General features: G+C 41.0%; 1 protein-coding gene across 2 annotated transcripts; it reads right to left on the bottom strand.

Moving 5' to 3' along the window:
• Positions 1–21,725: 21,725 nt before the first annotated feature.
• On the bottom strand, positions 21,726–100,566 carry TEX15 (testis expressed 15, meiosis and synapsis associated). Of its 2 annotated transcripts, none has more exons than XM_075204603.1 (10): positions 100,492–100,566; positions 91,390–91,497; positions 90,556–90,721; positions 85,693–85,930; positions 80,321–80,464; positions 78,255–78,405; positions 27,190–32,384; positions 26,086–26,153; positions 23,417–24,429; positions 21,726–22,782 (listed from the first exon to the last, which is right to left on the bottom strand). In XM_075204603.1, exons 2-10 carry the CDS (start codon positions 91,487–91,489, stop codon positions 22,769–22,771), a joined length of 7,089 nt encoding a protein of 2,362 aa, XP_075060704.1. In that variant the 5' UTR covers positions 91,490–91,497; positions 100,492–100,566; the 3' UTR covers positions 21,726–22,768. The 2 variants fall into 2 exon arrangements, with proteins under 2 accessions (XP_075060704.1, XP_075060705.1); XM_075204604.1 differs by having other exon boundaries at positions 91,390–91,494.
• Positions 100,567–140,953: the final 40,387 nt, after the last annotated feature.

Genomic DNA, 140,953 nt, shown 5'->3' with positions numbered 1-140,953 from the left:
ATGAATTCTCCTATGGACAATTTCCATAATCATAAGGAGGTTTGAACTGGTTTTAGAAGTAGGTTTATTGACCAATTGGCAGAGAACAAAGAATTACACATCCACATGGGATTAATTTGCTCTGAAGACTTCTCATAGACCATTGGTTTTTAACACAACAGCTCCACCTATTTCCCACATCATGAATAAATGAAAACAAATAAAACAGTTATGACTTGCCTAGTGGATCCCATACTTTCTCAGTTCGAGGCACCCTTAGAGTCTCCATAATTTTTTCAAGGCACCCCTAAGCCAAAATAATTACCAAGTAGTAAAGGTATCACAGTAAATGTTCCCCTCCCCCCAAAGTAAATGTCCCCCTCTCCCCTCCCCGCAATCACAGTAAATGTCCCGCTCTCCCCTCCTCGCAATCACAGTAAATGTCCCCCTCTCCCCTCCAGCACATTTAATGCCCCCCTCCACCCCCACAATCACAGTTAATGTCCCCCTCACCGCCCCAAACACAGTTAAGGTCCCGCTCGCCCCCCCTCCACAGTTAAGGTCCCCCAGGCCCACCCCCCCAAAAAAAATAAAAAAAATTGAATACTTAATTATCTTACCTTCTCCTCCGTGATGCTGCAGCTCCTGGTCACTGATACACTGGGAGTGTGGCGCGCAGTGATGACATCACCGCGCCACGCTCCCAGTCTATCAGAGCCTGGGAGGCAGAGCTGCAGATCGCGGAGATGACTGTAAGAAGAAAAAGGGGCAGCACGGTCAGTGACTGAGGGGCCCGGACAGTCCAGGGAGTCCGGACAGACGGAGAGGTCTGTCCGGGACCCCTAGTCTGTTCGGGCCCCTCACAGCAGTACTGGCCGTACTTGCCTGATGGCGGCCCTGCTCCCAGGTATAGAGGTTTACATCTAACAAGGGCTGGTTTGTAAACCACATCCATAAAAGGCAATATATAGACCCGATGGACACAGCTAAGACATTAGTCTGTATTTTGAAACAAAAACAGAGAAGCAATAAGCCCACAATTGGTTAATATTGTATTGTTCATGGTACATATATATATATATATATATATATATATATATATATATATATATATTGCCTATATGTATGCAAAAAGAAAACACAGTTGTCAGTTCTTGCCACTTCTACTGCCTACCTGTGTATATCTACACATAATGAAAACATGAGGTATTATTAGGTCGACAATTAAAATGCTGACCTAATAATACTGTCTACGAAATGTTTTTATGATTCCTAGTATATTCAGGTAGCAGCAACAGCAGTATAATAAAGCAAAATGTCTTTATTCAGGCAAAATACATAAACAAATATTCAGTACGTGGGATAGGCAGATTTCCAGGCTGCAGTATAAACAGGTATTACTCAAATCCAAAGATATGAACAGGTGAGATCAATGGCAGAAAAAGTCCACAGAGCAACAGGTTCCAAGTAATGACTGATACAGATAAATAGCAGGGACAAGTATTATGAGTTACCCCAGTACAGGAGGCACAAGGCTGTCCAGGGAAGCAGACAAAAGGAGTCCAGTGATCAAGCAGAGATCAGGTTAAGCAGAATCCAATAGCCGGGAAGAGGTCGGGTCACAAGCGAAATAGCATAGTCCAGTAATCAAGTCGTGGTCGGGGCAACAGGCAAACAAGCAGGGTCCAGGAATCAGGCAGAGGGTCACAACAGGAGATCAACAGCAGAAGCACAAACACTGGAACAGGAAGGAACCAGCAGCAGCCAGGGATTAAAGATGAACTGCACAGAACACAGCTTGAGGCAGGTATTTCAAGCTGTGGGACAGGTGCCATTATAATCAGGCATCAGGCAAGGGGATTAACTCCTACAGGCATGGTGAAAAGCTCAGGAACAGAACAGCAGCACCTCTGGAGGATTTGAGGTCCTGCTGTCACATACAAAGAATAGGCAGAGTCGTAACAAATGTAGACAGTTTTGTTAGGTCTACAATTCAAATATAGACAGTATTATATTGTTAAGGTTAGGGATGGTGTTAGGGTGATAGGGTTATGGTTAAGGATATCATTGTCAACCTAATAATATTGTCTACATTTGAATTGTAGACCTATTAATAGTGTCAACATTCGAATTGTATCGAACCTAACAATAATGTTTACATTCAAATTGTTGACCTAACAATACTGTCTACATTCGAATTGTCAGCCTAACAATACTGTCTACATTTGAATTGTCGACCTAACAATGCTGTCTACATTTGAATTGTCGGCCTAACAATACTGTCTACATTCGAATTGTCGGCCTAACAATACTGTCTACATTTGAATTGTCAACCAAATAGTACTATCAATGTCATTATTGTTGACTTTCCAACCCTATCTATATTATGTTGATTATGTAAATGTCGAACATATGTATAACACCCATATTTTGTATGTTCCCTTCAGCTTATGGATTGCATATTTCCGTTTTTTTTCGCACATTAACCCCCTTCCTGACCACAGTTCTAAGACTTACATCTATGGTCCTCCCAGTGCACTTTAAGGTGCACCCCTTTTCTTTGCTCTCTGGAACCACAAATAAAATATTATGAAATGCAGATGCATTGTGCAACTGTAAATTTCACATGAAAGTCTAACCCTCCTACCCATTTAGGACCATCCTGGTCTGTCAAATAAACTTTTCATTGTTACTCCGAAACCTCCTCTGCAAATAATAAGTTAGCCTTAATGTGTAGAGAGGCATAAAAATTGTGAAAGGCACACTGTGCAAAAGAATAAGTCATCAAATCAAAATGCAATCTCTAACTGTTTTAAAATCACCCTTACATTAAAATTACATTTTTACTCCCCTGCCCCCAAAAACTGCGTACTCTCCTCCATTTATCTGGTTTAAATAATGTTGCTGCCCAAAATCTTCCTTCTGCACTGCTCTGTAAAACAAGGCACATTGGTGACTTTGCTAGGAATGTCTTCGCTCTGCCCAACACCTCCACTCTGCCTGTGCAAACTGTTTCTCCTTCACAAAAGGATCCATTTTAACCTATGTGCCCAGTCACAAATCTATTTACTCACTGGCTTCAAAGCTGGTTTTGTGCTGAGAAGCCGCTATTTTAAAATTTGTAAATGACGAACAGTTGGTGAAAAATGATTTTCTTTTTAACCAACATACTTGAAAATTGTGAAATGTGGCTGGTCATAATGGTATAAAATACCCCAATGATGTAAAGGTTAAAGCTGTCCACGGATAAATAATTTTGTTTTTTAAAAAATTCTATTTGATCACTTGAGCTTGCAATAATAATATAGATTGGTTAAAGAAATGTATATATCATTTGCAATTCAGCCAGACTAAATACTCTGAAATATGTTTATATTTTTGATATGAAATGCAGTATTAATACTGCAATGATAACCAACTGACATCTTCAAGTGAACAATTAAACCATTCTGGGGAATCCATACAGAACTTTAACCTAACTAACAAAATATTTAAAAGCAACTTTTCAGCTTTGGTGGTAACCACTAGCATTTAAAATTTAAACACATACATTTTACAAGCGTTTTTTACTTGTATTCATTAAGTTATTGCAGGCTATTCTATTGACCTCATTGTGTTTAAATTGCATTAATATAATTAAATGCACATATATTTGAACACTACTGAAATCCAGCAAACCTCAAACGCATCACCTGTCTCCCCTCTCTTCCAAAGTCCTTTAAATATGCCGTTTGGAACGCACACTCTGTAACAAACTTGCCCCCATACACAACGTCTTCCTCTCAAACAACCTCAAAGTTCTGGCAATAACAGAAACATGGCTCACGCAATCAGCCACTGCCTCAAAGGCAGCCCTTTCACATGGTGACCTCCATTTTACCCATACCCCCCCCAGATCTGGAGGCAGTCAAGGAGGTGGGGTTGCACTACTTCTCTCCCCACAGTGCACATTCACAGTTCTACCTAACACTCACGTTCACTTTTTTTAAGTACATACTGTTAGGATTTTTAATCCATTCTCTATGCGTCTTGCTGTGATCTATCGCCCCCCTGGTCCACACCAACAATTTCTTGAACATTTCTCTGCATAGCTCCCTCACTTCTTCTGACATCCTCATGGGAGATTTCAACATCCTTATTGCTAATCCACGTTCCAATGCTGCTACTCTCTCTAACCTCCTCACTTGACCTCTCCCAGTGGATTGAATCCGCTACTCATCAGGATGGCCACTGTCTTGATCTTGTTTTCTCTAGACTATACTCAGTTTCTAATTTCCTTAACACTCCTTTCCCCCCTTTTGGATCATCATCTTATTAGTTACTCGCTCACTCCCAGTTCTTTAACCTCCCTGCTGTCAAACTCTTCCACGGGGTAATGTATCTAGCTCTAATTTTTTCAGAGATTTAAAATCGCAGCAAATCGTGGGTGATCCGCAATTTTACTCCCCAAGTCGCGAGATGTATTAAGCTGCGTTTTTTTACTCTGATCTTCAAAATCACTGTTCATCACTCGCGATTTGCCTCAATTTCTGATTGGATGACAGTATGAACAGCAAAACCCGCAGGATTTTGACCTCACCAACATTATAAAAAGGCAGGTACTTCCTTATTTCAGTTGAAAGAGGTTTAAGGAGTTAAAGAGAAGTGGTAAGGCAGGGAGAGTGTATTTGGTGTGAGAATAATGGTAATTAATTTTGTTTGTTTCATTTTGTCTTACCTTGTTTGATTTATTTTCTGTGTTTGTATTTTTGGTTGGAGTTTGTTTGTTAATTTCTTTATTTCCCGGGTTTTCTTAGTGTGTGTATTTGTTTGCTGTGTTGTCTTTCCCTTGTGTTTCACTTGTCAGTTTAATATTTATTTTTTTTGTTCCCCTTGTGTATCAGCATGGTGAGAGGAAGAAGAGGTGAGGAGGCTAGGGAGAGTGGGGAGGAGAGAGAGGAGTTAGGAGGTCAGGAGGTGAGGAGGAAGAGCCAGGGCCTTCAGCAGGCAAAACAAAGTTTGGGCGCAATGAGAAAATTGTGTACTTGTGCACAATTTATTGCCCATGTATGAGCGAATATTGAGCGGCCTTGCTGCAAAAACCAGTTATCCTGCAGCCTGTTAAATAATTTTTTGTATAAAAATATCACACAGAAGTCATCACAGTTTTTAATGTTTTTTTGTTATCAAGGGTCATTGTTATTTGTACAGAAAACTTGATTTGTATGTAACTTTTCACATGTGTCTCCACACAGCCTCCGCTCAACAGCAGTCAAGTTCAGCGCCAGTAGGACCATCAGCAGCGCCAGCAGCATCAGCAGTGGAAAGACATGCTGAGGAGGAGTCTGTAGCAGGTAAATTGAGAAGAGAGGCCATTAAGCTGAACATATTTAAAATCATATATTTATGGCTGACATGTACTTACCACTTAGGGGTTATGTCCTTAGGAGAAGCAGCCAATGGGATTCAGTGGGAGTGTCTGGCAAATCCTATATGGGTAATGGAAGCAGAGGGTACATCCTCTTCCTGGATCTAGATACCTGGCAGCATCAGGCTTAGTATTGCCACTGAAATTGATTGTCTCTGTTTCTTCTGTTTCTCATCTCTTAGAGATTTATAGTGCTATTTCTTTTCACTGGCTCTTATCCTGCATTTTACTTCTCACTCCTCTCTTTTCTCTGGTCCCCATTTCCATCCCTTTGTCCGCTCTTCTCCCCTGCTACAATGGTTAACCCCTGTTCTAAGCGTACCAGGACTATTCCCGCCCGTCTTTCGGATCCCCCCCTCGCATGTCTGCAAGGCTCTCTTCCTACAGGGCAACCCCTCCTCATGTCCTTTTCCCGAGGTCGGGTTCTGTTGGCTGGTCCCTCTGACGGTTCTGGGCAAAGTGCCAGAGTTCGCGGTGGCCGGGGAGCACGTGACTCTGGCGCCATGAGGAAGTGTCGCGGTCTTGCCCCGAGTCACATTAGGAGGGTGCTCCAGAGCGGGCAGCGATGCTGCCCAGGTCCGGAGCTGGTGGGGAGACAAGAGCCACACATCGTGCACGGGACAGGGGTTCTCCTTATCGTGCCCTGTAGTACCGTGTTACTAAGTCTTGTGTGGGGCGCTCTGTTCAAACAGTTGCAGGCTCTGTAGATTTGAGTGACATTTAAGTGGAGGCTGGGAGCGATAGTCAGAGAAGTGGAATAGGCACAGCGGTAGCGGCAGAGTCTTTAACTGAGGAATCCCCATATAGAGGGCTAAGGCTGGTAATTTGGGGACCCATTACCATCTCATTCTCAAAGGTTTTATGTGGGTAATAATAGAGTTGCCACCCCCCCTCTCCTTATCAACAAGCTACTAGGCCACATTCATCTGTTCTTCCCCCAGACAGGGGACAGGCTACCATAGGGATAAAATAAAACAGGGTTTCTATGTTGACATGTTTCACCTGACAGTGGAGGCAAAAAAGGATTTAGCGACAGCTTGCGCAAAAGGAGGGGTAGATGAGGAGGCGTACAGGAATTTTTCTAACTGGCTGACGAGGTATTGCATATTTTCGGCATGTTACTTGGAAACGAAACCTAACCCCATCATAGATGTTTGGAAATACTTGCATATGATAAACTAAATGTATATCTGTGACTGTCCAGGGACTTGGCGCTTGTATGATAAGCAGTTTCGGGAAAAAGTTCACGGCCAATATTCCATGCACTTGGCCTTTAAGGACGTAGAAATTTGGATGAAGTTGAATAGGGCCCAATTGTCCCCGGGATACGGACCACCCTTAGCGAGATTTCCAGCATTGGGGAGACAAAGTTCTCCCCATTTTTCAAAAAATAGATGCTTCACCTTCAATAATTCCTCCTGTGGTAGGGGAGACACATGTAGATACAGGCATGCATGCTTGAACTGCCGCGGAAGTCATCCCCTCAAAGACTGCCCAAGGAATCCCAGGAATACCATGGGCGCCAGGAGAGGTCGCGGTAGTGTAGGGGGTGCTGACTAAGGAAAATTCCCCATTAATCTTCCAATCCTCCATAAGTGGTTATCCCTCTACCCCGGTGTGGCTCAGACCTCCTTCGAGCTTTCTCCTTCCATTGATAATGGGGTGGCTGCGAATGCTGCAAAGAACCACCGTTCTGCGTATCTGTACGTGTAACAGTAGGAACACTTCATACAGAAACCTTGACTCTCTTTCTGATTAATTGCCCGTCTGTACCGGTCATATTGGGGCAACCCTGGCTGCGACTCCATAATCCTGTAATCGATTGGGCACTAGGGGAAATTATCCAGTGGAGGCCTTCATGTTCTCAGTCTTGTTTAAAGTTACCCCTTCGGATGCTACAGCCTGTTTCTGACTTACTACCTCCGCAATACCCTGAATTCGAGAATGTATTCTCTAAAAAGGCTGCCGACACCCTGCCTTCTCACCGGGACTTCGATTGTCTATCGACCTAATCTCGGACACTAAATTACCTAAAGGAAGACTGTACGCACTCTCTGGTCCTGAAACTAAAGCTATGCAGGAATATGTTGAAGAAAACCTACAGAAAGGTTTCATTAGGCCTACAAATTCGCCGGAGGGAGCAGGTTGCTTTTTTCTCTCCGTGGTGGACTACGTTCTTGTATTGATTATAGGGGTCTCAACAAGATCACTGTCAAAAATACCTACCCGCTTCCTCTTATCTCAGTACTGTTCGACCAGCTCAAAGGTGCTAACATCTTCACCAAAATTGACCTTCGTGGGGCACATAATCTATTTCGCATCAGGGATGGAGACGAGTGGAAAACGGTGTTTAATACTCAGCTGGTCATTATGAGTATTTAATTATGCCATTCGGCCTCTGTAATGCACCAACAGTTTTCCAGGATCTTATTAATGAAGTCCTTCGTGAATTCCTTGATCAATTCGTTGTGGTATACCTAGATGATATATTGATATACTCTCATTCGTTGTCTCAACATCGGCTTCATGTCCAGCAAGTACTCCTCAAGTAACAGGACAACCATTTATTTGCCAAGCTTGAAAAATGCGAGTTTGAGGTCCAGAGAGTATTCTTCCTGGGATCTGTCATATCTGCCTCCAGTTTTTCTATGGATCCGAATAAGGTGCAAGCTATTTTAGATTGGGTGCAACCCATTAACCTGAAAGCCATACAAAGAATCTTAGGCTTTGCCAATTACTACCACAGGTTTATTCAGGAGTTCTCTGATTTGGTGGCTCCTATTGTGGCCCTCCTCAGGAAGGGCGCAGTTCCTAATAATTGGTCTTTGGAGGCCATTAGTTCCTTTGAGGCGCTAAAAAAAGCATTTATATCTGCTCCTGTCTTAAGGCATCCTAATTCGGAGCTACCTTTCATTGTGGAGGTGGACGCTTCTGACATTGGTGCGGGTGCTGTACTTTCTCAGAAGGATCCTGGTAACCACCGACTGTTTCCCTGTGCCTTCTTCTCCCGTAAGTTCTTCTGCAGAGGCCAACTATGATGTTGGTAATCGAGAACTTTTAGCCATCAAATGGGCCTTTGAGGAATAGCGTCACTGGCTGGAAGGGGCCGTCCACGTCATCTCAGTTATTACCAATCATAAGAATCTGCAATATATTGAAACAGCAAAGCGACTGAATCCAAGACAAGCTCGTTGGTCACTTTACCCGCTTTCGCTTTGTTATCACTTACAGACCAGGATCTAAGAACACTAAAGCTGATGCGTTGTCTAGAAGCTTTGCTGCTCATCATGCATCAGTTACTAAACCACTGTCTATTTTACCACCTTCACTTATTCATGCCGGTTTAGCTCAGGACTTGGGGGTAACCCTCCTCAGATTCCACAAGTTGGCACCCTCGGAGACCCCTGCAAACCGCTTATTTGTACCGGTCCATCTCCGGAAAGCTGTCCTCTCTGAGGCCCACGACCACAAAACCGCTGGACATCCGGGTATCTGTAAGACCACAGAAAATCTCTCACGCTCTGTTTGGTGGTCCACCATGTCTTTGTATGTTTGAGATTTTGTTTTGTCATGTGAGATTTGCGCTAAAAACAAGACCCCTAGGAGTCGTCCGTCCGACCAGCTTATGCCTTTGTCTGTCCCTACTAGACCGTGGACTCACTTGTCGATGGACTTTATTGTGGAACTCACGTCCTCAGCAGGCCACAATACTATTTGGGTAGTGGTCAACCGCTTCAGTAAAATGGCCCATTTCATACCTCTAACCAGACTCCCTAGTGCGCAGACCTTGGCCTCACTTTTTGTTCAACACATCTTTCGGCTCCATGGTCTACCATTGGATATTGTCTCTGACCGCGGTTCATAGTTCATTGCTTAGTTCTGGAAGTCCTTCTGTAGTCTCCAGGGAACAAATATCAGTCTCTCCTCAGCATATCATCCACAATACAATGGACAAACTGAGCGGGTCAATCAGTCTTTAGAGCAATTTTTACGGTTTTACATCACTGAGTTCCACAACAACTGGTCAACTCTGTTACCCTGGGCAGAGTTCGCCTACAACAATTCCTGTCACTCCTCCACTTGTCCCTCCCTGTTCTAATGCAATTTTGGGTTTCATCCTAGATCCAACTCATTAACTGTGCTTGACTCTTCTGGGCTTCCTCGCATCTGCTCCACAGCTATGTTTCTGAAGAACATCCGGAAAAAAGTTCACACTGCCTTAAAACAGGCCTCTTTTTACTCAAAAAAAAATTCAGACCAACACCGTAGGAGCTGTTCTTTGAAAGTGGGTCAGAGGGTTTGGCCCTCTACCTGTAATATCAGGCTCAGACAACCTTCTAGAAAGCTTGGTCCCAGATTCATCGGTCCCTTTTCTATCATCGAGCTAGTAAATCTGGAGGTATTTAGATTGAAACTTCCATGTTCCTTGAAAATTCCAAATACGTTCCACTGCTCTCTACTCAAACCGGTAATCTTCTCTAGTAACTTCAGACGTGTTCACCCTCAGAGGCCTTATTCATTTAATGTGGAGGGACACAGAGAATTTGTGATACAAAAAATACTCGATTCTAAGAAAATCCAGGGACAAGTTCACTTTCTTATTCAATGGAAGGGCCGTGACTTGGAGGAACGTTCTTGGGTGCCGCGGAGATGTCTACATGCGGATAGACTTATTAAGGAAAACCAAGGGGGGGGGTACTGTCAGGAGCCGCGACAGTACCCCCCCCTTGAGGAGGGGTTAAGAAAGCTCGACATCCTCCCTGTACTGACGTCGCGATGACGACCGGGGCGTCACTTCCTGTTACTCGGGCCTCACCGTTGCCAAGGCAATGGCCGGATGCCGGGTGTGTTAAGCGCTGTGCCCCGGCAAGTGCTGCAGCCGGGCGCATGCGCCAAGTATAATCTGCGTGCTAATTAAGCACTACAATTAATTAGGAAGTCTGAGCCTGTTAATCATTACAGGGCTAAGCCCTGATTGGCCAATGTCAGTATATAAGGCAGGGAGGGCTTAGCCTCCCTGCCGGTTATAGCGTCCTGGTTTGATACTGGTGCTGACCTGCTTAATATACTGCTGGACTTCTGTTTTGACCCTTTTACCTGTTTACTGGATTTTGCCTTATTGCCTGTGACCCTGACCTTTTGACCTGAACCTTGGTTCTGCTGATTTGCTCGTGACCCCGACCCTTGGCGTGTTTTCTGACTATTCTACCCTGAAAGTGACCCCTGACCTTGGCTTTCGTCTGACCATCCATTACCATCTGTACTGTCTCCAGGCCTGCGCTGCGGTTAGTATAATGAACCTACACTACTTTGGAGTTAAGTCCTGGGGGCATCCGAGTACCTGTGAGCCCGTCTAGCTCTACCGGAAAGGCGGCTGCTATAGGCAAAGACCTCAGCTAGTCTTTTCTGCAGGTTCGTTATCTGGCCACTAGCAGCCTAACACCTGGGCTGCATGGCAGGTCCGTTCCCCTCTCCACCCATACCCAATTTGACTATTTCCCCAGTAGGAGTGGTCCCAAAAAAAGCCCCCAGGAAATACCGATTGATACAGCATTTATCACATCCCGCGGGTATTGAACCCCAAGTCAGTTTGGTGACATATCAATCTTTTGATGGCTCCTTAATCCTGGTGAGAGAATTTGGCAGGGGGGCCCTGATGGCGAACTTGGATATAGAATAAGCATTCAGACTTCTTCCCCTGCATCCCGAGTCATTTAAATTCATGGGGTTTAAAATAGTGGAGAATTACACATTGATAGATGCCTTCCAATGGACCTTTCGGTTTTGTGTGCCTGTTTTGAAGCTTTCAGCTTTTTGCATAAGGGCGGGAACAGGGCATCGTGGCATAGCGCTCTATTTGGATAATTTCCTGTTTGTTGGCGCAGCCAATTCTCCTTGCTGCGCTGATACCCTTTATGCCGCACAATCCCTGTTTTATGTAATGGGCGTCCCGATGGCCATAGATAAAACAGGAGGTCCTGCCACTTGCCTTTCATGCTTAGGCATTGAAATCGACACATTGGAGGGTTGTTGCCGTCTGCCTCGAGACACAATTGGGCAGCACAGTGGCTAAGTGGTTAGCACTTCTGCCTCACAGCACTGTGGTCATGGGTTCAATTCCCGACCATGGCCTTATCTGTGTGGAGTTTGTATGTTCTCCCCGTGTTTGTGTGGGTTTCCTCCGGGTGCTCTGATTTCCTCCCACACTCCAAAAACATACTAGTAGGTTAATTGGCTGCTATCAAAATTGACCCTAGTCTCTCTCTCGGTCTGTGTATGTTAGGGGATTTAGACTGTAAGCTCCAATGGGGTAGGGATTGATGTGAGTGAGTTCTCTGTACAGCGCTGCGAATTCAGTGGTACTATATAAATAAATGGTGATGATGATGATGAAAATTGAAAAAATGCAAGTCCTGATAACAGAAGCTCTTTCTTTCTCCTCTTGCACGTTGCGTAAGTTTCAATCTCTTTTGGGCTCTTTTAACTTTTCCTGTAGGGTTATACCTATGGGTAGGGTGTTTTGTAGGAAGTTCCAATCAGCGACGTCCAGTTTGCGCAGCGTGCATTCATGAATACGCCTGTCCGTCTCAATAAAAGAAGATTTGCTTATATGGAGGTGTTTTTTTATCAGCATTCAACGGTATCCCGGTTTAGCCTTCCCCACCAATCTCTTGCACTGGACTTGCACACTGACGTCTCTTGGTCAAAAGGGTTCGGGGCCTTCTTTCAAGGCGAATGGTGATCCTCCCCTTGGCCACAATCATGGAGGGTCAATGGCTTGGTTTGGAATTTGTTAACCTTAGAATTGTTCCCTAGAGTTGTAGCCTTGGAATTGAGGGCCTACCGTTTGCGCAGTATACTGGTGCGATAATCTAGGTGTGGTTCAGACTATTAATTGCCAGAGAGCCTCCTCACGCCCAGCAATTAATTTGCTGCGGGTCCTGGATTGGAGCCAAGTGAACCGCGAATAACGAGCTGGCTGATGCTCTCTCGGTTCAATTGGCGACGTTTTAGAATTCTGGCTCCACAAGTTTGGTTGACTGGCTTAACTTAACCCCCTTATGTTAGGCAAATGGTCGAATAAGGATAAGATATCTTGCTGAGGTGTCATTGGCCCCATCTACTAGAAATATCTATCATTTGGCATGTCAAAGTTGGTTATGCTATCAAGCTTCCATAACCAACGGCACATCAGGTCAGATCCCCTCTATGGCGGGTTTTATGTGGGATCGATACAAGGAAGGGATATCTAAGACAAATAAATGGGTTAGAAGGCATTTCGTTCATGTCCAGAATAAATAATACACAGGATCCCACCAAATCATTCATTATTTCTAAGGCACTCAAAGGCTGGGCTGGAATTCATCCGACCTTAAACGATCAACGCCGGCCTCAACGCCAGCAAACATTGGCTTGACTGATTGTGGCACTACCAGAGATCACTGCAGATGGTTATGAAGCTTTATTATTTAGCGTGGCTTTTTCATGGACATTTCATGGTGCTTTTAGAATTAGTGAGCTTGTGGCACACTCTAAAACATCTAAGGACGCAGGTTTGCTATTTAAACACATAGTCGCTCAACCTGCACCGATACGCTGTAATATAGTCGAAGACCGATCAAGCCCGTAAGGGGCATCGGCTAGCTTCAACGGCACAACAAGACCAAGTTATATGCTCAGTTATTATTTGTACTAAAATCGCTGAAGTACGGCCCTAGGGGGAGGATTTGTGGTTAATGCACCAATACAAATCACCTTTCACTAATTTTCAATTTAATGCTTTATTAAAACGCTCCCTGGTTTAGACCCAACGCATTATGGCACCCATTCTCTTAGGACTGGGGTGGCTACTGCCACAGCAGCCAGGGGGCATCCATCCCTGAAATTCAGGCACTGGGGAGATAGAATTCACAGAATTATAGGAGGTACATACGGCCTGATGCATGAGGTTTTAGTACAAACCCCACCCCTTTCTTGTTTTTCTTCTTTACAGCTTGTTTTTCTCTCCTCCATTGGTTGATAACCCAGGGCTATGCTGCTCGCTATGTTGAACAGGGCCATGAAGGGATTTTTCCCATTTTTTACCTGGATCAAGGCCTGATCAGTGGTGTGCCATCGGGGTTTCTACCTTCATTTGGGTTAACAGCCTTTCATTTATTCTTTCTCTTTTTCTTCTGCCCAGGTGCCCCATTGCAAAGCATGGGAGTCTCGCAATATTACCCCTCAAGGTGAAGAGGTTGGCTGGGTTGTTATGGAGTTCTGGCGGAAGGCTTCTTACTGTTGTTTGTGCCCTCTAGTACGGATGGGCTGTAGAAACTAAGCAGCTTAGATTCCTGCTGTATGAAGCAAGTTACTTGTCCCTTTGTCACTGCAGGGACAAATATGTTGTTGATATAGTTCTATATTTTTTGTCCTAGGTTCAGCTGTCAAGAGAGTGCAAATATGGGTCCTTGGTCATTCTTTTATATTCTGGGCAGCAAAGTAAAGATTGGCACGTAGATGGTCCAGTTTTTCCCATCCAGTGTACATATGTTAGTTAGGCCAGCGGGGCATGGTGTGTCCAGCATTCATCCCCTTGTTGAATCGGAAATTAAGCATTAACGGCAGCCCTGACATAGTAGTTGTTCATTTGGGAGGGAACGAGGTCAAGAAGGGAAAATCCCTTGATCTACTTATTATTATTCGGGAGGACCACGAGATCCCAGATCCACGCCCAAACGCCAAAGATTACAATCTGTTAGTCCAACATTATACCGTTTGTCATGGAGATCAGAGATTTCACCTGCCATCTTAATACGGGTGGTAAAGAAAATGAATGGGTATGCGAGACAGAATATTAGAGATATACAGGGTGCTGTCATAAATCATCCCTTGACAACGATTGATAAAAGACAACTTTTTAGGGCAGACGGGGTCCATTTAACAGCAGAAGGGATTAGGCTGTTTATAGAGCGGATCTATTCAGAATTTGGGGTATAGTGCATTCTGTGGGTAGCGGGCCGAGAGACAGGTAAAGGTTCACAGCTGTGCTAGGAAAGCATCATAGTCAGCTTCAGGTAGCATACAGTACTTACTGGTTTCGGTCACTGTTCCCTTCAAAGTCATCAAATTCTTTATTGCTCTAGTAAGGAGGACCATGGGATGCCTAGTAATGGCATAACTTTGCCGAGTCCAGAGGGGGTATAGTCACTTAGTGCCTTGTAACAGTACCAGCCAATAGATAAGGTATAACCTGTGTCGGTGGAAATGTGATCTTCCACCTTATTGGATCGTGCAAGGTTAGCTGGCTGCTCTCCGCCACCTACTTGGTTCCTTGATAATTATAAATAAACTGTGACCTTTCTTACAAACTAAAGTTGGTGTCCGTGTTATCATTTATTGGTTAAAGTTAAGTTTTAGATAATAACGTGAAGTGAATGGGTACATAGAAGTGTTATGAATCCCAGTGCATTCACAAAGAGCAACGGAAGTGTAAGGCAAAGTGTCTTTATTCAGGTATATATATTAACAAAGATAACTCAAATCCACGGATAACAGGTTCCAAAAGAGACTTTATAGTAAAATGGCAGAAACAAGTATAATACGTTTACCCCAGTCCAGAAGGCACAAGGCTGTCCAGGAAAGCAGAGTCCAGGGATCAAATAGATACCAAACAAATCCAAATAGCCAGGCAGAGATCAAGCAAATAGGCAAGGTCCAGAAGTCTGTCCAAAAGGTCAGGGCAACAGGCAAAACAGCGTGGTCCAAGGTACAGGCAAACGATTCGGGTCTCAGGCAAGCAGACAAGGTCCAAGGTACAGGCAGGGGTCACACACAGAAATACAATCCAGCAGGTATATACCAAACAGAACAGGAGCAGGTTAGCAACAGCCAGGAACAACGGATGAACTGCACAGAGCACAGCTTGAGGCAGGTATTTGAAGCAGTGCAACAGGTGCAGTTCTAATTAGCATCAGACAAGGAGATTAACTCCTTCAGTATGTTGCAGAGTTCAGGAGCAGGACAGCAGCACCTCTGATGGATTATAGGTACTCTGCGATCTTACAATCATTAAAAAATCTATTCCTTTATTAATATACTTTAAAATAAATCCCTCCTAATACTATAGAGAAATATTGAATAAAAGTGACTATAAGTGTGAATTAAAATAGCAAAAATTGCTATGCCCTGCTACTTTATATCAATTTATATGGATTATCAGTGTATAATGATACAAATTACTCCCTTGTTGAAAACGTTTAAATGTGTGTATCCCTTTTAAGGCCTGTGTGACAGGTTAATGGCTCTAAATGAGTTTTAACCTGTTCATAGAGCTGCAGGATGTTTGCTCTGCTGAGCCTAAACATTTGGATCACATCCTGCTCTGACAGTAACTCCCAATGCAAGTGTGCCCTAAAAGCACGTGGCCTGCACAGCCTATGAGGAGCCTCTTGCTACTGAGGTTCCTCTATCCCTCTATGTCCAGCCTCCACTTGCTCATTTACCTCAACAACACCTAACAGCCAATTTCCCATAATCTCCATTTTCTTAAACCCTCACACGACTGTTCAGTTTTACTCCTTTGTATAGTCATCATCAGCCTGCATAGAACAATGGTTGATTATTAGCCTGCTGATTAAATGCTGGTGGTTTTAGTTTTACAATCAAATAATTCGAAAATGGCCCCCATTATAAAGTATTTGAACAATTGTCTGTGGTACCACATCATACCTCTGAAAGTATAGTGTAACTCTAGTTTAAAATGCAATATTTATTTAAATTAATAAATCCACCACTATAGGTAGTAGTTTTGTAGGGCACACTGAGGTATAAGTTCATAAAATATTCCAACGCTAAAAAAATTAAAGATATGGTTGACAGTGTACAATACCAAAAAACAATGTTAGCAACTTCCATTGTGATTGCTGTTAAATTAACATTGATATACAGGGGATGCTGAGAAAATTTTGTCCCGTGAAAGGACAATAATGGTTTTGAAATCACAAATACTCCACCCAAAACACAAAATGGCGGACGGCCCTGCGCCTAACTCTGTTATTACTTTGAATGATGCCTTGTTTTGTGAAAAAAAATATAAATGTGTGGGGTCCCCCCGTCCGACCGCTATTAACCCTAGTGCTACCAGCCTAACTGCTAGTTGTGCCAAAATTGGGAAAAAATTTGCGTGGGGTCCCCTCAGTTTTCATGCAAACAGCACAGGGTACTATAGCAAAGGGAGATGCGGCAGGAGTCCCGCTGCCATAATGACATATCAACCCCAGGCTGTTCAGCAATGGGCCATTTCCCTAGGAAGTGGGGTCTGCATAAAAAAAAAAAACAAGCGTCCCCCCTCTCTACAAATAACCAGAGCAGTGCTGAAAGCACTAGTGCTCTTCCTACACCCCTGGGCAGTGGGTGTAGGGTAATAAAGGTCATAATTTAAGAAAACAAAACAAACAGAAGCCATTTTGTTTTGTGGAACTACAAGTTCCAGCCTTGCAACGGTGCCATAAACAGTCTGGGCATGCTGATGCTTGTATAACTACAAGCACCAGCAAACTCATGGCAGCCAGGTCATACTGGCACTTGGAGAACCACAATTGCAAACATGGCCTGACACCCATGGCTGGCTGCCACCTGTAGTTCCACAAAACAAAATGTTTAAAAAAAAACACCACACCCTAATACCACACATATCAGCATTCCCAGACTGTTTATGGCACCCTGGCTTGGCTGGGACTTGTAGTTCCACAAAATAAAATAGCGTCAGTTTGTTTTTCTTACTTTAATCGTCGTTATTACCCTATACCCACCGCCCAGGGGTGTAGGAAGAGCCCTAGTGCTTTCAGCAATCAGCAGGCTATTCCTAGATGGGGGGCCCGGACTTTTTTTTTTTTGCGGATCCCACTCCGCAGGCTTGGCTAACCTTGGATGGAAAGAAAGTCCCACCTTTAATCAACACTAAGGGAAAGAAAGATGAGATTGAATGTGTCAGGTATTTATGTTCTTGAAACCGAAAAAGCCTGGTGCACACAAGCAGTTATAAGAAAGTGGGTCGATTTAATGCAGTCACTTGTTTTGCGAAGTGGCTAAAAAGGTCTGCTAGTCTTGGAATCAGCCAGCACTCAGAGCACTAAAGATATGAAGAACTTCCTTGCAGAGAGAAGAATAGAGCAAATAATGATTCCCTGCAGGAATAACTGCCTCCAGACTCTTGATATTGCAATAAACAAGCCATTCAAAGACCATTTGTGCATGGAAATCAATGACTACATTGAAAATAGAATGGAGAGAAATAAGCGTGGAAACTTTGTGAAGCCCAGCTTGCAAGAGGTTGGGACTTGGGTGAAGAATTCATGGGATAAAATCACTGACAGCTGTGTTGCCAATGCACTACGAGCAGGCTACATGGAAAAGAAGTGCTCATTTAAGGAGACGTCTATTGCTGGACATGAGAGACTAAGGCCAATGGTTCTACAGGAAACGGAAGTTCAAGAAATGCAGGCTGGAATTCATGGTTTGGAGAGTTATGACGATGTGCCAGAAGAGATGACATGACTGTATTTAAATAAATGTAGATATTTGTACATGAATAAATGTAGATTGTTGTACATGAAAAAATTAGACATCCCCTAAAAATAAGACCCAATGCCTCTTTCGGAGGGAAAATTAATATAAGACCCGGGGGTAAATGTATGAACCTCCGGATTCTTCAACTCCGGCGAGTTCAGCATCTTCAGCGCTTAAATTTAAAGCGGCGCTGCCTTGTAAAGGGAGACTTCCCTTTACAAGGCAGCGCCGCTTTAAATATAAGCGCTGAAGACGCTGAACTCACCGGAGTTGAAGAATCCGGAGGTTCATTCATTTACCCCCCCGTCTTATTATCGGGGAAATACGATACCACTCCTATCGAAATGCTCTGGACACTGCTAAACAAACATACTTCCAATCTCTCATCTATGCTCAGGCTTCTAAACCCAAACACCCTTTTAACACATTTAAATCTCTTCTACACCCTCCCACCCGAAACCCTCTGACTACCATCAGTGCTCAGGATATTGCTTTCTATTTCAACTCCCTCGACTAGCAATCGGCTCAATTCCTTCCAAGCACCCTCTGACACCCACTCTTCATTTGATCCCAAAAATGAAGAAGTTTCTACTCTACGTCCTCTCCTCTCGATCGCATACCCTCACTAATTGTAAGGTCCATGTCTCCTGTGCTCATTCCACCTCTAACTAAAATCTGTAATCTCTCTCTCTCTACTGGTATCTTTCCATCACTTTTCAAGCACGCAGTGATTACTCCTATTCTTAAAAAAACAAATTTTGAACCAAACTCTCTCTCAAATTACCGCCCCATCTCTCAGCTCCCATGCCCCTCCAAACCTTTCGAGTGAATTGTCTATACTCGCCTCACACACTTTCTTACAGTAAACAACCTACTGGATTCTCTTCAGTCAGGCTTTCGCTCTCAACACTCCAGAGACTGCACTGACCAAGGTTGTCAATGATTTGATCACTGCTAAAACAAAGGCCATTACTCTCTTCTAATTCTCCTGGATCTCTCTGCTGTATGTGACCACTCTATCTTCATACAAATGCTATAATCACTATGTCTTCAAGGCACTGCCCTTTCCAGGTTCTCATCCTACCTATCTAATCATTTCAGTGTTAATTTCTCTGGATCCACCTTCGCTCCGCTTCCTTTATCAGATGGAGTATTACAAGGCTCAGTCCAAGGTCTGCTATTCTCTATCTACACCACTTCTCTTGGAAATCTAATAAGATCCTTTGGATTTCAGTATCATCTCTATACAAATGATATACAAATATATCTATCCTCTCCTGATCTCTCACAATCTTTGTTGTCTTGCATTTCTGCCATTTTGTCTTGGATGTCCCTTCGCCAATTCAAACTCAATCTTTTAAAAACAGAATTAATAATATTCTCACCCACCAACAGAAGCTTCCTCTACCTGACATTTCTATTTCTCTTGACAACATGACTATAAATCCCACCCCGCAAGCTCGTTGCCCAAGTGTAATCCTTGACTCTATCAACTATCCTTTATTCCCCACATCAACTCTATATTTACATTATGCTGCATACATCTAAAAAACATTTTCAAAATATGTACATATCTCACACAAGACACTGCAAAATCTTTAATCCATGCACACATCATCTCCCGCATCGACTATTGCAATTCCCTCCTTACTGGTCTTCCCAAAATCAGACTCCAGTCCCTACAATCTAATTTGTATGAAGCGACTCGATTGACTTTCCATGCAAATCGTCCTTCCTCTACTGAACCACTCTGTCAGTCCCTACATTGGTTGCCTGTTTTTCAACGAATCCAATATAAAATTCTTATACCAACATACAAGGCCATCAACAAAACTGCACCAACATACATCTCCTCACTTGCCTCAAAATATCTCCCAACTCGACACCTCCATTCTGCACAAGATCTGCGTATCCCTTCCACTCTCATCACATCCTCCCATTCTCTGTTACAGGACTTTTTTCGGGCTGCACCCAATTTGTGGAATTTACTTCCTCGCACAATAAGACTTTCCTCTAGTCTTCAAACCTTCAAGCGTTCTCTGAAAACCTACCTCTTCAGACAAGCTTATATTATTCCTCAACCACCCTCTTAATCTCCCTAGGTTACCCTATTACCACCCTCTACACAGCTAACACAAGAGAACAACCCTCTTACCAACATAGATGTGTGACTGAATATACAGCCTATTAAATACTTATTAATCATTGCATTCTAGCTGGACAAATATGCAATATGATGTAGCACTTACCCTTGTGCATCAAACCTTTGTCCCACAGTGTAAGCTTGCGAGCAGGGCCCTCTTACCTCTCTGTATTGCCCAGTACGGTTTTATTACCGTTTGCTTCTAATTGTGAAGCACTACGGAATCTGCTGGCGCTATATAAATGTTGAATATGATGATGATGAATGGAGTAGGCAGTATTTGGAAAATGTTCCTGAATGCGAGAGACCTCATAAGTGGGTATGGTATATGTTAGTTGGTGTGGCCCATGGCAGCGGTGTATTAGCATAGGAATCTAAAATCCATGTTGATCCAGGTGGTACTTCGAACACAAAGCAGGGAAATTTCAAAAAGAGGGCTTGAGCATAGCTACAAAAACATAGTAATTGTTTCCAAATCATGATATTATTTTACAACAAAAGGATGGTCATCAGCCTTAAGGAGATTAAAAGGCTGAGGTTTGGGATCAAGTCTGGTACAGGCTTCTATACATGAAAGGGTTAAGAAAAGGGGCATGACACGATTACTTGGATACTCCATTGCTGTGTAACAATTTGAATTGCTTAGCTGACCTGTTCCTAAATAACCTGTGAATTTCCTCTTTCAGCATGTGCAAGTTTCTCGCACTTCCATACCCAATTCATTGTGGTTTTGGCAGTATCTCCTGTTGCAGGAGGGATTTTTGTTTTTATCTCGGTCAGTTCTGTTGTTTGCTGATCGATGGGCCCTTTGGATGCCAAAGCTTGTTTTTGGTAGGTGATAAGTGCTGTCTATCATGTCAGTGGACTTTGTGTTACCTGGGATCTGGGTGCCAGTCACTGTGGTGGTGTGGTTGTAGCATGGTTCCTCATTGGATACTGCAGGTAGGGCGATGTGCCCTTGATTTTGTAGGTTTGGTGAGTTGTGTTGTAGCCAAAAAGCACTGGCAGCCAGTGGCCAGTACCTGATGGATGCACATTTATTCAGCTGAAGAGTCTGCATCCCTTTAAAGTACCATCCTCGGGGGCAGGTTTTTCAGTGCATTACATCAGCCTAGGAGTTAATGCGGGTCCTCTAAGCTTGTGGTACATGAATACCTGGTCATTTCAAGGGTGCGCTCCTGGGAGGAAAACGTCTCCCAGTTGATTTATACTGAGAAGGTGGCGACCCGCATTGTGGCATTTGTTTCAATTGTCTGCTTGTGCTTTCTCCTCCGCCATACGTTTGTTTCCTATTAATAAAAAAATGATTCTGATTTGCCAAAACTTGTGTGTGTTTATTTTATGTTAAGGGAGTTATGTTTTTGAGAGATATAGCATGGCTGACCATCAACCGTTAAGCCTTTCAAAGATTTCCTTTAACTCGAACAAGTATAAAAAAAAGATCAAAATACATTGCACACATGACAGACACATTTATAAAACAGCCCCAAATATCCTCTGTGCACAGTAAAAGCTGAAGATTAACCACCTTTGTGTCGCTTCTGTGGACACTTGTTATACTGATAGAAAAGACACGCTGACCATATCTCCATACGTCACATGAAAATGAGAAAGTGATCATAGATACAAAGTGAGGCAATAAAAGAGGAGATGTTAAAAATTTTTAATAATGCTCAAACTACTACAAACTACAATACAGATAATGCTCAAACTGCATTCAACAACAATACAGAAAAACCAACACAACTTAAGTTCACCCATTAATGTCCTAAAAATACTAAAGATGATTTTGCAATTACATTACATTTTTTCTGCTGCCATAGTGCTTGTCCGTTTTAGAGCTTTTATTTAGTTTCCCTATTGTCGCGATTCTTATACTGGTACACCACTACCATTCACATGGGCAGCAATGACAAATACTTCTGTCATTGCTCCTTTTCTTTTCAGCTCTATCAGTGCTCAGTTATTTGTTGGTGCTCATGTTAATGGCTGCTATGCATTGACATAGGGATCAGTAATCCCTCTTCCTCCAGGTTTTTCCAACTGGAACAAAAAGCAGGAACATTTACAAAAAAAGTGCTTGATCAAAGCAGAGAAACACAGCAACGACTTCCAAATCATCATATTACTAAGGCACCTTTAACTCTAACAAGTACAAAAAGATAAAAACGTATTTCTACACATAACACATTTATAAAATAGTAACAAAGACACCTATCGAAGTGCCCTGAGAAAACCTCTTGTATAAAAAAATTACAAAACATATAAAAATAAGTATATTTTGTTTTTGAAAAAAGAAATACTGGAGTCATATTGCAACTTTAAATAGTATAATGCAAACACATACAAAAATACTTAGAAAAAATACTAAATACGAATGCAAGAGGCGCTTCTATAAGAATTGGTATGTCTAAAAAGACGACCTTCACAAAGTACTGCAAGAAGTGGCAAGATGAAGAAGCTAAGAAGCAGCTGGAGAAAGACCTCGCTAGTATTTAGTAACATATTTTGAATAGACTGAAAGAACATGGATATATCTGAAACTTCTAATGTATTTGGCATAACAAAAGACAGTTAATACAGACTTTCAAAACTACTGCATGTGGCCAGCTGCACTAGTATTTCAGGTAAAAATACACACACTATCAGAAGGTTATTACTTGACATTTTCTTTTCTTATTTCTGCAAGACTACTGCCAAGAATCTGCCAAAAAAAACAAAAAAAAAAACCATTAGATATACGTGAAACATAGCACTAGAACATAAAAAGTCAAAGCAGTAACTACTTATTCTACAGTCAACACTTCTTCATAAACCATGGAGTCCAGAGAAAAGAAAGGTTAAAGCTGGACTACCACTTACGTAATAAATTTTACTATGGTGTCCCTGCTTTACTATCAAATTAGTTCACAACCTTTAAATAGCTTTAAAACATACTTCCCAATATGCAGTTAAATTGTTTTTGTAAAGTCCCTCCATCTGTACTCAGTCTTATTATTTCAAAGTGTTGATATTTGAAAGCCATTCATATTTAGAAGAACAGAGTTCTGGGAAATGCAACTTTAACAATAAAAAACAAAATACCCAAAAAAAAAAATCTATCTTGGGCAAACAGCCTGTCCAGAGGTGGATATTCTGTGTCAGCACATGACTGTTATCTTTTACAAACCCAGTAGGCAAAGCATTGATTAAAATGGCTACCATGTCAATTGCATTACCCAGAAGTCTATTCTCCCATACTGGAATTGCTTGTTTCATGTACAAACCCAAATTGATAATAATACATTTGAAATCTCATAGGATTAAATCACTGATATTTACAATTTATGTTCACTTACTCCATGGCCACCCCACATTCGCTGTGGAACTGTAATTGTATGAACTTGGCACAGGATTCTGTTTTGAAGCAGAGGGATGGTCAGTGTAATTGTATGGCAAAGTGGCTCCAAAAGGACCAGATGGTGGATACATCGGTGTCTGAATCTGATTGGTGAAGTTGGCATATGGCTGGTTTGTAGCGTAAGAATTCTGGAGCCCAGGAAATGCAGATGACTGGTTGTAAGGATTGGTCTGCTGTGTACTGTAGGACACTCCCTGATATCCCTGAGACATTACACTCGTATTACTGCCATTTTGATACCATAAGTATAATGAATACTGCCAAGGATTAGAAGATCCTGGGTACTGGGGATATGGGCTGCTCATTGGTGGCATTAGCTGGTTGTTCCAGTTAGGAGGTTTAGGTTGCAGCTGCGCAATCTGAGTAGAACAGTTTCCCGGTTTTCCTTCCTGTTCTTCCGTAACAGGATCTGCTTCATCCAGGTTCATTGGTTCCTCTAATGCGTTAGTGCCTCTGGAACATTCGGTCACACTAGCCACATTGTCAGTTTTTGATGACTGGGTTAAAAATGCCTCTTTCTCAATGGAGGATTCTACTTTCATTTTGATGCGTGCATCAGATGTTTCACTGATATTTTCATGATCTGGTTTAGTGGAAATTACAGGTTCAGTGCAAGAACAAACACCTGTGTTATCTGACTGTGCTTGAGCCTTAGAATGCATGCCTGTAGAAACTGAAACTTCTAGAGATTTCTTATATAAAGAAGAAACAGACTTATTTCTGTTATCAAAGCCTTCAAGTGAGGATGGGTTTGATCTGGAGTCTATAATGCTTTTGTCTATATCTGAAGAAGTAATTATATCTTTTACATTTTCTTGCTGTTTATATCTTTGACTTGAAAGGACAAGTGCTTTGCTATCATTCTGTGGTGAATCTTCTATACAACTCTTTTTTACAGGACTGTGGTCTTTACTTTGTTCAGTAGTACTCATTCCAATTGTTGTTTTTGCTCTAAAACAAATAATGTAAATGTTTGTTAATACATTGAATGGCATAGACTATATATTTATTTATATTTGTAAATCAAACAAATTTATATGATTTTTTAAAAAAACAGTAACAATAGTCACACAATTATTACCCACATAGGGGTATTATATGGGTGTTACTAAGTTTAGTAATGTACATAAAAGAAATAGTACAGTTGTTTTTCGCGGAGAACAGATTATATGATAGCTATGAAATACAAGATATAGCTACATATGGTGTTTCGAATGACTAGGTGCATCTCCAGACAGCACATTCTATCAGGAACAGTTCACTTCTTAGTTTTTCAATAACAAATGATGATTTCCGCTAACGATATCAGATTTTCTCATATTTATTTAATTTGCTACAACTCTTATACATGTATCTTTTGTGACCAACTATATAATTGACCAGATCAATCCAACTCCGTGGAACGGACATTCTGGTGCCATCCACTTTCTGACAATAATAACTTTAGCCAACATAAAGAGAGTGGACAATAGTTGTCAAATTAGTTTGTGTCTTTTCAGTTAAACCTAAACCAAATATACACATTTTTGGACTAATAAATGGAATTTCCAAATTATGTTTCACTATACAGTCCATGACTTCTCCCCAGAACATAGCTAGATGAGAGCAATCCCACAGCATATGCCAGTAGGTGCCCTGCTGGTTCCCACATTTAGAACAGGTTACCGCTACTTCCGCTAAATTTGGAGAGACGAACAAGAGTAAAGTAAGTCCTATGTGAGAGAAAAAATTTAATTTGCCTAAAACTAGCTAATGCGGTGACTTTATAAGCACTCTCTACTCCAGTCCCTATCATCCAGTAATCCCAGATCTGTCTACCAGCAGTATGCAGTTTAGGAAGGTCATCAATATTCAGCATAGGTACAAATAAATTAAGGAAATATGATAACGAGGTCCGAGTCCCATTAATAGGATTCGGAAGAGATCATTCAACAGCTGTGGGGCAGAACCTCTAAATTGAACGGTAAGGTCATGTCGAATTTGTAGATAATTGTAAAAGTCCTAGGAATGCCATGTGCCAATTTTAAGTTGGTCAAATGATCAAAGCGACCCTCCCTCATGTAGTTAAACCAAATAGTAAATCCCAAACTCGTGCCATCCATATTTATAGGTTCACCATGTTTAGTACTGCACCAAAGGGGATCATATCCGGAACCATCAATGAGCCTGGATGAATGGTGCCATATTTTAATTGCTTGAGACAGTAAAGGAGAACATCGCCTAGAGTGTCTATTCCATCTTAAGGAAATGTATCCGTATATAAGGGGAGCCTTCTTCAGCAATTAGGTAATCATATAGGTCAGTGTGAGATCTAGACGTCACCCATTATCTTATATGGGTCACCAGTTGGCATAATAGTGTAACTGGAAATTTGGGAGGGCAAGTCAACCTATTTTTCAAGATCTGCAAAGAGTGGTGAGAGCTGAGAGAGCGAGAGATACATACACACACATATATACATACAAACACACACTGATAAGCACAACATTAAAACCACTGACAAATTAAGTGAATAACATTGATTATCTTGTTACAATGGCACCTGTTGAGGGGTGGGATATATTAGGTAGCAAGTGAACTTATATATCATTAGATTACATTTAATACCTTATGATGCTCTCCACTCCGTTTTCTTCTCTTTCTTTTTCAGAAGACTTTCCAGACGACTTTATGACCTGGAGATAATATAACAGAAGCATATTTAGCGTTTTTTAACTATTTATTTCAGTATGGGCTTATCTGGTCATTTTGCTGCCTAAAGTGGCAAATTAAATGGTGCCTTTCTGAACTCTAACACAAGTCAACATAAACATTTGCATAAATGTAATGAGAATTATAAAATGCAAACATTTTTACTTTCGTCAGTTAGGTCTACCATGAGAAAGAAATCGATATTTTGGACTGAGTGGCTGATGTAAAGACACTGAAGCGAAGGAGAAACACTCCTTCAGTCCCATTGGATCTATTCAGCTCTGAAAGCTAAACCTCTCTCATTTCCGGTGGTAATCGTTTTCACAATTACTACCACCCCGACAACCAGCATGCCTACAAAGAAAGATCTATTAGAAAAATCACTATAGTCAATATAATCAGACTTACCTAAAATGTGAAGGTGCAGAGTTCCGATGCTTGGATGATACTGACAGCAAGTAATTGCGAAGACGAAGCTCTCCGGCACTTCACTTGGACGTCACTGAACAGTGCAATCTAAATACATGTTTATTTAAAGCAGCAATGTGTGGACCCTGCAAGCTAAGTGTTTTATTAAAGACTTAACCTGCGGGTCCATACATTGCCACTTTAAATAAACATGTATCTAGGTCGCACTGTTCAGTGACGTCCAAGTGAAGCGCCGGAGAGCTTCGTCTTTGCAATTACTTGCTGTCAGCATCATCCAGGCATTGGAACGCTGCACCTTCGCTTTTTAGGTAAGTCTGATTATATTGACTATAGTGATTTTTCTAATCGATCTTTCTTTGTAGGCATGCTGGTAGTCGTTGTTGTGGTACTCGTAATAACGTACCTAACCCCTCATTTCTCCTTCACTTCAAAATGGCACCCTAGCCGAGATCCAACTTTCATGAATGATGTAGTTTCTAGCTGAAAAAATGCACAGTTCCAGCAGGGCCCTGTGCTGCCTTTATTTACCTTATAATAGGCACACTACTGCTTGGATGATGCACTGGGCAGACACAACCTAATAACACTAACCTTTTGCTTTTTGCGGCTGGAGGAAGCTGTGTGCTCTGTAGATGTCCTTTTCCTGGAAGATTGATCATTTAGCGTTTTGCTTTCCTTTTGCATTTTGTTTACTATGTCAAGTTTCATTCTGTTTTGCAGAACCTGGCATGTGATTAAATCAAATGTGGATTGGTCTGGCTTGAAAACAAAAGCTTTCGTTAACTCAATAGTTTTCATTATTTTCATTGTATGCGCCATTTTCCCTAAATCTTTCTTTGGAGTGGACATTAAAATATCAAGAAAATCAGAAAGTCGACTGTAATTGTAGTCCAGCTCTGTTGATGAGCTTCCATAGTGTAAAGAGGCAACGTATGGGGAAAAGTGGATGTATGTGCAAACTCCAGACTTAGACTTCAAAACAAAGTTTTTTAATTCCGACAGCTCTGAAAGTTCTCTTGTCATTATTTGAAAAGCATACGAGTAATTAACAGAATTTGTGCAGTCACATATTATTTCCAATTCTGACTTTATTTCTGTTATTGTGTTGTCTATGATATCTATGACATTAGGCATCAAGTTCCTTTGCAAAAGGGACACCAGTCTTTCTTGATTATTGAGTAGATCAGAGAGTAGAGATGTGTCATACCACAGTAATCCCCTTGTTCTTTCTTTGCACCTCTGTGAAGCAATTATACAATTGAGAAAGTGCAGTGTTTCATAGGTCATTACTAATTCGATGTATGCTTCCACAGCTTCAGTCCTCAAAAGTGTAGTGAGTGGATCCCGTCTTTGTGTGACTTCTAAAACATTACTTTCTCTTATTAGGACTTCATCTACATCACACTCCTGTAAGATTTGGAAGCATTTTATCTGGGACTCCAATTGCTCTTTGCAGTCATGGATCATCTGTTCTAACAGATCAGTATTTGCACACCGAGCTTGGTCTATGATCTTGCCAACGAAGAACACATCCTGTGGGGGACAAAAACGAAGGCTCCCGTTTGAATTTATGTTCTCATTCCACAAGTTACCTTGTTTTTCGATAAATGTAGTTTCCTCACTGGGGATGCAATACACTTCATACAACTTCGATAAAGCAAAGTTATTTTTTTGAGCCATGGATTCCTTTGTCAGAGTGATCTTTTTTAGGACACCATATTTTTTACTTTCCCTGTGAAACATTATTTTTGCTGCATCAAAGAGTAAGTGCTCAATGCCAAAAAGTGACAGTTGCATACTTATAGTCTCAGAGGTCTTAATAAAATTAATTTTTGCAGAGATGATTTCTAAAAGACATAATGCATGTTCCTTCTTTCCTGAATCGCACTTCGGAAGATTAATGAAGGAACTTATGATCTCTAAAGTGCCTTTTTGCAAGGCTGCCAGATCATCTATAGTGTCTCCAAGATGTACTCCACAGCTGAAAGGAACAGAGAGCGAAAATGCTGAATGATCAGACCCATGCTTTAGAACATCTTCACATTCCTTCAGTTCTCTCTTGTATTTCAAGTAGACATAATAACAACTATTTTGTTCATGAATTGCCTGCAGAAACTCAGAAAGTTGAGCATAATGGTTCTCTAGTGTAGCTAATGCATCATGCTTCAGTTTTTTTTGAAATGCTGTATAGAAATGTGACTGTTGTTGATAGCCAGACTCACCCATAAGTAACTCAGTATAGAGAGATCTATCATACCAAAGAAGACTACGGAATGTGGGTCTTCCTTCAATATAGTGTATCCTATTCTCAATAAACTGATTGGTTTCAATCATCATCTGCAATTCAAGAAACGCCTCTACAGCTCGCGGCTTCAGCGAACACCTGAAACATGTTTTTAGATTCTGTTCAAAAAACAATCTCCTGTCCACAATCACATCTTTCAGAACACACTGCTGCTTTTTCTCAAAAGAATTAATAAAAACAGGTAGCATTTTTTTGCACAATAATTTACAGACTTGCACAGCTTTAAAGGAATCTGTCTCACTTGCTTTCTGCAAAATCTTAGATAATTTTACCAATAAACTTGGCACTGCAGCACTTTTCATTGTGACAGATGCACAGTCTTTGAATCTTTTTCCTTTAAGTTGACTGCACTCCCTACTGGAGACCGTTTTTTTCATGGAACATTTTGGCAGTGTTTTAGCATGGGACGAACCTTGTTTCCTGACTTTTGACAACATCTTCTTGGTGCAAACTGGATGTCTCCTTTTACTTACAGCGTCACGTAATTTGCCATCATTATCAACTGTTTCACAATTTTCAACATGAATGTCCTTGCTTTCAGATGGTGGTTTTGGAAAAGAAGTGATTGGGACTGCATTTTCTTTGTTTGATATTGTAATACTAGAGACATCAGGATGATCTCCAGATGTTTCTGGGGAACTAATGCTGCTTTTGAAGAGAGAGGAAACTGCCAATTTTTTTGCTGAAGGTGAATTGCTAAAACATTTAGTCAGCTGTAAATCTTGCGTAGATACTCCATTAAGCGCTTCAGTTGACTCTGTCAGACATTTTCTATCTGTTGAAAGAGACTTTTGTTGCTGTACCTCAGAGGCAATTAAATTTGGTGAAGAATTTTGAGTTGGTATCACCTTACTACTTGTACTTTCAAGTTCTGAATTTTCAGCTTGCCTTGCTTTGTCTTCTGTTCTCTCTTTATTTTGTTTTATGTTTTCAACAGCATTGCTATTGTTGATATTCTGATTTCCCTGCACACTACAGGTTTTAGGCACATTCCGTCTCTCTCCGACCTTTGCCACAAGCTGCAGAGATTTTTGTACCCTTTTATGTGCTTTTCTTAAGTGAAGTATAGCTCGATCTAGTTTTTTGGATATGCGCTTGCTCTTACATAAAGGAATCTCATCTGATAACATACCTAAGACCACTTTAATATTTTCTTCTGATTGAGAGAACTTGTTAATTCTTCTAACTGATTTTTTAATAAGAACGGAAGGTATTCTTTTGTTGTTTAGTCTTTTATTCATTGTGGGATGATTTAGTGTGTGTAAGGTTTTAACACAAGCCAATTTACCAGCAATCTTTGTCTCAAATGTAATCTGATTATGAATACATTCATTGTTATCTGATTGCGTAACTTCTGCAATGTTGATACAAGTAGAAAGCGGTTTAGAGTTACATTCTATGGATGTTTTGCAATCTTGTAACTTAGCTGGTACAATTTGCATTTCTAAGCTATGACCTGTGCTTTGACAATTTGGAGAAGCAGTTTTTGAAGCTTCAAATTTATCATTTTGGACTTCTTTGACTCCCATAGATGAATGCATTTCTCCAACTAAATTGCCAACACAACTGTCTACACACACATAATGAGAGTTTATTACAGTAATTTCCATATCGGGAAAGATCCTCATGCCACTGGGCTCTCTCTCTCGCCTTAATGAAGGACTTTGCAACTCTGCCATTGTTGCATTTGCTTTCTCCAAATCCATTCCAAAAATACTTTTCCAGTCTATACGGTTCTCTAACTCCATCACATATCGTAAATCGTCAGACATCATATCTCCATCTATAGATGTATTCTTTGTCAGTGTCAAATGCTGTGCTCTTACATTCTCAGAATGAGGAGTTTCAATTACATTGTCAAGACAGATGTTTACTTGTATAGGAAGGCCAACTATTGGGCTATCTGAACCTTCTGTTTTACATATTTCTTTAATGCTGGTACCATTGTCCACTTTATAAGATGAATGCAGAACAAAGTTGTGTTTTTCATTTGTAGTTTTTGTATCCACACCAGTTCTTGCACTTTTGATATTATCACGTTTATCATCCATTATTTGTTTAGTTGAAGTAGTAAGGTTCTTTTTTAAATCCTTAACGTTCTTAGTATCCCCTTTGTGCAGACTCAGGTTTTGTATTTTCTTTACAGGTGATTTCTTTAATATGCCTTTCTCTTCAGTTTTCTGACAATTTACCTTCTGGCGGGGCAATGGAGGATCTGCAATCGTTGAAGGTTTTATATGACTGCTTGCTGCATTTATTTCTGCTGGGAATTCCTTTCCAACTTTAAATGGTCTCCTCTGACTCTTCACATCTTTAGGTCCACTTCTACTGATGGGGTACACATCAATTTTACATACATTACCTTTACCAAGTTCAGGAGTATCTGTTTTGTAATTAACATGGGTAACAGAGCTCTGGACAGTTTTTAAATCTTTTGCTTTGCTAGTTATTACAGTACTTTTATCTACCGAATTGTTTTTAGGACAGCACAATCCCTCACTGTAATTTTCCCTTAAACTATTCTTAGCCCCTGCAGGAGATTTATATTTTTGGCTTGTTTCTTGAGACATGTACTGACTTCCTTCACCTTGTCCGCTATCAGTCCATAAAGAAATCAACTGGCTTTTGTTTTGAATATGACCATTTTCATTGCCTTTATTATTACAGGCTGATGTACTAACAGGCACAGAAACAGCTACTTGAGGACAAGCCGGTGGACTATTATGAGCAGATAAAGCCATTTTAGACTGATTTCCTTCTTTTGCAATTTCTAATTGATTTGCGAACATTCTGTAGTATTTGTCATATATGCACAACTTTCTAGAAAGTCCTGCTTTTTCAACATTAGACAACTTTTTTAAAGAATGGATCCTTGCATCTCTCTCCTTTTTATTTAATGCCAAGAATGATGAATATTTCTTTAATTTTTTCATTAACTGTTCTTTAGACATAAAATTGGCATCAGAAACGCGCATTTCCTCAAAACTTAAGTACAAGGGTGTTTTACTGATACTATTTTCACATCTCACAAAATTCTCTTCACTCTCTTTGCTACTAGACACCATATTTTCGCAGAGAAGAATGTTTTGTTTCTGATGACCAGTTTGATACTGGTCAGCTGGTATTAAAGCTTCCTGTTCATTTCTTTTTAAGAGTCGTGGGTCTTTCATAGATTTTGATGTAATCACCATACTTGAAGATATTAGATTCTGTAGAGCAACAGTGATGTTTTGGTGGGATGCACTTATTTCAGGAGCAGTGACTTGGTTCTGAAACATAGTTGATGTCACCAGAATATCAGACCGTTGATCTGTATCTGTGAAAGCAATAGTCTGTGCCTCTGCAACTGAGCCATTGTTCTGGGATGTCTCTTTCTCAGAAGGTTTCAACAATGTTGAACGAACACTTTTAAAGACAATAGTGGCATCTTTGCCTTTACCAATTCTTTGTGCCACTGTACAGCTTGCAAATGTATCATTTCCTGTAAGGTAAAAAAACACAAAACAAACATCAGAAATGAAAATTCTAAATCTTGTGCACATACAGGTGTAGTTTAATTCAGATAAATGGCACAATCCAGCACCAGTGGCATAGTGCGCTGTTTCTTAACTCTGTCCAACTACCACTGAAATATAATGATGGGTCAAGGTTATTGTGGAGCATCCCGTCTTCTCAGCTGTACCTCGGTGTGACCAGGTTGTGCTATGTATCTAAATGAAATATGTTCAATTTGTAAAACATAAAATATAATATGTAAAATCTAGTGTAGTATTAACAGTAAAATCAAGGAGAACACTTGCAATTGGAACACTAGTGTTCCAATTAAGAAGACTGATACACACATAGAATTGCAAGTGTCATAATTCCTAAGAGGTGTATGCATACTAAAATGTAAACATGTTAATTTGCAAATGTTGGAATTTTTCTAACTATAAAGCTGTTATCAATAGAAATAAATTGTTTATATTAGAATAAATGCTATTTGCATTCAAAAATTCTTATGAATTAATGGAGATGGACAAGATGAGATAAAGATAAATAAGCACACAAACAATCTTATGGTACAGAACTAACTCTCTCTGCCTTTGCATTGGCTACCAGCTGCCATTTATTCCAATAGCAGTGGATTTTATTTATTTCACTATGTCGAGAAAAGCCAAAATCAAATTAACAAATCATGACAGCAAAACATTTTTTTTTTAGAAAGTTTAGGGCATGGAAGAGTTTAAACCCCTTCCTATTGTTTACAGAAATTGATTCTACTGAACTAAAAAGGTGTGCAACTGACCGAAGCAAAGGAGGACTTGGCTTAGCAGCCAGGAACCACTAGAGAGGGATAAATAAAAGACAAAACAAATGCTGTAAACAAAGGTGGTGTGACGATTATGTACTATTTTTATTTTCCCTTAATATTCAGGTATGACAATGTATATTGTATGTAACTTTGTAATGTAATCTCAATGTGTGCTTTGCTAAATGACATGAGTCTGAACCTATGCAAGTGTCAATAATGTTTTGAAATTAGCCAGATCCAGGGATAGATGAGCATCTCTGAGAAGTTTTTTGTATGCAGAGGATGTGGACGTGACCAGCCAAGCAGAGGTGAGAACTCAGGCCCTGTGAACATTCCAGATTTCAGGACATCCTCCATAACTCACATGTCATTTTGGGAATCAATCTGACTTAATTGAAAATGTAATTCCTAAGGTGGGGGTGAAGAGCCTGTAAGAAGGGCTTAAAATCTTCTGCTTTAGACATTACAGAGTACATTTTCATGAGGGGGACTATCAGGACTGAAATTTCTCATATTTCTCAATTGTGTTCCCTCACACATGCCAAGTCTTAACTAGTAAGTAGTCACTCTGGTTTTATTTCCTATTTTATGCTCTGAAACTTATTTGTGCAACTTTATTGTATGTCTTGTTATTAACTTTTTTTATAACTAAGCCTTGGAAACATTTTCAGATTAAAATAAATCTAATCTAGCGAATTCTCTGTGATTCTTTGTGAATTTACGAAGCACGGGGAGGCTCATGCTACATGTGTATGTGATTTAAGTGTATAACATTAATAAGTGGTTTTGGTGAACGTAAGGACACCATAATAAATCCTTTGTGGTGGCAGAAAATGTGTATTCATTGCTAAGTGACGCCAGTCACGGCTAGCTGTTCAGATTGCTGTATTTGCGAAAGGCTGGGCAATCGTGATAGGTGGCATACCATTTATTGACTGTAACTAGCACTACCAGCTTACACCACTAAAACTGAAATAAGCAGCACGTTCCTGGCCAGAGAGCAACACATGGCTCGATGAGAGGCAATCACTTGACATATTGGAGGGACGGGTTAGCTTGTATGCAGTATGTTTTTCAGTGTATGATAATGTAAGACAGACATTGCTGTATATAATATGTGTCAGTTCTGCTCTATATGTTTCTATAGCACATTTGTATGTATAAAACCATTATTTTATTTTTGAATTTAGTTTTAAAACCTTGAAATCTGTTTAATTCTCTGGCATGTGTATTTTCAGAAAATATATTGATATACGGTGCAACAGTACTATTTTATAACTAAAAAAATTTCTTAATATCACTAGGTGCTATCTTGTGTGAGCTACACAAAAAGTGAAAAAGAAAGTACACACTCTTTCAATTGTAATTATGTACTGATATGTAAAAACACAATATCTACTCCTCACCAAGTCCTAAAAATTGTCAAACTTATAATATTTAAGCTCATGTGAAATATAACCAATAACAGATTTTATTTTGTCATTATTTATTCAACAAGAAAAAAGACAAGATGAAAAACTAATGTATGAAAAAGAAAGACCCTTACTGCTTTCAGTCAAAAAAAGGTGCAAATTTCAGCCAGATGCACTTCATCAATCAAATGCATTTGACTATTTGATCATCATGAAGTGGAAGCAATTGTATTTTAAAGCAGTGCCTTTGGCAGTTCCACTTTCGCATTCAGATTTGTGTTAACACCATGCCCAGATGAAAAGACATCTACAATGGTCTCAGAGAAGCAGTGGTTGATATTCATCATTGCAAAAGTGTTATAAAGTCAATTACAAACAATTTCAAATTCATAATTCTACAGTGAACTAGATTATTTACAAATTGAGAACACATGAGAGTTTCCAATCTTCTTAAGAGTGAGCAGCTCAGCCAGAGCCGTAACTTAAAATTTTAGCGCCTGGGTTGAGAAACAAAAATGCTGCCCCCCTAGCCCTTAGTTTTAACCCAATGAACCTAACATATTCATAAACTGCGACCCCCTTCAGCGTTACAGCTCTGAGCTCAGCAAATTTACCCAAAAGATGCATAGAAAATGAAATAGAAAAAAAATCCCAAATATTCTCCCAAGTGCTCTGATAATTCCTATCCTTTGACCTACATGTTCTTATATTCCCATTGGCAACCCCACAATCTCTCAATATTTCAGTTTGATTTCCTCCTCTGGTGTCTTCCAGTGGACTTCATCTCCAACCCACTGTGATTGACACTACCATGACCTCTTCTATTGATGCTTCTACTACATTTCTAGTTTTTTAAACTCTAAATTCCCCTTCTTTGACCATGATCTCTGTTGTTTCAGCCTCACTTTATCTCATGCACTCTCCTCTACACCTACATCCACACTGCAAACACTTAAATGCTCTCTAATAACTATTGTGCCCACATGTGATATGGCATCTTGTTTCTACAACAGTACACTCACAGCCTTAAACAAATGCTATCCAGCCACCACATACAGTTTTTGACAATCCAAACATCAGCCATGGATTTGAACCAGACGCGCTACCTGCAAAAGTATTCCCACAAACCTGAGCACCACTGGAGGAAATCTTGTTCCAAGACTGACTTCCAACACTATAAATTAGAAATTAAGCCTAACCCCAAATGCCTCTTTTCCATGTTTATCTTGCAATTCTGCCTACCTGCACCACTCCCTCATGAGCCATGACTTTGCCAACTACTTCAAAGCAAAATCAACACCAGCAACCAATCGACAGGATCTTATGCCAGACTCCACTCTCCCCACCCATTTTGACCTACACTTTAGTCCACCTTCTGTATATTCAACCCAGTAACCAAAGAAGTCTCTGCACTCCTCTCATCCCATTCCTTGCTTCTTCAACTCTATTCCCTCGGACACTCACTCAACATTTCTCTCTCAGTTGGCATTTTCTCATCCGCTTTAAAACATGAACTAATGCCACCAAACCTAAAGATACCATCTATTTACCATGTGTCTTTTTTCAATTACCAAACTCTCTTTACACCTCTCTGACTCCAAATTACTGAAATGGTTTGTGTACAACTGTCTTTATTAATTTCACTTCTATCATTCCCTTCTCAATTTTTGCAATTGGGCTTCCTCGCTTAAGATACCATCAAAATTACATTAAAAAAAGTGATCAACAGTCTACTTACAGCAAAGTCTAAGAGTCACTTCTCCATACTTAATCTCCTGGACTGCTATGCCATTAATTATCGTTACACTTGGATGTCCCAATGTGCCTTATTTAGAGTTAGGAGCAAAGTAAAAAAAAAAGAGCAAATTTGCACCTTGGCAAAATCATGTTCCACTGCAGTGGAGCAAATGTGAAATGTACAGGCAGATTTATAGTTGAGAAAGGACATTTCATAGCTCACTTCAAAATTGCAGTGTAAAAATAATGCTGTTCAGTAATTTCCTTGCATGCAATTAAATAAATGCATTTGCAGCTCTTGCACTGCAACATGACCTAAATATACTTTCCCCACTGTCTAGAGGAAAATATTTAAATGTAGATTCGTTTCACTTACCATTAAGGAATAGATTTGAGACTTTACAATGGAAGGATCAAAGTTATTCCTCACCTAGACCTACATCTTCTACTGAGCCTTTTTTAAACAAATGGGAACAATTCAAAGGAAAAGGCTAGTAGATCAGCCTTCATTTTCTAAATATAATAACAAAAAGACCAGTAAAGGAACTAAAGGAGGGAAAAATAGGAAATTGAAAAATCATTCTAAACCCCCTATTAGTCCAAATATTAAGCAATCTCCTCCTGAATTAAATAATAAAGAGAGATTCAGCTGAAGTTAAATGTATGGTCTATAACTTGAGTTGCACCACATTATCAAAAGATGAAGTATCCTTATTAGAAAAAGGCCTTAAATTTGCCCCTACTTATAAGCCTGATCCATTCGATATTTTTGTCGATGTACAGAAGTTCATTAAAAAATTGACTGTTAAAAAATTCTTCTGCATGAATACTCTGAAAGACTCAGAAGAGGTGAATGACATCGTTAACATTGTTCCTCCCAGAAAGTGGAAAAGAAGTTCTAATTTCTTTCCACATCACATAAAAGGGAGTTTCATTGAGACTTTTAATAAAATGGTTCTTGATGATATTGAATCCACTATGGGTAAGCGAAAACATATTAAACGGTGGAATCTAAGTTTGAAAGAGAGACAGGCTTTAAAGAGCCTAAAGACAATGCCACTCTCGTTATCAAACCAGCAGATAAGGGGGGAGGTATAGTTGTGATGGACAAAATTAAGTATGATGCAGAAGTGTTGAGACAACTCAATGAGGGTGATACTTACAAAATACTTAAAAATGATCCGACTAGTAATTTTCTTAAAAAGTTTTCTTTACTAGTTGATAAATATCATCAGATGGGAGTAGTAGATAAGGACATGTATGAATATATTAATGTCACTAACGTCACTATCCCAGTGATTTATATATTACCCAAGGTCCACAAGGATATCCATAACCCCCCTGGATGTCCAATTATCGCTGGCACAGGATCAATTACCTCCAATATGTCCGAGATTATAGATGGGTTTTTACAACCTTTGGTTCAAAAAACTCCTGCCTATCTCAGAGATACAAAAGATTATCTAGCTAAATTAGCGAATATTGAATGGAAAGATAGTTATATTTTAGTTACGGCAGATGTGCGTGCCCTTTATACTATCATTCGACATAATTTAGGGATTAAAGCCGTGACCCATTTTCTGAATAATACAGATATGTCTGAATCACTAAAAGAGTTCCTTATTGAATCAATTGTTTTTATATTAAATCATAATTATTTTAGATTATCTACAGTGTATTGGGACGGCCATGGGCACCAGATTCGCCCCTAGCTATGCAAACCTCTTTATGGCCCTGTGGGAAGAAGAATGGGTCAGGGGTTCGTGTGGTTTTGGGGCGGGTCTGGTGCTCTGGACACGCTTTATAGATATTTTTTTTATATGGGATGGATTGGAGTGTGAACTGACACAATTTTGTGAATACCTCAATTCCAATGCATCAAATGTTGAATTGACATTTACCCAGAGCAATCAATTAATTTTCTAGATATTTCAGTCTATATTAAAGGGAACGTCATTCACACTATGACCTACAAAAAACCTACTGATAGGTCTAGCTATGTCCATTTCGAAAGTCATCACCACATTAACCGGCTGTCCAATATACCAGTAGGACAGATGACACGGTTAAAAAGGAACTGTACTGAAGAAGATGTGCTGAATGACCAACTCAGTGAGTTAAAAAATAATTTTAGGACTAGAGTTTACAAAGAGGAAAAAAAGATACCACAGAAGGGATCAAATAGACATGAGTTGGCTTTTTGTCTCAGTATAATGTAGCATATAAGCAGATAGAGAATATATTTTACAAACATTGGCAAATTTTGAAAAAAATTTCTCTTATAACATAGTAACATAGTTGATGAGGTTGAAAAAAGACACCAGTCCATCAAGTTCAACCTATTTTGGATCTCCTGCGATCCTGCACTTATATTTGAAATTAATCCAGAGTAAGCAACCGCCAATCTGCTTCAATTTTGAAAATACCCCCAGACTCAATATTGCAGTCCTATTTTTACCCTATATCCACTACTATCCTTCATTTTAAATTAACGGTCGTATCCCTGGATACACCTTTCCGCTAAAAATTTGTCTAACTCTTTCTTAAACATATCTATTGAATCTGCCATCACAACCTTCCCTGGCAATGAATTCCATATCTTGACTGCCCTTACTGTAAAGAACCCCTTCCTTTGCTGGTTGTGAAATTTCCTCTCCTCTAACCTTAGGGGATGACCATGTGTCCTGTGTATGGTCCTTGGGGTAAAAAGTTCCCATGAAAGCTCTCCGTATTGACCCCTAATGTATTTGTACATAGTAATCATATCTCCCCTTAGACGCCTCTTTTCTAAAGTAAACATGCCTAAACTGGCTAACCTTTCCTCATAACTTAATGACTCCATACCCTTTATCAATTTTGTCGCCCTTCTCTGAACCCTTTCTAGTTCCAAATTATCTTTTTTATAGAGTGGTGCCCAGAACTGTACTGCATATTCAAGATGAGGTCTTACCAACGATTTATACAGTAGCAAAATTACACTGTCTTCCCTTGCATCTATGCCCCTTTTTATGCATGCCAATACTTTGTTTGCCCTTGCAGCTGCTGCTTGACATTGAGCACTATCGCTAAGATTCTCCTAAATTAATTCTATTTAATTTATAGATTGTGTTCTTGTTTTTGATCCCTGAATGCATAACCTTATAGGTTGTAACCTTCCAGATGCACCCAATTTTGTGTATAGAAGGGCACCTAATATTAAGGACCAAATTGTGAGAAGTGTTACTTTCGAAGTTGGTCAATCTCATGTTAAAAGTGTTGGTTTCTATAGATGCGGATTATATGGAATGTGTAAGAATACCCCCTCTAGCTGTATGAAATTAGAAACCTTTACGAGGAACAATTTTACTTACCGCATTCATCAGTTTATAACATGCAATATGACTAACGTCATATATGCTATTGAATGTTTCTGTCATCTTTTGTATATAGGGAGTACTACGAGGCCCCTCAAAACTCGGTTAAGGGAGCACGTAAATAACATCAAAAAAGGCCTTGAAACCCATACTTTAAGTGATCATTTCAAAAAGGTACATTATTGTAATCCCAAACATATTATCAATTTCTGGGGAATAGAACGGATTCAACCACATTGGAGATATAAAAACACGCTCCAAAGACTAGCACAGTCAGAGATGAGATGGATATTTAAATTGAAAACCTTAACCCCTAGGGGACTGAATACTGATTTCGAGTTGAAATGGTTTATATGAAAGAACACTATAAGCATTGGGTTGTAAGAACCAATATGTTATATATACACATTATATTATATACTCTGTTTTGATTTGTTATAAATTGGTATGTTGCCTAAACCTATATTGTACTGTGAATTGTTATTTGTAGGAGTAGGGTATAGTTTTTGGCTCCTCTTCTATAATATATGGTTATTATTAGTAAATTGAGATCTATGCATGAGTTTACCGATATGTGTTTTATATATATGTTTTATACTTACACTTTTTTATCTTTTAATGTTTATTTACTGGGAGCCTACACAGTTTATAGGCTACCGTGGATTCTGTCTTGGGAGTTTGTGCGCATATTTTCTGAAGTGGACAACTTAAACCTTTTATGGCTGCAGAGTTCCGTACACTGCACATGCGCACTATGAATTTTAAAGATCTGTACTCGATTGCACACCCGTCGATGCGTCCAGTGCGCATGCTCCGGGAATGGAGAATTCAAGCCTCATTTTAATACTGATTTGGACTTCCTGATCTGATGATTCTGACCGTGATTGGCTGGGAGGACCATCTGATCGGATGCTTCATGTTTAAAAGGACTTCAGCATCGCTTTATCCGCTACCTTGATAAAGAATCCGTGCGATTCGAAACGCGTTGGAGTGCGGGGAAGCGGCTTCTGGGGACCATCTGGGGATACACTTTCTGACTGTCCGTGAGTTCATGGGAATCGATCTGGTCAAATGTGTATTACATGCTGTATTAACTTCCCCTTGTGGTACGCTCCTAGAAGCACATCATTCCTTGTTGTATTTACAGTTTTATAATAAATGATATCATGCTATGATCTTTTATTTTTTTTGTACTCTACGTTGGAGGCTTCCTGTGGTGAACTACCATTTAACCACCAGATGTGATTAGATGTGCCTGTGTTCAAGAATCCATATCGTAAGCTCATTACCTACGGGGACCCCTTTACGTGGTTTATTGAGTGTTAACCCTTTCACGCACTTGGAAGAGGGATCCTATTTATAGGACTATTTTTTGGGACAATATTGCCCTATTTATGTTTTTATTTGTTACAGTATTTCACCCTGTGATGCTGGCATTTGTATTTGTGTGATCCATCTAGCACCGTAAGTTGCTTTTTATTACCATTTACGCTCTATTTTGGGAAAAAGGTGGTTTTTCCTGTGCTACTTAGGCTGCTTTTTGGTTAATACATCAGCGCCCATTCCTGTTATATTCTGTACATATAAGGCCGTCTGTCCGACAACTAAAGCATGCTTGAAATTGGATCATGTAACATGACAATGATCCTAAACACCACAGCAAATCTACAACTTGACAGGCCGAATAAGAAAAGAATCAAGACCTTGGAATGGTTAAGTCAAAGTCCTGACCTCAACCCAATTGAAATGCTGCGGCTGGGACCTTAAGAGCCAACTAAACTCAAACAGAAAATTATTATGTCCTGTTATTGCTGCTAAATTTGGTTCTACAAGTTAATGAATCATAGGGTGTATTTAAAATCAGAAAAGATTTTATTTAAAGTTTTCAATTTTTAAACACAACACTAAACTAAGCCTACGCAGGGACAACAACAAGTGTCCAAGTGTCATGAAGATCAACAATAAACAAATTAGGGAAACGAGCATAAACGATTATGTGTGCAGTAAGTGGATAACATTATAGCTGCAGAGAGCACTGCCAAACAGACTAGGGCACCACGCACAACAGGATATACATATGAAAAAATAAATAAAAATGCAATTAACACAGGAGCATGAGGCCTGAACACAGTCAGGAAGAAATAAATAGTGGCTGGGCATCTGCCCGGGGTACATAACACCAAGGGATCCACCTCCCTCAACCCTCAATACAACCAATACAGCCATATTCTCATAAATGTCACCCAAATTAGGTCTTGTATAAATAATTTTTTCATGTCCAAGAGTGTCATTGATAAGACTAGTCAAATCACCCACAGCTGGATGCTCCAAGGCCATCCATTTACCTGTGAGGTATAAAATTTCACTAACAGTGTGGTGACTGTAATGAATTTGTGTGTCCTTCTGGCCAAGTCCAAGCCAAAAATACACACAGTTTAGGACTAATGAATGACACTTCCACCCCTAGTTGTACCACACAATCTATAACCTCACCCCAAAAGCGAGGAGACACAAACAGGCAGTCCCACAGCATATGCAAAAAATTGCCCCCTGGCACCCCAACATGGGACATAGCAACACCTGACCCCCACTAAATTTAGAGAGCCAGAGGGGGGTAAGATAGGATCTATAGAGAAGGAAAACATGAATTTGGCAAAACCTAGCAGATGCAGTGACTTCATATAGGCTCTCAAGCATATTTCCCCAATCTTTATCACTGACCCCACCCAAATCAGACTCCCAGGCAGTTGCAGTTCCTGGAGGCAATCCACACTTAGTCCCTTCATAAGGATGAAGTAAATGTACGAAATCTGGTGCCTTTTGGACTTTGAAGTAGGAACAGCGGTATACTTGTATGTATCTGCAATTGGAATTTTAAGACATCACTGTTTGAACAACACCATTTGCAGTTTGCTATTGTCCACGAATACCCTCTGATCCGGAGGATTCAAGTATTTTCGCTAGAGCCACAGGCTCTTCAATCTCTGTCCAGTTTTTGACTTAACGGAAAAACAGAAAAGACTCTCCGTAAGAAATCTTCACTCCTCCCGACCAATACACGGGACTGACATCTCTGATTAAGGTCTGTACATTATCACTTATTATTACGGGGAGTGGATATCATGCCATTCCGGCTAAGGAGGATTAACAGCAATATTTATCTAATACTTACCTGCATTTGGGCACTATCCATTTAACACTTACCTGCATTTGGGCTATTGTTACCATACTACAGCGTGGATATTCTATCATCAGTGGAGATCAATATTACATACTACATTTGGTGTGGCCAATATTTCTATATTCCACACTATTGGTATTGGAGTTTACTTCATATGTATTTGCAGTCATTATTGACTTTGTGACATATGTACTTCCTTCCATTGATTATCTATGGTTGGAGAGTGGTGTTAATAGTTATCAATGCTTATTCATTGCACTTAACATCCAAACTGGCCAGTGTTTGTTCCTTGTATTGTTTTATGTACCAATAAATTGTTTTTATTCATCTCACGGTTCATATCAGCAGATTTCGAGTGGCCGGCCACCAGCGCTGTTGTTGGGTGTTGTTACTATTTGTTTTTAAGATCTCACTGATCTTTTCAGCTGCAGGCACTGACACACTCTTCATCTGCACATTTTGAGCACCATGTTTTTTTGCACCAGGTTTTTGTTTGTGTAGTCGGAAACAGAGAACCACGTGGATGTGAGTAATACATCCTACTGTGAAATACTGTTTAAACAAATTTGCTGCATATATGATGATTTGAGAGGAGTTAAATGTTGTCAGTGAAAACTGGCTATTTGTGTTGAAAAAACAGAAGTGCATGCAAAGACCAATGAGACACAGATTAAAGGCAAAGAAACCAAGTGTTTTCATGGACTGAGTTTAATTGCTCTAAAGCAGGTGTGATCATTAAGACTAGGAAGAAAACCCAAGTATATGTTGCTGAATTCTAGGGAATGTGTGTTTCTGCAAAGCACGAGTTGGGTGTGGCCTGGTTCTGTGCATAAGCAAAGAGCAAGAGAGTTTAAAGAGAAAAGTTTATTAAGAATCTTTGTCAGTGTAAATTGGATGTTTCTGTGTTGAAACAACAAGAAGCATGCAAATATGTTTGCAAAACTATTGAGCAGAAGTTAAAAGAAAAGAAAACAAAAAACTTTTGGTTCTGCAAAGGAAAAGTTTGAGACATATGCTGGGTGTTGTAGTGCCACACATCTTAAGTCAAGTGAGGTGCTCCTTCAATAAAGAAAGTACTTTGTTCGTATAAAGATAACATTGGCTCAAGCTACAATGGGCAAGAAAAAACAGAAGCCTACTGTCTCAAACCAGAAAGAGTGCATACAGGGGTGTCAAAGTGTCGATATGGAGAGAGGCAAAAATCAGAACTTGGAGCACGTTTGTGTAGCGGTAAATTATGGCCCTCATCATTGTGCTAGGTTAAAAGAGGACAATTTATCTGATAAAGGGCTAGATGCACATTTGTTTGAACTCTGGGAAAAGACTGATGCAGTGCCCTGAAAAGGAGGACATGCTTAAAGATTTTCTACAAGCTACTATGGCCCACCAATCCGCTTTAGCCCAGCAGTCCGCCATAAATCAACAACAACAGGCAGCCTTCAAGCAACAACACTTAGAATAAGAGGATACCCAGAGGCAACAGCAGTTAGATTTAGAGTACCGGAGGTAACGACAACAAGACCTTGAAGCCCTCCATAAAACGTGAGCTCTATTAAAGCAAAAGAAAAGTCTCTGGAACAAGCCATAAAAAATGCTGAAAGAAGAAAAAGAAATTGCGGAAACAAGGTTTGAAGCCGCACAAGTAGAATGCTTAAAATACCAGCAGCGTATGGAAAAAATGGTTAGAGAAATAAATGAGCTACAAGATAATCTGAAGACAGAATGGCAAAAAGCTCTGGTAACTGCAGACAGGGAAAAGAAAAGGTCAGATGCAAAGTGGGACACACTTAAGAAGGAATCTGATGAAATGAAAGTAAAAAACAGTACTCTTACTCGGGAAAAGGAGAAGGTGCAGGCGAAGAAAGTCCTGCTGCAGCGGCAGATTGAGGAGTTAAAGGGGCAGATGAGAAGTACTCATGTCCCAGCACAGCAGAAACCATGAAAGCCTGCGAGGAGACCATTGCTCAACTAAGCCAAAAATTAGCAGAGTCAGAGCAGAATCACAGGAAGGCTGAACTGGATAAGCAGTTGGCAGATGTGTCAGTAATGTGAAGAGGAAGCAAACAGATCAAGCTCTCTCCTATCAGAAAATGCCAGGCTGCGGGAAAACCACATACCGCTGACAACACACCTGCAAGCTTCTGCCGCACTGACTACAGAGTTGGAGAAAGCTAAAGCTGAGCTAGTCGTGATCAGGAAGCAATTGGGAAGTGAAAAAGTGAACGGTGAAATACCACATCTTCAAGCTAAGATACAGAAGCTTGAAGCAAATAGGTTACTGTTGCAAGAATCTAACTCCATACTCGACAAGAAAAGAGAAACGATGCTGGCGGAAAATAAGTTTCTTGAGGAAGGTGTAAAAAGTGGGAGCGCAAAAATACAGCAGCTCACTGAAGAGAATGTAAAGTTAAAAACTGATATTGAAAGGGTATTTGCAGCCCAGAATACAAATAAAGGTCAATGTCAGAGTACAAAAGAAGAAGTAGTAAAACTGAGGATTGAGAAGGAAAATCTGCAGAAAGAACTTGCTGCCAAAGTCAGATATACAAGAGAAAATTAAGATCATATCCCAGGTTGAAAATGCTGGAAAGCAATATAAAACTCAATATGAAGAAAAAAAGATTCAGCATGATAAGCTGGTTGCTGAAACCCTCATAGCTCAGACAGCACCATTAGAAGAGCGAGCTTCCCAAACAGAAGTACAAGAGTTAAGAGATTCCCATGTCCAGACTGAAATAGAGATATCTACCCTGGCAGACCAACAAGAGTCAATAAGTGAAAAAGGAAATGAAGATAAAGGTCAACGGGAGCAAACCTCGAAAATTCTAACAAAGTTGTCCACAGTTCAAAAAGAACTACAGTACGCTACTAAAGCTATTCAAGACAATGTCCGCAGAATACAAACTGTTAAGGATAACTGGGAGAAGTTTGCCTATGGCTTTGAGACACCTTCCACTCGGGTTTCAGGAAAAGTAAAGCAGAGAAGTGATTTAGGATTGTCCAAGATTTTACCGGAGCCTCAAGTTACAAGAACTCAGGAAATTAATAATATGCTTCATAAAGGTACCGCAGACTGCGATTACTACCGACTTGCCTCCGCAACAGTTAAAGGAGTTGCAAAGTCAATCATGTCAGGAAGCGGAGTTACTGTCCTCGTCTATGGCTCCATTGAAAGGGGTACAGACCAAGTATGCAGCAACAAAAGAATGGAAGAATACACCCCGCCAGCCTCTAGTTCAGAAACGGCGATCTCCAGTGGATTCTGGCAAGACTGTTGCAGGGGAAAAGGGTGCTGGGCGGTGAAATTAACTGAAATGTACAGAGACTGTAAACTCAGAACCTGAAGATTGGCCAGTTATGCCAAGAAGGTTCCGGCCTCATAAGAGATGACAGAAATGTGATTACCTGTTTTTGATGTGGTGGCTTAGGCTATATTGCTGCTTACTGTTCACGTACCTTTGAATCTATGCAATGTAATAATGCTTATGTACCTCATTGAAGGTCTGTATGTGCCCAGTTAGCCTGTATTGCAGACCAACAGGCTAAGCCTGACAAATTAATGTGTGAAGTTTTTGTAGAAGGTAAAAGCACTGCTAGATTCGGACAGCATGGTTGAAAAAGCAGAGTTGGTGAGTCCCTTAAAGCATCAAGGGAAAACTGTTGGCGTAACCTGCATACACTGCATTATGATGCTACTGAGGTACAAGTAGAAACATGGTATGGTCATGTGGTAGTCAATATGGGAATAGCTTCTGGTTTGAAATTTAATGTGATATTGGGGAGAGATTGCTTCCACTTTTGGAAGCCGTGGGAAACCCAGTCGGTTGCCAATGTGAATAGCCCAGACCCACATGGTAATGTCGCTGATACAGTGGTAGGGGGTGTGTTCCCCAAGTCAGAAGTGTTCCCTTTATCAAATGTGGTTGGTGAGTCAGGAAATGACAAGGGTAGCAATGGACTGCAGGCGAGCGTAAGTTCTATTGAGATGGGAAATGTTGTCAAGACTCCTAACTGTACACCTGATGTTAAAGTAAAGAAAAATGTTTGTGCCTCGGAGCAATAAAGAAACCACACTCTAATAAAGACCAGAGAGAGAGTGAAAATTATTAATGAGAAGCCAGTAGAAACTGGTAATAGATTGTTGGATCCTTACTTGGCAATAAACCAGGGACTCGAAAAGAGGTCTTTGATTGTTTATCATCCTGCTCTGAGTGTGGGTGCCAAGTCTTATTATAAAAATTTGCTGGCAACTACCCCAGTTTCTCCACTATCCATTGTTCCTTTGGGTTGGAAAGGATCTGTAACTAATACTCTCATACTCAGTTTACAGCATAAAGCTAAATGTTTTGGAAAGAAATAGAGGAGTATTTAGGGTTATAAGTGTTCCACTCGTAGGTTGAAACAAAGCGGGGGGGGGGATATGTGATAGTGTCACTGGAAGGAGGCTAAATGGGAGAGATATGTGTCCAGACTTCCTGCATTGCATACATAAGTCCCAGTCCGGGTCTTCTGGTCTGCCAGTCTCAAAAGAGACTAATCAAAAGATGCACCTGGGAGGTGCCTGTGAAAAAGCAGCTACAATAGGCAATCAGTGTCTCAGACCTGGGAACGAGGTGAGTTGCCTCCTGAGACACACTGCTATGGTGAGCAACAATATACTGACTGTGTTTTTGGACACAAAGTACAAACACCAAAGGGAGGGTCTTGCTAAATATATTAGCTAGTAGCCAGACGGCTAGGATTTTGTGTATATCTTGTTCTGTTTACAAGCTGGCGTGATAGCGTTCTGCACTAGTTTCTTGGTTGCTGTGCACTCTGGTTCCTGATCCACTGAAACTGCAGATGGTACACTGCTGATCTCCGATTCCTAGTTATGAACTCACTGGAAGTTTTTATAAACTTCATCATCTCAGAAACCTTCATCTACTACAGCATGTTACTTCCAGACATCCTGCCTTGTGAATGATGCCAGCCGTTTTCTGTACAGAGAAGCCATAAAGATTTACCATCTGGTACGCATATTACATTTATAAGGTGTTGGTGATTCAGAGAGCTTACTACTGTACTCATTTGTACTGTACAGATAAGCTATAAAGTTTAATTATCTGGTACGCATATTGCACTTCTATATATAAAGGAAAGGAAGGTAATAGGAAAGGGAAAAGAGGCTCCGCACTAGGTATTCACCTACCTCACAAATCAACCAATTATATTTTATTTATCTCGTGAGGGGGTGCCAAGGTCAAAACAGGCAATGATATACAGAGAAAGAGAAAGGTGTGACCTGATAAGCACTTCAGGTGAAGGCATTGTGTTGCATTAATACATGAAACTTTATTAATATTAATTAAAAACATAAATGAGTGTTCAACCAAATTGGTACAAAGGCGAAATATTAAAAAAATTTAGTGTTGAAATGGAAAGAACTTAAAATAAAACCCCCCGGTTGTAGGGCTGACTAAAGTATACAATGTCCCAAAGATTAGAATTTAACTGTGAAAATACCTTATACTTCAAAAGGTGCCTAATTAGCAGGTTATTAAATCAGCAAAAGGGGGCCATTCACACGAATCCCCAGCCTGTAATGTTAACTTTCTACGGTTCTAAATTCCGCCTATAAAAGTCTTAGGGCTAGATTTACTAAGCTGCGGGTTTGAAAAAGTGGGGATGTTGCTTATAGCAAACAATCAGATTCTAGCTTTCATTTATTTAGCACCTTCTACATAATGACAGCTAGAATCTGATTGGTTGCTATAGGCAACATCCCCACTTTTTCAAAGCCGCAGCTTAGTAAATCTAGCCCTTAGGCTCTTGGATTTAGAGAACCAGTGTAACACTGTCTAAATAACAAATAATTCAAAGAATGACCTCTAGGTGGCAGCATAGATCAGTATAGTCAGAATTTCTGGCATACTAGGACGTATATGTCCTAGTATATTAATCACTGCTACTGGATGGCAGAGTGTAATGTCTATCATATAGATGGTATGTTTTATTAACTATTACCTCTGTAAATGCTGGTAATTAGTATAATCGGTCACTGTAAATGCTGCTAATTAGTATAATCGGTCACTATACATAAAATAATGGTGTCCCAAAGTGTTATTACCCAAATAGTATATATCACATAAGCGCCTGGTTACACCATATTAATAACTAATATAAAGGGTCACAGTTAAACGGAGATTAGATTTAATAGTGCTTTATACGGTAAACATACATAGACCTGCCCCATATGTGATGTAATCATAATGCATATGCAGCGACGGACCCTCTCTCTGTATTTGAATACATAACATCTGTTGCATAAAGCATCCCTCCGCGAAGCTGCGGACTATATGGATGAATAGAGGGGTAGCGCATAGCGGTATTAGCATAAGAGAATGGTCTCGGCACTCTCATCTAAATATTCATTGCTGTTAGGACAATTCAAGTTTAGCGGTCAAACACTGCTGTCAGTATCCCTACTTCCGGGTGTGGCGTCACTTAACGTGGCGTCCACCCAAAACAACTTAATCATGGAAATTACTGGGTTACTCAAGGAGGGTCCGTTTTATACTCCCTACAGCCAGTGTGTTTCGGACTACGGTACTGTTTATAATGAGTATTTCCGATTACAGTACTTGTTTATAATAAGTGGTTTCTAAAATTAATTATACAGTGCGGGAGCGCTGTTCTGGTATAAAAATAGACCTATGACATATATGGAGATTGGTATATGTATTAATGGATTATTTAGGGGTCTAGATCTTATTTCCTTATGTTTTACAAATCTTACATAAAGGAGATTAAATACAAAGGGCATGTTGTGTGTTTATTTTATGATTTTATCCCATATTATACTATATTATAGTGTTTCCATTGAAAATGTGCTATTGTTATTGATTATATTTGTTAATTCTAATACACATTGTATACATATGTATTGAGATATATATATATATATATATATATATATATATATATATATATATATATATATATATTATTTATTTTTATTATTTACCGGTATTTTATATTATCTTTTTTATTTTTTTTGGTTTTTTTAAATTTTTTTTTTGCTTGTTAATTTTTAAATTATTTATTCTTTATTTTATTACTTTTTATTTATATATATGTATATTGATATTCATTTATATACATTTTGTGTTTTTAATTATGTTTGTATTTATATATATCACTATTGATATATTCTAGACATCCAAACAATCAATTACTTGAAAGAGTTTGCATTATATAACACCTGATGGTACACTTGCTCCATACTTTAAGTATAAAGAATATGTGTATCAGTGTGATTAATAAAAGAAGTGAACATATAGTCTGAGAATATATATAATTCTGTTCAGTGAAATAAATATTAGTTTAATCAAAATGTATAAGTATTTGTTGAGTCAAGGCACAACTAATAGAAAGTGATAACGACTGAGAGATCAAAAAATGTTCAAGGTAAGTGTAACAAAAAACTAAAAAGTATATAAACAACAAGTGAAGAGAAAAAATTAGGGACCCTTATAGCGGATTTTAAATAGGTGCATATTAAATAGTACGCATGGTGAGTAGTGTATGTGATAATAAATACGTGTCTCAATAGAGAGAAAGAAAAGCTGTGAGTAAATAATACAAATTGGTCCACATTAAAATCCAAAATCATTAAGTTAATAGTTCATATAGTCTTAGGAAACACGTACATAGTAGGAGGAACATTGAATCTATAAGGGTATACATACACACAGGCCAACATATAGTTTGTAATTAAAACATAGATGTATCTCAAGAATCCCCCGCATTATATGTTAAATATTAAGTGTCTGGGAAGCAGCAGGCATTAGAATTTATGGATAGATAATCCTTTATTGATAATAACTTATTACCGTATATACTCGAGTATAAGCCGAGTTTTTCAACACATTTTTTGTGCTGAAAAAGCCCCCCCCTCGGCTTATACTCGAGTGATGCTCCAAGGCCACAATAGATTTATTTCTTCCTCCGAGCACCGATTACCCGGCCTGCGTGGGTTGCAGCACCAGCACATCCGGCAACAGAGCCAGACACGGAACGCACAGCGCTTACACAGGGGAATACCACCACATCATAGGGATTTAAGGCAGCCACACAGTAGTCCTGAGCACATCCATAGCTGCCCTAAACATCGCTTTTTCCTGATGAAGCCCGCTAAGCGCGTTGGTTTACCCGCACACTAATACTTTCTGACCCGTCTCAGTATTCCTACCTATCTGCCTCTACACCAGAGCTGACATCGGAGCTGGTCCGTGCATTCACTACATCCAATCTCTATGCCCAGACAGCGCTGCAATACATTGTTACTGCTGTAAACTTTATTCCTGCTGGGGCACCAGCCACGGTCTGCATATGCGCGCATGTAAGGAACTCAGCCCGTGACCACTCTCTCCGTGCATATATATATATCGGAGTGGACTTTGAACTTACAGGAGATATCGGGAGCTGATCGCCTCTCCGTAATTGTAAGTGTACAGACTTTCTTCACCACTGTGAATTTACCTACTCTGCACTGTCTGCTGAAACGGACAGTAATTAACATTGCACTCATTCATTGTGGAAGAATTTATTATATCCACCATTTGGATCTATTTCAAGATTTACAATTTAGGGTCTAAAATGGGTAATGGGTGGAGGACTTTCTTACCCTTTTCTATGACCCAGATGTTTGCATCAGTCATTGATATAGTGGACTATTGTGAAATCACCTGTTATTGTATAAACTGCATTGTTAAAATTGTGATTTTATGTCCCCACTGTATTTACTGTGTTGAACTCTTTTGAAATTGGTATACTGTTCTGGCCAGAACTACCTACTTTTACTCATTTCAATAAATATTCATAATATATTTCACAGCGTCGAGGTATTTTCCACTTATTGATACAAATATCTACCTAGGGATAGGGGTTCCCAATTTTCCTCTGGCTGCTTTTCATATTACAGTTGTACTGCACTACACCTTAATTCTACTTAAACATCGTGTTGAATGATGACACGCTCCACCACGTCACCGCCAACAGCAGACAGAGATGCGCATAAGGACACTGAAACCAGATCTGGGAGCTGCAGCATCCTCGATTATGGCAGTTAAAGCGCATTAACTACCATACCAAGATAATTGCACAATATCGCTGTACACATACAGAGGACAACAAGAGTAACATCCATAATCATATTTCCTTCTGACATCCAAATGTACCAGAAGCCGCTGCATTTCCCACCCTAGGCTTATACTCGAGTCAATAAGTTTTCCCAGTTTTTTGTGGTAAAATTAGGTGCCTCGGCTAATATTCGGGTCGACTTATACTCGAGTATATACGGTACTTATTAATTACCCCCCTGTTCCCTATGGATACATTATAATCATGGTAAAGAGAAATCTTTTTAGATGTAATTACGTCACACCCTCCGATACCCATCTTTACTTGTTCAATACCAAATGCTTTCATCCCATGTGGATTTCCTTCATGTTTATTTAAAAAATGATGTGCAACTGATGTAAGTTGTTTAAGTCTATTTTTGTCTATATTGGCGTTTCTAATTGTACCTATGTGTTCCAATACTCTGTTCTTCAGCATTCTACTGGTCATGCCTACATAAATCTTTTCACACGGACATGTCAAAGCATAAACTACACTTTTGGTAGTACAATTAATAAATTGATCAATTCAATGTTGCTGACCATATTTGTAAAAAAAAAGTCTGTGGTCTTAATCATATGTGAACACGCCCTTCAGTGACCACATTTATAGGATCCTTTTACTGATATGGACGTACAGCTCACTGAAAAGTGGCTTTTTACCAACTTGTCTCCTAGATTAGGTGACCTCCGCCAACTAAAATCCGGTCTCATGCCTAAACTTTTGGAAAGATCTATATCTGACAGAAGAATGGGACAATGTTGTTGTATTATACATTGTATCTCCTTCCATTCTTGGCAAAAATCCACAACTATTCTGATTTTATTATCACGTTTGGGTTTATTGTTGCCATACATTAATTCACTTCTATTTTTCATATTGGCCTGGTTAAAGGCTCTTTTGATGAGTCTTTTACTATAGCCTCGTTGTTGGAGTCTCTTGCTTAGTTCTTCCGATCTCTTCTTAAAGTCCGAGTTATTAGAACAATTTTGTTTTAATCTCAGGAATTCTCCTTTGGGAATATTGTTGATAACTGGTGGGAAGTGGGAGCTGTTACTGTGTAATATATTGTTCGTAGCAGTTTTCTTACGGAATAGATCTGTGATAATCTTACCATCTTGCGTCTTTCTAATTGTCAGATCTAAAAAGTTCACATTTTCTTGATGCATCTCGTACGTCAAATGTAAATTGTTTGGATTATCATTAAGAATTCCAACAAATTTGTTCAAAATTGGTCTGATTGCCTTTCCACGCCATCAGGATGTCATCAATGTAGCGCATCCAAATGATGATGTTATTCGTATATCTGCTGAGTTCTTCACAGAAAACAGTTTCCCTCTCCCATCTGCCAAGGTAGAGGTTGGCAAAAGTGGGGGCACACGCTGCCATTGCCGTACCCCTTACCTGCAGATAAAATCTGATGATATGATGGATTGAGTGTTCAATTTTTGAGTTGTTCAACCTTTTGATGTACAATGTTTATTATACTACTAATAAGGAGTGTGTACGCTTCGATACTAAAAACATAAACATCTATACGTGCCAGTCTTTACTATTAATATTTCTAATTTTTGTTGTCTCCTGGTAAAGATCAAAATAAGATTTATGACAATATATGTACTAAAGTTGATCATCCTGCCTTAATATAAGTACATTAGAAGATAATATCGGGATCAATAAGCGTTAAATAAGACTCCCCTTTCTTTTTGCCAATACACTATTCTAGTACCCCAAGTGTTACCATTTACAAGGGTACATTCTATTATGACCACCTTTAATTTAAGAGCAGATCTTAATAAAAGATGTGATAGATGGAAAGACAATTTGGGGTCCATCTTTTGTGACCAGGACACTGTGAATATAAATGGTACCAATGATCCTTGGCTAGAGGATCTAACTAAACTAAAAACACTAATGTACATACAAAGTAAAACATGGTGGAACGTAACTACGACAGAAAATTATACTAAACAAATGATCACACCTAGGGGTCTCAGACCGAAATTGTTTCCAACTTATGAGCTAGCTAACAACGAATTAAAATCTGAGTGGGAAACAGCCCTCCTTAAATGCTCCAAAGAACTTATGCAAATCACTCTGAAACACAATAATCTACTCCTTGAGACATATTCACGAGATATTGAACAACTTAGTCTCAAACTGAAAGAACATGAAATGATAGAATCTTTCCAAAAAGTATACGAAAGATGCAAACAAGGTTTAGATCGTTTTGAGGAAAATCTAATATAAAGGAAAAGATCTAAGTTTAATCGCGACCAAAGAGACTATGCCAATGGTTGCATTTTCAAATGGAAGCAGTATCCCTCCAGTAAAGTAACATACCTCCACCAGCTTTGACTCATCTGAGTTAGAGTCTTCGGATAATGATAATGACGATCCTATTAATAGAGGCAGGTTTCAATCAAGAACCAGAAGGAACACTAACAAAAGGGATTTTTTAGGAGAAATCCAGAGACCCCTGGGAGATACTATCGGGGGTACAAACGCATCAGGAGGGGGCACAAGAAATCTCCGCGATCGATCCCGAACTCTTTGGAAGGAGACTCGGCAATATGGTCAGAAGTATCGGGGCAAGTAGATAACTCATTACAAATAATCAACTTATCTGACAGAATTCTGAATGATTCAAAGAAAGAGTACCACTGCACTAGGTAATCGCTACTCCAGTATCCAAATAATTATCAATTATTCATCTTATATGTAAAATTTTTCTCTGGATGGTGCACTCAACACAGAAATCCTAATATCAAAACAAGGATGAGAGGAAGATAAGAAATGTGCTATATGAGGCACTCAGCGATATTCTTATAATAAAATATCTAATGCTTTATTAGTTAAAATTTAAAATTGAAAATTTCTCCCTCCTAATGCAATAGCGAAATATTAAAAAAACAAGTGACAACTAAAGTGAAATAAAAGAGCAAAAATAATTTGCTATGCCCCGCTACTTTTTATATATTTAGTCTAAATTATGATAATTGTCATATAATTCACTCCAATATAATGACAACTTGATAAAGTATGGTTCTACTCAATTGGTGAACTGATCGTTATATAGTTAATATCAACCAATTTGACTGCTGCAGTTCATTGTGTTATAACAATCATAGGTGATAATCCTACAAGGTGACTCAATGAGGTCTGTCTCACGATCACTCTTCTATTTATACGTTCTAATGATTTCTTAAGCAAGTGATATGATATAGTTACTTAGTATACCCATTGTAGGCCACCTAAAATAGATCTTGTGACTGCTACACAGTCTGTATCTAGCCATTTTTACGATCTGGACACTCATCTACGAGATTATGTTTCCTCATTACCTTCCTATGTAAGGGATACTACGGACATCTTAAAACTTTTGGATGGCCTTACACTAGACAAACATGTTTGGCTCGTAACGATGGATTTCGTATCACTCTACACGAGTATTCTACATGAAATTGGTATTGAAGCGGTCAAATTCTTTTTACAGGCCAGTGATAATCCTGCATTTTGCTCCTTCCTGATAGAACTTCTAAAATTCATATTAAAGAAAAATTTCTTCGTTTTTGAGAATAGATTTTATCTGCAGGTAAGGGGTATGGCAATGGGGGCAGCGTGTGCCCCCACTTTTGCCAACCTCTACCTTGGCAGATGGGAGAGGGAAACTGTTTTCTGTGAAGAACTCAGCAGATATATGAACAACATCATCATTTGGATGCGCTACATTGATGACATCCTGATGGCGTGGAAAGGCGATCAGACCAATTTTGAACAAATTTGTTGGAATTCTTAATGATAATCCAAACAATTTACATTTGACGTACGAGATGCATCAAGAAAATGTGAACTTTTTAGATCTGACAATTAGAAAGACGCAAGATGGTAAGATTACCACAGATCTTTTCTGTAAGAAAACTGCTACGAACAATATATTACACAGTAACAGCTCCCACTTCCCACCAGTTATCAACAATATTCCCAAAGGAGAATTCCTGAGATTAAAACGAAATTGTTTTAATAACTCAGACTTTAAGAAGAGATCGGAAGAACTAAGCAAGAGACTCCAACAACGAGGCTATAGTAAAAGACTCATCAAAAGAGCCTTTAACCAGGCCAATATGAAAAATAGAAGTGAATTAATGTATGGCAACAATAAATCCAAAAGTGATAATAAAATCAGAATAGTTGTGGATTTTTGCCAAGAATGGAAGGAGATACCATGTATTATACAACAACATTGGCCCATTCTCCTGTCAGATATAGATCTTTCCAAAAGTTTAGGCATGAAACCGGATTTTAGTTGGCGGAGGTCACCTAATCTAGGAGACAAGTTGGTAAAAAGCCACTTTTCAGTGAGCTGTACGTTTATATCAGTAAAAGGATCCTATACATGTGGTCACTGTAGGGCGTGTTCACATATGATTAAGACCACAGACTTTTTTTACAAATATGGTCAGAAACATCGAATTGATCAATTTATTAATTGTACTACCAAAAGTGTAGTTTATGCTTTGACATGTCCGTGTGAAAAGATCTATGTAGGCATGACCAGTAGAATGCTGAAGAACAGAGTATTGGAACACATAGGTACAATTAGAAACGCCAATATAGACAAAAATAGACTTAAACAACTTACATCAGTTGCACGTCATTTTTTAAATAAACATGAAGGAAATCCACATGGGATGAAAGCATTTGGTATTGAACAAGTAAAGATGGGTATCAGAGGGGGTGACGTAATTACACCTAAAAAGATTTCTCTTTACCATGATTATAATGTATCCATAGGGAACAGGGGGGTAATTAATAAGTAACAAGTTATTATCAATAAAGGATTATCTATCCATAAATTCTAGTGCCTGCTGCTTCCCAGACACTTAATATTTAACATATAATGCGGGGGATTCTTGAGATACATCTATGTTTTAATTACAAACTATATGTTGGCCTGTGTGTATGTATACCCTTATAGATTCAATGTTCCTCCTACTATGTACGTGTTTCCTAAGACTATATGAACTATTAACTTAATGATTTTGGATTTTAATGTGGACCAATTTGTATTATTTACTCACGGCTTTTCTTTCTCTCTATTGAAACACGTATGTATTATCACATACACTACTCACCATGCGTACTATTTAATATGCACTTATTTAAGATCCGCTATAAGGGTCCCTAATTTTTTCTTTTCACTTGTTGTTTATATACTTTTTAGTTTTTTGTTACACTTACCTTGAACATTTTTTGATCTCTCAGTCGTTATCACTTTCTATTAGTTGTGCCTTGACTCAACAAATACTTATACATTTTGATTAAACTAATAATTATTTCAGATAGGTACAACTGAAGGATGGCGCACTGGTGAGGTTTAGCAGAATAAGGCTAAACAAGTGGGATCAATTGAAATAAGCATAAGGATCAAATCTAGGTCTCTGGGTTGGTGTCCAACACTCTATAAATGAATCCAGTTCTTAAATCCAAATGCTAGACAGGATGGATAACCATAACAGACTTAGTGTATAGAGAATCAACTCTAATGTCACAATATGCATATGCAATAAATGTTACAACAGAGCTGGCTGAACCAGTACAACACAGCCCACAACGTTTTCCAATAATATGACAGCTGAGGGAAGGAGATAGGTGTGCAGAATATCACAGTTCACCAAATAACAGTGTAATAGGTGGAAGCGTACCAGAAGGTAGTGCAAAATTAGCTTATCTGTATTAGGGTCTCCAAGAGGGAATCTCAGCTTCGTCCCGTGTGTCTGGAACCGGTAAACCAGCGAGTGCAGTACGCAGTACTTCTTAGTCTCTGGCAGCCGTCCCCATACAAACACTGCAATCAACTCTGTTCTGTTGGATGGCCTTTCTGTGTGTACCCCACAGAATCCATATTTCAACATATTGCAATATATGTTAAGCTGACCAACTCACGCCAAAGTCTTCCCAATCTGGTCAGTCCTAACATGATCAAATGCTATGCTATTTATCTGGGCTTAAGGCTTACATGCACACAGCTTTTAAAGGTAAGTCTTTCCCAAGAACTAGCAGCCATGGGAGACCTGGGACTCACCTGACACAAGTTGGAATTAATTAATGTAAAGAATGGGGTGCAAGAGTGATGGTACTTACATTGTATAAACAGAAACAGACATAGATCCTCTGCACTCACCATGTACAGACACACACACACACAAAAATAAAAAGTAATAAAATAACAGAATAATAAATAATTAAAAAAATAAAAAATTAAACATTTTTTTTAAAAAACCTCGCAAAAATAAAAAAGATAATATAAAATAAATAATAAAAAATACTAAATATTAGTGAACACATAATTATATAGCACTATTGATAATAATAAATATCTAACCTAGATATATGATAAATTAACAATGTATAACAATATATATATATATATACACACATACATACACACACACACAATACATATGTATACAATGTGTATTAGAATTAACAAATATAATCAATAACAATAGCACATTTTCAATGGAAACACTATAATATAGTATAATATGGGATAAAATCATAAAATAAACACACAACATGCCCTTTGTATTTAATCTCCTTTATGTAAGATTTGTAAAACATAAGGAAATAAGATCCCTAAATAATCCATCGATACATATAATACATCTCCATATACCAATCTCCATATATGTCATAGGTCTATTTTTATACCAGAACAGCGCTCCTGCACTGTATAATTAATTTTAGAAACCACTTATTATAAACAAGTACTGTAATCGGAAATACTCATTATAAACAGTACCGTAGTCCGAAACACACTGATTGGCTGTAGGGAGTATAAAACGGACCCTCCTTGAGTAACCCAGTAATTCCCATGATTAAGCTGTTTGGCGAAACGTACGTCGGGAGGACGCCACGTTAAGTGACGCCACACCCGGAAGTAGGGATACTGACAGCGGTGTTTGACCGCTAAACTTGAATTGTCCTAACAGCAATGAATATTTAGATGAGAGTGCCGAGACCATTATCTTATGCTAATACCACTATGCGCTACCCCTCTATTCATTCATATAGTCCGCAGCTTCGCGGAGGGATGCTTTATGCAGTCATATACAGAGAGAGGGTCCGTCGCTGCATATGCATTATGATTACATCACATATGGGGCAGGTCTATGTATGTTTACCGTATAAAGCACTATTAAATCTAATCTCCGTTTAACTGTGACCCTTTATATTAGTTATTAATATGGTGTAACCAGGCGCTTATGTGATATATACTATTCGGGTAATAACACTTTGGGCCTGTATTATTTTATGTATAGTGGCCGATTATACTAATTAGCAGCATTTACAGTGACCGATTATACTAATTACCAGCATTTACAGAGGTAATAGCTAATAAAACATACCATCTATATGATAGACATCACACTCTGCCATCCAATAGCAGTGATTAATATACTAGGACATATACGTCTTAGTATGCCAGAAATTCTGACTATACTGATCTATGCTGTCACCTAGAGGTCATTCTTTGAATTATTTGTTATTTAGACAGTGTTACACTGGTTCTCTAAATCCAAAAGCCTAAGACTTTTATAGGCGGAATTTAGAACCGTAGAAAGTTAACATTACAGGCTGGGGATTCGTGTGAATGGCCCCCTTTTGCTGATTTAATAACCTGCTAATTAGGCACCTTTGAAGTATAGGGTATTTCCACAGTTAAATTCTAATCTTTGGGACATTGTATACTTTAGTCAGCCCTACAACCGGGGAGTTTAATTTTAAGTTCTTTCTATTTCAACACTAAATTTTTTTAATATTTCGCCTATGTACCAATTTGGCTGAACACTCATTTATGTTTTTAATTAATATTAATAAAGTTTCATGTATTAATGCAATACGATACCTTCACCTGGAGTGTATCAGGTCACACCTTTCTCTTTCTCTGTATATCAACACATATTGCACTTGCAAGGTGTTGGTGCTTCAGAGTACTTATCACTGTATGGTTATCCATCTGTTCACTGATCTGTGTACAAACTCTACATCAAATATCTTTCCACTATACACACGTGGAGCATTTTATTTCCTAGCTTATGGAACAGTCACTGTATTTGTGGTTTTTTTAAATACAGTATTATACTATGTGGCGCCTCATCCCCTTTGCTCTGTTCTAGATTTTTCCAGTCCACCACCTGGTTTGTGGGAATCGGCAGCCGCCTGCACAAAGGCAAAAACAACATTCTATAAAGACTAAATTGGGACTAACACATATATATATATATATATATATATATATATATATATATATATATATTTATATTTTACAACCACTAACAAGCAAGGTGAATAGCATTGATTTGGCCGCCTGCCTCCTTGCAGGGACGGATGCATTCTCCCTTTGCCTAGCAACGAGACACAAGTGCCGGCTACTTACTTCTCTGGCTGGTCAGCGTCTTTAGGTATGTGCGCTTGTTGCTAAGCAACGGGACGCGCTTCTGCCCAACAAGTTAGTGGTCAATGACATCACTGACTGCCCTATTCGGCCCCCATAAATAGCTTACTGTGGCAGCATGTGGTTGCTAGAGTATTGGGTCACATATTCTACTCCAGCACCTGTATTGCTTTTCGATTGTCTCCTGCTCCTGACTGCTGTTCGTCCCTGACTATTCTCCTGGTTCCTGATTAGCCTCCGATTTGTATTCCAGTTCTGACCCGGCTGGCTGACTGTTCTTTTGGTGCCTGTACTGGCTCAGCTTGTCACCTGTTACCGACTCGGCTTGCTACACTATTCTTTCACCGTCCACCCTATCAGCAACTGACACCGAGGACCGCAATCTGCACGTCCCCAGCAGCTGAGTCCATACCTCCTTGTGGGGTTCCTGGTGAAGAGCAGGGGCATGTTAGACTCCGCACCTACTTGCTCAGTAGTGCCATCTGCTGGAAGGTGTCCGTCATCAAATCCTTAAGAATTTGTGACACACACACAAATCATTCTGACAGTGAAAACAACTTGAAATAATTTTTACATTACGATGGTATACATGACAAATTTATCATCATCATCTCTAAGCATCATTCACATTTCTGAAAATATCCATTATGTATGGCTGTAAACAAAAGTTTTGGCACCAGTGGTCAAATTGCATGTATGACTAAATCTCTAAGTGAAGAGAGAAAAAAATAAATAAAGCATCAAACATTCCTGCACATAATAAAATGCAATTACTATTTATTTGATGAACTGTTCTAAGCGATTTATTAATACTTAAAGCCTCATCTCTTGATTGACTTCTTAGGCCGGAAATCAAGCTATGTGAAGACAGTTCCAGGAGTTTACTAAATAACTTTTTAACCTGTAATGTTGTTCTGCAAATAAAAATAATTTACAGCTATGTTCTACTCTTTGTCATATAAGGGTATTTACAGGCAGCTTTATTACAAACATTAAAAGACACTAAAATAAAAAATGATGCACATTAACAACATTAAGTACTCTCCCTTACTAAAACCTCAAGGAATGCTTATAGCATTTTTGGCCAGGGTTGAGAAACGGAGAAGCCCCAGGTTTAAAAAAAAAAAAAAAAAAAAAGCTACACAGAGCTGACTGCTGTGATAAGGGCCACCATATGAAAATGGTTTCCTAGTGGGCAATGCAAGAGAAAATCAAATATGCTTATGTGCTGAACTAATGTCCTCTACTTTCTCCCAAATATCATGTGACAATGCATAGTGAGAAGAGCTGAAGAGCTCCCTGCTCTAACCGCCAATAAGTGGTATTTTGACGCCCCAGAATGACTTGCATAACCGGTATTCTGAAGAACCAAGTACAGAGGAAAATTAGAATTGAGAGGATAACAATTGGGGAAAATGATAATTATGATGGGGAAAGGGGTGGTGATGGGATGGAATGAGGGCTTGATGATGGGAAGGGTTGCACAATGAGACTGAAAGTACAGATTATGTTTTCCACTTCCATTTCTTAAATAGAAAATAAAATAGTGTAGGAATCATCTCAAAGATAACAACATTAGAACTAGGTTCACCAAAGGAGGCAAAAAGGTGACCTTACTAAACAGAATTTGACACTTCATTGCCTCTTGTGAGCTATACCAATAGATTTAGGTGTTACTAAGAAGTCTGACCTTTTTGAGATTTGTTAAGCATTATGTAAGTGTACTTACCAGTGTGTTAGCACATATATATTTGCATACTCCTAGTCTTAAGGTCTCCAAAGATTTAAGTGACAGAGTATGATTTAAGGTTAGTAAGCCCCCCTAACTCTCCAATGTTCTCCCCAGCACCTATTTCCCGGGTGCTCCATTTGGCTGTTTTACTTGCCAACCAGCTCTTGGAGTCCAACAGATTCCTGTTCTAATAGGATAAACCATTGTGTCTCCTATTAGAACAGGCACTATGTGAGCACTGCAGCCAGCAGTGTGTGCTAGACCACTAACCACCAGTCTGACCAGTCTTGGCAGGTGTTTGCAATAATATTGAACAAATGTTGGAGGTTATTGCCAAGTATTACAACTGCTCTTACCCGGCTACTTTTTAATGCCACCCGTCTGGCAACATTTTCTTGGGAGAAAACTGCTCTCCTTTTGCTAGCTTCTTAGGGGTATGTTTACTATGTAGAGGTTCCGAGGAACCGATGATTCCCAACGCATTAAAGTCATTTTCTTCAAAAGGCAATTTTATTAAAGACAAAACCCAAATGTCTTTAATAAAAGTGCCATTTTGAAAAATTTCTGCAATTCACCGGTAACTGGCGGTTCTTCAGAACTGCCACATAGTAAATATACTCCTTAGTGTTATGAGAACTTATAGGCATTAATGAACTGTAAAGACCTTCAAGAAAAGAACAATTTGACAGCCATTAAGCATGGGGTGTCCCCAGGTATGTACAAGAACTGAACATCTCATCTCATCCTCTCTTATTGTCATCTGTGCAAATGTGCTTATATTTGTAACTAGAATGTTTTCATATTGTTTTAACCTGTGCTGACCTAGTGATTAATAAAGCCTAATTTACGACAGGGTTCTGGTGTTATCTAGCCTATTAAGACAAATAGCTGTTGGGTTTTTTTTTTCTCTTTCTGATCAGCTAACCAATTAACACACATGTAGTGTATCTTGATAGCTGCCTCATTATATCTTAGCATTTAGTCTGGGGGGGACATATGTGGGGAGCAGACATGTGTTTTCTCACAAAGTGTTTAAAAAATATAATTAAACAAGAAAGTTAAACAAACATTAAACAACAATTGAAGACATCTATAAATAATCTACATCTGGTGCAGCTTAATTGTCCACCACTTTTCAGATTGCACAGGACATTGCAACTAGGTAATTCTTTTAATTCCCACAATTTTTTTTTTTTTTTTTTTTAAACTGAAAACAAGTATATTGAGTTTTAAAAAATATTTGCTGGGGGTACAGAAAAAAGAAGGAGAGGAAAGGGGAAGACATAGATCAGGAGGGAAGGGGTACATAGTGGGTATGGAACACAACAATGTATCATAAAACACAGGCAAACTACATAGTCACCTCTCTGAAGTAGTCAAATACATGTTTAGCCAGTTGGCTAATGAATTTAGAAGTTAAAATCATAAACATAAGACACGTCTTCTTTAACAGTATGGAGACCAGCCCATTATAACCCTGTGCTTATACCTAATCACTGTGAATTTCTTAGATAAAAAAAAAAACCTTGTTAAGGCTCAGGAGGACCAGTCGTGTCTAACTGATGGGGGATACCGAGGCGGGGTTCCCTCTCCCTCTGTAACATAAATATGCCAACTACGCCATTTCACTAGTGGGGAAGTGGCTGCTGTAGAATACAGAACTCCTAGGGGGAAATGTATCAAGCTGAGAGTTTTCCGGCGGGTTTGAAAAGTGGAGATGTTCCCTATAGCAACAAATCAGATTCTAGCTGTCATTTTGTAGAATGTACTAAATAAATGATAGCTAGAATCTGATTGGTTTTTCAAACCCGCCGAAAAACTCTTAGCTTGATACATTTACCCCTAGAGTCTTCATCTCGAAAATGAAGTTCACTTTTGCTATAATCTTAGGCAAAGTTGGTGGAGTCAGTTGCTTCCAGGCCTGTGCTATAGCCACTCTCATTGCAATAAAAACTTGACCCATCACATATCGGTCCGAGGAGGGAATTGAGGGTGGATAATGGTGTAGTAGGGCAAGCTCTGGGGAGGGGTTTTCTGGATAACCAAGGACCATCTCCAACAGATGAAAAACATCTGACCACAGGGGTTGCATGACCAAAATATATGGAATATATCTCCCCTCTCAGAACAATTACGCCAGCATGTCGGGAATACTGAGGGCCAAATTTTGTGCAACTTCTCCGGGGTCACGTACAGTCTATTCAAAAGTTTAACCAGCATATCAGTGTGATTGAGACATTTGGACATTGTGAAGGAGCTTCGAAAAATACATTCCCATTCCTCCTCTGAGAACTCTACCTCGAGATCTAACTCCCATTGCAGTTGTATTTTGGATTCGGCAAAGTCAACTTGAGAAGTTAAAATAGTGTACCAGGTGGTTATACTAGCTCCGTTACTGCACTTTGGCAGGTTTACATGATATATATAGCTAGAGGGGAACTTATGACAATGTCGTTGAGTGAGGGCTCTGCAAGTCAGTGTCTAAGCCAGTGGTTCCCAAACTTTTGCAGTTCGCGGCACCCTTAGAATCTCCAAATTTTTTCAAGGCACCCAACCAAAATAATTACTGAGCAGTCCTGTTTTAGAAGTAGTTGGGTCAAAAAATTGTAATAAGTATTTAGGTCACGACAGAAATACTTATTTAGTTGTATGCAAAAATGCCCCTCTGCATCCAGGCACACTGCCCCCTCTGCCACGCTGTTCCCCATCTCTGCCCTCTCTCACCCTCCTCTGCCCTCTCTCACGCTGTCCCCCTCCTCTGCCATCTGTCCCCCTCCTCTGCCATCCTCCTCTGCCCTCCTCCTCTGCCATCTGTCCCCCTCCTCTGCCCCGCGCCAGCTATAGAAAAAAAGAAAGCAAACAAACTTACCAATCCGCGTGGCGCTAGGACCCTGCAGCCTCCTCTCTCCTGCAGCTGTCACTGAATATCGACGTAGTTGGGTCAAAAAATTGTAATAAGTATTTAGGTCATGACATTAATACTTATTTAGTTGTATGCAAAAATGCCCCTCTGCATCCAGGCACACTGCCCCCTCTGCATCCAGGCACACTGCCCCCTCTGCCCTCTCTCACGCTGTCACCCTCCTCTGCCATCTGTCCCCCTCCTCTGCCCTCTGTCCCCCTCCTCTGCCCTCTGTCCCCCTCCTCTGCCCCCGCGCCAGCTATAGAAAAAAAGAAAGCAAACAGAAACTTACCAATCCGTGTGGCACTAGGACCCTGCAGCCTCCTCTCTCCCGCAGCAGTCACTGAATATCGACGTCAGTGACAGCTGCGCGAGAGAGGAGGCTGCAGGGTCCTAGCGCCGCGCGGATTGGTAAGTTTCTGTATGCTTCCTTTTTTCTAGGGCTGGCCCACGGCACCCCAGTGACAGCGCCGCGGCAGCCCTGGGAGCCGCGGCGCACACTTTGGGAACCGCTGGTCTAAGCTAAAGGAATTTGTAGAAGTCACTTCTAGGCAAGTGGTATTGCTCACATAAATGGGAAAAGGAGGAAAGTGTACCTGATTCAAACAATTGGCCTAAAGTCAAAATCCCCTTAAGACGCCCATCCTGAAAGGTTTAAATCAGTGATCTGTCTGGCAACAGCTTGTATTGAGACATTTGCCATGGGTCTGGCAAATCCCTCAGGGCCTTCACACAGTCTGTCAGTCTGCGTCCCTAGTAAGAGTGGGCAGGTTATGGACTTGAGGTCTCCAGTCTCAGGGGGCCCATATTAGATCAACTAAAAAAAAATCAGGATTACAAGTCTTTTCTAGGTCAACCCAAGGCTTCCTTACCCCTGGAAGGAACCAATCACGCACCTACGAAAGCAGGCATGCTTCATGGTACCTCCCTAGGTCAGGGAGGGCCAGAATCCCCTGTGATTTTCTCCTAGTCATATGCTGTAGGGCTATCCGTGAAGGCCTAGTCTTCCATACATATGTCCTCATAACCTTAACTAGTTTATTTATCAGGACAAAAACCCATTGCCAAATACCCGTGCAGAGGGTTTAGTATATAGTGCCAGGATAGCACTCAGAATCTCCCCAGCCAGCCCCATACGTTTCAGAACTCTTGTCATATAAGAAAAAAAACCAGTGGAGTCTGTCAAATGCTTTTTCAGCGTCCAGTGAAAGCAGGAGCAGTGTATCTTCCTTTTTGTGGATCTGTTCTATGAGGTGGAAGATATGCCTGGAATTGTCAAGAGCTTGTCTGTCCGTAACAAATCCGACTTGCTCCGGGTCAATCAGCATAGGGATAACTGGGGGGAGCCTGTTAGCGATGAGTTTTGCCAAAATTTTAATGTCCGAATTTAATTGGGCTATTGGTTTATAGTTTTTACAATCTGTACGGTCCTTTCCTTGCTTAGGGATTACTATAATATGGGATTCCAGCAGGGAATTTCCCTGCTGTTGTGCACGCATTATACATTTGCTCCAATATGGGCACCAATTCCCCATCGAATGTGTAATGTAGCCATCTGGCCCAGGAAACTTGTCTTTGGGGAGATGTTTAATAGCTTGTTTAATTTCCTACTGGAACCATGAAACATTGAGCTTGTCTCCTACTGTGGGGTCTATTGAAGGGAGGGGAAGTCCTTCCAAAAAGGAGGATATATCATGCTCAGTCGGATGGTGGGCAGAGGGGTTTAATTGGCGGTTATATAATAGCTTGAGTAAAATGATGCGAAAATATTTGCTATGTCCCGGGGGTTAGAGCATTTGGTGCCCTTAAAGTTTACTATGTATTTAATCAGGTTGCAGGCCTGAAGTCCCCTCAGTTTCCTTGCCAATAACCTGCTCGCTCTATTGCCTGCCACATAGAATTTTTGATGCAATCTAGACAACGCTAATGAAGTGCGGACCATGAGTAACTTTTGCAATTCAGCCCTGACCAGAGAGATCTCGGAACCTATGATCTACTGGGGTGCTGTTTGTGTTGTGATTCTAGGTGTTTACGTTTAGTTTCCAGCTCTGTCTGTCTATGTAGATTTGCTTTCCGCAACCTAGCTGCCACCTGAATAGCTGTACCTCTCACTACAGCTTTGAGAACACACCAATAAGTAAAGATCGAGGTCTTCTTGGGGTCATTAGTTTGTATACAAGATAAAATAACCTCTTTAATTGCTAAATTGGCTTCCAGAGAAGAGAGCAAATGGGCCGACAGATGCCATGGGCGTAGGGGAGAGTACTGTCTCGTAGGCTTCCAGGACCAGAAAACTGAAGCATGATCTGACCAAGAGATAGGTAGAATCTGTGCCCTACATGTGTCCTGCAGTGACCATTTATCGAATAGGATAAGATCTATTTTGGGAGTATGTATTGTGCACTGAGGAGAAGTATGTGTCATCCCTTATATTTGGATATGCTACCGTCCAAACATCATATAGGCAGTGTTCTGCCAGGAGCCTCTCAAACGCCAATGACGGGTTGCCCGAGGTTAGAGGTACCGAGCAACTAGAAGAAAGTGACCTGTCAATTCTAGTCTATGACTAGGTTGTAGTCTCCCAATATTATCACACTTCCACATTTAATCCTATCTATTAATGCCAGCTTCGACTAAAGGAATGGTACCTGTCTAGAGTTGGGGTATAAGGACACTAAAGAGACCCATTTACCCTCCAGCCGGCCAGTAATTATCAAAAATCTTCCATTCTTGTCCTCTACTATTGAGGATAATAGTACATTTGAAGCTAAGAGAGCTACTCTGCATCTTTTATGGGGTCCATTAGCAGTGAAACATTTCGGGTAGTGTTGGTTTCTAAAGACTGGGGGAAGGGGGGGGGTACCCTGGCTGCAAAATGTGTTTCTTGTAGGGCTACAATGTCTGCTTTATGTTTATGGATAGAGGATATTGCCAATCTACGCTTGTTGTGGGAGTTCAACCACCTGACATTTAGAGAAAGAAACTTGACCATTATTTAAGGTGATAAATACAGAATGGTAGAGGTCATATAATAGATACATAGTACTTCTAGAAAGCTCAATTTTCAAACAAAATAGAAGGAAAGTGTTGCAGCAGATGTTGTGTTCTGGTGGGAAAGGAGTTAGCGAACGAAAGAAAAGGGAAAAAGGGAAGGGGGTAGGAACCCCCATGTAGGATGGGGAAACCAAAATAACCCTATTCAGAGGATCAAGGCATTTGCCTGAAGGACAGGGAACAGGCAAAATACTTAACTTGGGGCACATGACTAAGGCCAATGCGATGCGCCACCACCAGCATACATAGATTGGCATAACCAAACATATGAAAAACAATATAACTATAACAAGACTGGAGCGAGAGACATTTGAGATAAAACCCTCAGTTCGCCCCACTTCTCAGCAACAGTATGAATTCCGTGCTCACTACTTAATACAGACTAATTATATAACTTTCTGCTAACGTGTAGCATATATTTTTCTGCATTGGACAAGGTAAACTCTGCCGCTCCCACATACGTCAGCCCCTGGTTTACTAACAGATTTAGAGCGCCAATAATCGCAAAGCAGTCCAGGATAACCAATGAGATGTCTGGAATGAACTGTTGCAGTCGACTACCGTCTCTGCAACCTAGGGAGAGAGCATAAGAGAAAAAACCCCAAAGCAACAACATAATGGGGGAGGTTACCCCAACAAGTACTATTCCAAAGGATATAACAGTGACGTAAACATAAGGAATCCCTCGACTGAGACAGGCCCAACTGAACAATCGACATCATAGTATAAAGAGACTTGATTTGCTTGACTCTCCATGTAATGTCCCGGCTAAAAAGTCCAGTGCTTCAGAGAAAAGACTAGTGGAGCCGTCCCTTAATCGTAAGGTTGCAATTCCTGTAAAAAGTGTCCATTCCGAGCTCTGCCAAGGTAGGACAATGATATGCTAAGAGAAAGTAATTTTCCTGATGCCAGATTTCCCCTATGTGATCTAATCTCCGCTGGATTGATCTCTGGGTTTAGGGTTAGGCTGTGGAGATTGGATGTTCCAGTACTCCAAGATCTAATTCCTCTTCCACCGTGGAGATGAGATGCATCCTATTGTGTCTGTGAACCAGGAGTTTAACTGGGAATCCCCACCTGAAGGGAATATCATTTTCTCGCAGTATTTTGGTGACTGGCTGGAACGAGCGACATTTGGCTACTGTAGCTTGTGAGAAGTCTGGAAACAGCTGTAGGTTTCACAAAGTGTCTGAGTCCTCTGCTTTCCTCGCTGCTCTCAAGATATGCTCCTTTATATGGAAGAAATATATGCGCATGAGGGTGTCTCTGGGTAGAGTACTGACGCATTTCTAGCTTTGGGTAATCTGTGTATTCGATCAATAAGCATGTCCTAAGTGGAGATTGTTGGCAAGAGCTTCCGAAAGAGATTTGTGGTGAAGGACAGAAAGTCAGCATTGGAAATTAGCTCTGCAATATCCTGTATTTCAATATTATTCCAACGGAATCTATCCTCCGCATCTGCCAACTTATTGTTACGAGCCGCGGCGGTGCCCAGCCGCCACAACTCCTACCTGGCTCCCGGCCGTCGCTATAGCGACCGGGACGTCACTTCCGCCCATGACCCGGCCGTTGTCGGGGCAACGGATGGACGCTTCAGCGCTGCGTCCCGGCGGTGAGAAGCCGGGCGCATGCGCTTAACAATATTACACACCTGTGGGCTAATTAATCTAGGTGCAAGGGGGCTGAGGATTATCAGAGCCAGGCTCTGATTGGTTGGGCTTACTACTTAAGGCAATGAGGTCTGCTACCTCATTGCAGGTTATAGCTTCTGTGCTTCAGTCTGCTGACCTGCTTGTTCCTGTTCCTGTATTCTGATACCGCTACTGATTTCCCGTGTATGACCCTTGGCTTTGAATTGGACTTTGCTTGTGTTTCCTGTGACCCTGATCTCTGGCCTGTTTACCGTTTCTGTTATCTGCCTGTGACCCCTGACCTCAGCTTGTTTACCGATACGGTTGTCTGCTGCCGGCCCTTGACCTCTGCGTGGACCTCACTCCGCTTGCCTGGGTTCTCCCCAGCCGGTACACACTTCACGACCCTCTGTCAGTCTGCAGCCCAGTCTGTCCCCACCATCAGGGGCTCCAGTGAACACCTGATTGGCAGAGTAGACTCCGGGTTGTGTCGTGCCGGCTGGAGGGGTTCCTAACATTATAACCGGCCCCACTGAGATGAGGTTGTGATGGATGGAGGCGGATCCACACCATCTACGGCACAAGCCTTAGCAGGCCATGTTGAGTCCCTGTACCAGATGATGGAGGGATTGGCTAAAGCATATGTCCGTCCAGGAGGAACTTGCCAAGACTCCGCCGCCCACTCCGGATCCCATCTGTGAACCCAAAATGAATTTACCGGACCGGTTCTCCGGAAATAGATCCCGGTTCCGGAATTTCACAGATAGCCCAATACAGGTGAATCCGAATTGTATTTAGCATATTGATGGCAGCTGTAGTTACATTTTAGGTCGGATACATTATCGGTTGGTCTGTAGCCTCAAGACAAGACAGAGGCCTAAGAGAACTCATAATCTTCAAAGGTGGGCACTGAGCTTATCTTGACTAGCGCTGGGAGAGGCACAAAGAACCCTTTGCTCCAGAATAGCAAGCTTAACAGGGTATAGGCTATAACTCCAGAGTGTTACGGAAGTGCGCAGGCCTAGTGGTTTTTTTTTTTATATATAAAGGTGTGGATGTGCCCTGATATCAGTGAGGTTGCAAGGGCAAAGGAGATATCCAGAGCCTGTTTGGCAAAATATGGAAGTGCAGCCCCCAGCTTCACTCACACGAAATTTGAGCCAGTCTCTGCAGTGTCTTTTAGCCTCTCTTTACCAGTACCTCAGTATTGTGTTGTTTTGAGGCAACTCACGAGTAGCACCAGCAAGGGATGTTTTAAAAAGATTTTTGAAACACTTGGTGAGAAGTGAGAGTCAGTGCAAACACAAATGGTAGTGTGCGATAACAACCACTAGGTGGCAGTAAAGGCCTCCAAAGTCCTCAGAGCCTATGTGCAGTGCAATCCAAGCTAGAACCCAGGTATATAAGTAAGGCTAGGACAGTACCTCAGTGAGATCCAGATAATGGGGTCAGGGGACCTTGTGAGGATCATAGAAGACAAAAGACAGCGTGAAGTGCCGACAGGTTTTTGAAACAGTGTTGGAGGAGAGGTAAGTGCCGGGAGAGTTCTACGCTGCAGGTGCACTAGCATGCAGGCAAGTTCAGCAATGGTGCAGAGATATGAAGTATCGGCAGGCGTCAGGTCAGGACCGTCACTCGCGGCTACAGTCCCCAGAGTCTGATGAGTGCAGCGGTCACAGCAAAGCGTTCTTAAGCCCAGGTGGAATATTAGGTGGAGATGTGCCTCCGGGCGCCAGCCAGGGCAAGGAGTCTGGTGCGGATGGCCTCAGTGTCAGTGGGCAGTGCTGAGATCTATAGATGATGGTAGTCTCACATAGGAGGGTGCGTGGAGGTCTGTGCTGGGCCAAGAGCTGCAAACCCAAGTGGGTGAGCGCAGCAGAGTCACAGGTCTCAAAAGGTTCACTGTCACGCCAGAGTTCCCAGGGGTCCAATTGTGCCCAAGTGTTAGGGGATTCGGTGGGTATAGGATCAGGAGCTCAACCCAGACACAACTGATCCTAATGGCCACCAAGCCACGCCCCCTAATTCCCACAATTTTACTCATAAATGCCAAATGTTTGCAAAAAATATTTTTCTTACTCTACTTTCAATGGCATTATCTTTAGAACTATATCCTATTTCACCCTTCCTGCAACACACATCTCTCTCCACATTGCCACTTCATTACTCCACTCACCCCTATTTAAACACTCATTAACTTTTTTCCTATTTAAAGTCAATAGTTGTAACAGCCTCACCCTGTCGCCAGAAACAATCATCTTTCCTATCTTTCTTCCTCCCTGCTTCTATTAGCTGGCGATATATCACCTAATCCAGGTCGCCCACACTCATATATCTGAAGCTACCAAAATCCAGCAAACATTAAACGCATCACCTGTCTCCCATCTCTTCCAAAGTCCTTTAAATGTGCCCTTTGGAATGCACGCTCTGTTTGTAACAAACTTACCTCCATACACAACCTCTTCCTCTCAAACAACATTAACCTTCTGGCAATAACTGAAACATGGCTCCCGCCATCAGACACTGCCTGACTTACAGCCCTTTCACATGGTGGCATCCATTTTACCCACACCTCCAGATCTGGAGGCAGACAAAGAGCTGGGGTTGGACTACTTCTTTCCCCACAGTACACATTTACAGTTTTACCAAATGTCCCATCACTCATGTTCACATCTTTTGAAGTACATAATGTTAGGATTTTTAACCCATTCTCTATGCGTGTTGCTGTGCTCTATAGCCCCCCTGAACCACACCAACAATTTCTTGAACATTTCCCTGCATGACTCCCTGACTTCTGATATTTCCACCATCATCATGGGTGATTTCAACATCTCTATTGCTAATCCACGTTCCAATGCTGCTTTAAATCTACTCTCTTTAACCTCCACACTTGACCTCCCCCAGTGGACTGAATCCGCTACTCATCAAGGTGGCCACTGTCTTAATCTTGTTTTCTCTAGACTATGCTCAGTTTCTTATTTCCTTAACACTCCTTTCCCCCTCTCGCATCATCACCTTATTAGCTACTCGTTCATCCACAGTTCTTTAGCTTCCCTGCTGTCAAACTCTTCCAAGCCTCCTCATACCAGCAGAAATATTAACTCTATTGATTTTCATCAGTTTTCCACCTCTCTTCAACACTTTCTCTCCCCAATTTCTGCATTCCTCCCCCCCCCCCCCAATAGTACAGTTCCTCATTTTCACCAAACCCTAGCAACCGCCCTTGATCAAGCAGTTTCAGCAACTCTTCATGCGCCACGTAGACTTCATTGTCAACTGTGGCACACTAAAGTACCACGAAATCTACAAAGACTCTCTCGCAAAGCAGAACATCGCTGGCGTAAATCATTTTAATGATTTCATCACATATACTACTATCCTATCGAAATGCTCTGGACACTGAAAAACAAACATACTTCCAATCTCTCATCTATGCTAGAGCATCTAACCCCAAACGCCTTTTTAACGCATTTAAATCTCTTCTCAACTCTCCCACCACAAGCCCTCTGACTATCATCAGTGCCCAGGATCTTGCTACCTATTTCAAGGACAAGTTTGAAAATATACCACTTGAAATGGTATCAACTCCCTCGACAAGCAATCAGCTCTATTCCTTCCCAGCACCCTCTGACACCCTCTCTTCATTCGATCCCAAAATGAAGAGGTACGTTCTACTCTCTTCTCATGTTCCTCCTGCCTCCTTGATCCCATACCCTCACAAACTGGTAGGTCCATGTCTCCAGTGCTCATTCCACCTCTAACGAAAATCTGTAATCTCTCTCTCTCTCTCTCTCTCTCTACACTGGTATCTTTCCATCACTTTTCAAGCACACAGTGATTACTTCTATTCTGAAAAAAATAACAAAATTCTGACCCAAACTCTCTCTCAAATTACTACTCCCATGCCCCTCCAAGCTTCTCAAGAGATTGCCTACATTCGCCTCACACACTTTCTTACAGGAAACAACCTGCTGGATTCTCTTCAGTCAGGCTTTCGCTCTCAACACTCCACAGAGACTACGCTGATCAAGGTTGTCAATAGTTTGATCACAGCAAACACTAAAGGCCATTACTTTCTTCCAATTCTCCTGGATCTCTCTGCTGCATTTGACATGGTTGACCACTCTCTCCTTATACAAATGCTACAATCCCTAGGTCTTGAAGGCACTGTCCTAAGCTGGTTCTCATCTTATCTATCTACATGGCTCTTTCAGTGTTCATTTCTCTGGATCCACCTCCACTCCGCTTCCTTTATCAGTTGGAGTCTTACAATGCTCAGTCCTAGGTCCCCTGCTGTTCTCTATCTACACCACTCTTATCTTGGAAAACTACGTAGCTACTTTGGATTGCAGAATCATCTCTATGATAAACAAATTTATCTATACTCTCCTGATGTCTCACCATATGTGTTGTTTCCTGTTACGGACTGTCTTTCTGCCATTTCATCATGGATGTCCTCTCGCCAACTCAAACTCAATATTTAAAGAAACAGAAGATACCTACATGACATTTCTATTTCTGTTGATAACATGACCATAAATCCCACCCCGCAAGCTCACTGCCAAGGTGTAATCCTTGACTCACAACTATTCTTTTTTTTCCCCACATTGACTCTATATCTAAACCATGTTACATACATCTAAAAAACATTTCCAGAATACGCACATCTCTCACACAAGACACTGCAAAAACTTTAATTCATGCACTCATCATCTCCCGGCATTGACTATTGTAATTCTCTCCTTACTGGTCTTCCTAAAATCAGGCTCAAACCCCTACAATCTATCTGCTGAGCCACTCTGTCAGTCTCTACTGGGTTTGCCTGTTTTTCAATGAATCCAATATAAAATTCTTCTAATAACATACAAGGTCATCAAGAAAATTGTACCATAGATTGTAAGCTTGCGAGCAAGGCCCTCTTACCTCTCTGTATGTATGTATTACCCAGTATTGTTTTATTACTGTTTGTTCCCAATTGTAAATCGACACGGAATTTGCTGGCACTATATAAATAAATGTTGATGATGATGATGGATGGATTGGAGTGCTTTGGTGCTGTGTGGTAGTCAGTAAACAGAAAAATAGTGTCCAAATGGAAAGAAGAATTGGTTCAACTAAATAGCAATAGATCCTAAAGGCGAATGGGCGCTAAGAAATTCAGTCGGAAACCCTCAAAATCAACCATAAGTGCTTACAGGAACAAAATAATAAGGTTTAGGATTAGTCTTCGAAGACCCCTGACGAATATTACTGAAAATCTGTGGGGAGCTCTCAAACATGCAGTGTATGCAATAAAACAAAATATTATATTTGAGCAAAAAGAGTTCTGCATGGAAGAGTGAGAAAAAATATGATAAATCAAAGCTAGAAAGACTCTCAGCTGGCCACAAGAAATGTTTCAAAGTTGCATTTTTTTTAAAAAAAATTTAGTTCATTAGATTTTTTTTATTGAATGTTCGCATTGTGTAAAAGGTAAATAAAGGAATAAAGGGGGGCATATTATAATCCATTAGCTTCTGGCCTCGTTAATGGCTTTAAACCTTTGCTTTTCCAAATACATAATGGTACGATGCAAAGCTGCCCTATCTCCAATAAGTTTTGCAATAATGACAGAGCCTCTGATTTCTAGACTTTTAAGACAGAATCCTGATGTTTGAGGTTTAAAAGTTGGCCCCTCAGAACATATACTTTATTTGCGGATATTTTATTGTCCATCACCAGTCCTCACATTTCTCTCCCGAACAGACTATGAAAACTGAAATTGTTTGGTCAATTATCTAATTAGAAGATCAAGACAAACAAATATGAAATTTTAGATCCCAATCTGCCTCCCGATATTTTACAAAACCTGAAAACTAATGATCTAAATCAAACCTTGATAAATGGGATAAATTATTAATATACTGGGTTGGTAGCATCGCATTCCTAAAACTTTTACCATACCTACTATACCTCTTTCATCTTTGCCAATTTGAGTCCCTTTAAAACCCTACAACAATAAGCCTCTAAATTTATATAGTCAGAAAGTCCAGAATTCCCATGGACATTTTACATAAACGTATTCAGGAGGGAGGACTGGGAGCTCCTGATTTTATTAAATACTATAGAGCTACTCACTTAACCCAATTTATCCAACCAAATTCACCCACTTGTTCTAGCATATGGGTAGATATAAGTCAGCATATCTAGCTTATACTCCCCATCAATTTAGATACCTAGCTAGCTTTTCCTTCCACTTTGCAGTTTCTGAAACAATTGGGAACCATGCATTTGACTCCACCGTGGAACAGTCCATTTCCACCAGGTCACGGACCTACCGTCTTTGCTAATTAGACTTGACATGATGTATGTTTTGCTGACTTGTCTCCTCTATGAATTTTTCCATCATTTACAGACAAAAAAGAAACCACATTTCTAACTCCTGATTTTATATCAAACTTTTATTGTTTGGCGCTGAAAGACAATAAACCGCTAAGGGATCCACAGTGAATAAACAAGCAGAAGCTAAGACTTGCAAACAAAGAAAGATGTACCCTATTTGAACATACATGGAAAATTACAACTAAAGCTGGTTACAAGACTGAAGCGCTGTGCTTTGGAAATCAGACAGATCTCAGCTATCTGTTTCAGAGATAAAAGTGTGGCCACTGAACCTTCCGCTAGTTAAGTGATTTGTGTAGTTATAATATAAAGACACTCATTTGAGTATGCCATATCAGTCTGGCTAGTTAATCCTTCATCTAAGAGGTGTCAGATTCATCAATATACCACATCTTGACAAACTGTAAACTTGTCAAGATGAGGTATAGTAGTAAGCTTCCTCCCCCCCCCCCCCCCTCCCTCCAGGGACCGTCAAATCATCAGATGGTTAAGAACGGTGTTTCCCTGTCCTATCCCCTTTGAGTCACATGAAACAGTCTCTGGTCTCGCTGCACACATTAATCACACTGCATATCAGCTGAAAAAATCTTGCGGACGTTATTCTTGGACCATTAAATTGTTTGCCAAGCTAAAAAAAAAGAACAATGTATAGTAATTGTGAATACTGACCTGGTCACAGGATAAAACATCATTTATTGCATTACTTCAGCATTAATAATTATTGATTCTATACACGTGTTCAGCGTATTTTGTTTTAATGAATGAGTCATGGCTGGGACTGATTGACGGGTGTAGACTGCTGATTGGTTGTTGATGTATTGTCCTGACTGGGGGCTGATGTATAATCCATTCTCAGGCAGCCTGTGGCTATATGGCTGTGGAACCAGAAGTCCCAGAATGTTTCTGCCTGGCAGGGCAGACTGAGTCATCTAATTCTACAACAGCTGGTGAACCAAACGTTGCCAAATCCACGACGTCGACTACGATGAGCATTCCCTTGGTATGTGGCTTTGTAGCGGCAACTCTGTCCCACATAGCTCAGTTTCAGTTAGTACTGACATTTGTCCTCTCCCCAACCAGCAGAACTTCAAAGCCCCATTCCTGGATAACAAGGCTGACACTCTAGATAAATTTTAGTGATTACTATGTGTAGTGTGTTTGTACGATTACATAGATGCAATGGCTTGTTTGAGAAACATAATCAAACACGTTAAATATATAGTCAAGTGCAAGGCATAATGCTGTGTACAACAGCATTACGGAGTTATTGGCAGTCATACAGCTGCATGTCTGCTAAGCACCAACAGAAACTTTACAACCTACCAATACAAATGGTTAACATGACAGCAAGACATCGCCATGCACTGCACAGGGTCACAGTCACAAATCTGTTCCTTGAAAAATTGATTTTATTTAAAATACCATTGTTAAACTGATGAAACAAAGGCTCTGTCATACAAGTCAGAGAAGAGGAGCTAAAATGCATCTAGACTGGGTTTCCCTGTGTATCCCTGTCCTGCTGATGATGCCACCTGGAGAGAGAGTGACAGGTGATGGTAAACACCCTAAATTGTCATTCCAATTCTACAGAGAGCATACACAGTGCAGAATTGGAGCGATATTGTTCCACAACTGAACAAGATTTTTAAACAGGACGACCAATCAGATCAAACGATGATCTGTGTTTTGGAATCATAATCGTTCATTGTTCAAGGGTACACACTACTGTGATATCGGGCCAAACAGTCGTTTATTGTCTGTTTGACCCAATAAATTGGTTGAAAATGCAGTAGTGTGTACCCAGCCTAAGGCTAGTGTATCATATGGAATACATACCTAGCATCAGCCACAACACCACCAAAACATTCTCTTCAAGAATAAATTTGACCTCTAGTATGACCTAATTCATGACTCCCATTCCATTCCTTTACCCATTCCTCTCTTTTTTCCTACCCCATGTCTTAAATGTGTTATAAAAACAAATAAAAACATCTTTTCACCAAAAAAGAAGTAAAATATAAATAATAATAACATTCCAAAAACAAAGTTACCTGATGAAATGGACTTCGGGGGGAGTCGCACTGGTACTGATGTTTTAACAGTTTTTTGGGCTACAAATGTTGCATGTACTGAAGCAATTGGAAGACATTGTCTTGGTGTTTTCACAGGCTTAAAGTTGCTATCATATTCATACACGTATATCTGTAGGATACATAAATATCTGTTTCAGACAGAATCTTAGCAGTGGAAATATTAAAAAAAAATATTTGCTTTACATCTACTATCCATACAAAATTCTGTGACACACCTAGAGTCATATACAAATTGTAAATCTCATAAGGCGCAGTGCATAAATTGTTCCTACTTTTGGAGATTTGCACTCTCATAGGGCATATGCAGAGTTTATGTAGATTTAATTTTTGGTGTAAAATACACATTTCTGTACAGCATATATACACACAAAGAAAACCCACAAAAAATCCCTATGCAGTTTCATTCGGATGCATTTTTCACTTGCTACTCCACACACTTAGAGAAGTGGAACGGGGTGGAAAGGGACGTGCAAGAGTAGGTCAAGTACAGTAAGGCTGTTTTGTAACTTCAAATTCAAATGGGTAAGCATTCACAGTCACTTGTAGAACTACAAGTGCCAGCAGACCCATGGTTACCAGAATATGCTGGCACTTTTAGAACTACAAGCACCAGGGGCCACTGGTTAGGAGGAGAAAGGAGTGTTGAAAGGAATATATTTTCAAAGTGGGTTTTTTTTAACAGTATTTTTTTCCCTGGTGTACTACAGGTCCCAGGGGGAGCAGCATACCTAAGCAGAATATGGCTGCCAGTGCTTGCTGTACTCCACCAGGGTAAAATACGGTTTTAAAACAAAAAAAACAAAAACAAACAAAAAAAACAACACAACACACACCCCATGTATTCACCCCATGTTGAACAGGCTGGTACTGAGTGACTTTATAATGTGGGGCCGCACGCTGCTACCAGCCCAACCTGTCATAGTCTTGTGCTTGTTGTGGCTCTTTCTGGGTGACCCCATGCTGTCTCCCCGTAATTGTCACAAACAGCCCAGGCAATGAAAACTGGTAGTTTTTTTTTTTTTTCTTCCAACATTAAAACATCTTGATGTTGATGACTAGCGTTTCGATTAGATGAGGACATGCTTAAAGCATACAATATGCTTCAAAAGTATCTTTATGTAGCAGACGTATTTAACATGGTAGACAGAGTTGCCTATCTTACATGCAGCTCAACATACACATATAATTGTGTCTTGTTTTGGATGCAATTTACAACGGAGTTTTTACGTAAAACTTTTCCTACTCTATTTAGAGCCCTCATATGTGTCTCAAGTATATACTATACTCTATTTGTCTCCATTGACACAGTAAAACAGTAATTTTATTTATTTGGCTTATCCTATTTGCTATATATAAGCTTCTTGTAAATTTTTGTAGATTATGTATTACATCTTGATGTATACAGGCACAAGGTTTTTTCCTGGTTAAAACTATGACTTCACTACCTTGTTGGTGGCAGATTTTTCAAGTCTATACTCTATTCTAAAAAGTCCTATCATGTCCCGTATTGAGGCATACCATTAAATATACACACATACACATTAAATATATCTTGTTCAGTCAGACAGAACATGATTTCTATTTTCATGTTTTTAAATTAAAGTAAAACCTGTGCCTCCTCCCGAGTCTACCTATCAGAATCACACATCCCATAATGGCTGCCTTCTTGATGCACAAATCCATAAACTCAGCCACATATCTATGTGCAGGACCTGTAAATACAGTTTCACAAAAATGTAATGGCAAGTTCAATTCATGCAGGTCAGCTCGACCCTCATTGTTCTAGTTCAGGATATACTTGAAAGCAATAGGGGATTCTCAATGTATTTCTTCCTAGCAAATAGTTTACAAATAAATAATTTTGTCACCTAGGCATTGATTTAATTATGTCAATGAGCACTTGGGAAGGATGTAAAATATATAATAAAAATAGACATATTAAATTACCATGTTCAGTGAAAAATAATACACCTGAAAGAAAGAGTATTCTAACATAGATTCTTGCTATTACTGTTAGATCATACCAAGGAATTTGCAACCTGCTCATCAAACGGGTCATTCCATAATGGAACCTTTTTTGATACATGACTGTCAAAATTTGGGGTTGGATCCAAAGCTATTTTCATTGCAGAACTTGTGTTAATTTTCTTAACTTTGCCACACAGCACCTGGTTAAACATCAAATACTGTATTAGCATGTATAAAATACATATAAAAATACAAAATTACTTAACTGCATAAACATATACTTAGTACTGCAACAAAAATAAAAAAAATATATCCAGTTCATATTTATGGTACTGCTATAGTATAAAATGCTGTTTAATATCGACAGTTTGTGGCTAAAATGTGGTGTAACTAAAGCTCTCTAGAGCCCTGATGCCAAGTCTGAGCTGGCCTCCAACTCCAATCATCATCATCATTTATATATATAGCGCCACTAATTCTGCAGCGCTATACAGAGAACTCACTCACATCAGTCCCTGCCCCATTGGGGCTTACAGTCTAAATTCCCTAACACACACACACACACACAGAGGCAGAAAAACTAGGGTCAATTTTGTTAACAGCTAATTAACCTACTAGTATGTTTTTGGACTGTGGGAGGAAACCAGAGGACCCGGAGGAAAACCATGCAAACACGGGGAGAACATACAAACTCCTCACAGATAAAGCCATGGTCAGGAATTGAACTCATGACCCCAGCGCTGTGAGACAGAAGTGCTAACCGCTAGGCCACCGTGCTCCAATGCCCCTATCCAGCTTTTTTTTTTTTTTAAAGCTACACCAGTGCCTCTCATTATAATGCCCAATAGCATGTACTGTGTAATTTTGATAAACCCAAAAGACTACATTAAGAGATCAGTTTTGCTCTCATAGCCTAAATCAATGCCTAATCAAACAGTGATCTCAGTGTGACACAAACCTCCCTCATCAGTAATGTTTAGCTTAGTGGGTTACCAAACCCACTAGTGATTTTATTCCATTTTTCGAAACAATTTGCAAGGGACCTAAAACACAGGCAGATGATGAAGCAAAGTCTTCTTAACTGCATGTAATTTTTTAATTATCTTGAAGAAAGTATTATAGTTTACTTCAACCAACTATTGCTTTATAATCACCTATCTTTAGCTGCTAGTAACTAAAAGAGTCTGTGTAGAAACTTTGAATATTTGTGTTTTGTAAGCCTCGCATGCCCACACCTCATTTCAGCCTTATACACAGAAATTACCAGTAACTCCACTTTAAAATGTTTAGAATGGGGTTCTTGGACTTACTTTTACAGATGACACACGAGGAAAGATCTGTGAGGAGGAGGAATGAAACTCCATATGCATTACTCCCAAAGAGAGAATACAACATGCATTATATATAGATTGCATCAACCGTGCAATTAGAAAACTTCTTGCCTTCCACTTGTTTCCCACTCTACTTTTAAAGATGCTAGGTGGATGGCACTTTTCTTTGCCATGTTTGGTGGTACAGTATTATACAGCCAAATTCTGGAGGATGGTACCTGAGGTCCTGACTTCTGTGTCTTTGCAGTTACAAAAAAAAAAAAGGACTTTTTCCCCATCAGGCTAATGGTTAACCCCATTTTCACTGCAGCACAGTTGTCCTAATTAAGTAGCTGGAAAAATTTGTTCCTCCCCGGACTGTCTTGTTCAGGAGCAGAGTGAACTGGTTCAAATGCATGGAACAAATAAAATTCCACCAAATGAACAGGAGCTACAAAATTTGACCCATGAATACATTTCGTTTCTTAACTTCAGGTTAAGTGAAACTGGATGGCCAGAAGTAAGATACACAATTGAATTTTCCAATGCTCAGTACATCCAGTGAGTGCCATGATGCACATAAAAGTCATAGCATGGGATCCTCTGTCCTGATCAGGTGGGCCTTGTTCTAGTTGTTAAAGTCCCTGCCTGGGAACTTCACATTCATGAAAAAATGACGAGCCAGAGTAATATAGAGGGACTCCTGCTCAGACTAGTTTTATTTCAGGTCACCTAATTCAACCCCAAGAGACATTTTGTTTAATAACACTTGGCTATTCATTAACCCAGCACTAAAGGGTGTACAGACACTATCCAACTCTTAGCTGTCTGTTCCAGTCTGTACAGTACAGTTTTACAGCTATGTAGACCTTCATGTTCAAGCAGCTCTGTTACATCTATAACATTGTAATATATTTGATGGCATATTAAAATGAAGACTAGCATTATCATTTGTTCACACAAGGAACTAGCGGTGCACAGTAAGGGTCATTTATGAAGCAGAAAAAAAATATAGGTTTCCTGCATAAAATTTTCATGCAATTCCACACATGAAAGTCAGCAAAAGTAAAAATGTGATTTTAAAGTCCTGTCTACTACGACTATGAACCACTCTTAATTATCTACTATTTCCCCTTCTTTCCCTGGTTTCCTCCTATATAATGCTCCTTACAGTCTAAATAAGCTCCAAGTGTTTCAGAAGTCTGTGCAACTGGTTAGCCACATTGCATTATTCCACATTAGCCTCTTTGGTGACCATATACATTTGTAGCCATATACTGGAAGTAAACAGTGCCCTCAGCTGTTACAGCTATTAATGAAGACTAATACAAGATGATTTTGAGAAAGGAGAAGTACAATTACAAGGAATAAAATCTTAGTCTTTTAAAGCTACGCTGTAATACTAAGGGTATTGTTAAGAGACAGGAGCGAAACAAACAGATATTGTAAAATTATATAGATAAATTAACATAAGAATAAGACATCCAAAATTCACTTCTGCAACATTTAAATTATAAAACAAACAAGAAAGAAAGATGGGTGCTAACGATTTACAAAAAAAACACACAAATTATTGTCTGACAACTCCTGGGTCTCTCCTCCCTTGAGGACTGTGCCCAGGGCTACTTTGTATTCATACTGACTGGGGTAAAAACTTTCAAATGAAAAACATACAAATTTATTCCTGGGTACTATAGCTTTTTTCCTAAATTATACATACTTGTTTTGAGAGAGAACCACTGCTTTAGGTATCTTGTTTGTAAGGTCACACTTCATTTTACATTTGAGTACCTGGGCTGAATGCATATATTAGCAAATTATTTGGTAAATAGACCAAAAATGCTATTCACAAAATAAGATTTATTGCATTATCCTTATGTTTGTTGTCACAAGGTTTCCTTCCAGCAGTCAAACAATTGTTTACAACCCAAAAAATCATGTTTTCAATATTTGTCGCTCTGTGGTTTAATACCTTACCTTTTCGATACTAAATAACAATGTAAGATTTAAGTAGTTATGCACTCAACTCTAGGTAGGCAAGAGCTGCACTATAATGGAATCCCTTCCTATACATACACAATCTAAAAATAATGCGCTCAAATTGCCAACAATGGTGATCTAATAATGAACACTAATAGGTGCAATATATCCCTATATTTTCATCTATGCATAATGCATATCATGTATCATGTGGTGATTGGATAATTATACTGAACCAATTGTTATAAGTTGAAAAAACTCACTTGGTGAAAGAGTAAATAATTTAAATCTTGTTTTAAAATCAATCTAAGACCAATGGATATAGACACCCCCTGAGGAAATCTGCTGTTGCAGATGAAACGCGTTGGAGCACGCCCCCTTGACGTCACACAGGAAGTCCGGTTGCGTTCCACTGTGGAATGCACGCCGCACGACCATCTGACCATAGACATCTCTATTTGGTAAGCCTGTTCCTGTATTGCCATCAGCTGATATCCAGGCACTCGTTATCCAGGTACTCGTGATCCACGCCTCTCAAAGGGCCCCATCGTTAGCTACCGACAGTTCTATGTGTTTTCTCTGGAGTGACCACTTTGAGCTCAATAATCTTACAGAATCATAAGGTACTTAATTCCTCTCCTATTTTATGATTTCCCGCTGTTACCAGGATTTTCTTACAATAATACATGGAGAACATTGGAAGCTGGTATTATGGACATTTTGACCCCTCAAATTGATCAGTTCATCCCAGGATTTGACTATTGTTTATCTGCCTATCAGTGCACAATTCTGCTTATTTTAACTGTTTTATTTGATTGATTTCTTATATATTTATTGGTCTTAGGTTGTTTTTAGAACCAGAATAAATATTGTATATATATATATATATATATATATATATATATATATATATATATATATATCTATCTATCTATATCCATATATCCATTGTACTTAGACTGATTTTAAAACAAGATTAAATTGTTTACTCTTTCACCAAGTGAGTTTTTTCAACTTATAACAATTGGTTAGGTAGAATAATCCAATCACCACATGATACATGATATGCATTATACTTAAATGAAAATATAGGGATACATTGCACCTATTACTTAGTGTTTATTATTAGATCACCATTGTTGGCAATTTGAGCACATTATTTTTAGATTAACTATGTAAGACTTGCCTGTTTTACCTTGAGAGCTGTGGAAGATATTCACCAAAAAAACAAACAAACACACACACATTATATATATATATATCCTGCTTATCAGACTTTTACGAGTGCTTGTTCACATATTCAATTTTTTCCCATCATAGCACTTATCCATTTACCCTTCACATTGCTTGGACACTAAGTACGCCTAAGTAGTTTAATCCCTTTTTAAGGGTATTTGTTCTCTTGGGTTTAACATGTCACAGATGACTAATGAGTCTTTTTCAGAATACAACTGCACAAGTATTTATTATGGCAGTGCTAATACCAAAACATCTACATAGCGTGTGGTAGTTTTGTTGTGGGATCTGGATTCAACAATGGTCTCATCTGTCTGTAGAAACTTAAATATACACACTATTCTGTAAATTGTTTTGTAGAATTAAGTGGAGCTAACAGAGTAGTAAAATAAGCAGGGAGTTGGGACCACTGCCAGTGCAAACTATTGAAGAGGACAGCTAGCGGCTCTCAGCCACAGCGTAAAGTAGAAAACAGCTTTTCAAAGCCATACAGAATCTTACTCAGTTTTAAATATATTTGTACATTAACTGTTTTTCAACTGCATTCAAACTTAGTATAACAGTGGTTCCCAAGCCCAGTCCTCAAGCCCCCCTAACATTTCAGATTTTGAGGATATCCATGTTTGTACTAGTAGTTAAAACAAACTTATTGAGGCACAAATTAAATCACCTGTATTCCAGCAATGACATCCTTAAAAAAAAGGACTGTTAGGGGGTCTTGAGGACTGGTTGGGAAACACTGCTCTATAAATCTAGTTTCACAACTAACAGCTATTGTGCTCAACATTCAACAAAAACATCTAGTCATATAGGTATAAGTTTTTTGAACATATCATACATTTAACAGTTAAATATGAAGTTTCATTGCAAAACAATCAATAAAAGATTTATGTGATATTTACTTTAATAACGACCACTATGTTTGAAACCCTATTTCTTCGATAAGCAAAATTCAGTGCAACATCAATATGTCGGAACAAATAAACTCCCATTTCTGGATTGCCCAACACGCTTGTAGTCATATTTCCAGAAGTTAATCCACAGTTCGAAATATCTGTGGCAACTTGGCTTTGTACCACCAGGAAGCAGAACTTTTCCTCTAGCTCTCGTCCATGTCTTCCAAGTTCTTTCATCTCAGTTCTAAAAAGGAATGCAAAAAAACAGGAACAAAGTAATTAGATATACCTACTAGAGAAAATACAATTGATAAGTGACATTGCTATAAACAGAAAAATCCATGAAAATTAAAGTGTTACAAAGAGAGCAATATTAGCGTTGGTAAACATTGAGAAACATGTGTCAAGCTTATCTATACCATGTCACTTAACTTGAATATACTTTTATGACTAAGTTCATATTAAAATAAATAGAATTTACCAAATTAATTTTATGCTGATGTTTCTTAATCTAGTGAAAGCTCATTATAGATCTGCTAATAATACTTACAGGACTTTTATTTTATGACTTGAATCCCAAAGCAAGACATTTTTCAGAAAACACGGTTTCCATCAGAAAAATAAATGATAGAGTAAAATTATCGGGTCACCCAAAAGAATAGTCAGAATTTTATATAAGTAAACAGTGTAGTCAGAAAACAACTATGCACACATTGGAGTTAGGGAATTCCATAATATCATTTTGGCAGGTGAACTGAGGAGAGTAAGCTGCCATCTTTCCAAAGCAGGTAGCAGAACAAGCACAGAGGAAAGTAAATCATGCTCTACTTTCACCAACTCTGTTCTGTCACTTGCTATGCTCTGCATCTTTACATAGATCAATGATGCCCATGTAAGCTTTATCAGAAAACTGGTCTAGTATTGCAGTGTGTGGCCTCAAAATAAGCAAGATGTTCAATAATATCCTGATTGCATCCAACCAAATCATTATGGTCATGGTGGCAAATGTGATTGGAAAATGACAAAATTGGACAGTGATCCTGTTACTCAGCATTCAAGACTCACGGCAGTATCAGTTCAAGTGTAACCAAAGCTTAGCTCAGTTCCTGGGGATCCCATCTTCAAAGAGGGAAACTCAAATATACAGAAAGAATGGGCTGAAAAATGGTGCAGGCAGTTAAGCAGAAACTAATCATGGAAAACTTAGCAACCCTTCTGCTATATTCACAACTTCAGTTATCCTCAGTAGTCAGCCTAGTTAACTTTCATCACAGTCCAGTGTGGACCAGAAGCATTTTTTCAGTCTTGATGTTATCCCTTCCCTACAACTTTCCATAAAGGGTATCACTCTCTTCACTACCAACTTTTTGCAAAATTCTGTCTCTCTTATTCTCTGCAATTTCCCCAGTACTGAGTGTAGAACTACAGTAGCCAGCAAAACTCAGGATACTTTTTGCCCACAATACTTAATAGAACTACAATAGCGAGCACACTTCACAGTAATTTAAAGGAACTACTCCTCGACTGCACTACCAGTAACTATGATATATTCAGTATTATATATATTGAATACTTTTTTAGAGATACTTGTTATTGAAAAGAGGAGCAGAAGGGTACAGAAGAAAAGAAAAGTGAGCTGGTGATGTGGGGAGGGGTATAGCATGATGAATGTCAGCAAGTATCAAATACAAAATGTTGAAACATAAACCTCAAAGTCTCCTATCATGTTTATTCCATTCTCACTGTGAGTAAAAAGAGAATGTATGACCAGTGTCTGGCTGATATCAGCTAAGAAGTGGTGGTTAATAAGAGGCATAAAGGGGGAACCTAGAGTGTGTCTGAGTCGCTCAGTCCCCAAGTCCTATGTCCTCCTGCTGTAAACTAAAGTTTAGCGGTGATGGGGCTCCATGATAATCGATTCATGGTGTCCAGATAGCACCAAATTTGGCTGTTGAGTTGTTAATGATATAAGTAATGTGCTCCATCCCATGTACGTGCCATATTCCCTCAAGCATTGCGTGCAGATCTTTTTTTTCCCCAGCAATAGGTAATCTGGCATTTTACCCCATTAAAAATGTGCCAGATTAGTCTCTGTGTGGATTTGAGTGTGCACAGTAAAAATGTTTCCAACGACAATGGGACAAGATATCCTCTTGACAACATTTTGCCCAAATTACATACCATTAGCAATGATTTTACTTTCAATGTTAAATAGTGAAATAATATTCCAGAAGATGTAGTTGGAAAAGCAGCACTAACAGAAATTTAAAAAGGTGATAAACACCTTGTCCCAAGAAATCTCATATACCATTACCGTTCTGGGGCTAATGCCAAGTCGGACGTATGCCAGATTGTGCAGTGTATCTTGCGTAAAATCACTCTGCGAAATCACAAAAAGTGGGTGCATGCATGCCTATACAGATTTGGGCATTTCTGACACGAATGCCTGCCTGTGTCTGGAAATGAGGGCGGGGAAAAGGAATTCTAACATTGGCCGAGTACAGTAAAGGTGTGTTCACGCAAATGTGGCTCATGCAGACCTGCAGAAATATATATATGACTATTAGAAGGTATATCTTTTACCCTTGCTAAATGGCAGGTGCAAATACTTGCAGCTGCTGATAAATAATCATAGACCAGGTGCATATTTATTTATTATTTTATTTTTAATAGTAATGTGCTCACCTTTTACAACCAACTCTGTAACAGTCCCTCTATATTTACACATAATCCTGATTTGGGTCTTCTAATTATGCCCTCAAAATTTTTGTGAGAAAAGATAGCCATGATATCGTCTCCCTTGACAAGCAATCGGCTCAATTCCTTTGCAACACCCTCTGACACTCTCTTCATTTGATCCCACAAATGAAGAGGAAGTTTCTACTCTCTTCTCATCTTCCTACTCTACTTCCTCTCCTCTTGATTCCATTCCCTCACAAATTATTAGGTCCCTGTCTCCTGTGCTCATTCCCCCTCTAACTAAAATCTGTAATCTATCTCTTTCTACTGGTATTTTTCCATCACTATTCAAACATGTAGTGATTACTCCTATTTTTAAAAAACAAAATTCTGACCCAAACTCTTTCGCAAATTACTGACCTATCTCTCAGCTCCCACGCCCCTCCAAGCTTCTCAAGAGAATTGCCTACACTCGCCTCAAACACTTTCTTACAGCAAACAACCTATTGGATCCTCTTCAGTCAGGCTTTCGCTCTCAACACTACACAGAGACTGCAATGACCAAGGTTGTCAATGATTTGATCACAGCAAAAAGAAAAAAACATTACTCTCTTCTAATTCTCCTAAATCTCTCTGCTGCATTTAACACTGCTGACCACACTGTCCTATCCTGGTTCTCATCCTACCTATTTAATCGCTCTTTCAGTGTTCATTTCTCGGGATCCACCTCTGCTCCGCTTCCTTTATCAGTTGGAGTACCAAAAGGCTCAGTCCTAGGTCCTCTGCTATTCTCGATCTACACCAATTCTCTTGGAAAACTAATAAGCTCCTTTGGATTTCAGTACAATCTATATGCGGATGATACACAAATCTATCTATCCTCTCCTGATCTTTCACCATCTGTGTTGTCTCACGTTACTGACTGTCTTTCTGCCATTTCATCTTGGATGTCTTCTCGCCATCTCAAACTCAATCTTTCAAAAACTGAATTAATAATATTCCCACCCAAAAACAGAAGCTTCCTGCCTGACATTTCTATTTCTGTTGATAACATGACCATAAATCCCACTCCGCAAGCTCGCTGCCTAGGTCTAATCCTTGACTCACAACTATCATTTATTCCCCACATCAACTCCATATCTAAATCATGTTACATACATCTAAAGAACATTTCCAGAATGCGCACATATCTCACACAAGACACCGCAAAAACCTTAATTCATGCACGCATCTTCTCCCGCATCGACTATTGCAATTCCCTCCTCACTGGTCTTCCCAAAGTCAGACTTGAAGCCCTACAATCTATTTTGCACGCAGCGGCTAGATTGATTTTCCTTGCAAACCATTCTTCCTCTGCTGAGCCACTCTGTCAGTCTCTACATTAGCTGCCTGTATTTCAACGAATCCAATATAAAATTCTTCTACGAACATACAAGGCCGTCAACAAAATTGTGCAGACATACATTTCCTCACTTGTCTCAAAATATCTCCCTCCTCGACACCTCCATTCTGCACAAGATCTGCGTCTCTCTTCCACTCTCATCACATCCTCCCATTCTCGGTTACAGGACTTTTTTAGGGCTGCACCCACTTTGTGGAATTCCCTCCCTCACACAGTAAGACTTTCCTCTAGTCTCCAAATCTTCAAGCGTTCTCTTAAAACCCACCTCTTCAGACAAGCTTATGATATTCCTCAACCACCATCTTAATTTCCCTAGGTTACTCTATTACCACCCTCTACACAGCTAACACAAGACAACAACCCTCTGACCAACATTGCAACACACACAGCCCACTCAATACTTTTACCTTTGCATTCTAGCTGGTCCAGTGTGCAATATGATGTAGCACATGCCATTGTGTTTCAAACTCCCATTGTCCCATAGATTGTAAGCTTGCGAGCAGGGTTCTCTTACCTCTCTGCCTGTATGTATTACCCAGTATTGTTTTATTAATGGTTGCTCACCAATTGTAAAGCGCTACAGACTTTGCTGGCACTATATAAATAAATGTTGATGATGACGATGTTCTAAAAAAAAAAAAAAAAAACTATTTGGGTTACCAGACATTTAGTACAAAGATTGGTCTGGCCACAAACAGCTTAAACCTTTTATTGTTACCTAAGAAGACCTTCAAAATCTATCTTCCAGCATCCTGAATATGTTTGAACAGTTTTGTAAAACTAGTTACCTCTTTTCAAAAAAGTTTTGCTCTAAATCCTTATTGATAACAAGTTTCATTTCTAAAAAATTCCATGACTTCTTCAGATCGCAGCTCATATTTAGTCTTTCCTTATTGAATGTATCCAGGATGTCACTGAATTCTCTTCGGTTTGGCATACAACGAACAAAACAGTCTGGGGGGAAAAAAAAAAAGGATAAAGAAAAAGAACTTACACTACGCCAGACAAACATTTTATTTACTAATATTAGATTGTGTGTTTAATCATGTTGATGATTTAAACAAACTTTTTATTGGTTAATTTACTATACAAATTAACAAATAAAAGGGCACTTTTGCATACAAGTCGTACGGGAGTTGGCAGCATGCTAATTGCTGGAGTCTTAGAGGCAATATCCACAAATACGCCTTTCTCAAAGTGTGTGAAACATGAATCAGGTTGTGTAAACAAAGGAATGCACATCACACAGTTATCTACATATTTTCCAAATATCTTATACCTGTCCAGGTAGTCTCAGACAAACTATTTTACTGAATTAAAATTAATAATAAAAACTGTAGAAAGATACCAAAGGGGAGGAGAATGTGGAACGCTATAGCATAAAGCTTCTAGTTAACTGTGGTCAAGGTGAAAATAATTAAATGGGTTTTTTTTATTTTGTTTACAAATACCCCTAGCACTCACTTATGAAGAAAAAAAATGTTTGTACACATGGAAATAATCAAAGACAATTTAATTTATCATCTCTTGTGAGACCTAAAAGAATGTGAATTGAAAGCAACAACATTACTCATTTTTCTATATACAGTTTAAAATTACTTCAATGTTACCTGCATACTAACCTTTTTCAGTATCTCTTTTAATCTTAGGGATGGTGAAGTTATGCAGAAGTTTATTTTCTGCATGTTTCACTCCAAAGGAAAACATAGTTTGATCCTCCATGTTATCTGCTTTAAAATAAGAATTTTATTATCAATGAGTGCAATGTTCTTCCAATTCTGAGCTCAGGTGCACTTGTGGCAACAGCACACATCTAACAAAAGTTTCCAACGCCATATTTTGCATATTTCAGATGGTTATAGAGCTTTAGTTAACAACAATGAAGCATCCTGTCCATCCCTAAACTATAATAAAAAGAAATAAGAGTGGGCAAGTGGGCAATGGCGAAGTAGAGAAGATGGGGGATGGAAAGATCATCTTCAACATTTATTTATAGTGCACCAGCAAATTCAGTAGCGCTTTACAATTGGGGACAAACACAGTAATAAACAATAATGAGTAAAACAGACAAAGAGATAATAGGGCCCTGCTCGCAAGTTTACTATCTTAAGGTCAATGGGAGTCAGATACATGAGGTTAAATCTACATATTGCATATTGGACCAGCCAGATTGCAAAGGTAAAAGTGATTTGTATGCCATGTTATCCAGTCACACAGCAATGTTGGTCTGGTGTCAGAGGGTTGTTGTCTTGTGTGAATTGTGTAAAGGGTGGTAAAAGGTTAACCTAGTGAGTTTGAGACTGTGGTTGAGTAATATTATAAGCTTGTCTGAGGAGGTGGGTTTTCAGAAAACGCAAGAAAGTTTGTAGACCAGAGGAAAGTCTTATTGTGCGAGTGACGGAATTCCTCAATGAAACATGAATCAGGTTGTGTAAACAGAGGAATGCATATCACACAGCTCGAAAGAAGTCCTGTAAAACAGGAATGAGAGTAAATGAGAGACGCAGATATTATGCAGAATGGAGGTGTCGAGTTGGGAGATATTTTTAGACAAGTGAGGAAATGTATGTTGGTGCAATTTTGTTGATGGCCTTGTAAGTTTGTAGAAGAATTTTATATTGGATTTTGTAAATAACAAGCAACCAATGTAGAGTCTGATAGAGTGGCTCAGCAAAGGAAAAACTATTTTCAAGGAAAATCAGTCTGGCTGCTGCATGCAAAATAGATTGTAGGGGTTTGAATTTGTTTGTTTGAATTTGTTTAGGGGAAGACCAGTAAGGAGGGAATTGAAATAGTCAATAAAGGAGATGATGTGTGCATGAATTAAAGTTTTTGCAGTCTTGTGTAAGATATGTGCATATTCTGGAAATGTTTTTAGATGTATGTAGCATGATTTAGATATAGAGTCGATGTGGGGAACAAAGGACAGTTGCGAGTCATGGATCACACCTAGCTAGCGAACTTGCACGGTGGGATTTATGGTCAAGTTATCAACAGAAATAGAAATGTCAGGGTAGGTAACTTCAATTGGTGGATGGGAATATTATTAACTCTGTTTTTGATAGATTGAGTTTGAGTTGACAACATCCAAGATGAAATGGCAGAAAGAAAGTCAGTAATGCGGGAAAACACAGATGACGAGAGATCAGGAAAGGACAGATAAATTTGGGTATCATCCGAATATAGATGATACTGAAATCCAAATGAGCTTATTAGTTTTCCAAGAGAAGTGGTATAGATAGAGAACAGCAATGGACCTAGTACTGAGCTTTGTGGGACTGTTACTGATAAAGGCAGAGCAGAGCCGGATCCAAAGAAATGAACACTGAAAGAGCGATTAGATAGGTAGGATTAAAACCAGGATAGGACAGTGTCTTGAAGACCTAGTGATTACAGCGTTCACAGTGTTGAATGCAGCAGAGAAATCCAGGAGAATTAGAAGAGAGTAATGGCCTTTGTTATTAGCAGTGATCAAATAATTAACAACCTTAGTCAATGCAGTCTCTGTGGAGTGTTGAGAGAGAAAGCCTGACTGAAAAGGATTCAATAGGTTGTTTGCAGAAAGGAAGCGTATGAGGCGAGAGTAGACAATTCTCTCTAGAGGCTTGGAGAGGCATGGGAGCTGTGAGATGGGACGGTAATTTGAGAGAGAGTCTGGGTCAAAATTTTGTTTTTTCTGAATAGGAGTAATCACTGCATGCTTGTACAATGACGGGAAGATACCAGAAGAGAGAGGGAGAGAGGGATTACAGATTTTAGTTATAGTTGGAATGCACACAGGAGACAGGGATCTACGGATTTGTGAGGTTATAAGATCAAGATGAGAGGAAGTAGAGTAGGAAGATAAGCAAAGAGTAGATACTTCCTCTTCATTTGTGAGATCAAATGAAGATGGGGCACGGTAGCTAAGTGGTTAGCACTTCTGCCTCACAGCGCTGGGGTCATGAGTTCAATTCCTGACCATGGCCTTATCTGTGTGGAGTTAGTATGTTCTCCCCGTAATTGCGTGAGTTTCCTCCCACACTCCAAAAACATACTAGTAGGTTAATTGTCTGCTATCAAAATTGACCCTAGTCTCTCTCTCTCTGTGTGTATGTTAGTGAATTTAGACTGTAAGCTCCAATGGGCCAGGGACTGATGTGAATGAGTTCTCTGTACAGCGTTACATTAGTGTTGCACGGTTGACATCGACGTCAACGTGATGGCAGTTGCTAAGGTTTGGTAAAAATGTGGTACTGCCTTATCAGGAGCGAAGAATATAGAGATTGGGGAGAGAAAGTGTTGGAGAGAGGTGGAAAATTGTTGCAGATTAAGTTAAGATTTCTGCGGGTATTAGGGGGATTGGTAGTTTGACAGCAGAGAAGTTAAAAGTACTGGAAGTGAGCGTTTAGCAAATAAGATGATCCTATAGGAAGAAAGGCGTGTTAAGGAAATTAGAAACTGAGTATAATCTAGAGAAAACAAGATCAAGGCAATAACCATTGATGGAGTATATAAATAATCTATTATTTTATATCTCATTTTATAATATATATCAGAATTCAGTCATAGTTGAATGAGCATAGTGACTGTGCACATACAATCCCTTCCCACACCTGTTACTATGGAACTTGAATACCAGAGAAACAAGTTTTGAGCAGTTGGTGAGATTAACATTTGAAAGGCTGTGGTCTGTTTCCTGTGGAAATGTAAACTCCACCCACAAGAAAAGTTTTTAATCTCATGTAACAAGGGAAGTGAAGCTCACAGTGAAGCTCACTTGCTGGCTGTTTTTCTACCTGGGAGGACACACATGGCCGAACTGCTGAAATGGAATGGTGGTTTGTATAAGGGGCCTGGAGAGGCCATTTATATTAGAACCTGGCTAGCAGGAAAAATGTAGTTGTAAAAGGAGTGTTGTAATGGAAGATGGTTGCTGTGTGGTTCTGTGTTGGTTTAATGTTGTAATGGAGTTTTGTTAGGTTATTTGAATGGAATTTTGTGAGTTCAGATGAAATGAAGTTAGTAAAGTTTTGGTCATGAAAGAATTTGTGGTTTTGGCAAAGGTTGTTCTTGGAAGGCTAATGGAAATTGCAAATGTTGTGTAATAGAAGTGTATGGAAATGCAGCTTAGTGTAAATGTACAGTAAGTGTATGGAAATGGTTGTGCATAGTTTGTTTGTTAGATAGAATGGTGGTGTTGGAAAAGTATTTCATGAGAAAGTGAAGAAACCATGTAGATGGTATTGGAAAGTCTGCTATGTTGCTGTTGAAAAGTGTGGCAGAAATTAGTGATTGGATTGTTCAGGAAGTAGTCAGATTGTTCAATATGACATTTTGTTAGACTGTTGGTTTAAAGGGTAGTTTATAGCTCTGAAATAATGTGGTTTATTGCTGGAAATGTTGATTTAGTTAATATGGCAGCAAATACCATGTGTTTAGAGCATGCTGAGTTCAGACAATAGGGGAAATGGATCTAGAAGCTCCATGTTTGTAAAATGGCTGCCATCTACATGTCAAGGGAATGTGGATAGTGAATAACGGCTGTTGGACTTTGACTGAGATAAGTGAAATGAAATGATAGAGGGATAAATGTGGTAACTATGTGAGAATATTTGGAATGTTAAAATGTATGCTTGTGTGTCCAGGGTTGCCAACTCTGAAATGAAAAACAAGCAACCGCTAAGTGAAAAACAAGCCCAAGCAATCCTAAAAAGCCCCCAAAAAAGCCAAACTTTAATTAATTTCTTATTTAGGATACAAATATCAAGATAATATTAATAGTAATAGGATCTGCAGCATTTTCTGCAGTTACAGTAACTAAAGATGAAGATTCAGGAGCTATAGCTGCACTTTAGGGGTTTGTTTTCTCTGTACACTGCAATATATCTCTAGCTTTACACTCATAACTGCACACATCAAGCTCTATATGGTAACATATATACTCTTCATATCTACTGCATACAACACAGACAGGTTACCCCAGGAAGAGCCAACGCTGAAGTTTGCTGAAAGAAATGATGGGTTCATCTTCTAAGACAGAAAGAAGGAAGGGCAGAGTCAGAGGATATCACCGATTCAGAAGGAGGTAAAGATTTTGGAAGAGGTGCAGGATGAGAGACAGATGATAAAAGTGAGGCAGGAGAGGATGCTGAAGCTGAGAGATGGGCAGAAGGAGGCAGAGCAGGTTCTGAAATCTGTGTTTTACTGGAGGTAGCTGTTGATAGACTAGTACAACCAGAGACAGTTTTTAACAGTAGCTCAGGAGATGGTGAGGCTGGTGAGGCAGGGACACCACAAGGGGTAAGTATTGAAACATGTACATGAGGAGGCAGATACTGAAATATGTGTTGCACTGGGGCTAGATATTACCACCGGTGCAGAAGATAGGGGTTTTGGTGAGGCAGTGACATCACAAGGAGAGGGCACTGTAAAATGGGCAATAGAGGAGGCAGATGCTGAAATATGTGTTGCACTGGAGCTAGATGTTGATAAACTGGCAAAACCATAGACAGATGTTAACAGTAACTCAGGAAATAGGGAGGTTGGTAAGACAGGGACATCACAAAGGGTGGGTACTGGAAGATGGGCAGGAGAAGAGGCAGATGATGAAGGAGGGGTTCGCAGGGCATAGACTGTGTCATTGAAGAGGCCCTGCGGGGGCTAGAGGAAAATAAGTGGGGAATATGGACAGGCTGTAATAATAGAACGTCAGCCGTTATAGTGGAAGAGGGGTAAGATAACGGAGACTGAATTTTGGATATAAAGTACTCTCCAGATGCTCTTTTCTTCACCCCATGTCTCTTGATCTCCAGTCCCCTCGGTACAAACATCTTCACAGCGAGATGGTCGGTAACTAGTTGTCATTGTACTCAAGGCAGTAACAGCGCTGTTAGGCAGAAGGCCAGTCTTGCAGCTGTAAACTCAAGGCAGCTCCCGTTATCTCTCATATACCTACAAACACCTGAGGTCACGCCCACTTAAGAGGACAGCAGCGTCCTTTATACTGAAAAGTTATTATACACAATGCAATAACGTTTTATTGGGGGGGGGGGGGGGGGGGGGGAGGGCAAAAACCTGCAACCACCAGAAAAACCCTGCAACTCTAAAAAAAAAAAAAAAAAAAACAAGCTCCATTCCGCTTGTTATAAGCCAAATTGGCAACTATGTGTGTGTGTGTGTCTCTTTCTCCCCCACAGGTCCCCCCCCTCCTCCCCCTACACACACACAATGCATTTACACACCTGGAACAATAGGTAAAGCTTGACTTACACACATACACAATGACTTGTATATTTATATAACAGACAATAAATGCAATATATTGAACCAAAATCTGTACTTTGTGTAAAATATTATTACGCTGTTTACTGTTTTATAATATATACATAAGTTTTACAATTAGAATGTTAATAATACAACACATTTTAAATGAAACTATATTTTGTGCATAGTTTTTCTTGAAGATATGAGCATAAGCTATTATATGAATATTGGTCCTGTGGATTTAAGGGAAAATAAGAATTATATTTCTCAGGTTAAATCAGAAGTACCTTTGCGAGGAGTTGGTTGCATAATTAACGGTATTAAATGGTCATCCATACATTTGCCAGATTATTAAGGAGATTAAAACCCCATAATCACCCTAGAAATCCTTTTACAGCCATCCCGGTGAGTAAAGAATTTAAGCCTCTGGGAGAGGTTGAGGGAGGAGGTTAGAAAGAGAAATTTTGAAGCAGCACTGGAACGTAGATTAGCAATGGAGATGTTGAAATCACCCATGATGATGGTGGGGATGTCATAAGATAAGAAGTGAGTCATGCAGAGAAATCCTCAAGAAATTGTTGGAGTGTTCCAGGGAGGTCCGATCACAGCAATATGCATAGAGAATGGATTAAAAATCCAATTAGCATGTACTTCAAAAGATGTGAACATAAGTGATGGGACATTTGCTAGAACTGTGAATGTGCACTGTGGGGAGAGAAACAGTCCAACTCCACACCTCACTGTCTGCCTCCAGGTCTGGAGGTGTGGGAGAAATGGAAGCCACCATGTGAAAGGGCTATATGTGAGGCAGTGTCTGACTGTGTAAGCCATGTTACAGTTATTGCCAGAAGAATGAGGTTTTTGAGAGGAAGAGGTCATGTATGGAGGTAGGTTTGTTGCAAACAGAATGTGCATTCCAAAAGGCACATTTAAAAGGACTTTGGAAGAGAAGGGAGACAGGTGATGCGTTTGTGGTTTGCTGGATTTCGGTAGTGTTCTGCTATGTGTCTAGTGGAGATTAGGAGATATCACCAGGTAATAGAAGCATATATTGGATAAGACAAAGGAGTAGACATGAGGCAGCAAGAGAGACAAGAACAGTATATATGAGGCACAGGAGTGACAAGGGAGACATGAAGGGGGCAGGGCAAGGCAGACAAAAGAGGAAGTGTATCGGTAAGCATTCCTGACTGTTACAGGAGAGACTGGGGTCAATTTCCCAGGTGGGAGGAAAAGTCTGCTATTTATTACTTCTACAGGCAATTGACTTGCACACCTACTCAAAAAGAAGTTATTACGGGTAATTTGTATAGCAAAATATGATAACAACAAATATAAAAAGTAAAGTTCCAATGTAAAAAACAACAGAAAAACAGCTGGAAAAAGAGATACTACTGAAAAATGATGAGTTCATGGAATTAAAAATTACAGCTTTATTACAAACATAAAACATATAACCACATGAAAAATAAAAATTGAAAAATAAAATAAAATATGATTACTGTCCTGTCAGGACAGGACCAAGGACTTATGAGGGTCTATGTTTCTAGGTTCCACGGACACTGCATCTAGTCTTGAAATCGTTCTCTAATAATTACTTCAGTACCGGCATTTCAGAGTGTTTTGGATTACCTGCTAGCACTCTTTCAGCAGATCATGCAAATGGAGCTCAAACTGATCAGCTGTATATCGGAGGCAGGGAACTGAGCACACAGCTCCTTGTCTGCTGTTTGATGAGTGGAGACACGGAGACCCAGCGTACCCGTAGGAATCATCGAGGCGGTAGCTATCTGCATATCATTTATGCTAACTGGGGATCCGTTTTGAGATTGACTGACTCCACATTTTTATCCATATTGTTACACGAACACCATTGTGATACTTATAGACAACAGAGAAGTACGTTCATTGCAATCAGAGATCTATGCTGCTGGCATGGGTCTGTAATTCCATCCCTTGATATTGGCTCAGAGGGTGGGGTACGGGTTAACGGCTATGGGAAAGCCAATATACTTTTAAACAAAGTGAGAATAACGATTGGTATAAGTCAAATAATAATAAAAAGACTACTTACTGTATAACAGATGAGAACTTTTTCCAAAGGTTTAAACAGCTACACTAGGAAATTACATAATTTACCATAGACAAAGATGAAATGGCGGTTTTAAATGGCATACAATGTAGCCTAACAATAATTTCATACATTTTTTAATCTGCATGTTTGTAACTGAATTGCGGGTTTTCTTAAGGTAATGTGGAAGTCAAACCCCAGAGTCATCCGCATGACAAGTGGGGAAGCTATCCACTTTAGTAACTACGACTAATTGTTAATCTGATTTCTGGTCCTGTGATGTCATGAAGACTTCCAAGCAAAAAATAGTCCCGGGGAATAGACCTCATACTAGTACTATTGGACCTATCACAAAGCAGCTCAATCAGTAATGAACTTGCATGAACTATGCAAGTTTCAAAAAGCAGAATCTACAAAAAGTTACCTTTTTTTACTAATCTTGCCTCGTTTCCAAATACAAGTGGACGATATTTATTCCAATATGCTATCAAAAGAAGGCCCTTTTTCTTCAGAAAAAAAAAAAATACAAAATGTATTTTAGTAAACGAAAAAAAACAAAAAACTGTCTGGATGCAACCAAAATTTGCTTGGTAATAAAAGGTGATAAACAATGACTTACATTTAAAAAAAAAAAAAAAAAAAAAAGGGATTAAATACAAATGGTCTAAGAAAGACAAAAGGTCAAACAAACACACATTAATTCAACAAAACATGAGCATACAAACATGCAGTTTGTCTTTTCTTCCAAGTTGTACATCATTAAACAAATCATACTTTCACATAACAACACTATAAAACTACAACCATGCATTAGTGTAAACTTCCCATGTACTGACGGGAGCAAGCTCACCGCGCTCATGTAAAAACGTCTGTGACACCATCAAACTGTACAAAATCGGCTAGATTCATCACACTGGCTCTTAACGATCATGTAAGATTAGTGGCGCAGGATCTTCAGCCCACACCAACAGATAATTTAGTAATATGTAAGGTATTGTCACAGGAAACACAAGGCAAAGAAGGAATGACATACTTTTATAGATGGTTTTCTTAAGATTGGTAATTAATCTTAGATCTAATCTTTTATTAAAAACGACAGGATTTGTTTAAAGCAGCATTCTGAGATAAACAATAACATTGAACAGAGCTGCTCCTTCCCTTTACTGGAAGCCCAGCAACCGTACGCAGGAAATAGTTTTTCCCCTCAGCTATTTCATTTCTGTAGTAGTGCTGGAAAACTTGACTGAAAATAGGCGTTTCTTTTAAGGGGAAAGAGTAGCTCAGTCAAACTAACTTTAACTTGGAATACGGTTTTAAGAAATTGCAAGACAGTACAAACTCTACAGAACATGAACATATTCCAATTTAAAGAAAAAAATGCACAGAAATAAGAAAACAGCATACCTACATATAAAATCTAAAGTCTTCACTGTACTGCAAGTTTATAGGCCAGATATTCACCAACAGCTATTTGAACATGCCTGAAATTTAAAACAGAAAGAGAACGGTCAAATACATTTTAACTACAAACATTTTGGGGCTCATTTAATAAAAAGGTGCAATTTGTGGAGAAATGTGTCACAACCCATAGTACACAGATTATATCTGTCACTAGTCAAGCACGGAGTAAAAATATAAATCTAACATATGTCTAGTTGCTATGGGTTACACCACATTTCTGCACACCACACCATTTTATGCATGATAATAATTTGCATAAAAATGGTCTTATGTAGTGAAATAATGGAGCTGAAAAACGCAAACAAATAAAAACACACTGAAATGCATTATTATGGAAATTCTGGAAAAAGTTATCTGTGAATGCTTTATTTTAGTATATAAAAGGAAAAATTAAAAGGATTGTTCAGTGTTAGTAAATAGTGTGGAATTACTTTCTTCATGCACTGTGTGCTTTATCAACTGACTTCACATAAGTCTGTCTCATGCTATTAGATAAATGACTGTAGGTCCAGGGGAAATTCTCGTTTCCTTCTTCTTCTCCTACTACCTTGATAGGGTGATTGCGCACCTCAATCAGTGGTGGATTGAAATAATCTGTACACCATAACCCCAACCCTATTTGTGTTCGACTACATGACATGTCAAATGTAAATTGTGCACGGCATAACGTTTGACATGTAGTCTATACTCCTGTGGTTCTGTAACACACATACCTCCCTTCTGGTCATGAGACACCCATATGTCCGCCACCATCCCAGCCCTAGTCACATATGTGAGAGAACGGTGGTGTAGCATATGCGACAAGAGGATTGTGGGGACTGAAGCCCATCTCCAGCAGACACCTGCTGCATCTTCCAGTGGAGAAGGGCTCTAGTCTTCACAGTAGCTCCTCATTACTGCTGCTCCGTGTGAAAAAGAACTCTGCAGAGCACAGACAGGCTATGTCAGGGAGACCCGCGCCATCAGAAAACAAGTGATAAAGTCCACCAGGGCAGATAGGGCTGTTACCATATCCATTCCCTCCTTCAACAGGAGTTCTGCCTCTAAAATCATTTCCATTTCCCCAATACTAACCACCACTACCCACTCTGTGTGATCTCCTGATCTTCTAGTGTGTATCAGCTCTCAGCTAATATTAATTGACTAGCCCACAATTGCGAACAAAGAAAAATGTTGAGGTGCAGTGAAAATGATGTCCTTCCTGTAATGTGACATCATGCACCTTTTTGTGAGCTTGGGGTGACTTTGCTTAATCAATAAAAACTAAAACTATTAAAATATTTACACTCCAAATTGCTGCCATTTTTTGTCATGAGTAATATAACACTTAAAAGAGTCAAGAGTATGTCATTAGTTTGTGTTATGATCCCCTCAATGTACAGTCATGGCCAAACGTTTTAAATGCGCAGAGCATGAATTGCTAAACAGGCACAATTGCACAAAATAGGTTGCACAGCAGCTCTACATTTGACATATAACTATTAACATTCTAGAACTTTCCTAGCCTTGTGGAATAAAGCATTATCTTGCTGAAAAAGACCATTCATAGATGGAAATACTGCTGCCATGAAAGGATGCAACAATGTTAGTGAGGGGAGAGAGAGAAAGTAGGGAAAAGGTGGTGACAAGGGGTGTGAGAGGTGCCTGCGCCCGATATTTATAATATACATATAAAATAAAATACTCCTAGGTGTCACTAGATACACCCAAAAGTGGAGCTTCACAAGCTCCTTGGGCGAATGGGTATGTGTCCTGCTTTGCCCAAGTGGCTTGTCAAGCTCCACCTCCCTTCACCCCTTTCTACCCTCTTTGCCCACCACAATTCTATCCCCACATTTTCTCTCTATTTCTGACACTCTCTCCATGTGTCTCTCTCTGTCTCACACACACACACACACACACACACACACACACACTGGGGAGAAGAAAGTAATTAATGACTACATCTGAGAGAGGAAGTTACTGTCTTAAAATACACTGCCTCCAGACAAATAAAGCAAATGGGAGGTGTACTATAAGAAAATGTCCACCACTCTCCAGCATAGCAGATATACGTATATACTCGACCCGAATATAAGCCGATGCACCTAATTTTAACACAAAAAACTAGGAAAACTTATGACTCAAGTATAAGCCTAGGGTGGGAAATGCAGCAGCTTTTGGTAAATTTGGGATGTCAGAAGGAAATATGATTATGGATGTTGCTCTTATTGTCCTCTGTATGTGTACAGCGATATTGTGTAATTACCTTGGTATGGTAGTTAATGCGCGTTAACTGCCATAATCGAGGATGCTGCAGCTCCCAGATCTGGTTTCAGTGTCTTTATGCGCACCTCTGTCCGTTGTTGATGTGGTGGAGCGTGTCGTCGGTCAACGCGATGTTTAGGGCAGCTATGGATGTGCTCTGGACCACTGTGTGTCTGCCGTAAATCCCGATGATGTGGTGGTATTCCCCTGTGTAAGCGCTGTGCGCTCCGTGTCCGGCTCTGTTGCCGGATGTCCTGCTGCTGCAACCCGCGCATGCGCAGTAACTGGTGCTCGGAGAAAGAAAGAAATCTATTGCGGCCCTGGAGCATCACTCGAGTATAAGCCGAGGGGGGGCTTTTTCAGCACAAAAAATGTGCTGAAAAACTCGGCTTATACTCGAGTATATACGGTAACTATAATTATTCACCCTGGTGTTTCCTCTGCTTTGACTTCGCCCACAGCTTCCTGATGGCACACCTTCAGCTAGATTGATCAACTCAGAGTCCAGGAGATCATTTACTATTTTGGGAGTCTCCCAGACATTCCAAAAGAGTCGTCAACTATGTTTAAACTTTTAGCCACAACATAGAAGGAACCATAAGTGATGTAATGAGCCATTCGCAGTTTCACAGCTGAAGAGCTCATTTGTTCTACCAGCTTTTCTCAAGAGATTTGAAAATAACGTTTTGTTTTTTTTTTCCATTTTGGACTACTAATCTCATGAGATTTAAGATAGTGACTGAAAATCACATTTTAGGCCAAGGCCAGTGAAAGCGGCCCCAACTTGCCCCATTAAAGACAAATTGCTGCAATTAATCTCCCACTTAGATTTCATACCTCTAATACAAGTCTTCAAGCGCCACAACAGTCCAGGTTTTAAGGATACCCATGCATGTGTACAGGTGATTTCATTAGTGTTTCAGTCAGTTTCATTCAACCACTTTTGCTCAAACAAGGATATCCGTAAAATATTGTTGTAATATAGAATATAAATAAGGAACTGTAATGCTCCAGTCTCGCAAACAGGTACCTGTCTCGTTAAATGCATTCCATTGATCTGGAAACTGCCATGTTTCAGCGGCAGACACTATTCATTCATTCAGCTATTATCAGATCTGCGCAGGTGCAAGTCTATTGCACTGCAGGGCATCCTCCCTCTTTTCACTGGCTAAGCATTATTGGAGCACTATTTAAACCTCCTGGATTCACCTGTCTGATGCCTGTTTTTCAAGCTCACTTGCTGCAGCCTGTGGTTCTGGTTCCTGTTCTCCTTGTGGTTTGCGTGTATTCCAGCCTGCTCTCAGTTCGTGATCTGTGTTGAAACCATCGCTGCTCCAGTAACTCTTACCATCTCCAGTGTACTTCATCGTGACAGCTCCAGTTCTCTCATTGCTACTACCCCTGTGACTCATCAGCTGTTACTTCGAGTTACCTCTGCTACTCCAGTCTGCTCTCAATCTGTGGCCGTGTTGAACTGTCTCTGCTCCAGTACCTAGACTCCCATCTCCAGAGTACTTCATCGTGACAGCCTGGATTCTCTCACTGCCGCCTCTCTGAGCTGCTACTATGTCTGTAACTACCAGCTGTTGCCCAAAGTTACCTCCGCTACTTCAGTCTCTCAGCCTGTGGTCGTGTTGAACTATCGCTGCTCCAGCACGTCTATTACCATCTCCAGAGTACTTCATCGTGACAGCCTCTGTTCTCTCACTGCTGCCTGCCAGAGCCGCTACTACGTCTATGACTCTTCAGCTGTTGTACTGAGTTACCTCCGCTTTTTCAATGTGCTCTCAGCTTATGCCTAGTGTTGAAGTACCGCTAATCCAGTACCTCTATCTACTCCTGAGTACACCATTGTGACAGCTCCTGTTCTCTCATTATTAATCCTCAGAGCACCTATTCTCCTAGTGACTCATTGGCTACTGACCATCAGCATATATTATTGTTGATCCTGTATCTATACCACTTACCTGTGGGTTCCATAGTTTCTACCCGATTCACCTGGCTACTCCACATTGTTCTGCTGTTCACTCACTCGCGGGACCGCGACCTGCAGGTTTGGTGCTGCTAAGACCATACCTCCTTGCTGGGGTTCCTGGTGAAAACCACCTGCCTGTTAGACTCCTAGCCATGTTCAGCAGGGCCTAGGGATCTATTTACAGTACGCCAACCGTGACAAGGAGTTTGTTTAAAAAAGAATCTATCCTTGGGGGGTGTGGCCTGGTCTCCACAGGCACTCTTTTCGGACTTTTGCAATGGTAGCCCTACATCGCCGAGACTCTCCTGCAGATTGTTGGTCTTGCAGCTGCTCATCATCCTGCATCTGCTCTGTGAGACAGCTCGAATTGGACACGTTGATTGAGACTGCTGCCTGCCAGTGGTGGATTCCAGGTACCTCAGCCTCAACCACCACAGATCTTACTATTATTCTAACTATTATTCTACGAATACCTGCACCCCACTTTTTTAGTGACTCTATCCCCTCTGATCACCCTGCATTGGGAATTGGCTGCAGAAGATACAATATGGTTTCCCCCTAACTGTACTGCAACCCTGATGTCAAAGAGGGTAAACTCTACATTCCCCCTCAATTGGCCAGAAGCCCTCGGACTGCATCCTCCCTCATACCTCTACGTAAAGGGACTCTTTCCCAATCTCCCCTCGGGAGAGGCATGACCTCCTCTCTCACAGATTCTACATGATCTAAATTGCTTGCCACATGCTGATGGGGAGGAGCCTCTTATAAATGCATAGGTCAGAACATTGGTGCATAAGACCTCCCACCAGTCTACTCATGGACTTGCTGTCCCTCCCTTCATTCCGACCTTCTCCCACCACCATGCCTAAAGGCAGAAAGCAGCACTCCAAAGGCCTTCCTCAGTATTTTGCAAAACAGACAACTCTCGCCTCTCTTTCTGGTAGAACAGTCTTTCCGCGATCCACTGCCGATTCAGACTCTGAAGACGACAACAAGGCTCCGATCACTAGACGAGACTTTATGACCCTAATCAAAGAAATTAAATAACTTAAATCTTTCGTTCATTCTGAGGTACAAACTGCTCTTCACTCACTGCATGCAGACATGAATTCAATAGATTGCAATAAAGTGCAATAGAGATTGCACTGATCAAGTGGAGAGGAGACTGAAGACACTTGTGGACTCCCAAACGGGGATGGAAGATGACATCACGCGCATGTACAACAATCTGAAATCTGTTCAGGAACATCAAGAAGACATTGACAACCGTGCCAGATGGAACAATCTGCGTATCAAAAGGTATCCCCTTCATCTGGACCAATACCTAAACAAGCTTTTCTCCCAGTTGGCCCGAGATCCCAGAGGAACACCTGCTCTTGGACAGAGCTCTCAGGATCCTAAAACCTAGGTCACTAGACCAAAACCAACCCAGAGATGTTATTCTGCGTCTTCACTTCTTTACAACTAAAGAGATGATCCTACAAGGTGCCAGAAAGCAGTCCACGCTCAAATATGAAGGTCACACCCTGCAAATCTTTCAGGACTTTTCGCCAAACACTCTGGCCAGGCTCCGGGAACTTGCCCCCGTGATGCAGATTTTGCAAGACCGTGGTATACGTTATATGTGGGGCTTCTCCTTCTACCTCTTCCTCTGGCATCAAGCCAGGTTTCTGCAAGATCATTACCAGAAGCCCACGCCATTCTGCAATGAATGGGCCTTGCCTCTGGGTGCACCTCGTATGTCTCCCAAGCACCTGATGCAGAAGGATTGAATGCCACCCACCGACCCAAAGGGCAACTAAAAGTGAATGGTCCACAGCAACGAGACCCTCCACCCCTCACGGGCCTTTCTCTATTTCTCGGACGCTTGTCTTAATCCAAAGAGGCCCTTGCCAGAGATGTCAAAAAACATTTGGGTATATACTTCTGCAGACTGCTGTTGTTCACTAGCTATCCCTATTGGGACACTGATCAAGATACTCAACGGGCCTCCTCCCCCTTATTCTTCTGACTTGCCAACAACCTGTTGTCCTGATATAATGTTTTCACATTATGGTTTGGATGTCTCTCTCTTTTCCTCTTTATTTCAACTTGATCTTCGAAATTACCATTCCTCAAGCACTCCATTTCCCACCTGCACTGGTTACTTTCTTCCTGTTTCCCCTCTGCCACCCAAAAGCAGGCCTGTTTGACAATTTTTACCTATGTTTATGTTTTGTTTTCTGTTTTCATACCCAACACTTTAATGGTTTCTACTGTGTAGATGATTTACTGATGTGATCGTATTTGTTACAACCCTGTTACCCTGTACCTACCCTAAGCCCCCATCCATGCTCTTTTGCACTAGTTCTTGACCCATTGTTTTCCTTGAGCCCACTGAAGGGATGCTCCACGACCCTTACAACGTCCTTTGGTGCCAGTCATGTCCCCCATAGAGCTCACTGCTCTCAGCTGGTCCCCAGGTACCTAAAGTATCGCTTCTCTTTTACCACCAGCACCCAACCTCTCCACCTTTTTCCTTTGCCACACCTTCCACCCCCGCTACACACTTCCTACCCTGGTCGTCAAGCTCTCCTGCCCCCTCAGACCGCAGGTTCCGTGTTTCTCAGCCCATCTTTCTCACTTGGACTTACCACCACTAACTTTATCATGACTCTCCGCCTTATATCCTACAATGTAAAAGGACTCAACTCTCCCCAAAAACAAGTCAAGCTATATACATCCTTACAGACCCTTAAAAGGAGCTCTTGTTTTCCTCCAGGAAGCCCACTTTGTTAAACACCTCCACCCAGAACTTAAATCCAAACGATTCCCTCTCCCCTACCATGCATGCGATTATACCCAGAAGAGACATGGGGTAGCTATCCTCTTCACTTGCCACCTCCTTTTTGACCTAATAGATACACATACCTACAAGGAGGGCAAATTCTTCATTCTGATAGGCAAATTGAACAATCTTCCCTGTATCCTTGTCAATATTTATACCCCGAATCAGGAACAGCATAAATTCTTTAAGAGTCTAGGAACATTGCTCTATCAGGCTTGCAAGGGGGAACTGATAGTTGGGGGTGATTTCAACACTGTTCTTACTCGTTCCCTAGATAGATCCAGTAACCCAGTCATCCTCCCAGACAGGAGAGATAAGACGAATTCTAAGGTCTTTCAAAATTTTTTAAAACTTCTACTGTATGACACGAGGCGTATCTCTGACCCTCTTGCCCAAGACTATTCCTTCTACTCACCCTCACAGAACACATACTCCAGAATCAACATGATCCTGCTCAGCCACGACTTCAGCCTTAAACTCCTTAACACTCACATTCATCCAATCACATGGCTGGATCATGCTCTGATCTCCTCCGACCTTTCTTTGCCAATACTGTGTCCCTCATCCTTTTCCTGGAGAATTAATAAATCCTTACTTCATGACCACAATACAGTGGCCACCTCAATTCCCTATTATCTGAATATTTCAAAACTAATGACTCCCCCGACATTACATCTACGACCCTCTGGAACGCCCATAAGGCTGTCATCAGGGGACACCTCATGGCCATAGCTTCCAATGCCAAAAAGGAGAGAATTGCTAAAACAATCCAGCTTACTACCTCCCTACAACAGCTGGAAGCGCAAGACAAGTCTAACCCAGATCCTGATACCCTCCAACGGATAGTCGACGTACAGAGCAAGCTGAACCTCTTGGGGGTAAATGTATCAAGCTGAGAGTTTTCCGGCGGGTTTGAAAAACCAATCAGATTCTAGTTCTCATTTATTTAGTACATTCTACAAAATGATAGCTAGAATCTGATTGGTTGCTATAGGCAACATCTTCACTTTTCAAATCCGCTGGAAAACTCTCAGCTTGATACATTTACCCCTTGCTTTCCCAACGTGTGGCCAATAACCTGAAATGGCTGAACCAGCAGTATTACGAAAAGAGGGACAAGGACAACAAACTCCTGGCCACTCGTCTCCGCACTAGAATATCGGCCGGCAATCACCTGGCTATTAGGGACTCTGCTGGGATGCTAGTCTATGGCCCAAAAATGATACGTTCTGAATACCAACAGTACTACCTAAAGCTATACAATCCCTCCCCAACCTCTTGATGCTCTTGCCTACCAAAAACAGGAAGATTGCATAAAGGACTTTTTGTCAAACATCCATCTCCCTAAAATGACCCGTCTGGCCGCGACCAGACTCAGTGAATGCATTACCTCGGAGGCGGTTGAACAAGTTATAAAAGCTCAAAAGGCTAGCAAGGCGCCTGGGCCTGATGGGTTCTCGTCTGCTTATTACAAGAAGTTTGCAGCCCTACTGGTCTCTATACCCTCTTTAACTCTAGTCTCAAGGGAACCCCTTGGCCCCGAAATTCTCTAGAAGCCAAGATTACCTTTATCCATAAGGAAGGCAAAGATCCCTATTGTTGTGCTAGTTATCGTCCGATACCCCTCAATAACAATATAAAGCTCTACGCCAAGATCCCCACCAATCGGCTAAACTCCATAGTGCCTTCCCTAGTCCACTATGACCAGGTGGGTTTTATTCCCGGGAGGCAGCCCGTGGACAACACGAGGAGAGCCACTGACCTTATTCATATACTTAATACCAGGAAGAGTCCTTCAATTATCTTGGTTTTAGATGTCGAAAAAGCCTTTGAAAGGATCTCTTGGCAGTTTATGATCCATACGCTGAAGCACTTTAGACTGTCTAAGAGATTTCCTATCTGGCATCCAAGCCTTATATTCCTCTCCTTCTGCCAAGATTATGGTCAATGGCATGCGTCAGGGATGCCCCCTTTCCGCTCTCATTTTTGCCCTTGTTATTGAACCCCTGGCATCTACTATTAGAGCTTCCCCGAATATACGAGAAGTGGCCACGGGGGACATGGAGAGCAAGATTTCTCTATTCGCCAACAATGTGCTTTTGACTCTCCAGCAGACGAGGACCTCTCTACCCAATTTATTTGATATCATGTCACACTTCCGGCTAGAAAATTAACATTACAAATTCTAAGGCTCTGCTTGTCAATCTCCCTCCCTGCAAATGTCAAGATATCGACCTCCAAATTCCACTCTAGGTGACAAAAGAAAAGGCTGAAGTATCTTGGGATCTTCATCACCAGCACATACGAGTCCCTAAACTCAAATCTGATATCTTCTCCTGGCGCTCCCTATTTATCTCCTGGCTGGCAGGATCACTCGTTAAAATTACTGCTCTTCCTCAGCTCCTCTATCTTTTTCAGACACTCCCTACCAGGGTCCCTCTCTCTGAATTGAATACTATGCAGCAACACTTAGTTAAGTTTGTCTGACAGGGTAGACCCCCTAGCATCCGACTAGCATTGCTCAAGAAACCCACAAACCAGAGGGGGATAGGGGATTCCCTCAGGGCTAACTACTGGGCAGCCCACCTTAGTGCTGCTGTAACCTCTTTTGCTTCTCCTGCAGCTCATGCATGGGCTGATATAGAAGTCAATTACCTCTCTCTACAAGACCAGTCTAGGGGTCTACCTAAATCCTCTCTGATTGCCCTGTGTCCCGTTAATGACACTATAGATGCCACTGATTGGTGTTGGCGCAACTAAACAGGGAGCCGCAGAGTCTAACACACCCCCGGTATTCATCGGGGACCCCTGCAAGGAGGTATGGACTTGGCTGCGTGAGCTGTGCAAGTCGCGGTTCTCCAAGTCAGTTACCAGTACTATGGGTGAAGTACAGGGATGGTCGTGCAGTCCGGGTCAGATACCAAACGATGGCCAGTACACAGGGAGGATCCAGAAGGATGGCCAGAGACAAGCCAAAGTTCAGAAACCACAGTGAGCAGTACCAAAACGCAGGACAAGGGAATAGGAACAAGCCCGAAGTCAGAACCAAACTGTCACAGGAACAGGGAACTGGAGACAGGAACGCTGGAGCTGGTGAACCAATACTCTGGCACCAGACTGAGGTAAAGAGGTGCCTAATATAGTGGTGGCCAGCTTCTGATAGGATACTTGTGATTTTGGTGGTCAGATGCACCTGACCGCCGATAACAGAAGAAGAGGAAAGTGTCCTGTTGCCTGGCAACGGGACACAGTCCCACCGGGCATGCGCACACTGTGTCGAGGCAGAACCCAGAAGTGTATGGCCCATCAAAGAGACAGGCATCTGTACCCTGCACCTACAAACAGAGACCTTATTTAATCGCTTCCCACCGTACGATTTGCTGCTAAAACCCGGGAGACCTGCAAGACTCATCCATCTGTCCCCTGAACTCCTCTGTCCATCATGCTCCTGTGGCAAAATCTCGCCTTCCCCCTTGGTATGCTCCGATCTTTCTTCTTGGCATGGACCGCTTCAGGGGTCCGTTTCGCTGGGGACCTTTTGGACAGGGGGAGGCTCATGACTTATGATGCCCTCCGCTCCAAATACCCAGACTTAGGCCCGCCTTTTTATCAACACCTATAGATTAGGCATTTTCTTCACTCTCTCCTGTCAGGTAACCCACTGCCTCCGATCTCATTTGAGACCTTCTGCTCTGTCTCTCTTACCTGTTATGGAGAGGCATAATCTCTTCACTGTATAACACTTCTAGACGAGATGCTGGCTCCTGGGAACAGTCATGACAGGTAGTGGGAGAGGGACTTTGGCCCTCCCCCATAGGAGGACTGCTGGGAGACCATCAGAAAGAGCGTAGCCTCCAGCTTGATATCTACATTAATAAAGGAGAATGCATACAAGATCTACTATATATGGTATGTTACATCTGATAGACTTGCTAAAATGTACCTGACTGCCTCTCCTATGTGTTGGAGAGAATGCGGTCATAGAGGCACCTTCTTACATATTTGGTGGTCATGCCCCGTCATTTTCTCCTTCTGGGATAAATGAACTAGCCTCCTGTCCTCCCTCCTCCAGTGCCCTATCAGGAAAGACCTTTGGTCCTTACTCCTCTGCTATCCTATACAAAGACCTCGATACCCACTCTGCAAAACTTTGCCTCACGTGTCTTGCTAAGTGCCTGGTGGCCAAATTATGGAAATGCACGAGGCCCCCTGCATCTCTTTTCTAAAATCCTGTATCTGGCTCATTGCTAATATGGAGAAAATCGCCTTCCAACTACGAGACAAAGAAGACAGGTTTCACCAAATCTGGGATCCCTGACTATATCAGTAATGCTCCCGACTGATCCCGCCACCCCATAGGCTGCCTCTTTCATACCCCTTACCCCTGTACATAGTTTTTTCTTTTTTACCTTGAGTCTTTTCCTTTTCTTTTTTCCAGCTGAGAATCCTCCTCTCCTAAGTTCTCCGCAACCGAAGACCCCGCCCCCTTCCACACACACTCTGCCCCTCATCACTCCCTCCTTAACTATACTGATATTGCTTGATGCAGTTCAAATATTTATTCTATTTGCCATTAACCTACCTCGTTATGCAAAGCAATTCTGACATGTATCGTGGCAGTGTCTGGAGTTTATCCCCCAGTTATCTGTTAATAACATGATGATTTAATAAAATTTTGAGTATAAAAAAAAACAAAAAAAAAAAAACCCTATCCTGCAAGCAAATATTACAAATCATATTGCACCATCACATTTATGTTAAAATACCTTAGATCAGTTAGGCATGGATTAATATGAGATATGCGGCTCTCACTATGACTAACGTTCAACCTCGATATATGCATCAAGAAGGTGAGAATTTTCCTGCACCAATGGAATTTTATTTAACAAAAGGTTTCCAACAGGAATTACTAAATGCCCAAATAACACATTTGATCATAAAGTACAGTGCTAAGAAGTGTATATTTGTACAAACAAAACCAAATTTTATTTTAACATAATTGCCTTTCAATTCTCTCTATAAAGCCTCCAACACAAAATACAAATGCACAAAAATCAATGTAGACAGTAAATCCAAAGATACTGTACACTAGTTTTAAAATATAATTATATATTTCAACCACTAGAGAGCAGTGCAGCACTCCATAAGCTAATTCAACTTCATAGTATAGCTGTAAGAAACAAAAGGAAAATTTTAAAAAAAAATACCGCAATGGCTGAAATCAATATTTTTACATACCAGAAATTTACAGATTGCCACCCTAATTTTTTGATTTTCAAAATACAAAACAGCCAGATTTACTAAGCAGTGATTTGCCACACTGGTGGGAAAACTCCAGCAAAACAGCCAAAACAGAGGTAGAGAGGCAAAGAATGCGCAAACCGCTGGGGGTTGAGTGATCTTCCTTGACAGTGCGAGAAAAAAAAAAAATGAATGAAAGAGCTCTCCTCTTCTTTAGGGGAGACCCGAACACCTAGGGTTGCCTGGGCCAATGACAAGTAGCATTGGCGCCCTCCTGGTAAATCCGTCAGTTTGGAGCCCTAAACCGCTGGCATTGTGTGACGGATTAAAACCGCTACACAAACATAATTTTAGTAAATCTACCCCTAAGTATGTGCAGCATATGGCGATATTAACTTTATTTGAGGAAAAAAAAATTATGATAAAAATCATGCTTCAGGATTCATTCGCACATGCGATGGAAAAAAATGGATAAATTAAATGTGCGATTTAGTTGCATTCTCTATTGTAAAGTTGTAAACACAATGTTAACGTTTTAGAAAACAATGGTGTGAATGGAACCATTGACTCTTATTTGTCTAATTTGTATGCACTTTACATGCATTTATTAACGCATAAAAAGAGCATTACAAGTAGTTAGGTGTGAATTAGCTTTCTAGGTAAACATGTGATAGGTTTACAGTTCTTCAGGTTAGGTAGTGTTGATTAACAGAATATTAATGCTTTCCATAACACCCACAGTCAAAATGAACAAATAGAGAATGTGAAAAACAGTAAATATTAAGTCTAGAAATGGCCAGAAGTAAATATGCTCTCAAAGTGAATCTGTGGTCATTGAGGAATCAACTTTTTTATGTCAGAAAGCTCTTTTTACTGTGGCATTGGTTACCAATCGGACCACACACACACACACACACACACACCACAATAGACCAGTTGAAGTGGGCTGATATATGGTGATATGCCATACCGCCACTTCTACTACAGCCTCCATTTTCAACTCTATCAAATTCCATTCACTTACATTTTCCATACTGGTATGGAAAATGTTACTGTGTGAAGGAGTGTGCTGAGGTGGACTTAACAGGTGCTACCTTCAGAACAGGCTACACCGATTACTGCGGCGGCCACTCTGCACTTTGCAAACAATTAAAAGAAATACAGTTACTGGTGGAATCGCTGCCCTCCTGGGAGCTCAGATGTACAGATAAAACAACATCTCCATTTCTTAATTTTCTTTCGCATTGTAAGCTCCTCTGGAATGTGGGGATAGAGCTGTGCTGCCACCTAGTTGCATTGCACAATATTACAGCATTTCCTCTTTGAAACCTGCCTACAGATATGGCCAACAGTTTTGAGAATGACACAAGGATTGGTTTTCACAAACTTTGCTGCTTCATTGTCTTTAGACCTTTTTGTCAAATGTTGCTATGGTATACTGAAGTAAAATTACAAGCATTTCATAAGTGTCAAATGCTTTTATTGACAATTACATTCAGTTTATGCAAAGAGTCAATATTTGCAGTGTTGACCCTTCTTTTTGAAGACCTCTGTAATTTGCCCTGGAATGCTGTCAATTGACTTCTGGGCCACATGCTGACTGATGCCCACCCGTTCTTGCTTAATCAATGCTTGGAGTTTGTCAGAATTTGTGGGTTTTCGTTTGTCCACCCACCTCTTGAGGATTGACCACAAGTTCTCAATGGGATTAAGGTCTGGGGAGTTTCCTGGCCATGGACCCACAATTTCGATTTTTTTTGATCTCCGAGCCACTTAGTCATCACTTTTGCCTTATGGCATGGTGCTCCATCATGCTGGAAAATGCATTGTTCGTCACCAAACTGTTCTTGGATGGTTGGGAAAAGTTGCTCTTGAAGGATGACTTGGTACCATTTATTCATGGCTGTGTTCTTAGGCAAAACGTAAGTAACTCCACACATGAATGGTTTCAGGATGCTTTACTGGTGGCATGACACAGGACTGATGGTAGCGTTCACCTTTCCTTCTCCGGACAAACGTTTTTACAGACACCCCAAACAATCTGAAAGTGGATTCATCAGAAAAAATGACTTCACCCCAGTCCTCAGCAGTCTAATCCCTGTACCTGTTGCAGAATATCAATCTTTCCCTGATGTTTTTCCTGGAGAGAAGTGGCTTCTTTGCTGGCCTTTTTGACACCAGGCCATCCTCCAAAAGTCTTTGCCTCACTGTGCATGCACTCACATACGCCTGCTGCTATTCCTGAGCATGCTTTGCACTGGAGGTGTCCCAATCCCACAGTTGAATCAACTTAGGGGACAGTCCGGGCGCTTGCTGAACACTCTTGTGCGCCCTGAAGCCTTCCTCACAAGTATTGAACCGCTCTCCTTGAAGTTCTTGATGATCCGATAAATGGTTGATTTAAGTGTAATCTTACTGGCAACAATATCCTTGCCTGTGAAGCCCTTTTTGTGCAAAGAAATAAGGACTGCAAGTTTTTCCTTGCAGATAACCATAGATAACAGAAGAACAATGACTCTTCTTTTAAAGCTTCTAGTCTGTTATTCTAACTCAATCAGCATGACAGAGTGGTCTCCAGCCTTGTCCTCGTCAACACTCTCACCTGTGTTAACGAGAGAATCACTGACCTGATTTTAGCTGGTCCTTTTGTGGCAGGGCTGAAATGAAGTGTAAATGTTGTTTTTGGGATAAAGTCCATGGTCATGACAAAGAGGGACTTTTTAAATTAATTGCAATTCATTTGATCACTATTTATGACATTCTGGAGTATATGCAAATTGCCATCATAAAAGTCAGCAGACTGTGAAAAATAATATTTGTGTCATTCTCAAAACTTTTGACCATGACTGTGTAAATCTGCAACTGATGAAAGGAGGAGCTGTTGCACATCTAGGGGTCCCAGATTACCCTGCTGTAATAGATTTGTAACATTTCCACTTTCCCCTTTTCTTGTTGTAAGCTCCTGTGGGACGTGGGTTTGAGCTGTGCTGCCGTCCGGTGTTGCTGTGCCGCGCTAACCTGTTGTCCATTGCAGGGCGATTTTAATCCGCTCTTTTACGTTATCTTGGACTGGGAATTTGGGTAAACATACTGCCGCGGCTGCAAAACTTGAGAAGTACTCAAGTGGATCCTCTACCTCTATTACCGCAGAAGCTGCGGGTGCCCGAAGATTGCAAATGGCACTCAGTGACTCACCGCCGCCTTCTGAGGGTGACTCCTCCTCTACTCAACAAGATTTTTTGACTATTACCTCTCCTGAGAAGCGGCTGGCATATCGTACTGGGGAGGTTCAGTCGGACCTCTCCCTTATACATCAGGACATGCAAAAATAGATAGATGGAGAGGCTGAGCAACGTATCTCTGTGCTGGAAGACACTACAGCACCCGCTAAGAGAGATATGGCTGAGTGGCGGAGGTCACCATCTGCAAACAAAAACTCAGATCTCAAGGAGTGCCTACTCCGCAACAATCTACGCTTTGTGGGCCTTTCTGAGAGGGCGCAGGGCTCCAACCCTGAGGCCTTCTTGGAATCTTGACTAACAAATGTATTTGGAAAGGAGGCACAATTCGCGGTCAAGCAGGCTCACTGTCTCCCTCCTCAGCCTCCACAGCCAGGTGCTCCAGCTCGAACATTTATAGCCAAAATGCTTCATTACCGAGACCGGGATGCTGTGCTACGGTTGGCCCGAACTAAGGGACCCTTACAATATGAGAATCATTATGTGTCAGTCTTCCCAAACTTTACGATTGAGGTCCAAAATAGCAGGGACAATTTGTTCAAGTGAAGTGGCGACTCAGGGACTTACTGCTTTCCTATGCCATGTTATTTCCCACACGGCTGCATGTGGTGGCGGACGGCCGCACAAACTACTTTCCTACGTCCAGGAAGACCTATAGCTGACCGCAGGCAAGATGGAGAACGTTAATCTGTTTTGTTATCTTTTCCCATTAGCTTTAGGACAGGTGATCTGCTAGTTGGAGGATGTAGAATGTTGAACCCTTTGTTTCTCAGAAGTGTTATGTATGTAGTGTGTGAGGAATGTCTATTTTAGGAGAGATCCTTGTCACAAGTTAGTAGTAGATATCTCTTAGTTAGTTTGTTAGTGGGTAGTTTAGGGACATAAGAATAACCATGTTTATTTGATAGGTATTCGGAGAGGGTAGGGTAGGGGGATAGATTGTTAGACATAGTTCTGATAATATTGTTTTCCATTCCAATGCATTCAGTTCTTAACCTTGCAAGGTTGTCATTGTTATACTATTTGTTCCTATACTGTATTGCTCCTCTCGAGGTTGACTGTTTGCAATGTATCTCTTTTTGCTGCATTGTTTCTGCCATTTCTTTTTTCTCTGCTATGCCCAGCTCTTATCCTTGTTGTGGGGTGACCGTTTTAAGTTATGTCATACACAATGAGGTCCACTAGTGACGGGACGGGACAGGAGGGTTTCAAATTTTCTCTTGGAATGTAAGAAAATTGAACAATCGACTAACACAGGTTAAGAAATATAACCCAGATATATTGTGTTTGGTGGAGATTCATCTGCTGGTAAGTTTGCCCATTCCACATATTCCTGAGGCGTATCGTTATTGGTTAAAAAGAAACTCAGATTTGTTCTTGAGCAGGTACAACTGGACCCTTACGGCCATTATGTGTAGCAGGGGTATGATAGATAACTCTCCTGTCATACTTCTGACAGTTTACATCCCTCCACCTTTCAACTCCGAAGTGCTTAAGAAGACTTCCAAATTCTTAGCACTTACTCCACACAGTCTGGTAATGTACATGGGAAACTTCAACGCAGTTATGGATGCTAGTCTTGATAGGTGGTGGGAGATGTCTTCTGCTGTGGGCGGGGTACCCTCCCCCTTTGAGAAATTAGTGGCTGATGTGCGTTTCATAGATATTTGGAGGGCTCACTTCCCAATGCAGCATGTACTTTCCTGTTACTCCTCCTCTCATCACTGCTTCTCCCGTATAGACTTAGCATTGATTTCCAACAGACTAGCCCCCTTGGTCTGGGATATTCGATATCTCCCTAGGGGAATATCCGACTACATTCCGATGCTATTGGTTGCTGCCCTCGCTCCAAACACCGGAAGTAGATTCTGGAAAATGAATCCGTTTTGTCTAAAACCCAAGGGGGCGGAAAGCGACCTGGTGGCAGACTGGGAGGGTTTTTTTGCTCTGAATACAGACACGGTTAGGCCACTGGTCCTCTGGGACGCATTTAAGGCCTTCCTTCGGGGTACTTTGATCAATCGAGTGGAGGGAAGCTAGAAATTCTCTAGGGAGGGGAGGCTGGCCTGGAGCGGACTTGCCAATATTTGGGGCAATACTATCTGGCTACGAAGTTACCTGTTGACCGACTGGCCTGGCTGCATGCACAAAAGTCATGGGCTGATTGTTTACTAGAGAAATCTAGTAAACGGTTTCTCTCCTCCAGGCACGCCTCATATGTACAGGGGGACAAGAACATTAGCGTATTTGACTCAGACGGCGATGCAGAGCAACACTATCACTGTCATTTCTGACTGGATGGGTACTACTCATTTTCAAACGATGAGTACTGCTATTGTGTTTCGCTCATATTATTTGCACTTATACACCTCTAGGGCAGACTACTGCACTACTCTGTTGCATGATTATTTAGCTCAGGTACTTCTTCCCAGACTCTGGAGGATGTGAATCCCCTTGAGGCTTCTATCACCGTAGAGAAAATTGAGACAGCTATAGCCTCCTTTCCCTGTGGCAACGCACCTGGGTGGATGGGTTGCCCATGGAGTTGTACAAAAAAAGTTAGTGTTATTTTTGTTCCTATTCTGTTGGATAAGTACAGGGTGATTCAAAAGTCACAGTACACCCTTTTATTTCAAAAACTCTACAGGAAATTGGGAAACCTGAATACTCCAGTAAGGTATGGTTGACGTGGTCTATCTTTTACGGTATATACCAAACATGGGCACCATCTTGAAATCGGCCAATCGGCCCAATTCCTGTAGAGTTTTTGAAATAAAAGGGTGTACTGTGACTTTTTAATCACCCTGTATAACGATTTTTAAGATGCCATCATCTATGTCAGTGGCAGTGATAGTTGTGACTCCTAAGGCTGGCAAAGACCCGCTGCTGCCCAAATCCTATAGGCCTATTTCCCTTCTTACCATAGATATAAAAATTTTAGTGAAGGTGCTTGTTATGAGACTAGATGTAGTTATTGCCCAGCTGATCCACCCAGACAAGACAGTTTTATACCTGGCAAGTCTACAGCCATTAACCTTAGACGATTGTTTACACATTTACAAATGCCGAAAGAATACGAGGATGGAGCAGTGTTCTTATTCTTAGATGCGGCCAAGGCATTCAATGGAATTGGCCCTAAAATTTCTGGCCTGGGTGTGGCAGTTGTACTCTGTGTCGGTGGCCATGATTGGTATTAATAGTCACACTACCTCTCTCTATTCCTTCGGTAGGGGTGTCCTCTCTCCCCTATCCTGTTCACCATGGCTATAGAGCCATTGGCGTGCCCGATACAGGTATATCCTGGGATCCATGACTTCGGGATAGGAAACAGGGTTGACAAAGTCACGCTACATGCAGACGACATGCTCTTGTTCTTGAAAGATTCAAAGACGTCTTTAGACACCCTGTTGATACTTGTGAATGAGTTTGGTGGCTTTTCCGGCTTGAATCAACTGGCCAAAGTCCAGTAATTTCCCATTGGTGGGGGGGGGGGGGGGGGGTTACCTGCAACCTCTGCTACGTCCCATCCACTCCAGTGGATGCTGAAATTTAAATATCTGGGCATTTGGGTCGCAAATTCGATCTCTGATTATATCCTATTGATTATTGACCCTGTGATTGGCTACCTCCGGGACACTTAGAGAATGCCCCCGTCTATGACAGGCAGTGTTAATCTTATTAAAATGGTTCTTCAACCAAAGTTTTTATATCCACTGCACCACTCTCCTGTGTATCTCCCAAGAAGTCTTTTCTCCAACATTAACAGGCACATGTCCTCTCTGGTCTGGGGGGGGGGGGGGGGGGGTATTCTCTATGTCACTCCCGTGCCTCGGGGGGGTCTAGCACTTCCAGATTTTAGAGCCTATTACTTTACAGCACAGCGAGATGCAGGGGCTACTTCCCTTGGCCAGCTTCCTTCCAATGGTACCCTTAAAACGTTTACGCATGTCCCAAAACTAGGGGATTCGTAGCTTACTGGTTTCAACACTACTCACCAAAGAGGTGCGGAGTCGAACGTGTCCCAGGTCTTCGCCAGAAACCACCGCAAGGGAGTATGGACTTTGCTGCGGGAGACACGCAGGTTGCGGTCCTCAGAGGGAGCAACCAATGCAGCGATTAGAATGGAAGAGGTGTCAGGCGGTCCGGGTCAAGCCATGAAATCAGGAGATGCCAGTAGGGAAGTCCGTAATCGTGGTCAAAAACTAGCCGGGTCAAATATCAGGAGCACTGGAGATAGAAGAGGGATCAAATGTAGCCTGAGTTAATTCACGAGGAGCACTGGAAACAGGGATAGTCAGGATCAAGCCGGGTCATACACAAAGAAACACCAAGATGCAGGAACTCTGGTGCACCAACACCCAACTCTGGTGCTCTTTCTGCCCTACAACAGGTGAAGAAGTTCGCTCTCTCATTCTTTCCTCTCCACCCTCTACCTGCCCCCTCGATCCCATCCCCTCTGACCTCCTTCGCTCTCTTTCTCCCACTGCCTGCTCTTACCTCGCACACCTTTTCAACCTATCACTCTCCTTTGGTGTAGTACCCTTCTCATTTAAACACGCTCTCATCTCTCCTATCCTCAAGAAACACAATCTCGACCCCACATCTCTTGCCAACTATCGCCCTCTCTCTCTTCTCCCCTATGCCTCCAAATTACTTGAGCGGATTGTCTGCAGCCGCCTAACCAGGCACCTCTCGGACAATTCCCTCCTTGACCCTCTCCAATCCGGCTACCGCCCCCTCTACTCTACCGAAAATGCCCTGGCCAAGGTTACGAATGATCTCCTTTCGGCCAAATCCAAGGGTCATTTCTCCCTACTCATCCTCCTTGACCTCTCCGCAGCCTTTGACACTGTGGACCACCCCCTCCTGCTGCAAACTCTTCTCTCTCTCGGCCTCTCTGGTTCTGTCCACGCCTGGTTCACCTCATACCTCGCTAACCGCTCCTTCTCTGTATCCACGTCTGGCTCTTCCTCCTCCCCCTACACTCTCGCTGTAGGATTCCCACAGGGCTCCGTTCTCGGCCCTATACTCTTTTCGCTCTATACTTCCTCCCTTGGTGCTCTCATTTCCTCCTTTGTCCTTCAGTATCACCTTTATGCTGATGACATTCAACTTTACATCTCTTCACCTGATCTTTCCTCCACCCTCCTTGCTCAGGTATCTGACTGCCTCGCCGTCATCTCCTCCTGGATGTCGGAGCGCTTTCTCAAAATCAACATTTCCAAAACTGAACTCATGGTCTTTCCTCCTCCCAGCCTCCCATCCCACCATGACCTCTCCATTGTCGTTAACAACACTACCATCTACTCTGTCACCCAACTCCGCTGCTTGGGTGTCACCCTTGATTCCTCTCTCTCTCTTTTGCCCCCTACATTCATTCTCTTGCCAAAGCCTGTCACTTCCAACTACGCAACATCGCCCGCATCCGTCCCTTTCTCTCTCAGGAGGTCACCAAAACCATCATACACGCACTCATCTCCCGCCTGGATTACTGCAACCTCCTCCTCACCGGCCTCCCCCAATCCCGTCTCTCCCTCCTCCGCTCTATACTCAATGCGGCCGCAAGACTCATCTACCTCTCACGCCGCTCCTCCTCTGCCTCCCCTTCCCCTACAGAATTATTTTCAAACTCCTCACCACCACTTACAAGGCTCTCTCCCACTCTACTGACCCTTATATCTCTAACCTCCTCTCCATTCACACTCCCGCCTGCTCCCTGCTCTCGGCCAATGACCGCCGCCTGTCCTCCACTCTGATCACCTCTTCCCATTCCAGAATCCAGGACTTTTCCCGTGCACCCCCCCTTCACTGGAATGACCTCCCTTGCTCCATCCGCCTCTCTCCTACTCTGTGCTCCTTCAAACGTGCACTCAAAACTCACCTCTTTCTCAAAGCCTACCAACCATCCACTTAACCCCCATCTCCTCCGCTCATTCTCCACTCTCTCCCATTCCCTCAACTGGCTCCTCTTGTGCCTGGTCTGTTTTACCCTCCCTTAGGATGTAAGCTCGTAAGAGCAGGGCCCTCTTGCCTCCTGTCTCCTTACCCGTTCTTCTGCTCTGTGTCTATTGCATCTGCCTGCCTGGAGTTTCTGAAGTATTGGTACTTTTTGTTTATTGTTCTGTACCGTTATACCCTGTATAACATAAAATATAATAATATATTGTTTGTACTATGTGCGGCGCTGCGGAAACCTTGTGGCGCCTAACAAGTAAAAGATAATAATAATAATAATAATGCTGGAGATTAGGGACCCAATACTCTGGCACCCATTAGGTGCTAGCCATTTATACTGTGGAGGGACTGGCCTATCTATTTGGGGTGGTGACGCTGAACACCACCGCCGGAATCTGTGAGAAGCGACCCGTTGCTAGGCAACGGGACACGCCGAGGACCCGGAAGTGCGCCTGGTAGCAACCAGGCGCTCATCAGCAGGAACAGGCATCCGTCCCTGTGCGATGGACACAGCACGGGGACGGCGCCTGACAGTACCTCCTCCCTTTCTTTGTTGGATAGATCTTCCCTCAAGGAATTGTTTTAGTAGACGTGGAGCGTGAAGGTCCTCTTTCTCTACCCAGGATCTCTCCTCTGGACCGAAACCCTTCCAGTGGACCAAGAATTGGTATCGTCCATGGAGAACACAGGAGTCCAGGATGCGACTCACTTCAGATTCTTCACCAGTAGAAGTCCGGATAGGAGCAGGATGATGAGGCAGACGATTGAATTTATTGAGGATGAGTGGTTTGAGTAGAGAAACGTGAAAGACATTGTGGATCTTCAGGGAGGGAGGTAAACGGAGCCTATAGGTCACCGAGTTGATAACGTGAGTTATATTTTGAGAAGGTACTCACAATTTGAGGTTACGTGTAGACAACCATACTCTGTCGTGGACCTGAAACAGAGGAATAAGCCTCCGATGACGGTCTGCAGCTTGCTTGTAGCGTTGAGAGGTCTCCTGAAGCTTGGTTTTGGTAGCCGACTAAATTTGAGAAAAGTTCTGAATTAAGCCATCAACAGCAGGAACATGACTGGAGAAATCATTTCCATAGACAATAGAGAATGGAGAGGAACCGGAGGATTCATGATGAAAGTTATAGGAGAATTTTGCCCAGGGTAGGATATTAGACCATTCCGTTTGGTTGTCTGAAGAGAAGCATCGTAGGAAGACTTTGAGGTCTTGGTTAACCGGTTCAGTTTGGCCATTAGTTTGTGGATGATAGCCAAACGAGTACTTGAGGTCAGAACCAAGTGTCTTGCAAAAAGCCCTCCAGAATTGAGAAACAAACTGAACCCCTCGATCGGATAATTTCACGGGGACAGCCATGAAGTCTAAAAATCTCCTTTATAAAGATAAGGGCAAGCTGAGAAGCAGACGGAAGAGCGGTCAAGGGTACGAAGAAGGGCCATTTTAGAAAATCTATCAACAACAACCCAAATGGCAGTGAAACCGTTGCTAGAGTAAAGATCAGTGATGAAGTCCATGGATATACTTTGCCAAGGAAGGTCTGGAATAGGAAGAGATTGCAGAAGACCTGATGGAGCTAACCTGGGGTGTTTACAACGAGCACAAGTGGCAGAGGAGGCCACAAATTTCCGAACGTCAGCATATAGTGCAGGCCACCAAAAATGCTGACGTAGCAATTCATAAGTCTTCTTAACTCCAGCATGTCCAGATAATTTGGAGGATTGTGCCCACCGTAATGCCTTGGATCGTAGATTAGGCTCCAGGAAGAAACATCCCCTAGGGGGAGTCTTAGAAGCGGTCTTGGTAAGTGCAATAATTCTGGTGGGCGTTAGGATGGGGAGTGGCTCCTGAGAAGTGCATAGGTCTGTGTAAACAAAGGATCGGGACAGGGCGTCTGCCCGAATGCTTTTGGACCCAGGATGGTAGGTCAGGATTAGGTCAAAGCGTGCAAAGAAAGATGCCCATCAAGCCTGGCGTGGGTTGAGACACCGAGCTTCGCTGTTGTAAAGCAGGTTCTTATGGTCTGTTAAGACTGTCACTGGATGACGAGAGCCTTCTAAGAGATGACGCCACTCTTCCAGGGCCGCCTTGATAGCGAGAAGCTCCTTGACACCAATGCCGTAGTTCTTTTCGGGAGTCAAAAACTTCTTAGAGAAGAACCCGCAGGGGAGATGCACGCCAAGTTTGGATTTCTGGAACAGCACGCACCAACACCGACGGCGGAAGCTTCAACCTCCAGGTAGAAGGGTTCTAGTTGGTCCGGTTGAGAAAGGACTGGGGCAGACGAGAAGGCTTGTTTCAGAAGGTTGAAGGCCTTCAGAGCATCGGGGAGCCAGCTTCTGGGATTGGCTGACTTCTGAGTCAGAGCAGTTATAGGAGCGATAATGGAGGAGAAGTTTTTGATGAATTGCCTGTAATAGTTGGCGAATCCAATAAATCTTTGAATGATCTGGGTGCCTTGTGGAAGAGGCCAACTAGTAATGGCCGATACCTTCTTCGGATCCATTCGCAGTCCAGAGCCTGATACAACATACCCAAGGAAAGGAAGTTGATCGACCTCAAAAATACACTTTTCTAATTTGCAATAAAGCTGATGGGTTCGCAGACGGGATAAGACCTCTTTAACGTGAGAGCGATGGGAGAGGATGTCCCGGGAGAAAATCAAAATATCATCCAAGTAGACAACAACGAAGTGATGTAGAAGATCTTGTAAGACCTCATTAACGAAAGATTGGAAGACAGTGGGAGCGTTGCCAAGCCCGAAGGGCATGACAAGATATTCAAAGTGTCCGTCCCGCGTGTTAAACACTGTCTTCCACTTGTCTCCTTGACGAATTCGTACAAGATTATATGCCCCTCGGAGATCCAGTCTGGTGAAGACTTGCGCTCCGCTGACCCTGTCAAAAAGATCGGAAATAAGGGGCAAAGGATAGCAGTTTTGATGGTAATCTTGTTTAATTGTCGGTAGTCGATGCAGGGGCGCAGAGACCCGTCCTTCTTTTTGACGAAAAAGAACCCTGCACCAGCAGGAGAGGATGATTTCCTGATGAAACCTCGGGATAGGTTCTCGGAGATATATTGTGAAAAGGCCTGAGTCTCCGGCAATGATAAGAGATAAGTCCTTCCACGTGGAATGTTTACCCGTAATTAAATCAATCGGACAGTTCCAAGGGCGATGGGGTGGAAGAATCTCCGATCTCTGCTTGGAAAAGACATCCTTGAAGGCCTGGTAGGCTGAGGGTAGAGTAACCTTATCGGAATGGGTCTGAGTAAGACAAACTCGTGGACGAGGTGAGAGGATGCACTGAGTATGGCATTGTGGGCCCCAGGAGATAACTTCGGCACGAGCCCAGCTGAATTGTGGAGAGTGGACTCTGAGCCAAGGAAGACCCAGAATAAGCGGATTGACCGACTGAGGTAGCACTAGGAACTGGATCCACTCTTGATGTAAAGCTCCAATCAGTAACTGCACAGCGCAAGTAATGCTGGAGATGGTACCGTTGCTGACGCGGTTACCGTCCACAGTCTTAAGAGTGAGCTCCTGGGGAAGGTCCAGAATGGATCATTGGAGCTGCGAAGTAAGAGAGGCCGAGATAAAATTCCCTGCGGCACCGGGAACCACAAAGGCTAGGGTCTGCTGGGGTCCCTTAGAAGTAACCAATTGTCCAGACAGAAGAAACTCAGGGTTGGAAGAAGAGTAGGGAGTGGAAACAGCTACTCCTAAGGCGGCCTCCCTCTTACCGTCTAGGAGGAGGCGTTTCCCGGTCTCTAAGGACAGAGACTTAACACATGACCGGACTCCCCTCAGTATAGGCATTTAATTTCTGCTTGAACCGTCTCTCACGTTCTTCAGGCGTCAATCTTGAGCGGCCAAGCTGCATAGGTTCTTCCGTGGAAGATATGGGATTTTGGAAGTGGGGTGCCAATCGGGTAGTGCGTCTCGTTGAGGATCTCTCCGACGTTCTCTCCCTGAAGCAAAGATCGATCGGGATACATAGGAAAATAAGGGAATCCAGTTCGGAGGGAAGTTCCCTGGTGACAAGTTCGTCCTTGATTCGGTCAGTAAGACCCTGCCAAAAGGTAGCAATGAGGGCCTCATTATTCCATCAGAGTTCTGAGGCGAGAGTGCGGCATTGTACCGCATACTGGCCGACTGACAAGGAACCTTGTCGAAGATTTAAGAGGCTAGAGGCAGCTGAGGAGACCCGACCAGGTTCATCGAACACTTTGCGAAACATATCGATAAATGCAGCTGAATTCTCCAACAGAGGATCATTACGCTCCCATAGAGGTGAAGCCCAGGCCAAGGCTTGTCCACTGAGCAGCGATATCATGAAGGCTACCTTGGTGCGTTCGGAGGAGAAGGCTGAGGAGTTGCACTCGAAGTGGATGGCGCACTGGTTGAGGAACCCTCTGCATTTCTTTGGATCTCCGTCGAATTTCTCCGGAGGAGGAATCCTGAGCCCAGGAGAAGACGAAGAATAAGGAACCACCGGAGCCGCAGCGAAGAGAGGGGGAGCTGCTGGAGTAATAGGGGGTTCCGTCGGAGGCGTAGTTAAGACCTTCTGCAAAGAATCTAGTCGAGACACCACTCCTTGAACACACTGAAGTAAGCGAGCCCGATCCGCCTCCTGCTGTTCAACTCGGCGAGCAAGATGGAGAAGAAGCTCCCGAGCCGAGGGCTCACCTGTTCCATCTGACATCATGGCCAGAGTATACTGTCACGAACTAGGGGATACGTAGCTTACTGGTTTCAACACGACTCACCAAAGAGGTGCGGAGTCTAACGTGTCCCAGGTCTTCGCCTGGAAACACCACAAGGGAGTATGGACACGCAGGTTGCGGTCCTCAGAGGGAGCAACCAGTGAAGCGATTAGAATGGAAGAGGTGGCAGGCGGTCCGGGTCAAGCCGTGAAATCAGGAGATGCCAGTAGGGAAGTCCATAATCGTGGTCAAAAACTAGCCGGGTCAAATATCAGGAGCACTGGAGATAGAAGAGGGATCAAATGTAGCCTGAGTTAATTCACGATGAGCACTGGAAACAGGGATAGTCAGGATCAACGGGTCATACACAAAGAAACACCAAGATGCAGGAACTCTGGAATGCTGGAGATTAGGGACCTAATACTCTGGCACCCACTAGGTGCTAGAGCTAACCATTTATACTGTGGAGGGACTGGCCTATCTATTGGCGGTGGTGACGCTGAACACCACCGCCGGAATCTGTGAGAAGTGGACCCGGAAGTGCGCAGAAACAGGCGTCCATCCCTGTGTGACGGACACAGCACGGGGACGACGCCTGACAACGCAACTACGTTTGGACTTTCCCAACTGTTTATTCTATGGCTATCTCCAATTACGCCATGCACTGGCGTCATAGTTCAGACGAACCCTTCCCACTGTGTGCCCAGACCCTCTCTGTTTGCTCCTCCGACAGGTGGGCTCGACTAAAACTATTTCTATATTTTATGCCAATGTACGGATTGCAACTGAACTGGGCGGCAGACTTGGGTCCCTGCATGATGAATACTGGAGTTTTATGCTGGATAGTGCTAGGGAGGCAACATCTTGGTCTAGATTTATACATTTCCAACTGTACATCCTTCATTTACTATTCTCCACACAAGCTGCTCCAGATGGATGCTAGGACTGATTGATTTGTCCAATGTGCAGGGATACACCTGCCATGTTTTAGCATCAGATGTGGAGCTTGTCCTGTGGTGGGAGATTTCATGTCTAGAGTGGTGGAGTGAATACTTGACATGGGTATTGAGATTCCCCTGCTGTTTCGTAGGACATATTTGTTTGGTCTGGGGCGGATTTGCTGCTAGGTAGGTGTCATGTGCAAGCTAATTTTTAGGTATATAAATCTGCAAATATGGGTTTGTGAATTCCTAGAAATAGCGTGACATGGCTCAGAGGAGCTGTTTAAATCAATGTGTTTGTTTATGTTAAACTACCAAGAGGGTGCTGGTAGTTAAGAGCCTAGATCTATTGTAGCCCCTTCTATCATTTATGGCAGATCACAAACGTGAAATCTAACACCTCTCTGGGAAGCCTCAGACATGCGGACTGGAGAGACAGGGTTACATGTGAACGACAAATTCAAGCTGAATAGGGTCACAGGAAAAGATCATATCATTTTCTCCAATATCATACTTACCAGGGGTGGTATGCAGATGAAGGGGAACTTATGACTTATTGTATGGAGGTAAAATCATGTTTGTACACCATACTGGTAATAAGTCGGGACAGGGTATTTAAAATCTGTCTCAGGAGCTGTGTCCACAGGGGGTCATAAAACCCTAATTTGCATTCACAAAGAACAGACCTTAGTTCTGACATCACAGGAAGAGGGCTGTGGGCCCTGCAGCTTGGTATTAAAACTGCACTGTGACTCTAAGAAATTGTTCACTTTTGGGAGTCAATCTGATATTGAAGAGTGCCCTATTTTTCTGCTTTTCCCAGCACCAGAAATTTGATTATACAAGATTTATCAATTCTGTATCATATCCTTTTTATTTTATAAGAAACAATTACATTATATTTTATGTCATTTTACTAACTGTATTATCTTAAGCATTGTGGATGCATTTATCCATATAAAATTACACTTAATAAGTTCAAGTCCCTGTGTTCTTACGAATTCACAAGACAGTTTGGTCAAAACGCTACATAATTGAAAAGAGGAGAGCATTGTGGTTTATGTTAACTTTGCTTAAAGTAAATTGTGCTAGATTAGTTCTAAGGGAGAACTGAAGGCTTCCTAAATAAGAGTGTCAGCTCTTCATAAAAAACCTTGGTGGTGGCATAGTTGGTACAGCAAAGCTAGTGTGTGGCATAGATAGGGAAGGATTTAATCATTTTAGACAGACCAGGTGGATGTTTTTGGTTAACCTTGTGTCACACACACACGTCACACAGGCTCAGGTGAGTGCTGTTCGTGACAGTAGGAGTGCAACCGGCTATGTTCTTAATCTTCTGGACGGCCCTAATTTTAATGCCTGGGTGACGTTAATTAATGAAGCTGTCGGGCATGAGCAATTTACTTACCAGTCTAGAAATACTATGCCGAAATACTTCAAAGTTTGGTCATGATGGACTAAGTCAAGATATGCAATATGGTCTCTGGCAGCTGATTTTAATCTTAAGTAGAGGCCCCTCCATACCCCCCCTTAATCCAGCACCAGCTCACTCCTACTTTCATTCTGTCCTCACTGCTTATCTATTTTGTCCTTATTCTTACTGGCTGGGGAGAGGATATTATAATTATGTGGCTATCTTGATGACTTGTTCACTTTATAATGTTATGAGCAAACAGATTGGAACCTTTGTGGCAAATTCACATACATCATTGATGCTATGTTGTTAACTCAGAAATATGTGATTGATATGCTATCTTGCACCATTTGCTTTGCAACGCTGTTTGTATTGAAACTAAAATTTACTTTTTTGTAATGTTTTCTTTTATGTAATGTTAAAAATCCAATAAAAAATATTTGATTTAAAATATATATATATATATATATATATATATATATATATATATATATATATATATATATATACACACACACACACACACACACACTAGTCAAGGAAATGTAGGATAATAAAGGTCACAAGCCAAGACCAGGATCGGAGAGAGCTGGAGATTGAGCAGGCAAACAGTCTGCCTCAGTGTAACAGGCAATGGAGTTCACACAGCACATGTTCAAAACTATTACCTTTCCCAGGCAAGAACAAGGGACTTCAATATTAGGAATGCAGTTGCAGTCACTAATGAGGCATAATGTCAATCCTGTGACTAGTACAATCAGTTGCAGCAAGAAACACATGACATCATCCCCATTTATTTATAGGGCACCAGCAAATTCCATAGCGCTTTACAATTGGGAATAAACACAGTGAGAAAAAATTACTGGGTAATACATAAAGACAAAGAGGTAAGAGGGCCCTGCTTGCAAGCTTACAATATATAGGACAATGGGAGTCTGATACATGAGGTCAAGTTCCACACATTGCATTCTGGCTGGACCAATATGCAGTGTTAAAGAGTGTCTAGTGGGCCATATGATCCAGTTGCACAGCAATGTTGTTCAGGGGGTCATGTCAGTATACACACACACATACATTATAATATTACTGCCTGTGGCTGCGTCCCCCTCACTTCCCACATGATCAAGATGACTGCTGCCGCATCAAATGGATTAATACCTTATGTTGCTGTGCCAAATGGGTAACACCTCTGAACTAAGGGATTAAAGATGTATAAAAGAATATATTTATTAATAGAAAAGTAAATAAAGTATGGGCGCTGTGGCACCAGTTAGTAACTGGTGCGCAGCGCTAGAAAGGGCCAAGTCCCAGCGTGGGGAGTAGAAATGTATTTATTTTCACATTGTTCATATATTGATTTATAAGGTAATATGCCATGTTGGAGGAAGCTTGCAAATTAAGTATTTTCATTTGCGAGTGATATATCTTTTTAGTCTGAATGCTCAGCAGGGGTCATACCTTATTATCCTGCGTAGTTTGTCACCCTGTGTCTTAGAACCTGTCTGAATAATAGAACAGCAAGTGACTTGGGAAATCACAGACTGATGTATAGTTTGTTAAATTTAAATTGTGTTATCACAAAATCTAGAGAATATTACATCCTGAAGGTAAACATCGGATGTAATATCTCAGATTTTGTGATGCCAGCTAGAATCAGGGGGCTGGGTTACCCCCTGCCAATACGTGTCAGAAACTGTATAAAAAGAGCACTGATTGACCATGCTATGTATTATACCATATGAGCTTCTGGAAATCACTGCTCACACTACCTAGTGTGTAACTGTACTTATAAGGACTTCTTGAGCTAATAAACATCCCTGCTTTGACACCTATTTACCTGCTGTAATTCCTGTGACCTACAAATTAAACCACTCTAATTCTAACAACGTTCTACTCACTACCCTGCAGCTCTGGCCAGCGTGATAGGCAGAGGTGCCACAACAACCTGGATCTACAGGAAGAGGTCTGGGGTACCAGCCGAGGTGCCAAGCAAGGCGGTACACTAGCAGCGATAGTTAATCAGAAGGATGTGGTTCTAGTTTCTTGAGAAGGAGCCTAGTGGTGGTAGCAGAGGCCCACCTACTGCATTAATAGGGGTGCAATTGGAATAAAGAAAAGGGACAAATCAGGCCCAGCACCACAACAGGGTTGCATAGGAGGGCCATCCTGTCACACTGTCTCATACTGCTAACACATATTACATTGCAATACTTATCCCACAATTTAATGAAGTTATTATCATATATGCTCAAGTTACAAGTGCAGCACAATGCTAATCTTCATTCCTGTAGTCACATTATCACTCCATTACTTACTATACAGAGTGAATAAAATTAAATAAAACGTTAAATTGACTACTTCAAAAACACAAAACTAAGCCAATAGTTGCAGACAGAAAACACTTCCGACAGAGATAGGCAACATGTGGCTCTCTAGCAGTTGTAAAACTACAAATTACAGTACAAGAAGCTGGCAACACATGCTGGCACTTCTAGTTCCACAACAGGTGACAAGTGATATGTTACCTACTCTTGGATAGATGGCAGCAATAGGAGCACACATTACATACTAACTCATCCACAGCATATACACAATGTTATTAAGTCACTGGCTCAGCAGTAGCTTATCTCTACTCTATCAAGTCTCATTTGCACACCCAGCTTGCTCGGCTTCAAAAAAATGACCTCTCAACTTCCTACTATCTGGCTTTACTATTGGTCACAACCTTAGCTAGGAGGCAGCTATTTGGATGAGGACACTTACATCAAAAGCCAGTTACACAGTATGTTGAATTGCTCTTCTCTGTTTAAACTATTGAAGAAATAGAGAGGGGGTGGATGATTGCAAGGAGCAAGGGCACTGTCAGATGCTGCCCCTAGCGACAATGCACAGCAGGCTTCTATAACAAAGTGCTATTGATGGCTAGTGAGTGGTGGTAACTATAATTCTGTCTCACCATACAAAATATAGTACTGCCACTATTTACCATGGCGAGCTTGGTGAAATCCCATTTCCTAAATGAGAGCAAACACCTTTTGCTGCAAAAGGAGGAAGTGATCTTCTGTAGATATTTTATTTTTTTGCTCATCGCAGCATCATAAGGAGACACCTTAGTGTAGAAAGAATGTCTTATGCACTGCAAGCCTTCCCATAGAGTTCCATTGCAGGCAACATCAAGATTGACCCAAAGCAAAGCCAACAATTGCCTTACAGTGCGTGTTCATATCCATTTCCTACATCATTTCACTATGAACGTTAACTTTAAAAACACATGATAAACAGTAAAAAATGACTGACCATGTGTAAAATAAAAACGGTAAAAAAAATTGCATATAAAAACCGAATATATGCAACGTATATTACTTATTCAGAATCATGTTCATAGGTCAAAACAAATATGGGCAGGAGAAAAAAAAATCCTGCAGTCAGCTAGCAGGAACTGACCATAGTGGAGGGGGGGGGGGGGCTCTGTCATATAAATAAACAAAAAGGAAATTTTAAAAAGTGGTATTATAAATGTGTTGAAATGAATGCAGTTTGTTAACATTAACTGTAAATCACTATGTCACAGCCTCTTGCAGGGGGAAAAGAGTGATTGAGGACAGAGGAGCAGGAAGCTTACCAGCTTATGGTTATCATTAGTAATATTTAGTTATCTGAATAATAAATAAATTAAATTATATTAGCATTAAACATATTATATAGCCCAAATCACATAATGGTAACATGGTTAGTAGCTTGATCACATGCTGATATAACCATATCTCCATTCACTTACAATCAGTAATTTATGGCATTTGTATTTATTGTTGCTAATATACATGGTCAACTTTACGGGTAATATAATGTTTGTTTATATCTGCTATTATTATTAATAAAGTTGATTATATTTCAGGTAACAAATATGTGATTGAGTGAAGCTAAGTGTGTGCATTTTCTATTACCTGACCGCATTTATTTATTTATTTTTACTCTTTATTGAAGCAAGACAAATTTAACAATAACTACAAAGCATATTGCACAATGCAAAGAAAAATGAAGTATCTGGGTAAAGCATACAGCATGAACAAAAACAATAATCAACAATGTTCAAAACAGATGAGCAATACGGTAGCAACGATAATCAAAAAAAACAATAGGTTAAATGTACAGAGGTTATAACAGATAGTCAATTTTCTTTTATAGTTTGAGCACAGTTTGGCCAGATTGTGTTAACACCATAACCGTATTGGATGTATTTGCAATGAATTATAAACTTAGGAATACAGTTTGTATATGGAGCATATATATATATATATATATATATATATATATATATATATATATATATATATGTATATATAATATTAAAGGTAAAAAAAATTGTTGTCTGTTATAGCAATTTCTATCCTATTCCTATTATTCTGTCAAGAATGAGGGATCCTCCAGTAGAAGTCTTGTCTCCTACCACACAGTATTTTTAAAGCAGTGGTAACGATGTTGTTGGATTGTATGAGGCAGACTGTTAATAAAACTTGCCCATATTTCAATAAGTTTTTAGTATGCTATGCTTTATGAAGTGAGGACTCTAACCATTCCCTCCGGAAAAAAAGAAAAGTTTGTTTTTAAAGAGATTTAAATCAGGTGGTTGTTCTTGTACCTGTGATACAAGATCCAAGCCTCTGCCGAAACAAGAGCAGTTCACTACTACCTTTAGTTAGTTTTAAGGAAGGACCCACTATACCCAATACTGTCCATTCAAGAGAAAAGTGGAACACAATTTAATAAATGGTTAGAGGCTTTAAGAATTTCTAAAACTGTTATAGTGTAATGAGATAGCTCTCCTCGTATCCCACCTTCTACTACTAGATCATGCTCAGTGCCTGCATTTTATTCAAATTCAATTAACATGGTCTAATAGCATAGATCATGTTTATTCCAATTCAATAATCTCATGTCCTACAGGATATGTCCTCTGTGTCCATTTACCAGGTTATTTTTTTTCCATGAGCAGTTTAAAAAAAAAAAAAAAAAAAAAAAGAAATATAGGTTTTGGTACAACACAAAGACTGTTCATTGCACCATATTTCATAAGTGTACCCGAATGTGTTGGACAAGCAAGCAAAGTGTGTGACTAAAGAGCACTTGTTCTTTATAAGATCAGTATACAGATTCATGATTCCAACAGCCACATGGGCTACCCAATGAATGATTTGTATATGTATATACAAATGTGTATGGCCATTTTGAGACCAAAGCTGGCCATTCATGAAAATCTCTTGGCCATCACTGCTTTCTCTCGAATATCTTTACCCATAAAAAAATAAAAGATCACACACATGTTTTAAAATTATGCAATTTTCTCTAATTAGGAAACAGGGGCATTCTAGAGTGAGGAAACACAAACTCTAGATGACACGGAAGTGAATGGGGAATGCTGTTCACTATTAAACCATAGCACTGATATCAGAATACCTATGGTGTACCAGGAGGAACGTTCTCCATTCATCCCATATCACACTGGGTGAGCATCTCAAAGCATCGTTGCTTTGGCACATTCTTGATTCTTGGACAGAAAATTGGGGCATTCTAAAAGGCTTGTGTGACAGTGTCCTAAAGTTCTGGGACTTTGCATAAGCAAATTTGTAAAAAAAAAAAAAATTATTTTATTTTTAAACAGACGATTTTACATTTAAGGTTTAGTGGCCCTTTTAAACATGGAGAAGCTACAGCAGTTGTGAAAGGGTTAGACACTCATTAAATTGCTGCCGATGAAAGGATAATTCCAGCATAAATACATTTTTAAATACACATTACACTCATTCACCCCCCACAATTAGAACACTGAAGCACCAAAGAAAACATTTCCAGCTCTTGAGGATTATACAAAAACCTCTTTGATTGATAAAATGTATTGATAACACAAACAACATTTAAAAACAATAAAAAGCACTGAATGTTTACTAAAAATATATATGGAAGAGATGGATTAAAGTTTGAAAATTTCAGTGGCCATTCAGCCAAATTTAAAAGACAAACAATTGCACTATACAGATCGACAAAATAATTCACAGTTAGGTACCAACACAAAACTTCTCAATATCATAGCTAGCTGCTGAACATTGATCCACTGACCAATTAGGGAAGCATGATATTTTACATGGTCCTCACTAGTAGCCATCATTGCCCCAAATGTACTGCTCATTACCTTTGTACAGAAGCATTAAATCATATCAGCAAAATGCAGCATCATCCTGTAGTCTAACTGACTAACCTAAATAGACTGCATGAATGCATTCGCTAGGAAGAGTACAATAAATAAATAAATGTCAGGAGGGACATGGCAGTAAAACATCATTATGATGTGAAGTTGATTTCAGTAAGTAATTCACTTAATTTACATTATTGACCATTGCAAAAAATAGCACTTTGGACATAGTAAATCACAACCCCTACATAACATTGTTAACAGTAGCATCATGTCAAATACTCCTTGAAACATGCATGTTAGCAGTCTGACCTGCACCTGCTGTACAGAACAGAAAGTAGTACTTACGATATTTTGAGCAACATATACGACAAACAGAAGAAAAAAAAACACAATCCATAACAAATAAGACGTAAGAAGCATGAAAAGTGAGTAGGAATGATATTTAAGTACTGGCACATTTATTTCCTCCAGTACACTTATGTGAAATAAATTCAAACACTCTGCATAGAATAAAATAGTAAAAATAAATCCAGTAGGAAACACAGCACACAGCACGCCAGAGCTTAAAGCAAATCAAAATATCCATCTACTAACGGTTAGTGACTAACCTATAACCGTCCATCAGGAGCAGCAGCAGCACTTGTCACTGGGCAGCATCAGCAGGTGACAATCCCAGAACACGTGCAGTCTACAGCTCCGCAGAAACAACTTACGTGATTGGCAACTTGGCGCCTGTACTGTCCCGGCGACCACGCCCATTACAGACCCCGCCCCTCCGGCGCGCCTCCCTCCTCTCCCACCACAGGGATATGTCACTGTACTTACTATACAACCAGTGCTCAGTGACATTCGATTTTTTAATCTGAAGTATATGCAAGTTATTTTGCATAGATGCAGTCATGTACGCAATGTTAAGCATAACCGAGGTACAACAGGTGGCGATTCTCTGTGCAAATCTGTGTACTTCCAAGTTCCAATTAATAAAACGAATTATTATTTTTATTTTTTATAATTTTAAATAACAGCCAGCTAGATTAGATATGACAGTATGCCCCATATCCATTAATTTCATTTCCATAATAGGGCTAGGCAGAAGAAGGACGCCTCTCCTTTACTACTAAAATTACATTGCTGACATGTTTTCCTAACGCACACGCAGTTGCACTAATCGGGAACAGACCTGTATATTACCAGACACAGAAGTTGCCGATGTCTTCCTCCACGACTATGTCTATGTGTCCATCAATTCATTTCAAACCTGTTTCCTTTACTTCAGTTCACGCTAAGACACAGGGGGAGGGGGCACCTGGCTCTCCTTATGTACAGCGCGGGTCTTGCGGTGGTGACCCACCTACAGCCGACGAGGCTGAAGGTAGCTTCTTATTCGGCCAGCTTCTTATTCGTTTCTAATTCGTGCTCCAGCTTCTTATTTAGAAAAGCTTATTTTTAATGGATTAAATCAATTTGGATCACTGATTTCACATCAAATTAACACTACAGGGGGTCCCTTATACAAAATGAATTAGTATTTTGCCTGACCCAACATGGTTATGGGCATGAAATCAGGGGGCAAAGTGGGTAAAGTCACCATATTTTATCATTATGAATAAGTAGCTGCAGATTTGCAAGTGTTAAATGCCGTTGGGCCAGCAATTTGACAGTGGCAATCAACACAGGGTGGTCAGTTACATATAAAACATCTGTCTTTTGCCTGGCCCAACGCTGTTTTGGGCATGCAATCAGGTGGCAAAGTGGGCACAGATAGCATTTTGAGCATTTTGAATAAGTAGCTGCAGTTTTTCACGGCTTAAATGCCGTTGGGCCAGCAATTTGACAGTGGCAATCAACACAGGGCGGTCAGTTCCATATAAAACATCTGTCTTTTGACTGGCCCAACGCTGTTTTGGGCATGCAATCAGGTGGCAAAGTGGGCATAGATAGCATTTTGAGCATTTTGAATAAGTAGCTGCAGTTTTGCAAGTGTTGATGTTTTTATTAAAAAAAATTGCAACAAAAATAAATCCAGTATCACTTTGTCCAAGATAAAATAGACTATGTACATTATCCAAAGGGTAAAAAGGACCACTATGAACAAAAACTTTACACACCCAATTCTACTACAATCCCATCACAAAACAACTAATACACCACTTCACAAATATAAAAAAGGCAAAAAACACAAAACAAATCAAAAACTTCCATGAGAGAAACATGCTAACCCTTGCAAAATACTTTTCATTACCACAACCCTGCCACCAATCTATAATACCACCCACACATCCTTTACTGTCAGGTAATGAAAGCAAACTTTAAATGTATGTAAACCTTACTAAAAAAAAAGGGTTTCCACAAAATCTAATAGTGATAAAACAGGATAGATAGCCAAGAATGGAGAGACTGCAGGTGTTATCTACCGCTTAGGGAGGTCTCAGCCCGCGCCAAAGTCTACCCCAGCTCACAGCATCCATCCGGCCCCTCTCCATTTCCCTTATTTTCCAAACCTCGTGCAGAATACTATCCACCACCTCACTACAGGGAAGGATTTTGCCCCTAATGGACACTAAACACCGTGCGCGCCATGTGTAAAACCTAACAACTACGCTCACTAAAAAACGAGTACTTAAATCAAAATCCCCACACCTTTTGAGCACTCCATACACCCACTCAGAGTAACTAAGCCCCGAAAGACACGGAAGGCCTAAGGCGTGGGACACTCCCTTGTAAACCTCTATATTAATAGGACTCTGAAGCAAGAAGTGGTCCATTGTCTCCACCTCCCCATGACATTCCTCCCGTGGACAACCACGATCATCGACACCCCTATGCTTCAGGTTCCCCTTAACAAAGAGCCAAGTGAGATCTGGAAACTTCGGAGGAATCCACTTGGAATTCACCAAAGACAGACCCTTCGAGCTCATATCACCTGGGCAATCCTTTAGTAACAGGGGCACATCAAAGTGAGTACGCAAAATCCTCCTCTCCAACACCCTTCTAGAGGAGTTTTTTGCCTCACCCACCTCAATCTGCCATTTCCTTGTCACCTTTAAACCCTGAACCACATAGGCCGGGAGGTATCCATGCTTAACTCGAAGACTCGAAGACTCTTTACGGGACCCCCATCCAACCATGCATTGAGAAAGGGGTGCACCCAAACACGAAAGCCAGCTACCCACCGCGGGGGAGGCTCCAAAAAGAGACTCCCGAGATGAAGCTTCAAAAAGGCAGTAATAAAGAACAGCACTGGGTTTACCATTCCCAGGCCACCTTCATCCTTCGGTTTGTAGGTCACATTCCTCTTGATGAGGTTCAACTTGTTCCCCCATAACAACTGAAAGAACAAGGAACTGACCTTGACCCTTAATGATTCTGGCAACAGACATATGTAACTGACGTATAAAAAAACTGGGATCAAGTAAGTCTTGATCAAATCAATCCGTTCTCTGTGAGGCAGCTTCCACTTCTTCCAGTTATCCACCTTAGAGGCGGCATCTGCCAGTTTCAATTCCCAATTTCGCTGGGCATAATCACCCGAACCAAATAGAATGCCTAAGATTTTAAGCTCTTGACTGGCCCGAGGGAGCGCATCCGGAAGGACAAACTGCCATCCTTCCTCCCCTAACCAGAGAACTTCACTCTTTTCTTGGTTTATCTCTGAGCCCGAAGCCTCAGAATATTCGCAGATTAGATTTTCAATGCCACGCGCCTCGGCCATGTCTGACAAGACTACTGTGACATCATCAGCGTAGGCCGCTACCTTCAAGGGAACATCCACAGCCAGCTGCACTCCCCTCACTGCACCGTTCTCAATCCTCCTGATAAAAGGATCAATCGCAAATACATAGAGGAGAGGGCTCAAAGGACAACCTTGTCTGACTCCAGATGACACCGCAAAAGTAGGACCCACCCAACCATTTACAAGAGGGAAGCTCTCGGCCTGCCTATAAATGGTACGCAGCCAATCAACCAACCTCACTGGCAGACCGTACCTCTCAAGAAGTGCCCACAGATATTCATGATTGACACGATCAAACGCCTTAGATTGATCCAGCGCCAGAAGGTACTTACCCCACTTCTCAGCCCTGCACCGCTCCACGGCCTCCCGGACGCCAAGGACAGCATTAAAGATGCTTCGACCCTTCACTGTACAGTGCTGAGAAGTGGAAAGCAACAGGCCTTATACTTCCATAATCCTGTTAAAAATGACCTTTGCCAGAATCTTTCTATCAGAATTGAGAAGAGCGATGGGGCGCCAATTCTCAATCCTGGATGGGTCTTTCCCCTTGGATAGCAAAATAAGGGCGGACTGCCTCATGGAGGGAGGGAGTAACCCTCTACCCAAGCTCTCATTAAAAACTGCCACTAGGTGTGGGGCCAGGAGGTCCACAAAGGCTTTATAAAACTCGGAAGTTAAACCATCCGGACCTGGGGATTTCTTATTTGATAAACTATTAATCGCCCTCCTGACCTCGTCCACTTTTATCTCAGAATCCAAGGGATCAAGAGAAGCCTGATGGTCACCAAGCCCAGACACACCCCTCAGAAACCGTTCCATCTTCTCTCTGATAAGTACCTTCCCAGACAAAAGGCCAGAGTAGAAGGAGTGCACGACTGACAAGATACCCTCTTGGTCTTTCCGGAGGACCCCTCTGTCATCGCGCAGTTCCCTCACCTCCTTCGCATCAACCGATTTCTTACAGTTAAGGTAGGGATCCGGAGAGTGGTACTTACCGTAGTCCCTTTCCAAAACCAAAGAGGCATAACGGTCATACTGGCACTCTTTTATCCGGGATTTTACCCGGGAGATTTCCCCACTTTCTCCACCCTCAGAAATCAGGAAATCGAGTTTCCGTCTCAAGGCATGGCAGACGTTCTTTTTTATCCAATTCCTCTGAACTACAAGTTCCCTAAAGAACCTCCGAGTTCTTCCTTTGAATTCCTCCCACCACTCTGGCCTAGCCCAACCTGTGTCTAAAAGTGTTTCTTGGGTTTCAAGGAAGTCCCTAAAGGATTGTCTAACCTCCTCATCATCCAGAAGGCTGGAGTTCAGACACCACAGGCCTCTGCCTTTCTGAGGGGTGTCTGAAGTGTTCAAAGATACGCAAAGACAAACGTTATCCGAGAACTCTACCGCCATCAACTTTGGAGTTGATGTGACAGAGCTCCCTTTAACAAAAAACCTATCTATTCTTGAGCTACTTCTACCTCTAGAAAAGGTGAACCCCGTGAGGTCTGGAGAGTGATGAATATGCACATCTACCAGCCCAGCCTGACTTGTCATATTAACTAAAAAGCTTGTATCATAGCCCAGCGATGTCCACGAGCCTTCCCTATCCTCTGGCCTAACAATGGTGTTAAAATCACCTCCGAAGACAATCTGCCGGGCCGTAAAAAGGTAAGGTTTAATTTCCCTGAAAAGGCATTTCCTGCCCCGTTGGGTCTGTGGACCATAAATATTTATCAACCTCAGCACCTGCCCCCTCAGGGAAACATCCATAACCATACATCTGCCCATGCTTATTTCTATAATCCTCTGAATGGTTCCCATGCCAGTAAAAAGGACTGCCACTCCACCGTACGGCTCAGCCGCAAGAGACCAATAGGAGGGACCTCTCCTCCACTCCCGTTTGCATTTGTGGAGGTCCGCGAGGCGCCCAATCCTAGTCTCT

This window comes from Mixophyes fleayi, chromosome 1 (genome assembly GCF_038048845.1).
Source record: "Mixophyes fleayi isolate aMixFle1 chromosome 1, aMixFle1.hap1, whole genome shotgun sequence".
NCBI classification, from domain to species: Eukaryota; Metazoa; Chordata; class Amphibia; order Anura; family Limnodynastidae; genus Mixophyes; species Mixophyes fleayi.
The sequence above is the reverse complement of the archived record's forward strand: the minus strand, read 5'-3'. Positions and strand labels throughout refer to the sequence as shown.

What these genes read in the sequence shown, in the direction of transcription:
- TEX15 (XM_075204603.1), bottom strand. Translation starts at nt 91,489, where the DNA reads ATGGAGGATCAAACTATGTTTTCCTTTGGAGTGAAACATGCAGAAAAT. An exon ending in CAAAACTTTTTTGAAAAGAG is followed by an intron (nt 85,931 to 90,555) that starts GTAACTAGTTTT and finishes ATTCCTTTTTAG; the next exon opens with AACTGAGATGAAAGAACTTG. An exon ending in GGAGTGGAGAGCATCATAAG is followed by an intron (nt 24,430 to 26,085) that starts GTATTAAATGTA and finishes TATTTGTTTTAG; the next exon opens with AGCAAAAACAACAATTGGAA.